Below are 142,405 nucleotides of genomic sequence, written 5' to 3'. Positions count from 1 at the left end.
TTGGGAGCCTGCCTGTATTCAGCTCTGCCACTTACCATCCCTGTGATCTTGAAAAATTTACCAAATTTCTCTGTGCCTCAGTTTCCTTGTCTGTAAATCATGGGCTCTAAGAGAGCCTGTCTGTAGAGGGTTATCGTAAGGATTAAATGACTCAAAATACATAGCGTTTGTAACAGTACTGGCACTTGGCATAAGTGTTAGCTGTTATCATCATTTAATCCTTTAAAGAGGTTTCCTCAAGGTCACACAACCAGTAAGTTGTGGAAGCAGAATTTGGCCTGATAGCAATTTTTCCTACTTGCATCATCCCATTGAAATTCTTAGAGAGCAAGATCAGGACCTAGGGCAGTACCCTGCACATAATATGTATCCAGAAATATCTGTCAAATAAACATTTAAATTGTCCTTCCATAGAGAGGCCAGGTTTTGTTTTGTTTTGTTGCTCTGTTCAATAAGAAAGCACCATTGACCCCATGTGGTTCCTCCGGTGAGGAGCCGGAATGTTTGATTCCATCACAAGAGCTCAGTTCCTCTGAGGTCCCTCCAGGCCATTATTTTTAAGAGTGAATTCCTGGGAACTCTTGTTCTGGAAGATGCCCAGAGTTTCATGATAAGAAAAAGTCTGGGAAGCTGCATTTTGCCTCTTCCTTCTAGAGAGTTGCAGATATTAGCCTATTAAAATCCCTGAGAAATCCTGCACAAATAACGTCCGTATGCTTCTTTGCAGTCTTCATTTTCTAGGCTTATCTGAACACAGACTCTCCCCCCACAGCCCCCCACCCCCACCCCACCCCACACAGACACTCAGTAAAGACTGCAGAGGACGTTTCTCCAGCTGTTGTCATTGACAGTTATCTTGGTATGAGTGGATATCCCATTCTTTCTTGAGAGTACATTAGATAAGGGTGAGGGGAAGTGAGCAGCTGACTGCTGGTTACCAGGCTGAGTTGGGTTAAGAAAGGGATTCTGGGCATTTTCCCAGAGCCCCACTCTCTACAGGACACCAAAACATCATTAGAGGTATAGAATATTGGGGGAAAAATGTGTTTCCTGGCACTTTCATTGGGGAAAGAGACATGAAAATAGGAAGAATACTATTAATGAGGGATTACTATATGCCAGGCACTCATAAACATTTGTAAGCATCTTCTCAATTAATCTTCAGAACAGCCCCATGAGCTAAGTACTCTAATATTCCCATTTAACAGATGAGTAGAGTAAGGAACAGAGAGGTTTAAGCAACTTGCCTAAGATCATACAGCTAGGGAGCGACAGGAATTCTTTGATAAATTGTTTATGACTGGGATGAGGAGGGAAGAGACCCACTTAAGGGTATTTTAAACTCAGGTGCTCACAAAACTCCACCCCAGGGAGAAAAGGCCTTTTAACTTCAGTGTTCTGATTTTGTGGGGTAGGGGATGCAAATTTGAGGCCAAGGTGAAAGTGCTCACTAATAGAGAGGAAGCTGCTCCTGCTATGGCTGTTTGCCTTCAGCTCCATCCCTCCAAAGGAGTATCAGTCTCATGTTTAGAGGCCATCAAGCTGAAGAAAGTACTAAGTAATTTAGCCTGCCCAGATATCCACCTGGCTCAGGCTGGCACTCATACCAGTGCCAGGTGACACAGTCACTAAGATGATACAGAAGTTCAAAACTTGTTAAATGAAGGAGTCCTTTGAAAAGTCAGAGTCCTATTAAACATCCCCAAGGCTGAGTGTCAGGGGCAGACACCTCATTCCCAGCTCAGCTGCTGACTGTGCCTGTGGACGGTTCTATTCTGCTTTGCACGCTACATGGTGTAGGGGGTGCAAGTTGGGGAGTGGGCCCCTGAGAACTCTGGCATAGAGAGATCTTGCTATCCCCACAGGTTTGGTAGCCCAGACCAGACAATAGGATTTCAGAGAAAAGTGAAATCAGAGACCTCGTGCAGACTGGAAAGGCTTTCTGAGGGAGGTGGCCTGGATCCAGGTTACAGCGTCTCAGCTACCTTAAATAAGGGAGCCCCATGATGAAGTTGTGGGCTTCCCCTGTGGCCCAGCTTGTAAAGGATCCGCCTGCAACGTGGGAGTCCTGTGTTCTATCCCTGGATTGGGAAGATCTCCTGGAGAAGGAAAAGGATACCCACTCCAGTATACTGGCCTGAAGAATTCCATGGACTGCATAGTCTATGGGGTCATAAAGAGTCAGACACGACTGAGCGACTTTCACTCACTCGCTCACTCACTCATGATGAAGTTGTATTTCCGTCTAATCTCAGTTGTCAGTTGTGATGCTGGCACAACAGGTACATTTGTGAGTCGTCCTCCTGGATTGGCATGTAGACTTCTCTATCTGCTTACACAATATCTACGCCCTCGCTATTGACAGAACCTCAGTTTGTCTAGGGTGGCAATGGGCTCCCTGTTAATAATCCCCTTCTCAGGTTTCAGTGCAGCTAAAGGGTGGCCATATGCTTCATTCTGGCCCAGGAGATGAAGACAGAAGTTCCTCGGGAGGGCCTACTTCCTTAACTGAAATGACTGAGTCTCCTAAGAAGTTTTTGTCCTTTACCCTTCACCTTCTTCCTGCTTGGAATGGAGATGCAGTTCCTGGAGGTGTAGCAGCTAACTTGCTGCCATGAGGACAAAGGTCACATGCTAAGGATGGCAGAGTGGAAAACCAGAATAGCTGGGTCCTTGATAATTTCCTTGAGTAGCCACAGTAGTTCCTAATCTCTTGGTGGGGGAGGAAAAAAAAGACAAAACAAAACTCCTATTTGGTGAAGCTACTCTATTGGATTTTTCTTCCATGCTGTCAAATACAAGCTGTTATCAGTCCATCCAGGTCTCATAAGAATAATCTTCTTACTGTCACCGTCTATGTTGCACTGTGCGTCAGGCACTGAATAACAATCTAGTATCCACTGTCTCATTTCATCCTCACCATCCTAGAAGTGGGGGCCTGTAATTACCATCATGCAACAGAAAGGGAAATGAGGGGTTGAGAGGGGTTAAGGAACTTGCTCACAATTGCCCAACTAGGAGAAGGGGAAAGTCAAAGATTTGGACCTGGGTTTCTAATTTTATTAGGTTGGTGTTAATGGCCGTGGTGGTTTGAAAACATATTCTTCCCCCAACTCTTTCTATCAAGAGTTAGGGGCTGTGTCCCCTCTCCTTGAGTCTGGACAGGTTGGTGGCTGCTTGATCAGCTGAATTTTTAAAATTATTTAATTATTTTTGGCTGTGCTGGGTCTTCGTTGCTGCATGCAGGCTTTCTCTAGTTGCAGTGAGTTGGGAGGGGGGGGTGGAGCGGTGGGAGAGGTGGGGTGGGGTGGCTGTTCTTCGTTGTGATGCTCAGGCTTCTAACTGAGGTGGTTTCTCTTGCTGTGGAGCGCAGGCTCTTAGCGAGAGGACTCAGTAGTTGCGTCACACAGTCTTAGTTGCCCTGTAACATGTAGGATCTTAGTTCCCGGACCAGGGATCAGATCAGTATCCCCTGCGTTGGCAGGTGGATTCTTAACAACTGGACCACCAGGGAAGTTCCCGACCAGTTGAATTTGACAGAAGTGACCCTCTGTGACTTCTGAAGCAGGATCTTAAAGGTGATGCATTTTCTGCCTTGTTCACTGGAGCCCTCCTTACTCAGAGCTCAGAGTTGCCATGTAACAGGTTCAAATTCCCTGAGACTGCTGTGCTGTGAGGAAGCCCAGGTCACATAATGGTGCTTCTAATTGGTTATACTATTTTTCCCATCCTCCCAGCCCAGGGGACAGATGTGTGAATGAAAATGCCTTCGTATGATTCCATCCCTAAGCTGTTGAAACATCTTCACTTTTTTTTTAAATTGGAGGATAATTGCTTCAAACATTGCGTTGGTTTCTGCAATATAACAAAGCAGATCAGTTATAACGATGTGTATATCCCCCTCCCTCTTGAGCCTCCCTCTTCCCTCACCCCTACTTTTGGGTCTTCCCAGTTGAAGCCTCAGATATCAGGGAGCAGCGGCAAGCATTCCCTGCTGTGTCGATTATTATGAATCCTGAACCATAGACTCTGTGAACATAAGAAAATGGGTATTTTAAGACACTAACTTGTAGGGTAATTTGTCCCATAGCAATGCTAATTGTCACTGCAGCTCACTGCAATGCCTCCCAAGTATTATCTTCACACCTGAAAGTACCAAACTCCTGAAAATTTAATTGATTTTTTTATTATTTGCTGTAATTATAGTCTGTAAAGTTACCACCAACACTGAATTAGCAAATATAGAACATCACTCCTAGGGAAAAATATAGAGGTAGTCTGCTGTGAGATCCTAGTCACATTTTCATCAACTGATCAATACATAGCCTTGTTTTAGGTGTGCTTTATATTAGATAAGGATGCCTTATCTATTATATATGATGCTTCCCCCTGATGGCTCAAGCGGTGAAGAATCTGCCTGCAATGCAGGAGACACAGGAGACTCAGGTTTGATCCCTGCATTGGGAAGATCCCCCTGGAGAAGAAAATGGCAACCCGCTCCAGTATTCTTGCTTGGAAAATCCCATGGACAGAGGAACCTGGAGGGCTATATAGCCCACGGGGTCACAAAGAATCAGACATGATTGAGCATGTATGCATGCACTATCTAATGTATACTGTTGATTCATTCACATTAAAATTATGGACAACAGCATTATAACTCACACCTGAACAAAGCTCATCTAACACATATTGTTTTCTCTATAAGACACCTCACAGCCCTCTTGAGCTTGGTAACATCAGACAGCACTTCAGCACTATGCTTAAGATCATTTTAAACAGAAAAATCACCAACAAAAAGCATGAAAATGTGCAAAGAGAGGCACTAAATAGACCACAAGCAAGACACTTGTTTACAGCATGAGAGTGGAGACGAGAAGGCAGAGTTAGTATGATCCACTTCAGCTGGAAAAGTGGGTGGGTGTTGGTGACTCAAAATTTTTTTCACTCTGCACACATCCGTGAATGACCATGAAACCACTAGAAAGTATTCATTTTGGTGTTACAAATAAATTTTAGGGAGTAGGCAAATTCACAAATATGGAATCTCCAAATAATAAGGATCAACTGTATTATTTAACAAGCTCAGGGTTTGTAGTCCTGATCGATAATTGTAGTAAGGCATTGAGCAAGTGAAAATGAATCCCCAGAGCCTTGATTTTGTCATGTGGTCAAATGTGGGTGATGATACCTACCCTGTCGGGTTTGTGGAGGGGAGGGGGTAGTCATAATAACAACTATCATTTACTGAAGGCTACATGCTAAACACTTTATATACCTGATCTCATTCATTCCTCACAACACTCCTATGAGACAGATCCTATTATGAAGCCCATTTTACAGATGAGGAAACTCTGACCTAGCAAGGTGAAGGGACTTAGTCCAAGATCTTGCAAACTAGAACAGGCAAAGCTTGGTCTCAAACCCATATCTGTTCATGTCCCATGCCCACCTCACTCCAGACTTCTCATGAGCTCGTGTTTACAAGATGCCGGGCATGTGGTATGCTCGTGGCAAGCGGATGCTTCGCGGATGATCCTAAATGGGGTCTGGGGTCTTTGAGGCCGTTCTGCAAAGGGAGGAGGGGAAACTGAGCCCCAGGGCAGGGCGGAGGCCAGAGTAAGAGCTGCTGAGGAAGGGAGGGAGCCAGTAGGGGGGGCAGGCAGGGCAGTAAGCTAGGAAGATCTTGAATCAGAGCCCGTGGTCCCCTCCCACAGAGGGTTAAAGCAGCCCAGGCTCCTTCCAGCAGAGCGGAAATCACATTTTGAGAGCTGAGCAGAGCTCCAGAGGGAAGCTTTTCTTCTCCATTTGTCTGTTGTGGCTGGCCCATAAAATCCGCCGGAACTCGTGCTGGACTGAGGAATTCCTGCTGAACGGGGATGCAGAGAAGGCAGCAGGGGGGAGCCCTTACCAGGTCAGCAATCACCCTCTCTTCAAGGTGTCACCTCTAGATCAGGTGATCCCCTTTGGAGGCCTCACAAGATTTCTTGGATGAGGGCGCATACTGGGAAGAAGTGATACCCCCTCCTTCAAGTGAACTTGTTTTGGGGGGCGGGGGGTGGGGGAGCAGGCGGGGAAGTGAAGAGTAAGAGCAGACAGAGAGGGGTCAGGGGTCAGGCTGTGGCAAGTCAGTGGGGGTGTGGTCCATGTCCTCCTCTTGGACGCTGGGTGTCACTGGGCAAATCTTTGCCCATTTCCTCATCTGACCCCCAGGGAGCCTGAGCTGCTCACCTCTACCAATGGCTTCCCAGTTAGAGCTGACAGTTTGAGGGTTTTTGTTTTTGTTTTTGTTTTCATCTAGAAGGCTCCTTGTTGCATTTTCTCCCTTGAAGACAGCACAGTTATTACCACACCTATTTTATGATAAACGGAGGCTCAGAGAGGCAAGGTGTTCTGCCCAATGTCACCGACTCGGAATGGCAACTGGGAACTCAAATCCAGACTCCGTCTCTCAAGCATTCATGCTCCTGCCTCTCAATGTGAGCATCCCTAATTCTCCCTGTCCTGGGATGCCCGTTCTCATTTCTCTTGGTTGATCCTCTCACATTTTAAGACTCAGCTCATACATTGCATTTTCCAGGAAGCCTGCCCTGATTTGCCAAGCTAGACTGGAGCTCCTCTCTGGCTGCCTCTACCCCTGAGAGGTAACTGTTTTGGTCACAGGGCTATGAGCCCTGGGTGAGCACAACCACTTCTGCTATGGCTCTCCCCTGTGCCTCCTGCATCAGCCAACAAAATAAACTTTCAATTTGCCATGCAGATGCTAAGTGTTCATGGTGGTTTTAACACATGGCACCATTGAAAGGTTGGGTCCATGTCCTTTATTCTTGAGTCTGGGTGGGTTTGTGACTGCCTTAGACAATAGATCATGGCAGAAGTGACTCTATGTGACTGTGGAGGCTGGGTCATGAAAGGTAAGGTAGCTTCAGCTATTTACTGGACCACCCTGAACTTTTGAGTAAGAAGCCCAAATGCTCTGAGACCGCCATACTGTGAGGAAGCCCAGGCCACGTGGGGAGGTCACATGCAGGTGTTCCTGCTGGCAGTCCTGGTCTTCAAGTCGTTCCATTCCAGGGACCTCCAGATGATTCCAGCCCTCAGTTGTTAATTCCTATTGATCTCTGAGTCTTCCCAGCTGAGGCTCAAGATACCACTTCTCAGAGACAAGCTATCCCCATCACACCAGCTCTGAATTCATACGTATCACAAAATAGTAGTTGCTTTAAGCGGTTTGGGGGGAGTTTGTTCTGTAGCAGTGGTAACTGGAATAGCGTTACCAATCTGGACAAAACACCTTCATTTCTTGCCAGGATTATTGCAACGGTCTCCTCACGAGCATCCTGGTTCCTTCCTTTCCACTCTGCCATATGCCCTCGACATAGCAGCCAGACTAGTCCTATAAAGCACAAATGAGACCCTTCCCTCCCCCTGTGCAAAACTCTTGGCTCCCAGCTCACTCAGAGCAAAAGCTGAATGCAAACAATGATCCACCGGCCCCAAGTGATCTGTTCCCTCTCCTACCCTCTTACCCTTCTGTCCTAACTCCTACCCTCTCCCCTCACTGACTCCCCTCCAGCCACACTGGCCTCTTGCCTCATACACAAGACACTTCATCCACCTCAGGACCCTTGCACACGCTGTGGACGGTGCTCCACCACTTGGAACACTTCCTCCAGGTGTTGCCTGGAGTTTAAGGTCTCTGTTCAGACATCACCTTCTTGGTGAGGCCTGACTTATTTAACACCATGACCCTCCCTCCCCACTCCCAAACCACTTGCCTTGCTCTCTTTTTTATTTTGCCATGATCCTTATAACTGCCAAACATGCCAAATCTATATATTCTTTAATTAAATTAATTGTTTTTTTTAACTCCAAAACATTTTGCATTGGGGTATAGCTGATTAACAATGTTAAGATGGTTTCAGGTGAAAAGCAAAGGGACTCAGCCATACATAAACATGTATCCATTCTCCCCCAACACCACCGACCACCCACCCCATGCCATCCAGGCTGGCCCATAACACTGAGCGACTTTCATGTGCTATCCAATAGGTTCCTGCTGGTTATCCTCTCTAACTAAACATAGCAGAAGTGCTATCTATTTTACTTAGTGTGTTTTATATTTACCATATTTTCTTCATCCTAAAATATCAACACTACAGAGCAGGGGTCACTGTTTACTCATGAATGTATCTATCCCCCTTGCATAAAATAGTAGCTGCCACTTAAGAGTGGTTTGCTGAGTGAATGAATGAGCTGCCAAAGCCCAGATAGGGGGTTGTCTGGCTGGGGAAGCATCCGGGGCTTAGCAAAGTGCAGGGGTGGAGAGGCCAGCCTGTCAGTGCGTGCGGTCAGGCAGGGGGATGTTCCATGGAAGTGAAAGCTTGCTGCCCCTCTGGGGAGTCCTGAGGATGGACAAGGCTTTGAAGATGCACACGTGGGCCATCTCCCGGGCCTCCCTCCTTCCTGGTCTGATGTGTCTCCGGTCCTGCCAGTAAACAGGATTTCTGGGCAACTGCCTGAGAACGCTGCCCCACACCCCAGAGGCCTTGACTTGCTCCTTCCTGCGCTATAAATCGGGTCCCTTCCAGCTGTCCCATCCGACATCCTGGATGCTGCTGGGGGAGGTGAGGCAGGCAGATTGGCTGGAAAGAGCTGTGCATGGCCTCGACCAGGGCACTGCCCCTCAATGTTCTTGTCAGCAAAATGGGAATGAGAGGAGGAGAATGGACGTCAGGGCATGACTGTGACGTCCAATGAGATGATGGCATGAAAGTCCCTGCTAAACGGAGGTGCTCCAAGGGCTCATGATGGGTGGCGGCGCAGGGGCCAAAGCCCAGCTCCACTGCAGAGATCAGCCTCTTCACCTGTAAAATGGGGTCAAGTGAGTCATTAACTTCCAGGGTTGCTGAGAGATTCAAAATGCAGAGGAAGTTCTTAGCACTCAGGAGACATGTAATAGTTGTTAGCTGTTATTGATGGTAATTATTCTAGTAATGACAGAGATTGGAATGTTATTGAAAGGCCATTTGGCAGTCCAGAAGCCTTGTTTCACACCCCGGAGAGGACCGTGGACTTGACAGGGCACAGCTTCAGTCATGGGGCTTTGTTTCCAGCCTGGGCACGGGGTGTGGGGAGTTCATATCCAAGTCTCACTACTCCCCAGCTATGGACGTATAGACATGTTATTTAATTGCTTTAGGCCTCAGTTTCCTCATCTGAGAAAGGAGAATAATTATAGTACATGCCTCTTACAGTGACCATGAGGATCGAGTGAGTTAAAATGTGCCCAGTACCTGGCCCCGTGCCTGGCACGCAGCAAGCAGACCATATGGAACAGTGCTGTTCTGTTCACTCCACCGATGGGTAAACTGAGGCTCGGCCAGGAGAGCACACTTGGTCCAGTTGTGATGTTTATCGGGGCTGAGTTGGGATCAGCTTCAGTAGAGCATTAGAAACCATAACCAGTGAACTCATTGTTTGTGAGCTGTCCCCTTTTATCTCAAGGATTCTTCTAGCTAAGTGGGAGTCTATGCCAATAATGTTAGAAGAATGGATAAGGGAAAAACTCAACACCGAGAAAAATCTCATCCATGCACTTCTTTCCAGAGAGCTGGGAAAACACTTAGGACTGGTATTAAAAGGTCTTGGGTTCCAGTTTGAGATGTGCCAAGCAAGGTAATGGGCAGTCCTTGAAGGTTCTGAGCAAGGGAAGATTTAACTTAAAGGCTATGTATCTGGGGGGCTTCCCAGGTGGCTCAGTGGTAAATAATCCTCCTGCCAATGCAGGAGACACAGGTTGCATCCCTGGGTTGGGAATATCCCCTGGAGAATGAAATAACAACCCACTCCAGTACTTTTGCCTGGGAGATCTCATGGACAAAGGAACCTGTCAGGCTACAGTCCATGGGGTCACAAAAGATTCAGACACTACTTAGCGACTAAACAATAACGTGTATCTGGGAATACATTTGGGTTGATTCCAGTTCCTGAGGTCTGTACATTGCTGGTGGTGAGTGAATTGGCACAAATCTCTGTGGAGGGTGGTTGAACTCCACAAATATCCCAGATATGTTTGTAGAGCTCTTCCTCAATGCCAGGTACTGAGCAGGGCTGATGATCTGCCACTGCCCCGTGCTTGTGATCTGGAGAGGAGACAGATAATAAACGAACATACAACTCCACATACTGCATGTTGGAGGAAGAACTGCTATGAAAAATCAAAGCAGGATAAAGAGAAGAACTTGAGTGGGAGGGGTGGTGTTTGATTTGAGGCACAGACTGAGTAGGGAGGAGCCATGGAGACCTGCTGGGAGAGAGCATTTTGGGTAGAGGGAACATTGAATGCAAAGGCCCTGGGATGGGAGCATGCCTGGGAGGTTCAAACTCCTGCCAGGAGCCTGGGTGCTAACATGCTGGGTGGGTTCAAAACCCGGTGGGGCAGAGAAGGAGAACGTGGAAGGCACCAGGTGATAGAGATCACTGGGTCAGGCATACAGGGTTTCAGAGTCATCGAGAGAATGTATTACTCTGAGTAATATGGGAGATCAGCAGAGGCTTCTGTGCAGGGAAGGAACAGGATCTGACTCAGGTTTTAAGGGAAGGCGTCTGGCTGCATGTGGAGAATGGACTGTGGGGGCCAGAATGGAAGCTGGGAGCCCAGGGTCATCAGGAGGGTGACTGGTACCCGAGTGGTGAGGGCAGAGGTGGTGAGCAGTGCCCTGGATTTGTTATGAAGAAATGGAGCTCAGGGTTGATTGAAGGATTGGCGATAACTGTCAAAATTGCAAATGCACATATCCTTTGACTAGCACGTCTGCTTCTGGGACTTTTTCCTACATTCACACTTGCATGTGGGGAAATGACCCATATGCAAGAATGTTAGCTGCATGTAAAGGAAGAACTGAGCAGGCTGGATTCAGCCAAGTGTGGGTGGGGATGTGGAGATAGTGCTGGGGAAGTGGGGGCTGGAGCTGCCATCTGGAAAACAATCTGTTGTGTTAAATATATATATATCAGAATGTGTAAAAGATGGCCACCACTTCTCTGACACCGTTCCCATAGAGAGGTGAGGTCTATGCACCTGCTCTCTGAATCTGGGCTGGCCCACGGCTGTCTTGACCAACGACTATGGCAGAAGGGACGCTGTGTCAGTTTCTAGGCCTAGCTCTTAAAAGACTAGCAGCTTCCAATCATTCTTGGAATGATTGCTTGGGGAGAACCCAGCTGCCAAGAAGGAAATCCAACCACTGTGAGACTGCCATGCTGCAAGGAAGTTCAGGTAGCTATGGAGAAGTGTCCTTTAGGGTGAGATGCCAAGGGTGGGGAAGCAGAGAAAGAGAAGGAGAGAGAGAGAGAGAGCACAGCCAGGCACATCAAGGCTGCAGACATGAGTGAAGATGCCATCTTAGAAGGGAATCTTCAGCCCCAGCTGTCTCAGCTGACACCACATGGTTCAGAGCTGAGCTCCCTAGCCAAGCCCTTTGTGAATTCTTGACCTGCAAAATCACAAACAAAGCAAAGTGTTGCTTTACGCCTCTCAGTTGAGGGCAATTTTTGCTGTGCAAAAGATAACCAGAGTATATATACCCGATGAACCAGTAATTACACACCTATTTGTCCAGACAAAATTCTCATGCCAGCCCATCCAAGGACATAGCAGTGCTGTTATGGTGGTGGACTTAGAGACCACCCAGTGCTCATCACTGGAAAAGTAAGAGAGAAGAATGAATGTGGTGGGTGCAAACCAAGGCGTCTTAGTCAGTAATTAGAAGTCACAGGTCAAATCATAAACTATATCAGTATTAAACAAGGAATCAATACTGGAGCACAAATAAACTGAAACTGCAGAAAACACAGTAACACAGAAAGCAACTGTACACATAGAAGTACATTGTGTTCATTATGTTCTACAAGGAGACTTACACCCCAAATAACACACATGGAACCCAACAGAATGGGTCTATGGAAGTCCCAAAAATGGGAAGGGGAGATAAGATAAAAAGGAATAGAGGGAGAGAAATAAAACAAAGGATGGGAATGCAGGGGTCAACACTGACAATCAGCCACGAACTAAGGAGTGTTTTTCTTTGTTGTTTGTTTAACTTAGGTCTCTGACTGTGTGGATCACAATAAACTGTGGAAAATTCTGAAAGAGATGGGAATACCAGACCACCTGACCTGCCTCTTGAGAAACCTATATGCAGGTCAGGAAGCAACAGTTAGAACTGGACAAGGAACAACAGACTGATTCCAAATAGGAAAAGGAGTACGTCAAGGCTGTATATTGTCACCCTGCTTATTTAACTTATATGCAGAGTACCTCATGAGAAATGCTGGGCTGGAAGAAGCACAAGCTGGAATCAGGGTTGCCGGGAGAAATATCAATAACCTCAGATATGCAGATGACACCACCCTTATGGCAGAAAGTGAAGAAGAACTAAAGAGCCTCTTGATGAAAGTGAAAAAGGAGAGTGAAAAAGTTGGCTTAAAGCTTAACATTCAGAAAACTAAGATCATGGCATCTGGTCCCATCACTTCATGGGAAATAGATGGTGAAACAGTGGAAACAGTGTCATACTTAATTTTTGTGGGCTCCAAAATCACTGCAGATGGTGATTGCAGCCATGAAATTAAAAGAAGCTTACTCCTTGGAAGGAAAGTTATGACTAAGCTAGATAGCATTAAAAAGCAGAGATATTACTTTGCCAACAAAGGTCCATCTAGTCAAGGATATGGTTTTTCCAGTGGTCATGTATGGATGTGAGAGTTGGACTGTGAAGAAGGCTGAGCGCCGAAGAATTGGTGCTTTTGAACTGTGGTGTTGCAGAAGGCTCTTGAGAGTCCTTGGACTGCAAGGAGATCCAACTAGTCCATCCTAAAGGAGATCAGTCCTGGGTGTTCATTGGAAGGACTGATGCTGAAGCTGAAACTCCAGTCCTTTGGCCACCTCATGCAAAGAGTTGACTCATTGGAAAAGACCCTGATGCTGGGAGGGATTGGGGGCAGGAGGAGAAGGGGAAGACAGAGGATGAGATGGCTGGATGGCATCTTGGACATGGGTTTGGGTGGACTCCGGGAGTTGGTAATGGATAGGGAGGCCTGGCGTGCTGTGATTCATGGGGTCGCAAAGAGTCAGACATGACTGAGCGACTGAACTGAACTGAACTGAACTACATTTGAAGCTTAAAATGCAGTAATAAAGGTAAACAAAATAAATAAACTTCTATAAATAGAAGTTGGTTGAATAAATTACAGCACCTTCACATGACAACAAAATCATGAAAAAGAATGGAGACGTTTGCTATGTACTAATTAGATTTGTAAGAATCGCCAAAGTACCCCGGCAAGGGGAAAAAGTGATTTAGAAGGGTGTGTATAATACACCTCCATTGGCGGAAATAAAAATGCATGTATTTGTGTTTATGTTTACAAACAAATGGGATCTCTGTGTAAGAATGTCACAGAAACTAATACCAGTGGATGCTTCTGGGGAAAAGAGCCAGGTGTCAGGGGAAAGGAGTGAATGGGAAACTTCAGAAGACCTGGTTCCCAGGAGGTGTGCTCAGAGAAAGAATCATCGCCCACACTGGAATCATCTTCTCCAGGCAGGCTTGCCTGGTGCAGGGGCTCAGAGGGAAAGCAGACCCCATCCTGACCTTCTCAGGGTTCTGACTGCTGCATCCATGACAGGACCTTGGCCAACAAGACCCTGCATGGTTGGGGGCACTGCTCACCGGTTGCCGGCCTTGCCTTCCTTACCACTCACCCATCATGGCTCCCCTTCTCTACTCCCCGTCTCCTGCCGTGTTTTTAAACACTCTAAGAAATACAAAGGCTAATATAATAAAGCTCCACGTTCTTATCACTCAGTTTAAGGAAGAAAATGTCAAACACAATTGAAGAGTATAGTGGTTTTCTGTTTTTTGGTTTTTTTGCATGTGGTGTGTGGAACCTATAATTCCCTGAGCAGGGGTCAAACCCATGTCCCCAGTAGTGAAAGCGCTGAGTCTTAACCACTGAACCACCAAGGGAAGCCCTAAGAGAGTGTAGTGGTTTTAAAATACTTCCACAAATTCTTTGAAACAACTTCTTTCAAAGGGGGCCTCTAATTTCCCTTCCCTTTGAGTATTGGGTGGGGCTTACTCACTCCCTTCTGATGAAGAGAATGGGGTGAAAGTAATATTTAAGGCTAGCTCCTAAAAAGGATACAACTTCAGCCCAGGTGTCTGTCAATGCTCACTTTTGGAGTCCAGTCCCCACGCTGTGATGGGATTCAGGTCACATGGAGAGGAACTGAGTCCCTCTCCTCTCCCTCCCCTGCATGCCAGTACTCCCCAGCAAACAACCAGTACCAGCTTGCCGGCCATGTGCATGAGCCACTTTGCCAGCAGCTTCTCCAGCCCCGGTCAGGTCTTCGGATGACTGCAGCCCTACTTGACATCCGAATGCCAACTCTTGAGGACCAAAATCACCAGCTAAATCACCCCCCAATTCCTGACCTGCAAAAGCTGTGAGAAATAATAAATGACTATTGTAGCTTTAAAACATCATGTTGTGGGGTTGTTTGTTATGCAGAATAGATAGTTAATACAGAAGGCCCCTGATATCCTTTCCCAATAAACCGAGTCCCTCTCCAACCAAAAGAAACTCCTCTATTGGTATTTATTATTTCCAGGAATGTTTTAACTTTTACTGTGTCGATATAAATCATTATACAATGTATAGGGCTGTATTTCATTCTCAAAAGTGTATAGAAGTGCCCATGATATAAAGCATACATTTGTATTTATGATATGTATCCTGTCTCACTTGCCTTCTTTTCTTCCATGGCACGTTTTGGGGCTTCCCAGGTGGTCCTGTGGTAAAGAATCTGCCTGCCAATGCAGGAGACACAGAAGACGCAAGTTTGATCCGTGGGTTGGGAAGATCTCCTGGAGTAGGAAGTGGCAACTCGTGCCAGTATTCTTGCTAGATTTTCCCCATGGACAGAGGAGCCTGGCAGGCTGGAGTCCGTGGGGTCGAGAAGAGTTGGACGTGACTAAGCAGCCCAGGCACACTTTCGGGATGCATCTGTGTTGAGGCAGGCAGCTGTGGGTCCTTGTGGCAGCTGTAGAGCGTCCCGTTGTATTAATAAACCACAGTGTATTATCCAGAAGTCCTGGTTGGTGGACATTCAGGTCATTTCCGGGTTTTGCTATTACAAACAACAGTCTCGGTAACAGCTAGTTACTCTCTACTCCTCTTCATAAGGGAACTTCTTGTTTGAAATCTCAGCTGTGATGTCACCTTGCTGATCACCCCTCCTAGCTGTCGGGTTCTTTAGGGCTCCCCAAAGCTGGTCTCTCTTGGTGCTCCCTCGACTTTTCCTTCCGGTATCTAGTGTCCTTGGTCAGCTTTCAGTCCTTTGGTCCTTTCCCTGAACTAGATAGTAGCTCCATGAGGAGGGTTTTCCTCCCAGTTTTCCTCCTTTCTGCCCACCCTCACCACACACCCCGCATAGGGCCTGAAACACGGTCGACCATCAACAAAAACGTGGTATATTAGAAATGGCTGAGAATTTCTTCCTCACTTTGGGCCTCAATTTCCCCATCTGCATGGTAAAAAATTAGATCAATTTTGGGGTGACTTTCATTCAGCTTTTGAGAGGGGCCTCTGTGGCTACTGCAAGGTAGAGAGAAGAGAGCTTCAGCTTTCAGCAGAGCCCCCATTCTTTCCCCATGTCCTGGCTTGGTCCATGGGAGATTTGGTTTGCAAGGGAAGGCAATGGCACCCCCCTCCAGTACTCTTGCCTGGAAAATCCCATGGACGGAGGAGCCTGGTAGGCTGCAGTCCATGGGGTTGCTGAGTTGGACATGACTGAGCAACTTCACTTTCACTTTTCACTTTCATGCACTGGAGAAGGAAATGGCAACCCACTCTAGTGTTCTTGCTTGGAGAATCCCAGGGATGGGGGAGCCTGGTGGGCTCCCATCTATGGGGTCGCGCAGGGTCGGACACGACTGAAGCGACTCAGCAGCAGCAGCAGCAGCAGCTACCATTTACTGAGCCCCTGCTATTTATCCGTGACAGGCATGTTCTAAGCCGGCACAGGTATTTTCTCATTTCAGCTACTCTTTAGCCCTCGGAAGTAGACGCTATTACTCTTCTCTTGCTACAGAGGTAAACTGAGGCACATAGAGGCTAAGTAACTTGTCATGGGACTAGCAAATGAGGGATTGAAATTTGGGCCAGAATAGACTAGCTCCAGAGCCGATTGTCTAACCACTAACCCACCCTGCCAGCTTTAGAGAAGGTTGGGGGCAGAGGAGGGAGGTAAACAGAAGGCTGACAGTCACTCTTCTGAAGGCCTCCGCCAGTGAGAGCATCCCAGTGTCCTCACTCATTTCCCCAGCCCCCTGTCTCAGCCTTGATGGCTTGAAAACATCCTGCCTTCCCCCATTTGGCTCCCTGGCCCAACTCCAAGCCTCAGCAGGGTCCTGCTGAGCAGGACCATAGCTCTCCTTCCGCATCTCCTTCCAGGTGTCTGGACACTAAACCCCAGAAGCTGGAGTCTGGAGTCACAGCCCAGCTCCAGCAACAGGACAGGAGGGTCTTTCCAAATCAGTTCTTGTTCAGTCGCTCAGTTGTGTCCAGCTCTGAGACCCCATGGACTACAGCACGCCAGGCTTCCCTGTCCTTCACCATCTCCCAGAGCTTGCTCAAACTCATGTCCATTGAGTCGGTGATGCCATCCAACCATCTCATCCTCTGTCGTCCCTTTCTCCTCCTGCCCTCAATCTTCCCCAGCATCAGGGTCTTTTCTAATGAGTCAGTATCTTGTACTTTCCCAGGAACATCAGAGGAGGGAAGTATGGTGAAATTAAAAGGGCATCTGACTTCCCTGGTAGCTCAGAAGGTAAAGCGTCTGCCTACAATAGGGGAGACTAGGGTTCGATCCCTGGGTCAGGAAGATCCTCTGGAGAAGGAAATGTCAACCCACTCCAGTACTCTTGCCTGGAAAATCCCATGGATAGAGGAGCATGGTAGGCTACAGTTCATAGTATTGCAAAGAGTCAGACATGACTGAGCGACTTCATTTTCTTTCTTTGTGTCTCTCTGGACACCTGGGCCCCAGGGAGAGTTGTGGAGTTGGGATGAGGCAGCTCATAGCTGTCTCAGCCTCAGGGGACTCTGGTTCAGAATTGGTGGGGGGTGGGGCGGTGGGGACTGGATCCGGATGGTACCTGCTCCCTGGCGGGCAGCATCCCCAGGGACTAGGAGGGAGGCTCCTGAACATGAGTCCTGAAGGGTCCTTGGCAATTTAGGATTCTGGTGTTCTTTTGCATGACTTCTGAGCTTGTCAGCCTAGCTGTCTTCCATCTCTGTCTCCCTTTTTCAATTTATTTCAAACTGTAAGTGGTTCCAGGCATTGACCCTTCTTTTATTCATTCAACAAATCTTTACCAAGGACCTACTGTGTGCCAGGCACTGTTCAGGCACTGCAGAAACAGCCATAAGTGAGCAAAACTGACAAATATTTTGACCCCTATGGAATGTGCTCTCTCTTTGTAACAGAGAAATAAGAAAAATAAGTAAGTCAGGAGAAAAATTGAGAAGAGAAGAAGGTACCAACTTTTGGGAAGGGGAGTGAAGGGGGAGAGGTAGTGGCAGAGGAGAAAGAGGAGGAAGAAGAAGGGGAAAGTATTTTATCTTTACTTTTTTAATTAAAATTTTTTTATTTTATTAAAACTTTTAAAAAATTTAATGCAATTTTAAGGGTTACACTCCATTTACAGTTATTACAAAATATTGTCTATGTCCCCCATGTTGTACAATACATCTTTGTAGTTTATCTTATACCCATTATTTTGTGTCTCCCACTCTTGCCTGCCTATATTGGTGCTCCCACCAGTCCCCCACCCTCCCCTCCCCTCCCCCACCCTCTCCTCCCCTCCCCCATCCTGGGAAGAAGTCTTTAGATGGCCTCCTGAGATATAATCATAATCACACCAGGCACCTAAGTCTTGTCCTGGCTTAGGTGGCCGGTGTCCCACAGATACTGAGCCTGAGCCTTAGAGGCTGTGAGCTGCGACTACTGAAGCCTGTGCACCCTAGAGCCTGTGCTCAGCAAGAAGAGAAGCCACCGCCATGGGAAGCCTGTGAGCCGCAGCTAGAGAGGAGCCCCGTCTCGCCACAACTAGAGAGGAGCCCCGTCTCCCCACAACTAGAGAAAAAGCCCGTTTGCAGCAACAAAGGCCCAGTGCAACCAGCCAACCACATAGACCCACTAAAGCCTCTCTGCTCGGTGAAATTTCTTCCTGCCTTCCACTCCTTTGGGCTCCCACAGCCCTTTGCAGTTCTCTTTTCTGGTTTGGTTGGCTTCCCTGCGGGTCTCCCTCAATGGCCAGTGAGCCTCTGAAGGGCAGAAGCTGGATGTGGCTCATCTCTTTTAGTCCTCATGCCAAACCCAGAGCCTGGTATGTGGCGGGCATTCCACAAGGGCAGGGATCATCCCATTTCACCTTTCTAGCTTCAGGGGCTGGTCGAGAGGAAGTGCTTGATACATGTTGTTGGACAGATAAATGAAAGAATGAATGCCTGACTGAAAGCGTGAGTAATGACATCAAGGCTACTTTTCCAATAGCAGCAAAATCTCAGTGCTGGGAAAACAATTCAAAGCCTAGAATTCTGACTTCTAGGCCCTTCATTCCTAGATCTTTAGAATGTTGTTGAAGAAGAGTCCCTGGCATCACTTCTTCCAATTGGGTGAACTTGGGCAAATTGCTTCACCCTGTGCCTGGGTGTCTTCATTTGCTCAAAAGAGGAAATAGTCACGTATTTCTCATGGGGTTCTTGTGAGGATGAAATCTGACTGTGCGCGCCAAGCACTAAGCCCAGCCCTTGGACACCCATGAGATGTTGGTCCTTCAAGTCTATACTTGACTTTATAGATTAGCATGGCCCCTGTGCAAGGATGACTTTTTATTTTGAAACAATTTCAGATTTACAGAAAGTTTGCAAAAATAGTACAAAGAATTCCTGTATGTCCTTCATTCAGATTCCTCAAGTGCTAACATTTTACTACCCTTGCTTTATCCTTCTGTCTCTACATTATTTTGTCTAAACTGCTGGGAGTGAATTACAGATACCATGCCCTTTTATCTCTAAATGGTTTTATGTACATTTTCTAAAAAACAGATGAAAAATTAGGAAATTAGCATTGTAGGTAAATATTACCTACATTTAGACCTATTGAAATGCTTCCAATTTTTCCACTCTTGACCTTTAAAACAAACAAACAAAAAACATTTTTTTTTTCTGACCCAACACCCAATCCAGGATATATGTTCCATTTAGTTTTTGTGTCTCTTTACTCTTTTTTTTTTTTTTTTAAATCTGGAACAGCTCCTTTTTCTTTGACTTTTATGACCTTGACATTTTTGAATCTGTGTAGGCTAATTGTCCCTTTATTTGGAATCTTTTTGATCTTTCCTTATGAATAGATTCATATCAGGTGCTTCAGGTGCTTCAAGAAGACCACAGAAGTGATGCTGTTTATATCACTTATGGGGGGCACACAATTTCACTTTGCCAGATTACTATTGATGTCCACTTTGATCACTTGGTTAAGGTGGGGTCTGCCAGTTTGCCCACAGTAAAGTTACTCTTTTTCTTTTCTTTGTCATTATCTGTGTGTGTGTACTAAGTCGCTTTGGTTGTGTCTGACTTTTTGCGACCTCATGGACTGTAGCTGCCAGACTCTGTCCATAGGATTCTCCAGGCAAGAATATTGGAGTGGGTTGCTATTTCCGTTTCTAGGGGACCTTCCCGATAGGGAAATGCATTAAAACAATGCAGGTATTCTGCTTCTCTTCGTATTTCCTATCCACATATATCTCTTTCATTAAATGTAGTTCCTATTCGACTACAGAATACATAACATGGACCAAGAATTCAACAGCACGAAGGAGTGTAAAGACCTGTCTCTCTCTCACCCCATCTCCAGACACTTCAGGTCTCCTCATGAGCCATCCCTACTCCTGCTGCTTTCTGTGTCCTTCCAGAAGTGTTCTAGCAGGTTATACACTAGGCCGACTAATACACACCAGTCCCTCTTTGAGAGCTATATGCACATGGGATGTAGCTGAATACACACATTGCTCTGCATCTTGCTTTATTTCACTTAACGTTTTGGAGATATACTTGCACATAAAGATCTCCTGCTGATTTTAGAACCTTATTTCCACCTGAGATGCAATCCCTTCCCTTTTACAAATAAGGAAACCGAGGCCCAGAGTGGGGAAGGAACAGGTCCCCAACGTTAGAAGGAGAAGGAGACTTGGAAAGCAGCCTGGATCCCAGGCACAAAAGAGTGGCTGGGTCTCCCCACAGGGGAACCAGGCCTTCCAGGGGCTGCCCCCGATGAGATGCCAGGGCCAGGCTTAGGTCCCTGTTCTCCTTCTTAGCTCTTGTTAGGGACTTCCCTGCAGCTCCCTGCTGGGCCGGGCCTTGGGAGCCCCATTGATCCTCTGACAGCCCAAGACGGATCGTTGGCGAGTGTGTATTCAGGTGCAGGCCAAGCACATGGAGGCCAGATGAGAACGGGGTTGGGGGGGTCAGGGGCCCACTTGGGTGGGGGAGAGGCCTGAGGAGGAGAGGAGAGAAGATCCCACAGACACCTGCCTCCTCTCTCCCTCCCCCATCATCCTGCCTTCCTTGGGGCTACTGCTTCCCCAGCCCCTTCTCGCCAGGCAGGGCCGTCCGGCAGGGACAGGGACAGGGACAGGGCTCACCCAAGTCCTCTCTTCTCCCTCTGGCCTGGGAGGCTTGGCTGTAGTGAAGTGGGATATGGAGTGAGCCCGGCTGGGTCCAATTGCAGCTCAGGCTCCTCTATGCAAGACAGTAGCACCTCCTGAGCTTCAGTTTCCTCCGGACAAGGAGGAGCGAACATGCCTTACATGGTCCAGTAGGCAGTGAAGCAGGCTGGTGACTGTCTCCACAACCTCCCATCAGCTTCTCAAAACTCCCACTGCTCGTCCCTCGCTAGTTATGGAAGCCCCCACCCATTTTCCCCAACTCACCCTCCTTCCCCAGAAGGAATGTAGAACTGAGCCAGGCCTGCTGACCCAAGAGGGCTCCTGGCACAAGTGCGCTGGGGTCGCTGTGTCTCTGCACTGCGAGGAGCCCAGTCGCAGCCGTGGGCAGGGCTCTGCCTCTGGGCTTGGGTGATGGGCGCTCACTCCCTGGTGAGGTGGCTCCTCAGCCCTGCCTGCTCTCTCTTCTTCACAGAAATCTGCCCCCCTGTGGCTACCAGATGACAGTGTGGACCCCAGAGTGGAGGGGTCTGTCTAGCTGCCCTGTGACCCCCTCCCCGTCCAGAAGCCCTGTAGATGGCACATACAGCCCAAGTGGGCACCTGAGTAGTGTGTGGTGTGCAAGGAGGTGGGGAGCTCAGGGAGGCCAGACTGGGGGTGGAAATGAGCTCAGAGAGAGGGATGGGGGAAGAGGAGTGGGGCTTAGTGAGAGAAGAAGGTCCTCAAGGGAGATGTGAGAGCAGAGACAGGAACAAGGATTCAGTGAAATACACCAGGACTTGGTGAGAGGGGCTCCTGATGACCGGGACTCAGAGAGAGGCAGGGGGCACAGAAGAGGCTGGTGGGACAGAAGGGGAGGGTGCTGTAGACTCTGAGAGGAGAATGGGCCTAGGGGGACAGGAGACAGGGGGCCAGGGGACATAGGGGAGCATCAGTCTGGGGAGGAGTGGGTGCCCACCATCCCCCCGAAGCTCAGGGAGGAGGAGGTTGGGTCCCTGGAGCGCAGCCCCAGAACAAAGCCCGTGGGAGCAGTCGCCCGAAGCTTCTTCCCAGCTGACAGACTCTGAGCTAATTGTCTTTAATGAGCAGCTGGGCCCCGTTTCCTGGGATTTGCATTTGCAGATATTCGGCACAGCAGCACCTCTGTGGATGGCAGCCAGACTGACCTTCCAGGGGGTGATGATTCCTGCAGCTGAGGTAAGATCTCAGGAAGGGCCTCCCCTGCCTCGTGCAGGGCTGGGAAAGGCGTTGATTTGCCCCCCCTCCCACCCGCTGCAGATTAGGGGATATTGGAGGGCAAAGTCCACTGGAGGCAGGGAGCTGGCATCAATTATCCATCTTGGCCAGGGCCATGGGTGTGGGTCCCGGGGAGGGCACCGGGGTTTTAGCCCTCGCAAATCTCAGGACATTAGGCTTGGAACCCCTTAGATCCTGAAGTAGCCACCGTCGCAGAAACAAGAGAAAGAGCCAGAGAGGGTAAGGTGCTGAGCAAGGTCACACAGTACAACAGAAACACTTGGGAGCCAATCTGTGCCAGACCCTGTTCGAAGCATGTTCCTGAATCTCACTAGCTGGTAAAGTGCTGGTAAAACCAGTGGTCTCTATTAATGACCCCATTTTACAGATGAGGAGACAGAGGCACTGGGCACTCACACAGCCCAGAGGCCCCACAGCTGGGATTTGAACCCAGTCATCCTGGCTGGTCTCTGCAGGGTAAGGTGGTGGGGCTCTCAGACCTGGGCTCCCCCGGTCAGGGGGGCTGACACTGCCTCTCTCCCCCTCATTCCCCTCTCGGCAGGGATGCCAGTATGTTTGTGTCCCCGGCAGGGTTGGGAGGTGAGACTTAAGTATAAATAAATAAACAGGGAGCAGATGGTGGGGGGGATGGGGGTGGGCGGAGGTAGGGCCAGGGCCTCCTACTCCTCCCTGGGAAAACATTACTGGGCCAGAGCAAATGGATTCCAGACTTAGGGCCTAGGGGCCCCCTCCCCAGCCCTGCTCTCTGGCCTGCCAGTCTGGGACCTGGCCGAGCCCTTGGGATAAATGGTGGGCTGGGGTCCGAGTTCTAGGCTCTGCCCATCCCTCATTTCCTCTCTTCTTCCTGTGTGACCTTGAGAGAGTTACCTGTCTGTGCCCCCGTTTCCTGATCTGTCAAATGAATGGAAGATGGTGGTCAAGTTTCTGCTCAAGGGCCACCTTCGCAGGGCAGCCTTCCTTGATTTGCCCTGGGAAGACATCGTTGGAGCGACAGCTTAGAGTATCAAGGAGAATGTGAGTGTTTGTGTCTTTCAACCCACAACGATCCATGCAACAGGTATCTGCTCACAGTCTAAGAAGTGTTGGCCACTATGCTGTCCTCAAGGCTGAGAGTGTCTCTCCTAGCCCCCACAGCTGACTCAGAATGGCCACCAACACTAGTTCTGTAAATGAATGAATGAGTGGGTGGATGAAAGGGGAGACAAGGAACAGCCATGTTTCCCGAATATGGAATCTATCAGTGGGGTGATTGTGGGAGTGGACTAAAGATGATGTGGGTGAACAACAAGGTATTAAACCACAAATATACCATGAAAAAGCCATTCTTTTTTCAGTATCTTCCAGATTTTCCAATAGGCCAAAGAGAAAGTCTCCAAGGATGCTGGTAATATATTTCTAACACCTGTGGATTATTTGTTTGCTCTCCCAGTCTCTTTTGCTCTCTCTTTCACTTGGACAAAGCTGGTCTTGGACCCAGAACTTCTACAGACAACTGTATCCAGCTAGAATTTGAGAATATTGTTTTGTTTCCGTTTTGCTCATTTTGGTCACTTTTTATTTGTGGTAAGGGATTCTGATTTTTCGTTTCTGTTTGGATATTGCTGGTGTGAGTACAAAATAGTCCTGGAGAACCTATGGAGAAGGGTTGGCATTTTCTGACAAAGTGATTGTCTGGGACTGGGTTGGGGAGAGCCTGATGTTACAAGGGAACTTGTGACAGTAATGAAATGTTCTGTTTTGACTGAGGTAGTGGTTACGTGGGTGTGTATATTTGTCAAAATACATTGCACTGTGCACCTTAAATAGAAGCATTTTATTCTGTGTAGATTTTACCTCAATAAGTTGATTTTAAAATTTGTATTTAAATTTCAGTCAGCTTCCCAAGGCTGACTGAAGACATTATGTATATAACATATATATTAAGATATTAAACACAGATGCCCTGTGGGTGTGGCCAGGTCATGAAGGTGGTCCATCACACAGCAGTTTGGGAAACATGGAAAGCAAGATACGTGAAAGTCAAAGTCACTAAGTCGTGTCTGACTCTTTGCGACCCCATGGACTATACAGTCCATGGAATTCTCCAGGCCAGAATACTGGAGTGGGTAGCCATTCCCTTCTCCAGGGGATCTTCCCAACCCAGGTCTCCCGCATTTCAGGTGGCTTCTTTACCAGCTGAGCCACAAGGGAAACCCAAGAATACTGGAGTGGGCAGGCTATTCCTTTTCCAGCGGATCTTTCCAACCCAGGAATTGAACCAGGGTCTCCTGCATTGCAGGTGGATTCTTTACCAACTGAGTGGAGAAAATGAATAAATGGATAGATAAAAGACAGAATAAATGAATGGGTAAATGAGCAAGTGAATGAATATCTACCCCATTGATAGTACTCCTACACAGCCCCAACATACCAGGGGCTATCCTATCTCAACTTGCATAGCCCCTGCGATGGGGAGCTCACTACCCATGACCTAGCCTTTTCTAATGTCCAAATGTTAGGACTATGTGAAAGACTTTTCCTCACATTAAATTGATCTTCCTGGTGACCCCTTGCCCTCTATGGCTCCAACAAACACATCTGCTTCCCTATCTGAGGACAATCCAAATGCCCCTCCCCCCGTCTGCTCTTCTCTGGGCTCTTCACCCCAGATGCTTAGTTGCTCTAAGCTGAACCACTAGGTTCAGCTTGAAGATCTTACATCATAGCAGGGCAGCAAGATAAAGAACAAGTACACAGGTAAATAAAACAATTACAAGCCATGAAGGAAAAAAACAGGGTGAGAATATTGGGGAATCTACGGGGAAGATGAAGGAGCAAGGGAAGCCTCTCTAAGGATTCGATATTTGAGCTGAGTCCTAGAGAATGTGAGGGAGCCAGAAGAACCAGAGGAAGAGCATTCCAAACAGAGTCCAGAGCAAGTGCAAAGGCCCTGAGGTCAGAAAGCAATTGGAAACTGTGAGGCAGCCAGCCTGGCTGGAGTGGGATGAGGTGGGGAAGGGCAGGTCATTCAAGGCATCTATGGCGAGGACCCTGGAATTGTTTTCTAAATTCGATCCTCAAATACTGTTAAGCAAATGTGTTACGATATGACTTTCATTTTAGTAGACACTCAATAAATATGTACTGACTTAAAATTAACCGAAGACTCTTCTAGTTCCAGTAGTTCAGCATGTTCATAGTGATAATAATATGCCTTCACAGGACAAGGAGTGGCCCTTCAGAATGGGCCGGACTAGGCTTGCCTCTTGGCTGTGCCTCAGCCCTGCTGTGTGACTGTGGGCAAGGGGCCTCGTCCCTCTGAGCCTCAGCTTCCTCATCTGCAAAGTGGGGATCATGAGTGTGTCCACTGCAAGTGGTTGTTGTGAGGATTAAATGCCTTTATACTTGGAAGCATTTAAATAACATAACAAGCTCTTTTGTCTGTTAAATAAAACAAAAAAGGTGAGGACACAGAGAGCAAGATGACTAATCTTTTTTCAATCTCTTAGAGTCCAGGAAAAAGTCCTGAATTGGTGGGGGTGGGAGGGAGGGAAGGAAAGAGGGGATGGGCGTGGAGAGGGAGGGGAGGAAGGGGGAGAGAGAGGTTGGACAAAGTAACTGTCATGTTTACACTGTTGACATTGATCGTCACATAGTTTTATGTCACCTGCTACTGATTTTCCATTTAGTCCAACTATCTCAAGTTTCTTAAAAAAAATTTTTGTTGTTGTTTAAGTAAAACAAAAGCAAATAGATTTAACAATTCAAAAACAGTGGTTCCTATAGGTGATACCGAGCCCTCCTGTCCCAAGTGGCCCAAATTGCGAAGGAGGCTCTTGATGGGATTTTAGGAAACAGGTTTCTAACTTCACCTCCTCTTTGCACTCTTGAGGAATTGGGAGATATAATGTGTGTCTCATGCTTGGCTGAGTCCTCCAGGGCACTGGGGACAGAATGGTTTCATCCCGGGGACTCTGTCTACATTCTGGCCTGCAGTGAAGTTTCTGAAAAGGGCTGGTGGACTCTTAAATCTGGGGGTCACTAGAATCTTCTCTCCTACCCTCATCCCTCAGATCCAGTTACATCCATTGGAAAATTCTGGGGCTCTATCTTCAAATTACATCAAGATTCTGGTCACTTCTCTCCACCCTTATCCAATCCACCGACCAGAACCTGGGGGCCCTGGTGACAGCAACAGGCTCCCCTTCACCCCCTTTCCAACCCTGCTTGACTCAGCAGCCAGAGACAGCAGGTCCCTCCTCTGCTCCAAGCCTCACATGGCTCCCAGTCAAAGTGCCAGGCTGACAGTGCCCACCTCTCCTACCTCATCAGCTGCCCGGCCCAGCCTTGTCCCATCCAGGCTGCCCTCACCACACCGGCCACCCTGCCGTTGCCTGGACTCTCCAAGGGGCTGTCACCTCAGGGCTTTGGCACGCGCTGTTCCTTCTGACAGCCATAGGGCTTCTTTCCTCTCTGTTCATGTTGATGCCCCCTCCTTGGAGAAGCCTAACACCTTAATGAAACTGATATTTCCCATCTCCTTCTTTCTTCTTCCCCTGCTTTTCCCTCGCAGCACTTAACACTATCAGATACTGCAGTTTACATTTTATACATTTATACATTTTATACATGTTCCACTTGCTCATCTCCCGCAAGTGGACTTCAAGAGGACGAGAGTTTCCATCTGTTTTGTATTCTGATATTCTCAGCACCTGGAGCAGTGTCTGGTGCCCCATAGGTCCCAGGGAGAATGAACATCCAGGCAGTGTGTGAAGGGTGGGGGCAGACACTCCCAGCCCCCTCCTGGCTCCTTGGTCCCCTCTCTGGACATGGTGTCCCCACCTCCCTGCCCTTACCTCCTCAGCCCTCAAGGACAGCACAAGACAAGGAAGCTTATCTCTCGGGGGAAAGGTTTCCAGCTGCAGGCAGACCCTCTTCCAACTCCTCCCTCCCCTATGAGCCCAACAGGAACCAGCAAGAGCATCGCCCTCTAGGGACAGTCCTCAAAAGACAGGGTTTGGGGGCAGACCCATGTGGGGTGCTCCTGAGCAAGCCATTCCCAGCCCTGTGTCCTCAACGAGAAGGAGGTAAGACCAATAAGAGTGAACAGCCCTTGGGGAGCTTATTTTGCAGACAAGGAAACTGAGGCACAGGAGTTGAATGTGTCTCTAGGAAAGCTGGGGCCAGGGTTCCTTTCTCTGTGAAAGAGGGTTGATAATCCTCCCTCCTAAACTTGTGATGAGGATGATTAAATGAGTTCATTGGCTCAGACAGTGAAGAATCCGCCTGCAATGTGGGAGACCTGGGTTCGATCCCCTGAAGAAGGAAATGACAACCCACTCCAGTATTCTTGCCTGGAGAATCCCAAGGACACAGGAGTCGGGAGGGTTTACAGTCCATGAGGTCGCACAGAATCAGACACGACTGAGCGACTTAGCACAGCACAAAGCCTTTGCACTTAGGGTCTGGCACAAAGTAGGTGCTCAAGAAATGCTGGCTACTATTGCTGTTGTTCTGAGAGGTGAAGGCGCTCAGGAAGGTTCCATGGCCAGCATGTGGCAAAGCCAAGATGCAAGCGACTCCCCCTCACAATCACAAAATAGTTACAATAATAGTAATGGCAACAATAACAATAATAGTAACGCAGTCACCTACACTTTCCACCCGCGGCCGCAGCGCTCAGCTTGTCAGCGGGCAGCACCTGCCTGGCGCCCGCAGCCGGGACCACTGGCGCTGGTGCCTCGCGCCCTCCCGCTCCTTTCCCGGGGACAGGTGGGCGGCCTCGCGACCTCCCGCTGGGGGCGCCCCCCGCCCATCCCGCCGCCCGGGGAGCCCCACCGGGCGGGCGGGGGAGGCGAGCGCGGCTCCGGGGGCTCTGCGAGGAGCTGCGAGCGCCTGGAAGACATTACACGGCTGTCGGCCGGGGGGCGTCGCGCGGAGTTCCGGAGGGGGTCCCGGCGGCGGCGCGCCGGGGGAGGGGACGGCCCCACCACAAAGCGCGCTTTGTTCTGCGCTCCCCCCGGGAGCTGGAACCAATGGATTGGCGGCAGCTGAGGTCATCTGTCAGGCAGCGCCGGGGGTCAGGCCCCGGGAAGGGGCCGCCGGGGAGGGCGGGGCGGATGGGCCGGCGGGGGTGGGGCGGGGGTCCCTGTGTGCGGTCACCTAACCCGGCTCCCCCCGCTTCGGGCCTCAGTTTACCCCTCTGTCCAACAGGGAAGATCATCTCCTCTCTGTCCAGCTCTTGGGACGGCAGGATCAAGTATGGAAGTGCTGACGGTGGAGCCTTTCTGTAATGAGCACTCCCTATGTGCCGGCTGTGCGGAAGAGCTAGAGGTGGGATTCGAACCCAAAGGCTGCCGGCAAACACTGGAGCAAATATGGTTTGGGTGGAAGGCAGGGAGGGACGCCTTGCGGCGTCCTTATCTGGCCCAAGGAAGTCAAGGCCTCTCCCTGGCTCCCAGCTTTGACCCTGGATGCCAGATTTGGCCTACCTCTTGCCAGGGCTGACAAGTGGAGCCACCCGGACCTAGTCTAGAGAGCCTTTGGATCTGGTTCTCAGGGGACCCCAGGGTCCAAGATAGAGCGGGGCTGGACCTCCCCCCGCCCCCCAGGCCTCTCACATAGCTGTTTTTTTTCTGACTGGAGACAGATCAGGGTCTGAACACTTTTATCTACCCTCACAAAACTAGATCCCATTTATTCATTTGTTCACACCCCTACCTGTGTGAGCCTCATTCATTCCTGGCCATGCAATGAAACAACTAGGATTCTAAACACTGGATCCAGGGCCTGGAGGATAAGACCTTTAAATCCAGGCATCCTCAGAAATCCTCAGATTTGTGTGTTTCTGGAGAAGGAGCTCATGGTTGTCTCTCAGATTCTCAACTGTGTTCACCATCTAAAGCAGGTTAAGAAACACTGGCTGGAGTGTAGGGACAGAAAGCTGACCCCCAACCCCTACCCCAAACTCAGGGAAAGGCACTTAGAACAGCCACTCTGCGGAGCAATTGGCCAACACCCATGCACAGGCCAGGCTGTGCCACTTCTATGTACAAAGCTGATTGAGTACAGAGCATGATGGCAGAAAGCGTTTACAGCAGCAAATAACAGTAACCCCTCAAAGTCATTAACAGAATGACTAATACATGGTTATATGAAGACCTTGGAACACCATGCAGCAATGAAAAGAATGAGCTACACCTATATGGACTTTACTCATTTAGCATTTTTATTGAACATTTATGTGTCGGGCAGTTTAAAAAAAATATTTATTTATTATTGGCTCTATCAGTTCTTGGTTGCGGCATCTCTAGTTGTGGCGAGGGGGCTTAGTTGCCCTGTGGCATAGGGATCATAGTTCCACGAGTAGGAACTGAACCTGAGTCCCCCACATTGGACTCCCAACCACTGGACCACCAGGGAAGCCCCTGTCAGGCAGTTCTTGGCACTGGGCCTACAGTCAAAAGACAGATCAAGTCCTGCCTCAAGAATTTACATTCTAGTGGATGAGACAGTCATAAACAGAGACAAAAGATAATTTCGGGAAGTGTGATAAATGCCATGAAGAAAATAAAACCGAATGTGTTGATAAAATGATGGGGGGGGGACAGCTTAAATAGTGATAAGAAAGGCCCCTCTGAGAATCAACCAGGGGGGTTTCCCTGGTGGCTCAGATGGTAAAGAATCTGCCTTTAATGTGGGAGACCCAGGTTTGATCCCTGGATTGGGAAGATCCCTCATAGAAGGGAATAGCTACCCACTCCAGTATTCTTGCCTGGAGAATTCCATGGACAGAGAAGCCTGTGTGTTACAGTCCATGAGGTTGCAAAGAGTCAGACACAGCTGAGTGACTCATGTTTTCACTTTGCTTTTTTCACTTTCAAGAAGCAAGTAGGATGAGGGAGACTCTGGGAGAATAGCAAAGGCACTCATGGGGTAGAGGACTAAGGCATATCACCAGTGAAGAAATATGACCTGCAAAATTAAGTAAAAAAGAAAAACACTGTATACTCACACACACACCTACTAAATTAGAAAAAGGTCTGGAAGGGTATATGCCAAATTCATGAAGGTGTTTACCCCACAAACAGAGAGGGCAGAAGGACAACCAGGACTAGGAGTCATGGTGGATATCAGCTTGCCTCTCATATTTTACTGTTACTATTAATTATTTAGCATTTTGCTATCTTAATGTTTAAAAGGTAAATATACATACATTTACCTTGTGAAAAGAAAACATTTAAAAAGTCTACTGTGGTGAAAGGGGTTCATCCCAGGGCAGTACAGGAAATAAGAGGTCCCTACATGCTTGCTGACTTCCCTGGTAGCTCAGACGGTAAAGCGTCTGCCTATAACGTGGGAGACTTGGGTTCGATCCTTGGGTCAGGAAAATCCTCTGGAGAAGGAAACGGCAACCCACTCCAGTACTCTTGCCTGGAAAATCCCATGGACAGAGGAGCATGGTAGGCTACAGTCCATGGGGTCACAAAGAGTAGGACACGACTGAGCGACTTCACTTTCTTTACACACTGCCTTTCAGTGGACCCAAGTTCCCTGGGGCAGTGGTTTGTTTGGGGAGGGGACACATTTTTGGATCAAGGGGAGCCCAGAAGAGGCATGGAGCTCAGCCTGGAGGATCTGGGAGCTTCTTGGAGGAAGTGAGTTTGAGATAAGTTGGCCCAGCACACCCAGTGTAGAGACCCTAGTCTCCTATGACAGGCCTGGAGAGGCCATGATGTGTGCAGGGCCAGAGAGCAAGATCCGACAAGGGTAAGTAAACCTGAAACTCCAAACTCCCAGCCAGGTCTCCTTCTCCCGCCTGAAGCCCTGGCTTCTCTGGGCAATCTATGGGCATCCCTCACAGTCAGACCCCTCCATCTTTCCCTCTTCCCACAGCAGTTATTCTGTAGGTGGGAGGCCCAGCCCCGCTCGGGCAGCCAGAAAGCAACGCCATCTGCTGGCTGAAGCGGGAAATGCAGCTTAGTATCCTCTGAGAGCAACCAGGTTTCACGCTTCAAAACCCAGCACCTCTTCCTTAAGAACCACCAGTCCCTCCCGCTCCAAGTCCGCTCCGCAGCTTCCTCTCAGTGTCCAGGAGTACTCCTAGCGCTGCCTGCTTGGGCCTTATCTGTAGGAGGGAAAAGCCTTCCAAGAAGGGGTAACCACTCTGCTATTCAGTGGGTGCAGGTGTCTCACATGAGAAGCAGCAAGTCATGACAGCAACTTATAAAGCCATGTCCTCAACTACCCTCCCCCGCCCCCAACCGCCACTATAAACCTCCGGGTAGACAGTCCATTAGACAACTTGGAAAAAGCCCCAGGAAAGGGCTTGCCCAATGTAATATGGAGTAGGTGCACAAGCTAGTTCCAAAACATGGATCTCCTGGGACCCAACTCTTTCTTCTCCATTGGAGGTGAAGGGCTGTCACCATACTTGAAAAAAACGCAACACAGTCTAGATCAGTGGTTCTGAGCTTGTGGTCCCTGATCAGCTGCATCAACATCACCTGGGAACTTGGAAAAGCAAATTCTTAGGCTCCACCCTAGACCTGAATCAGAAACTCTGGGGGTGCAGTCTGGTCATCTGTGATGTAGCAAACCCGTTTTGTGAAACAGAACCATTGGTTTAACTCAATTACTCCCTCTTTTTATTAAATAAACTTTTATTTGGAAGTGGTTTTGGATTAACAGAAAAGTTGTAAATACAGTACAGAGTTCCCATATACTCTGCACCCAGCCTACCCCAATATCAACATTTGTATAAATTAACTAAAATCCAGACCTTCTTCAGATTTCCAGTTCTTCCATTAATGTCCTTTTGTTGCTGTTGTTCCAAGTTCCAATACAGGATATCACACTGCATTTAAGACTACATCCCTTTTAAATTCCATTGGTCACCTCAGTCATCAATCCCTGGGACAGAGAATGGGTGGGAAAGCTGTTGTCTTCATTACTGAGCTGGAGAAAATGAAGTTTGAAAATGCCAAGTGATGGAGTTCCCTCAGCAGTGCAGTAAGAGTAAGGTCCACCTCACTCTGCACCCCTCCTCTGCCTCTTCCCTTCCCCACAGGACTACAGGATTTCAGAAGCTCCTTTGCAGTGTCCTACCTGGCCTACCCACCCGCCCTAACCTACCAGAGTACAGATGTTGAGGGCCCTCCCAGAGTGGGCCCAGCCCTAGGAGAGACCCACCCACCGCCCCTCACTTTTTCCCCTCTGCAGGGCCAGGTCAGTGTCTTAGTGACTTCAGCCTGGACAGAGCAAGGCCCCGTGCAAGAGAGCAAGAAACAAAGAAGCACTGTTATTTGCTATTCAAAGTCATTTGTGATAGAGAGAAAACATGCCACAAATCATTTGTAGTTTCTCCACGAGGTATAGTCTGTTTCCCCAGCCCTTGAATCTGAGCCAAACACCAAAAGGACTTAGCAGAAGTGATGTTACACCAGTTCTGGCCTAGAACTCAAAAAAGCCTTGCAACTTCTCTCTCGATCTTTCTCTCTCTTCCTGTCCTCTATGCACACCCCACATCTCTCTCTCTCTCTTCCTCTCTCAGCGCTGATGCCATCATGTGAATAAGCCTGAACTAACTGGTGGAGTGGCCACCTGGAGGAGAACCAAGTCACCCAGCCAACAGCCCACCTACTGCCGAAACAAGGGAGTCAGGCTATTTGAGATCATCCAGGCCATTTTGGGTGACAGTTGATTTGCATACAATCCCATGATTGACCTCAGGCAAGATCAGCAGAACTGCCCAGATGAGTCCAGCCCAAATTGCTAACCCACAGAATTGTAGGCAAATAATTTGTTTTTAGCTGCCAAGTTCAGGAATTGTTTTTTTCTCAGCAAAGGCTAACTGATACACAATTTCTCATTTCTCTCTTGGCAATGGGATTCCGATATTTTTTAGGAGGCTGTGTGACAGTTCTAGGAGATGGGAAATGATTGATCTACTCAACTGTGACAATTGTGTTCCTGCTGTCTTAGCTTTCTTTGCAGCTAGGGGTGGCTACTGTACCTGGTTTGGGCCAAGGAGATCTAAGTCTATTTTGATCTAAATACACAGGGGAAGAGAGCAGGAAACAGGCCTTTGGAAAAGTCCTGAATTTATGATAGAAGCTGATGGGTCCAGCTGGCTGGGCCCTTTCTCCTCCCCGACTCCCTTCTTCCTTGGACATAGCTGCAATTGCTGGAGGTACAGCAGCCATCTTGTGACTGAGAAGTGACAAGATGTGTGCCCTAACTTTGCTGAGTGGTTTAACCAGTATCATTAGTCAACTGTCTCCAGAATTCATGCTATGTGGAAAAGGAAACTTCTCTTTGTTTAAGTCACTGTAACCTAGGTTTTCCTTCACTTGCAGATGAATGAATTCACACGATACAATACAAGGACAGAAATGCAGAAGGATCTTTGTCCTTGGGAATCCGGAGCCAGTAGCATATGACTCTCCAAATCCGTCTCCTTTCTCATTTCAGCCTCTCAATAATCCCTCAAGAGCAAACACAGGACCTCATTTCCCCCAAGGTGGGAAGTGGGGCTCCCACACTGTTCAGTCATGAGTCCAAGGTCTTGCAGCTAGCCAAGAGGGTGCTTCAAGCCAGACCCACCTGCCACACACAAACAGAATGCACTCCTGCTACACCTCTGCATGTCCGAGCCCACTGGAGGCCAGGTGTCTTCCAGGTTCCTGGTAGTGGTGGCAGGTACCAAAGAGGCTGCTACTGCAAGTCTGGCGTGGAAGCGCCCAGGTACACCCTTAGGTCCGAGAGGGTGGACTGGACAAGCTTGGCGGGGATGGTCTCTCGCTGCAGCTGCTGGTAGGCTGCATACCGGTGGCAGCCCCCAAAGGAGTAGAAGTAGTCACCACCCTGGGCCCCTTTGATCCAGAGGACGTCGATCGGGGGAACACTGTCTGGATTCTCCTGGCAAGAAGAGGACACAGGGTGAATGAGCGTGGCACGGTGTTGGACAGTTTGCAAAGCAGACTTTGTTAACCTCAGCTGAACGCCTCCATGTGCTCACACTGGTTTGTGAGAGGCAACAGTTATGTGGTCAGTTTTGTGAGCTGGTTGACCTTGGTAGCATGAAAATCAGTCACGGTAAGAGTATTTACATCAAGGAAATTGCCAGATACTAAAAATCAGGGCTTCTTTCCACCCCCAGGTTGTTAACCATTTATCACACCACATGTTTATTACCTGGCACTGTTCTAGACTCTGGGAATAAGGTACAGACACAGCCCCTGCCATCATGGGGTACATGAATGCTAGACTGATAAATGCTATGAAGACAATAACACAGGTTGTCATGACAATGATGGAGGTGGCAATGAAGCAGAGACCTCAACACAGAGAACTCCCCTGGGGAAGACAGAGAGGTGGAATCTTTAGAGAAAGAGCCTGACTGCCAAGTTCAAATCTCAACTCTGCTACTTAATTGCTCTGTGACCTTGGGCAATTCATATTTGTGCCTCAGTTGCCCCAGATGGGGATGAAGATGACACAACCACCTCATAGAACTATTGGGTTTAATGAGTTAACAGATATACAGTGCTTTAAACAACACTTGGCACATGGAATAGGCTCAGTAATAAACAGTGTGTATTACCCATGGGACAGGCATTCCAGGCAGAAGGAATAGCAAATGCAAAATGCCTGAGGCCAGAACAAGCTCACTGTATTGCAGGCATGGCAGAGAGGCCAGTGTAACCAGAATAGACTCAGGGGTCTGTGGAACAGAAGAGGCCAGAAAGGTTTTATTGAGATATAATTGAGGTACAGCACTGTATAAGCTAAAGGTATAAATATAATGATTTGACTTAAAACATCATGAAATGATGACTATAATAAGTTCAGTGAACATCCATCATCTCATATATGTACACAATTAAAGAAATAAAAAACTTGTTTTCCTTGTGACTAAAGTGTTAGTCTCTCAGTTGTGTCCGACTCTTTGCAACCCCGTGTACTGTAGCCTGCCAGGCTCCTCTGTCCATGGAATTCTCCAGGCAAGAATCCTGGGTTACCATTCCCTTCTAGCAGGGGATCTTCCCAACCAAGGGATTGAACCCAGGCCTCCTGCATTGCAGGCAGATTCTTTACCATCTGAGCCACCAGGGAAGCCTCCTTGTGATGAAAGCTCTTACGACTTACTCTCTAACCAACTTTCACATATATGCACAACAGTGTTTATTATATTTATCATGTTGTACTTTACATCCCTGGTACTTATTTATCTTATAATAGAAGTGAGTGCCTTGTGTCCACCTGCATACAATTTTCCTTCTCCTTCCTCTCCCCCTCCTACCCCTACCTCTGATAATCACAAATCTGGCCTCTTTTTCTAAGAGTTTGTTTGTTTTGGAAGTATAATTGATGTACACCACTATGTTAGTTCCTGGTACACAGTGCAGTGATTGGTTATTTCTATACATTTCAAAAGGATCACCATGATTGAGTCTAGTTACCATCCATCAATATACAAAGATATTACATAGTTTTTTACTATCTTCCCCACACTGCACATTTCATACATGACTCATTTATTTTATAAATGTAAGTTTATACCTCTTAGGTCCTGGAGTGTTTTAAACAGGAGAGGGTGACATGACATGAGGGACATTCTAGAAAAGGTGTGATGAGAAAGCAGCCTTGGTGAGGTGGACAAAGACAAGAGCAGGGAGGACAGAGGCGAGTCCCCAGCAGGTATTCAGCAGAAGACGCTGTCCTGGGTGAGGGCGCTGAGACCACAGGGAGAGGTGGACAGGTTTGCGACATGTTCAGGGGGCAGATCCCAGGGGAGGGGTGAGTGTGAGAAGGGGAAGAAGAGAATCTAAGCTGACTTCCTGTTCAGGGCCTGCCAGATGCAGAGTGGGTGGACCTCTACATCAGGAAAGTCTGGGGCAGGGTGGGGTGGAGTAGGGGGAGATGGAATTAAATGAGTTGCTAGAAGGCCTCCCACACTGACCCTAAAGCGGTCTCTTATTAGGCTGCATTGATGGATTCATTATTCCATTTATCCCAGAAATTATTATTAAGCAGTAAGGCCCAGCAGTTATGAGCTGGGGCTCTCGCTCATTTAAATCCCAGCTTCTCCACAGAGTAGCCGGTGGGGGGAGGGAGGTGGTTGGGTAGGGAGGGAGGTGTAAGCAAGGGGCCTTTCCACTGGGCCTTGTTCCTCATTTGTAAGATGGGAACAGATACCCTATAGGCTGCTGATGAAGTTGGAAAGCTGATCTAAGTTAGGCGTGGAGCACAGCCTGCCTGGCAGAGCAGCAGCAAAAAGAGGCAGCCTTATGCTGGGTGTCAGGGCTCTGAGGATGGGTGGGCAGGATAACAGCCCCCAAAGACGTCCACATCCTGATCCCTGGAACCTGTGAATATGTTACTCCCAAGGGACAGGAACTTTCCAGATGGAATTAAGTTAAAGATCTTGAGATGGGGATATTATCCTGGGTTGTCCAGATGGGCCAAAAGTAATCACCAGAGACCTTAAACGTGGAACAGAGAGGAGCAAGAGGAGATCTAATGTTGCTGGCTTCCGAGGTGGAGGAAAGAGGTCATGAGCCAAAAATGTGGGTGGCCTCTAGAAGCTGGGAAAGACAAGGAAATGAATTCTCCCCCAGAGACTCCAGAAAAGAATGCAGCCCTGCTGATACCTTGATTTTAGCCCAGTGAGACCCATTCTGGACTTCTGAACTATAGAACTATAAAGTAATAAAATCTTGGCTTTAAATCACCAAGTTTCTGGAATTTGTTACAGTAGCCATAGAAAACTAATACATGCGATAAGCAAAGACAGGCCTGGTTTTTGCCTCCCAGAATGTATGGTGCTGGTGTGGAAGACAGGTGTCTGAGGCCATTACACCCCAGTTGTACAGGATCAGAGGTGTGCTGACAGGTATGGAGGTGGCTGGGAGCCCACAGGAGGCCCCTAACCTTACAAGGGCTGTCAAGGATGACACACTGACAGAAGACCGAGAAGGAGTTAGTAAAGAAGAGAGAAAGAGTGTTTCTGGCAGGGGGAAAGCTTGTGCAAAGGCCCAGGGGTAGGAGAGAGTATTCCTGGACAGATCTATCACAAACAGCCAGGCACCGTGCTCGTTCTATGACCAGACAAAATCCCAGCTCCTTGGAGTTCAAATGAGATGGGGAGGGGAGACAATAAAACACAAACACACAGATAACATAACTCAGGCGTTAACCTGAACATGCTTTCAAGGCGAACTACTCAGGTTAGTGGGAGACCTATAGAAGCCAGGGCTGCTGGGAGGCAGGCACCTGACCCAAGCGAGGGAGCAGTCCCTGTGGCTCTCTGGGAAGCAGTTCCAGACAGTGGAAGCAGCAGTGTAAACTCTAGGACCGAAAGACAACAGGCAGGCAGTAGAGACGTTTGGTGGGGCCTCGGAGTCTCCTGTGGCCACTTCTGAGGTCTGGGGGATGGGAACATGATGCCGTGCAGGCCTAACCTGGAACTCATGTCCCCTCTCTCCAGGATCATCCTGACCTTCCTGAGCTCTCTCTGAGATGTGGCTGACCCATTCTCTCCCAGTTCCAGTTCAAACAAGGTCTTCCCAGCAGACAGGACACCCCCAGTCCCACTGCCACCACCAGAAGTGACCACACAGGTTATGTGGAGGCCATGCAGCTGCACAATGACCAGGCTGTGCCACTTTCTAAAATGCCTGACCTTGGACAAGCTGCTTGGATCCTCTTGGGCCTCATTCCTTGTCTGTAAGAGGAACAATAGTAATATCTGCCTTACAGGGTTGGTATGAAGAAGCTGCTGCTACTTATTCGCTTAAGTCATGTAGGACTGTGTGTGACCCTATGGAGTGCAGCCTGCCAGGCTCCCCTGTCCATGGGATTCTTCAGGCAAGAATACTGGAATGGGTTGCCGTGCCCTCCTCCAGGGGGTTTTCCTGACCCAGGGATGGAATCCGGGTCTCCTGCATCGCAGGCAGAGTCTTTCTTTACTGGGAGCCACAAGGGAAGCCCATATCAAGTGCTATCTTTATAGGAGTCAGAGATAGCTATTTTAATGACCTCCTCCAGTCTCCTTGCTCCACGACAAAACAGAGGCCCAGAGAGGCCCAAACTCTTGCTCAAGGTCACAGAGCAAAGGCTGAGTTCCGACTGAAACTGAACTAGTCCCTTCTCGCGTCCAGCGCGACCTCCCTCCTCTGAAGCCTTCCCAGCGGCCGGCTTCCCCGGGGCCTCACCCGGATCGTGTCCACGAGGCTTTGCACCTTGGCCGGGTCCAGCACAGACGGCAGAGGCCGGATGAGCACGCTCAGCGGCACGTTGTGCACGGCGGTGATGCAGCCAGAGTGGATGCTGCCGCCCTGCGCGCCGCCGCTCGGCCCAGGTCCCTCGGGCGCTCCCCGGCCCGCCCCGGCTCTGCCCAGCGCTCCTCCCGCGCGGAGACCCATCATTCCGCCGTCGCCGCCGCCTGGGCAGTCGCGGGACGCGCCACGGCCACCTTCGGGCTTTAACCTCGGCCGGGCCGTACCATTCCGTGCGGGCGGAGGGGGGGTGCAGCCGGGCAGCGCGGAGCGTCTCTCTCCCCTGGCCCCAGGATGGTCCCGCCCACCATCGAGCGCCCCCGCGGGACCTCTGCTCCGCACGCCCCCGGCTGCCAGACGCGCGCGGGGCTTCGGCCCTCCGCTGGGGGGCGCCTCGCAGCCTGCCCTCCGCCGCGCGGCGTTCCAGGAGTGGAAGCGGCCGGGCAGGCTGACTCAGGGTGAGTCTGCAGGTCGTGGAGTGGGAGGGGCGCGGGTGACGCACATTCCGGGGTGACTCAGGCCCATGGCGGGGGCACAGGGTAGAGGGGGCCAGACGTGCCCAGCGACGGTGAGTCGGCAAAACTCGGCGCTTGGCCGCCCGGCCCTTGGAGGACTGGTGCTGATAGCCGGGGAGGTGATACTAATACCAAAGACAGTAATACTAGGAATCTGCTGAATGTGGTGTTGTGTCAGGCACTGTTCTAAACACTTTGCATGTACATTACCTTATTTAAACCTCAAACAACCCTACCAGCTAGGTATGATTGTTATTCCCATTTTACAGATGAGGAAACTGAGGCACAGCGAGGTTTAAATGATTTTCCTCCAAGGTCATGGGATTAGTAAGTGACTGAACCAGGGTTCCAAGGAACATTTTGTAAATATTTATTTGACTGCTTTGGGTGTTAGTTGCAGCATGTGGAATTTAGTTCCTCAACCAGGGATGGCCCAACTAGGCCCCTTGCATTGTGCCCATGAAGTCCTAGCCACTGGAGCACCAGGGAAGTCCCAGGGAGCCTTTTGGAATGGTGCTGACAGTGTGTGGGCACTGCCCTGAACTTCCACAATAACTGTCTGCTTTCATCCCCACAGCGCCTCGAGGAAGCTGACGTGGTTGTTGAAGCACTTGTCCAAGGTAGGGCCGCTGGAAATAGTCTGATTATCTGAGCTCAGAGTCTCAGGCCACTAAACACCTGGTTACAGATGAGGACACCAGAGCTGCAAGGGGTGGTGGTGATGTGAAGTGAAAGTTGCTCAGTCACGTCCGACTCTGCGACCCCATGGACTATAGAGTCTGTGGAATTCTCCAGGCCAGAATACTGGAGTGGGTAGCTGTTCTCTTCTCCAGGGGATCTTCCCAACCCAGGGATAGAACTCAGTTCTGCATTGCAGGTGGATTTTTTACCAACTGAGCTATCAGGGAAACCTGTGACTTAGGTCCAAACATGCCGACTGCTATCCCCACTCTCTTCTCTTTAAAGCGCTCTATCCCCTTGATCCCAGGTTCAGTAATCAGTGTCCTCTGGAGCCAGAGGGAGGCAGGCAGAGGCTCCTGGTTTTAATTGCTGGTGTTTATAGCATCTGTGGCAACATTAAGACTTTGGCACAGACTGGCCTGGGTTCAATCCCAAATGGCCACTCCCGGGCTGTGTGGTCTCAGGCAAGATGCAAGAGCATCAGTCTTCTCTTTTGTAAAATGATTGTGAGGGGATTGTGAAAACATTTGGAGATAACAGCTGTTAGAGGGCAATGTGCGTGCTAAGTCCCTACAGTCGTGGTCAACTCTTTGCGACCATGTGGACTGTAGCCCGCCAGGCCCTCTGTCCATGGGATTCTCCAGGCAAGAATAATGGAGTGGGTTGCTATCCCCTCCTCCAGGGGATCTTCCTGACCCAGGGTTCGAACCTGCATCTCCTGCATTACAGGGGGATTCTTTACCACTGAGCCCCCGGGGAAGCCCAAATCAGTGCTTACTGATATATCACTGATATAGTGATAATCAAGGAAGGTGATAGGTTTCATCACGGACACCCAGAGGGCTGAAGGAGAACCAGGAAAGGCTTCCTGGAGGAGGAGTTATTCATACTGGAAAGTGGCTTGGTTCTGGAGAGGGAAAACAGGGAAGAAGCAGGTGGTGGTTTAGGGTATAGGATCTGAAGTCACTTGAATGGGATGGATTTAAGTCCTGGCTCTGCCACCAACTAGCCAGTGTGATGTGTGTGTGTGTGTGTGTGTGTGTGTGTGTGTGTGTGTGTGTCTGTGGTGGGACACTCAACTTCTTTGTGTCTTGGTTTCCTCTCTCAATTGCCAGGGAGAGTAAATGAAAGTAACACATAGTGTTTAGAAAGGAATCTAGCACATGTGTGTGTTCAGTCACTCAGTCATGTCTGACTCTTTGCGACCCCCATGGACTGTAGCCCGTTGCCATTTCTTTCTCCAGGGTGTCTTCCCAGCCCAGGGATCAAACCCGAGTCTCTTGTGTCTCCTGCACTGGCAAGTGGATTCTTTACTGCTGAGCCACCTGGGCTTCCCTTCAGCCCCCAAATTACTGGTAATTAGAGAATTTCATCAAAAGGGAAGTTGTTCCTTTAGAACCACTTCCTCCTTTCAGAAAGTAAGAAGAAACGAGGGAACAGCTTCTGGGATGGAAAAATGGAGAGTTGTCCTGAATCTTTCATCATAGTTTGCCCAGTGAGAACCCCCCCACTCCTGGCAACAAATTCTGTATGTTGAGATACCTGTGATTCAACTCAAAATTGAATTTTAAGCCTTAAGAAGACTTGTATTTCCACATAATTAAGATTTCTGGAGGCAGGTATATCCATGATTGGTGAAGAGGTAATTGAACAATGTCAGATTCTTTTCCAGCTTTTTGTACCATCATCCTCCGTGTTCTTGTTTTTATCCTCATGCTTGCCTCTCATGGTCCCAAGATGTTTTGCTATAGCTTCAAGTATTGTATACAACAGCTTTCAAAGGTGGAAGTTAGGACATTGACATCCCTTTACCCCTCTTTTTAAGACTGAAGAAATCTTTAGTAACCATCCTCTGCTTCCCCACCCTTCTGGCCGGGAGTGTTTTCCTCGTGTCTCATCATACTTCCATGCCTAAACCGCCCCTGGCAAGGAGAGTGGAATTACCCTGATTGTGTGCATGCATGCTCAGTTGCTCAGTCGTGTCCAGCCCTTTGTAATCCCGTGGACTATAGCCCATCAGGCTCTTCTGTCCATGGGATTTCCCAGGCAAGAATACTGGAGTGGGTTGCCATTTCTTCCTCCAGGGGATGGCAGGAGGAGGGATCTTCCCGACCCAGGGATTGAACCTGAGTCTCCTGCATTGGATTCTTTACTCCTGGGCCACCTTGGAAGCCTTACACTGATTGGTTTAGCTTAATTGACGTTTACCTCTGGACTCAAGAAGGTTTACCCTCCCCTGACGTTCATGGCCTCTGATCCCTGAACAGAACTGGCAAGGCCTGGTACTTCAACCTTGTTTTCCTGTGTGATTTTGGAGAAGACTCCTTGAGATAGGAGGATTGATGGGGGAGGAGGACCCGGTCAGTCAGCAGTTCCATTATTTTGGCCCATCTATCCCTAAACTATCCATAGCATCACTGATGCAATGGACATGAACTTGGGCAAACTTTGGGAGATGGTGAGGGACAGGGAAGCCTGGCATGCTTCAGTCCTTGGGGTTGCAAAGAGTCAGACACAACTGAGTGACTGAACAGCACCACCACCCATAAACTAATGACATGAAGACTTGACCTTTGTGTTGGGATTAAGATGAGGTACCTTCCACTGAGGCTAATATAAGTGTGGGACTGGAAGCTGGAGAAATTCTGGGATCTAACAATATTCTTTTGTTTTAGTTTGGGTTCTCCCATAAGTAGACTCTGAAACTGGGACTTGTCTGCAGGTACTTTCTTGGGGAGCTGCTCTAGTTATTATATCACTGTAATACAAACCACTGCAAAATGCAGTGGCATAAAACGACCATTTTTATTATCCTCACAGATTCTGTGGGTCAGGAATTCAGGCATGGCACCGTGGACAGTGGTGGTCTCTTCTCTGCAATATCTGGGCCATCAGCTGAGAGGTGATTCAATGGCTGGGGGTGACTCGATGGCTGGGGCTAAAATCATCTTGAGGTGTCTTCACTTACACATGCACTGGACCATCCTGCTTGTCAGCTGGAACACCTCCACGGGGCCTTTCCATGTGGCCTGGGCTTCCTCATAGCATGGCAGCTGGCTTTCAAGAATGAGTGTCCCAAGAGAACTTGGCAGAAGCTTCATGACCTTTTCCAGTCTAGTCTTGGAAGTCACATGGCATCATTTCTGTGGTGTTCTATTTGTAGGATCTGTCATACCACCACCCTGCCCCCAGCCAGGCTCAAGGGAAGGTACAGAGATTCCATTTCTTGATGGAAAGTGAAGCAAGGTTCTAAAAGAGCTTGTTCCCACAAAAGAGATATTGTTGGGACCATCTTTGGAAGACAGTCTGCTGTAGGAAGTGATCCCAAGAAAGACTGGGGAAGGGACAAATGCCAATATAGAGGACACTGATGAGCAGGTTAACATGATGGTTACCTGGGGTCACTTCTGCTGGAGACCTTGTGAGGAAACATCATGCATCAGAATCATCCCACCCTCATGACCTAATCACCTCCCCAAAGTCCTACTACCAACTACCAGCACACTAGGGATTAGGCTTCAACATGTGGACTTTTGGGGGATATAAACATTCAGTCAGGAAGCAACAGTTAGAACTGTACATAGAACAACAGAATGGTTCCAAATTGGGAAAGGCTTACATCAATGCTGTATATTTTCACTCTGTTTATTTAACTTATATGGAGAGTACATCATGAAAAACGCTGGGCTGGATGAAGCACAAGCTGGTATCAAGATTGCCAGGAGAAATATCAATAACCTCAGATATGCAGATGACACCACCCTAATGGCAGGAAGTGAAGAGGAACTAAAGAGCCTCTTGACGAAAGAGAAAGAGGAGAGTGAAAAAAATGGGCTTGTAACTCAGGGTTCAAAAAACTAAGATCATGGCATCCAGTCCCATCACTTCATGGCAAATAGATGGGGAAACAATGGAAACAGTGAGAGATTTTATTTTGGGGGGGCTCCAAAATCTCTGCAGATGGTGACTGCAACCATGAAATTAAAAGACACTTGGAAGAAAAGCTATGACCAACCTAGACAGCATATTAAAAAGTAGAGACATACTTTACCAACAAAGGTCTATCTAGTCAAAGCTATGGTTTTTCCAGTAGTCACATATGGATGTGACAGTTGGACTATAAAGAAAGCTGAGTGCCAAATAATTGATGCTTTTGAACTGTGGTGTTGGAGAAGACTCTTGAGAGTCCCTTGGACAGTAAGGAGGTCAAACCTGGAGATCCTAAAGGAAATCAACCCTGAATATTCATTGGAAAGACTGATGCTGAAGCTCCAGTACTTTGGCCATCTGATGCAAAGAGCTGACTGCTTGGAAAACACCCTGATGCTGGGAAAGATTGAGGGCAAAAGGAGAAGAGGATGAGATGGTTGGATGGCATCACCAACTCAGTGGGCATGAGTTTGTGCAAACTCCAGGAGATAGTGAAGGACAAGAAAGCCTGGCGTGGTGTAGTCCATAGGGTCAAACATGACTGAGCGACTGAACAACCACCACCACGGAGGTACCATGAGCTGAGTTGCTTAAGTATGGGTGCTGGAACTGGTCACCCACTGGGATGACTCTGATTGGGTTGGAGGAGACCAATCAACCACACCCCTGGGGTCAGCCCCCTTTGAGCCCCCTGGATGGGGTAAGTGATGAATACATGTCTGAACAAATGTGAGCTTTGTTGAAAAGGAAAGGGTGGACCAAAGACCTGAATATCAGTGGCACGTCCCCTTGGCCTACCTTTGATCTCAGCTAAAATTGTGGTGGGAAGTATTGTGCAAACCCAGACTCACCTAGCATTGCTGGCTTCCTAGCCAAGGCTTCCATATTTTCCATCCCTGTGGGAGTCTCCTAGAGGTGTTCAGGTGTTCGCCAGTGCAACCAGAGCTGCTGAGTAAAAGCGTCTTATGTTGTCACAGGTGGAGAATTGTGAGAAACATTCCAGACCATTTGGACCTTTTTTGGATCCTTCTCAGAAAATAGCAGTACCAGGTCCATTAATAGCAACAACCCCACTAACACACTCTCTGTCTCATTCTTCTTGCCCTTGCACTCCTGCTTCCTGAAATCACCTCCCAAATAAACTACCTGCACTCATGACTTTGCCACTGGGAAGTCAAAACTAAGGCAAAGGGGGAATTTCATGTATCATCCTCAATAGTTCTGAGCCTTGCCTGTGTTAAAATTACACGTGTCTTGTTAGATGACCTTGGACCAGGCACCTGTCTGTGCCTTGGTTTCTTAACTTTCAAAATGGCCTTCATAATGGTGCCTAACTTGTACAGTTGTTGAGAGAATAAAGAGATGATATAAGTAAGGTCCTTAGGACAGTGCCCAACGCACTGTAAGTACTCAATAAATATGATACTATGTCAATATCATATTGTCAAATATCAAATCAAATATGTTTGATAACATTTAAAATTTATAATAGATCTCAAAGGTCTCTCTGTCTGCACTTCTAGACTAGTCCCAGCATATTAGCCCAGGCTCTTGTTTGCAGGCGTAGAAAGCCAGCGAGAATCAGCTTAATGAAAATGGAACATTTGGCTGCTCCCTTGACTGTAAGGTGAAACTAGGCCTCAGAATAAAGTGGGTTCGGAGGCTTTTTTCTGTCTCTCCCTTGGCAGAGGGATTACCTCCATGTGATAGGAACGTGGCTATCAACAGGGGTTATCTTTGGCTTTTAGTAGTAGAAAGCTGACAAGCGAGGCTTAAAATGCCCTAACATGTTTCCTCTCATGACAGAGAATCTGGAAGTGGGAAGTCCAGGACTGGGGTGGCCGCTTCACTGTCTCTAGGGGCACAGGCCCTTTCTGTCAACTCCATCATTTTAGAGTAGGGTCGCCTCCTAGTTCAAGGGTGTCCCTGAAGGGCCAGCCTGGAAGAAGGTGGAGAAATGGAAAGGCAAAGGATATGACCCCCTCCTTTTTCGGGCGTTGTCTCTGAAGTTCCACATCACACTTTCCCTTGTGTGTCATTGACCAGAACTTGGTCACGTGGCCACCGCTGGCAGCACGGGCAGCTGGGATATGTAGTCTTCATTCAATGTGGCAATGTGCTCAGCTAACAACGGAGTTCTCCACTAAGGAAGGAGAGGATGGATATTGATAAGTAGCTAGCAATCTGAGCCACAGCTCTCAAGTTACAGGTCTTATGATTTGGAGAGAGGAAATTTCCAAGTTCTAGTCAGATGCCCAAATTTGAACCAATCATCTATGGCCATGAGGGAAACAGACTTTTTTTTTTTTTTTTAAAGCATAAGCCACCATTATTGATGATGACTTAAATGTGTGTAGTTCATTAAAAAAAAAAATTACTGGTCATCTGCTATTGGCTAGGTATTGCGGTAGTCCCAGGAAATCTTAGGTCAGTCCCTGACCCAAAGGACTGTCAGTGCCTTTCTCATGAAGCTTATAATCTAATGGGGGAGACAGAGAATAAACAGATATCACAGTAATTAATGGAGAAGTGTACATTATCGGTTAGTGCTGTGAACCAAGATCATGTGGTCCTTGAGGAAGTGATCATCAAGCTAGGAGATAAAGACTTGAAAAAAAATAACTAGTCAACAGTCGTGGTGTTGGCATTGTAAATGAAGTATGTTACCGGTGGTCAGAAAAGCTTATGCAAAGGCCCTGTGGCAGCCGGGAAAGCAAAATTGCTAAACAGTGGTGGCTGTAACTCAAACAGCAAAGGGGCTTATGTCTGAAGATTCAGCTAGAGTGATAGAGTCAGACTGGGTAGGTCTTTGAAAACAGGGTCCTCTTCCCAGCCCCCACAGTGAGAAATCATTGAGGCATTCAAACATAGAAGAGGAATAGGAGTGACATAATCAGATTTGCATTTTTAAAAAGACCCCTGTGGTCACTATGGAGAGAGGAAGGGAGGTGGTGGAGGCAGAAAGGATCCGGGGTCACCAGTAAGAACATGAGAGATGATGGTAGCTATGGTCTAGGGTGGAAATTGAGAAGAAAAAGAGAAAAAATAAACAGAACCTGATGGATTAGATGGAAGGGTAAAGGAGACAGATGCAGGAGAGAACCACATCATGGCTTCAGACTTGGGCTGGTCTATGGTACTTTGGGGATATCCATGTGGAGGTGGTTTGCAGGGAGATGTGGATTTGCAGCTCAGAGAGGAGGTCAGAATTGAAAATGTAAATTTGCAAGTCATCTGCATGTGGGTGAAAATTGAAGCTGTGGGTGTGATTGCTTCATGAGAATACACAGTGAGAAGAGGAATCTAGGAGAGACCTTGAGGAGCACAGACCAGGACAGAGGGAACAGGAAGTGGGTTCCTTACTTAGGCACAGGAAGATGAGTCTGCAAAGTCACTAAGTGGAGCAGCCAGTCAGGGCAGAGGAGAGCCAGAGTTGCATCCCAGGGGCCTTCTTTTGAGAGGACTGTGAAAAGCAGACTGGACATATGCTAATTGACGTGCTCTGGGCTGCAGGTAATGGGGACATGGGCTTTCCCATCTCTGCTCTGCTATCCAGGCTGTGGGCTTCATGCTAGGGCTGGTTCCCTTTAAGGTCACAAGATGACACATTAGATGTTTATTAATATAAAATGCTGTCTAGAGTGGGTTCTGTTCCCTGGACCTTAAACAAATGTAACTGATGCAATAACCAATCAGGAGCAGTGTGGATGGCCAGGGAAGGTGTCAGATGCCTGGGCCCCTCAGACTCCCTTTGGAAACTTGGTGGGGGGTTTCCATACTGCTGTCATTGTTGGATGACAGGATGCAGTCAGCCTGTCCAGAGGTGTATGAAAGGAAAGGTGGACAGGCACCAGGCTAAGGGTATAAAATTGGAGTGCCCTTCTATAAAAAGAAGAAAATTGAAAGGTGGCTCAAAGGGAGATGGAGTTCCAGCCTATACTCCCAAACCCCCAGCCTGGCATTGTGCCCTCAGAGCACACCCCCACCCTGTGAGTCTGTGCTGGGGGGTTGGAGTTAAATGGCACGATGTTAGTGGTCCCCAGTGAAGTTGTTTAGTAAGGCAAGGAGAGATTTGCATTTTGAAAGCTCACCAAGCCAGCTGGCAAGGAGGATGGACTGGTGCCCCACGAGCTTACTGAACACTTTTGGTGACAGGTAGCTCACAGGCTCCAGGGGCAGCTGCTAGTTTTGGGACAATGTTGCTGAGCCAAAGTCAACCTTTTTGCATGCCTGCATTTGCCACTTGTATGACCAATAGGACTGGCCAGAACACACACACCCACCTCCCCCACTGCCGGCCCAGAGAGAAGGGTGAAGTGGGGAAGAATATAGGGATTGTAAACTGGCTGTCAAGGGACAAATCTGGCCCACGGTTGTATTTGTTTGAGAGGTGCAGTTAATTTGAATCGCAATTAAGGTGAGACCTGCTGTTTTCAGGTGCCACCATCCCCTAATGTCTTAGGGCAGCCTGCCTCATTCACTTATGTTATTAATCTGGGTCTTGAACCCTTTCAGTTTGCAATCCCAGTATATGAGGACCATTTAGGACTGAGGTTGCCCAGAATCTTGTGGATGTCAAGGGACTCCTTGAGCTGTGTGACTGCTGGTGACAGCTACAGGCTGGTCAGGCTGGTGGGGGGTGGGGAGGGATTGAGTGGGAAAAAAATCTGGCTGCCTCTTAGATGTCCCCCCACCCGCACTTGTCCCCATCACAAGGTCTAGAGGCACTGATGAGTGGCCAAAGTCCCTTTAATATCCCTGAATTGCCTTACAAGTAATACTGCTGAAGGTGAGTCTGGGGTGGGAGATGGGGGAGGAGAAGGGAGGGAGAGCGCCAAGCGCTCATACAAAATATGGCCAAAAGGCTTAGCATGCATGGAAAATTATTGCTGTCGGAAGTTCCTATTTACAGGATCAACACCCTCCATAATTGCTTCTGCATCCCCTCTCCCTCCCCTCATCCCTGCCGCATCCCTTCCCGGGTGGGCCTGGAGCTGAGAAGCCCTAGAGAAGTGCCCCTGCCTCGGGGGATGGGGGGTGGAAGTTCAGGCTCCACCCTCATTTGCGGCTTAGGGAAGAGGGGGGAGGGTCAGAGATTCTGGGACTCCTGCCCCCGAGCTGGGCGCCTAGAGATGGGGCAGAGGCGTGTGCTTAAAGCAGAGGGGGCAAGGGCCCGCGAGCATGGAGGTGTGTGCTTCGGTCCTCGCCCGGGCATGCAAAAGCGCGGCGGGGGAGGTAGTGGCGGCCAACGGGGGGGGCTGCTGGGAGCCCCGGCCCCTCTGCCCGGGAGAGTTGCATAGACGTGGCGGGAGGGAGCGCTCCTCCCGTGGAGCGGAGCGGAGCGGGCCGGAAGCCCCAGTGGGTCCGGGGCTCAGTCGGTCCCTGGAACTTGGGGTTCCTCAAGAAGAGGAATGAATAGGAAACATATCGGGGAGGCTCCTCTTTCCGGTCTCCCTGCAGTGGGAATAGAAGGCTCAGGAGGGCGGGGACCTGCCCCAAGACTGACCTCCTGATGTCCCCCTCCCCCCAGTTGAGGGTCAGCAGGCTATCCCTCCCGTTCTCACGCCCCCTTCCCCAGCAAGTTCAGGCTCTGATGAGGGTAGGGCTTCTCCCCACTCCCCGAAATGGGGTGTGTTGGGTGGGGGGACAGCCTTCTATGGCCTTTGCTGTCCCTCTCCTTGACTGGCTCCCTGACCTCCCAGTCCAGCTGGGGAAGCCAGACCATTACTGGGTGAGGGCAAGAGATTAATTAGAATAGTAAATAAATAAATAAATACAGAAATAAATACACTGGAGAGGCCCAGCCGGATGGGGAGAAGGGCATTTGTGAGGTGCCCCAGACCTCCCCCAACAGATAAAGAGGGTACCTGTAGTCCTGTGGGTAGGGAAAGTGCTCAGAGAATCTGCTGGAGAGGCTGGAAGCCCAAGGAGGGGCTATCCCAGGGTTAGAGAGGGGCTACAATTAGGGGGCCGAGCCCTGAACTGACCCTCATGTCTGCCCCAGGTCAGGTGAACTCAGAGGGTCGAGAGCTGCTAGTGGGATGAGGGGTCTGGAGAGAGTAGGGGGTGGTAATGAGTGAGAAGGTCCCCCAGAGGATGAGGAAGGTGGTGTGTGAATGGCTAGACTAAGGCCAAGGTAAGGGCAGGGGGATCTGGGACAGACTGGATTAGATTCCTAAGGCCTGCGTCCTGGTGTGGATGGGAAATCCATGGCAGGCATGAGAGTCAACTGAAGGTTTAAGCCTTAAGAGTGGGGGGCTCCAGTAGAGAACCGGCCTGAAACGCAGTTGGGAAGTGAGAGGAAAGGTCTGCAAGTTAGAAGGGGAGAGCTGCAGGGTCTGGACGGGAGAAAATTCCGGCTAGGGGGCCCGGCAAAGGTGCGGACCTGGTGCCTGAGTTGGGAGCCTTGAGGGCGCGGACAGCGGGTCAAGGTCCGAATCTTGGTAGCCGGTAAGGACGAGGCGGGTCGGGATGTACTTGGGGAAGACAGTGGCAGAAGCGAGTTTTGGGTTTGGGGGTCGGAGAGAGAAGTTCCGGTCTGGGAGTAGGGTCCCCACGAGGGCCGTGGGCAGGGGGACGCAGCTGGGGGACCCGGGGGCGCGGTGGGCAGCTCAGCTGGTGGGGCCGGCGGGCGGCGGCGGCGGGGGTGGCTCGGCCCCCTTGACGCAGGCGGCCTCGCAGTGCTTGTGGAGGTAGGACTTGAGCGCGAAGCTCTTGTCGCACTGGCGGCAGCGGTAGTGCTTGAAGGCCGAGTGCGTCTGCATGTGCGCGCGCAGGTTGGAGCGGTCGGCGAAGGCCTTGCCGCAGTGCGCGCAGCCGAAGGGCTTCTCGCCGGTGTGCGAGCGCATGTGGCCCTGCAGGAGCCAGGGCCGCGAGAAGGCCTTGCCGCACACGCCGCACTTGTGGCGCAGGTTGTGCGTGAGCACATGCATGGCCAGCGCGGGCATGGACACGTACGCCTTGCCGCACGTCGGGCACTTGCGCGCCAGCTGGCTGTCCAGGCTGCGGTGCGTCTGCTTGTGGCGGCTCAGGTTCGACGACGTGGCGTACGTCTTGCCGCACTCGGCGCACGCGTGCCGGTGCCCGCCGCCCGCCGGCGTCCCCGCGCGCCCCGCGCGCCCCCCGCCGCTCCCGGCGTCCCCCGCGCCGCCCGCGTCCCCGCCGCGCCGCCGCCGCGAGCGCCCGTCCGAGATGAAGAAGGCGTCCATGGAATAGCTGTCGGTCACGGCCGCCTCCCCGCGGAAGTAGCGCGCCGACAGGCTGGACTGAGGGCTCTCGGGGTCGCTGTACTCTTCCGGGGCCGCCGGCGGGTACGCGGGCTCGGCTGGCGCCAGCTCCAGGCCTGGCTTCTGGTCCGCATCGTAGCTGCTGGGGGGCAGGCAGTGCGGGGCGTAACCTGGAGGGGATGAGACAAGGGCGGGGAAGGTGAAGCGCCCAGGAGGCGACCCCGTGGCCTCTCTTTGGGAACTGAAGTTTGCTTGTATAGCAGCAGTCGCTATCCTGCTTCTGTGGTTCTGGGGTCAGGATGACCCTGTTCAGATCCTAACTCCGTGGGCCGCAATAAAAATCACCCACCTCCATCCTTGTGGAGCACTGTGGGGTTGAATTCTACTGACTTGGTGTTGACTATCTTCTTAAGTGCTCAAGGCCACGCAGGGAAGGTATTGTTGTATAGTCTGTACAGAGAGAGAAACTGAGGCATATAGTCTAAGCCCCCAAGTATTTGGTGAAGCCGGGATCCAAACCTTGGCAGCCTGATGCCAAAACCCAGGCTTTCTTTATTCCAGCAGCATTCTGTCATTCGAGTCCTTTGACATATCTGAATCTTAGCTTCCTCACTTGCAAAATGGAGCTTATGATCGGACACTCCTTCCCAGGGTCTTTGGGAAGGACTGAGTAAAGTAACGAAAAGAGCCATGCATTAATTGTTCCTGTGCACCAAGCTCCGCCTCCATGCTTTACTCTCGTTAACTCATTTAGTCATCACTGACCCTATGAAGTAGATCCTGTTTTAACTCCCATTTTACATATAAGGAAGTAAAGAAAGAGCACACAGTAATTGCTGTATAAATGTTAGCTCTTACAATTATGCTTTTTACTTGCTTGAAAAAGCGACTTCACTGAAGATTATTTAATTGTCTGCCCCCCGCCCCTCACCAGACGGTGAGCTTCTCGGGGTGAGATCTGTGTGCCCAGCACGTGTCTGGCTCAAAGGAGGTGTACAAAGAATAGACATTGCATGAACGAATCACAGTCCTGTTAAACCCACCTCCCAGGGTTGCTGGGGGATTTAAAAGAGGTCAAGTATGTGGCATGTAATAAATGCTCCAAGAAGGGCATGTCCTTGTAATTTGCTCCCAAGCCCGTTTTGCTCCCTGCTCCACTGGAAGCCTTCTGGAGTCCCCTTGTGAGATTCATCCCCCTTCTGAGCCCCTCCTTCCTCTCTAGAGTTGGATCAGAAATCCTGTCCATTTCAGGATCTAGTGACTGTTGGGTGGGTGGGCTGGCACCCTCCCAGGGCATTCTACAGGGGCTTTCCAAGTGCAGGGACCACCCTGATTTGACTCTGCCTCCCTGGGCCTTGCCTGGTCCCAGCACCCTCCCTGAGGGCCCTGGGACCTGGGCTCCCAGGAGAGTTTCTGGCAGATATTACACAAACTTATGAAACTGGCCCTGAAATACCAATTATTTCCCTTGTCCTTTGATTGCAAAAAACAGTGGGGGTTAGGCTTCTTTACCCGGAGTAGCAAAGCGGGAAATATGACCCTCCACCACCCCTAGCATCCTTGATTCAAATGAGCAGGTGGAAGAGGGCTTTGTAAGCAGGGGACTGGTTTCAGAGCATTCATCCCTTGAAACAACCTGCCTGCTTCAGCCTTTGTGCTTTTGCCTCTCTTCTGGCCTTTGGGATGGTCACAGGGTGAAGTCTGTGCAGAAGGCACCCCGGCCCAGAAAGTGTACCTTTATTTTTTAGCCCTGTCCCTTCAACTGCCCAGCAGGGACCTCTACACACAATGACTGGGGGTTGTGGAGGTGGAAGACTCAGTAGGGAGGGCACTGGTCAGATGCAGAGAGGGCAATGGTGGTGGCAGTTTTATAATGGGGCGGGTTTGCAGCCTCTCAGCACCCCATTCCCCCCTCCTGTCTGCCTTTCATCTGGAGGTTCCCCTTCCTCCCACTCTAGGAATCAGGCCTGGTACTAAAGCCCCCCAAACTTTCAAGGAGTGTTGTTTCAGACTGAGTCAAATACCTGTTAGGCATGCCTAGATACCCTCTTTCTTCTGTGTTTCTTCCCATTGTGATTATTGATGATAATGATAATACTAGCTGATATTTACTGAGCACTTATGAAGTACATGGCAACCCACTCCAGCAATCTTGCCTGGGAAATCCCATGGACAGAGGAGCCTGGTGGGCTACAGTCCATGCGGTCGCAAAGAGTCGGACACGACTGAGCAACTGAAGAAGATACTAAGTACCAAGCTCTGTGCTAAGTGCTTCACTCCCGTCACCTTGCTGAATCACCACAAAAATACTTGTGTTACAGATAAGGAAACAGATGCAGAGTGGTGGTGGTACTTGCTCAAGGTGGGACAAGAGTTGGAACCCACTGCGCTGCTCCTCTTCCACACGCTGGGAGGAGGGGGCATGGCTGGATTGTTCATCTACTGGCAGAGCTCCAGCTAGTGAGCACTTGGTAAGTATTTGTGAAATGGGTGGTGAATGGGTGATGAAGATTCGCCAGGCCAGCCTCAGTCCCTAGTGGAGCAGGGTCTGCCAGGACCATTCTGTCTACCAGATCTTGGGACAACTTGATTTCCTTGACACTGATTCTAACTGGGTGACCTACAGCAAGTTGTACGTCTTCCTGCATCTCTGCTCTGTTCTCTGGGTATGGGGATAGTATAGAATCCATTTGGAGGGGGTCACTGATCATGTGACCTTGGATATGCTATTATTAAGGAATGATGGCATATTGGTTAAGGGCACAGTTTTGGTACCAGACTACCAGGATTGAGTTCCAACTTTACTATTGCTGGCTGTGTGATCTTAGACAAAGTGTTTGACCCCTCTATGCCTCTGTTACCCCAGCTGTGAAATAGGGGAAAATAAAAGCACCTAACTCACACAGTTTGTAGTACAGAGTCCATGAATAAACAAACAATAAGTGAAAAGTGAACAAATAACCAACATTCCCAGAGCACTCTTGTGTCTGATACTGTTTAAAGGTTTTACACACGAATGCATCCCACCCTCATGGCTCTGAGGTTGGTACCATCTTACAGATGAGGAAACTGAGGCATAAAGTAGTTGTTAAGCACCATACCCAGGGTTGTGCAGCTAGTAACTTAGAGCCAGGATTCCAACCCAGTGCCTGGCGTGATACATGTTGGCTGTTACTCTGAACAATAACAATCTCCCCAGGTGGGTTTCTGTGCTGGAAACCTACAGTTTTCTTGGCATATGCACAGACACATCTTGCACCTCCAACCTGGGCCACTGTTTCCTCACCCAAGATGTGTAGGTTCTGGCTCACGCTCTGATGAGAAAACTGGTGATCCAGAAAATTGATAACAGCTCAATGGTCTGGGCAGTCCTTGCCCTAGCGGGACTTTCTGTGGTGCCCTCTGGTGGTGACTTTTAGTACTGCAGTACTCCCTCCTGTTGCTGGGGATCTCTATATAGAAATACTGGCACCTCAAAGGCTGAGCCTCTGCTTAGGGACAGATGCGGAATTGCCTTCTGGTCAGGAATTGTGGGGCCAGACATGGTGGCTAGCAGCTGCGGAGTTTGGCATGAGTTGTGGGGTGGGAGTTGAGGGTTGCATGAGAGTTTTCTGTGGTCGTCTTGGTGGAGGTGGTTCTAACTTCCTTTGTGATCGTGATCAGGTTGCCTAACCTCTCTGGACTCTGTCTTTACCTGTAGAAGGTTGACTGAGATGCTCGAAAGACCCTTGTTGCATCGTGGCTGAACGGACCCCTCAATGATGCCCGTTGTCCTGTCACCTACCCCCCAATCCCTATCAGCTCCATCTCATTCTCAGACTCACAGACCTTTCCCTAGCTATGTGACCTTGAAAGTGAAAGTGAAAGTTGCTCAGTCATGTCCAACTCTTTGTGACCCCATGGACTATACATTCCATGGAATTCTCCAGGCCAGAATACTGGAGTGGGTAGCTGTTCCCTTCTCCAGGGGATCTTCCCAACCCAGGGATCAAACCCAGGTCTCCCGCGTTGCAGGCAGATTCTTTACCAGCTGAGCCACCAGGAAAGCCCATCTGACCTTGGGCAAGTTATTAAACCTTTTTGTGCTGCATCTGGATAAAGAAACTTATAAAAGGACTGACCGAATTAATGGTGTACAATGCTTAGTTCAATGCCTGGCACACAGTAGACTCTCAAGCTGTTATTTAATTGTCATTATTATTGTTCCTATATTTTCTAGTGATACCCTCTAATCTGCTAAAGAGTGAAGGGGACACACGTGGGTCATCTCAGGCTGCTGTGTTACCTTGGGCAAACCACCTCACCTCTCTGGACCTCAACCCTGCAGAATCCTTTAGGACACTATAGAGGCAGTGCTTTTCTGACTCCTTGCATGGAACTCACACAGGTTTTAGATGCCTCCCTCTGTCCTACAGGTGACCATAGAAGGATGAGTTACCTGTCTCCCTGCCGACAGGGTGAGATAGGCCTCTCTTTTTTGGAAACAGATAGAGGCAGGGAGGGCCAGGGACCCAGGGAGACAAGACTGACTCTTTTACTCATATTCCATCTGTGTGACCATGGGTAAGTCACAAAGCCTCTCTGGGCTCCAGTGCCCCATTTGAGGGATAGAACAGAGCCCCTCCAGTCACATGGGGCTATAAGGAAGGCTCAGAAACACTTAGGAGAAGTGGAGATGTCATGTATATCACCTGAGAATGACTTTTGATTTTCCCTGCTCAAGAGTTTTGATATTTTAGACTGAAGGTCCAGAATACATTTTAAAAAATTTTGCAAGGGAATTTTATGAGAAATCAGGTGTGGGCATTTCACAAACATTGTCTCTCCCAACTGTCTGACCCCCTGAGATGAGGGTGGGGGGAATCTCTGAGAAGCACTGCTGCTTCCAGCTGCCGTTGTGCCCACCCCCTGTGCCAGGCACTGCACTAAGCCCGGAGGCCTGGAGAGGGCAGAGGAGTTGCTCAAGGTCACTGGAGGAGGAGTAAGGCTTGAAATCCTCCAGAATCTGTGTTTTTTCCCCCCGAACCCCTGAGCAGGCATGGAGACCTGTTGAGGGAGGGAAGATTTTCAGTTGGTGGGAGGCAGGGGCGGTGAGTTTCTTCACCACCTAGTTGGCCTGTGTCTGGTGTAATGACGGGGTATTGGGGGTGGGGCGAAGCTATTCTTCTAGAAAATGCACCAGCCCTTTGTAAACCTTTGTAAATAATTAATAAAAGTAATGACTAACCCTGCTTGAGCCCTTACTGTGTACCAGGCACCCTGCTCGGTATTTTACATTCGTTAGCTCGTGTCTAAGGGAACGTAGTGGCCACTCGCTCCAGTACCCTACCTCTATGGAAGCTGAGGCCCAGAGAGGGGCCTTTGCCAGGTCACAAAGCAAGTTCCCACCAGAGCTAGGCTGGCCTTCTGCCTCCCAGGCCGGTGCTGTTTTTCCCAGTCTCCCTCAGGTTCCCAGTGTCCCAGACTTCCTCCAGGGAATCTCCAGCCCAAATCTCACTTCCCTGTCTCTAGTTGGGTAGAAGAGGGGGCCTAGTGATGGGCCAGCTTCCCAGGTAGCCCACTTTCCCGAGGAGGGCTGGGCCCTGCTAGGTGGGGGGCTGGAGGGGCTGCTGCATGAATATATTTAGAGCTGCGTCTTGCTGTGCCAGGGCCTCGGGCCTTGAGAATCAGCTCCAGCCAGCTGAGCAGAAAGCCAGGTCTGTCAGCAGCAAAGCGGGATAAAAATAGTTTCTCCTGTCTGCTCACAGAGCTGGGCAAAGGGGCTGGTGCCTCCCCCTCCCCTTATTATAGCATCTTTGTTCGCAGTTCCCCAGGCACTGGACCAGAAATGACACCCACCTCCTCCAAGGGCCTGGCAGCTGGTATACCTGCCCACTGGGGAGGGGGCCCCTGGGTCCAGATGAGTGGGGGACAGAGTGGGGTCTGGCCCAACATGACCAGGGCTGTAGGGTGTGGGGCTCGTGCCCACTGACTCAAACCCAGGGAATGTTGAGAGCACTCCAGAGCCTCTCCCCACTCTCCCCGCCTCCTGAAATCCCCCAGATTCTGGTTTTTCCTGACTGTGACCCAATTCCTGTGGCCCACAGGGAGGTCCACAGCTCTGCAGGAATCAATAGGGAGGATTTTTCAAGGGGTTGTGGAAATAGGCCTGGTGGCTGACGGTCTGGAGTTGCCCAGCACTGTTGGGTGGAGCAGCCTCCCGCGCCCTCCCAGGCATCTCTGGGGCCCTTTCTGGGCCTCCTTCTGGAGACCTGGTGTCTTGTATAATGTACATTGTCTCTCTGGGCCCTCTGCTTCCTTCCCTACCCTCTCTGTGCTCCAGAAGAGGCAGAGGGCCCATGCCAACCTCCCTTCTTAGCCAAAGGCTGGCGGCAGCTACTCCATCCCAGGGGAGACCACAGCTGGAAGGAAGCCAAGAGTTCCGGGGCCTCATCTCTCCCAGCAGCATCTCACAGCCCCCCCACCCCGCCCCGAGAGCGCCCCTAGGCTGGGGGGGTCCCTGGGAACGTGTATGGAGCACCCACCGGGAGGGGTGATACATGCACCGCCTATGCCCTTGTCATCTCAGGCAAGCCACCTCTCCAACCTCAGCTTCGCTCTGGAGGCTGAAGCTGACCTTCGCCTGCACTCTGCGCTTGCTGCCCTGAGCCCACTCTGTGTGTGTATGCGTGTGTGTTTGGGATGTATAAATTGCTATGCTGCCGTAGGGACTTGATATACTCTCCTGACCTCTATCAGAAGCCAAAATCTGAGACTGTCTGAAGAGTGGACATTCAGCCTGGTTCCTTCATGTCCCCCTTGTGACCCCAGGCTTAAGGGGGACATGGACCCCAGATTCAGTATCCCATATTCAGTATCCCATCCCTTTTATTGCACATTCCTGCTGACAGATTTTTTAAAAAATAGAGTTTTGGGTCCCTGGAAGGCCAGAGCTGAAAGAGATCAAGTTCGACTGCTTTTTTTTGTAAGAGGGAAACTGAGGTTCGGGTAGGGGAAGATTAGTTCAGAGCTTCAGAGGAAACTGGCTCTAAGACTTGAACTGGCCAGCCTTGAGAATGGACCTGGACACGACCTTGGACTAGAAATTGGATCTGGATCCAGATCTGGATCCTGGAGCATGAATGTTGACTTGAACATGGATTGAAACTTGAACTTGGACATGGATTTGTTTTGAATTTTGAAGTGAGCCTGTAACCTGGGACATTGACCTTGGAACTAGACTTCAGACCTTGTCCTAGAATGAAGGTTGGACATGGATTTTGAACCTGAACCTCTGCCATGTCTCTAAGCTTGACCTTGGTCCTGGACCAAGACCAAGATGCCAGGGGCAGAGGTGGTTAAAGAACACTCAGGCGGGCCTGCTGTGTGTCCTTTGACACCTCCACGGCCCTCTCTGAGCTCCCTCTGCCAAGGGACTGGGGATGCCCTTTTGCATCCCTGCACCCCAAATAGGCTTTCTAAAGTGTGGGGTAGACGTGTGGCAATTGGGGACTTTGAGCAGATTCCCAGGCCCGGACTGGGGCGACTCCTCGGCGCCATCAGAAGGAGTGAGCGGAAGCGGGTGCTGGTATAATGTGGTCAACTAGAGAAGCCCATGGGCAGAAGTAGGAGCGCTTCCTCAGCTGCTGGGGAGGCTTAATGTAGCTGTGGAGGGCAGACAACTGCGTTATTGGATTGGCATTGATCCCTCATCTGCCTGAGTCGGATGTACTCTGAAGGAGTATGAGGGCAGGACGTGGTGGGGGTTAAGAGGATGGAGGACCTGGCATCCAGCTGGAGTTCAGAGTTAGGGTGTGTGGAGAGGTCGATACTCCGGGGCAGTGAAGATGTCTGTGGGTCCATGGAGACCACTGGTGTGCAGCTGGGTGGGCAGCTTCCTTCTCTCAGATGGAGGAGTCCCTAGCATTCCCCAGGATGGAGCCCAGGCCTGGGAAGGGGGAAGTTTGATGGAGTTGGAGGATGAGGTTCTGAGAAGGTTGGGAGGATGTGAATTGCCATCTCATCGAGGGACTGAATCTGTGCTCAGAATCACCCAGGGGAAAGGAGGGGAAGGGAGGGCTACACAGAGGCAGAAAGCAGTGGAGAAGCAAGAGGGGGAGAAAAGAGGCATTACGTTGGAGAGGATGATGAAATTAGATCTGCTCTCCCTTCTTTGGGGAGTGCTGCAGAGAAACCTAGAACTTGCCCCATTGTGGGGCTTCTTCCCTATTTAGGTGCATTCAGGGGGAGCCTGGAGCCCAGATGTACCTGCCACACCCTCTGCCAGGCCCACGGAGGCTGCTGTTGTGTGTGTGTGTGTGTGTGTGTGTGTGTGTGGAGGAGGAGGAGTCCTCCAGGAATTCTCCAGCACTCCCAAGCTTTCCCTGGGCTGGGGGTACTCTTTAATTTGGGGTCTTGCATCTTCATCAGTCAGGAGCCTGTGGTTCCCCTGACCTCCACATTCACAGGCTCCCTTCCTGCCCACCACCCCCATCCCAGATTCCCCTCCCATTGGTCTCCCTGACCCTGCAGCCGTTGTTGCTGCAGGAATGGCTTGTAAGAGGATCTTTCTAATAACTGGAACTATCTCCAGCCCCAGGCTCTCCCCCTTTCCCTCCCTCCTTTCTCCTTCCCCCCTCCTGCTCTCCCTCACTCTCCTCACCTCCCCCCCTCCTCTCTTTCTCCTTGTTTACCCAGCACACTTACACACGCTGGGAGAGAAAAACGTCGGCTCAGCAATTTTTCACACTTCCCTCAAACGCTCAGCAAGGTTATTTCCGGCAGAGCGGAGACAACGGACCACTAGATGCCGGCAGGCTCTCCGAGGACCCCCAGCACCCCTACCCACCCGTGGGATGCAGGAGCCTTCATTTCCCAGTCTGGCCACACCCCAGGGATGGAAGAGCCCCCCCCCCCCCCGTCCCATCACAAATAAGGCAGACTCTGTGTTTCCCAGCCATACTCAGGCTTGAAGGGTCACCCTTGGTCTCTGGCACTAACCATTTACTGCAGACGCTGTCAGGGCAGCTAGGGCAGAGTACCTGTCCTCTGCCCTGGGCTGCCTGCAGAGACTGAAGCCAAGAAAAGTGCTTGGCCTCAGAAACTCTGCCACCCTCAGCCAGACATCAGATGGTAAATGGAGCCCTACAGAAACCCTGACAATGGCCCCCTGCATTCTGTTAGACCCTCATCATCATCTCCAATGCCTCCCACCCCACACTTGACCTTCACAGAAACTGAGCTTGTCAAAGTTGGAAGGATGCTTAGATCATGCCATCCAAATTCTTTCACTGTTGAGGAGATGGAAGATCAGAGAAGGAAAGGCACTTGCCCAAGGTCACATAGCAAGTCAGAGACCTACAGCCCAGGCCTCCCAGAGTTCCAGGCCAGATATCAGACTGTCAGGACAACCTCACAATTCCCCAGAAGGAGCTGGTCTGGAGCCCTTTAGGGTAAGGGCCAAGGACAGGGTGGTTCTAGGGGGTTAAAGCTGGTAGAACATCCCTGCTGATGGCTTGGCCCTTACCTCGCTTCCCACTATTTGCTCAGAGGCTCTTTTCAAAGCTTTTTTGGACTGAATTCAAGGCAAGGCATTCCTGCCTCCCTCCCGAGGAACAGTCTGCAGTTTTGGCTGTGCATGAGAAATTCTCTGGGCTTCTCTGGGTTTCCTCAGCTGGCCTGGGACAGGACCAAGGGGCCCTCAGTGGGCAGGAACCCAGGGCTTTGTGTCCGTCCTCCAAGGGATCGACATCTTAGGCTTACAGGCATTTCCATTTCTACCGAGGTCCCCGGCCCTGGCATGGCCCCAGGTCCACCCTCTGTCCTGCCAGCACTCAGATAAGCCCAGCCATATCCCTGGGATTCAGTCCTCAACCCCAAGAGCCCCTGGGGTCAAGAAAGAGGACAGTAGAATAAGAAACGTGGGGCAAAGAAAAGGGGGTTGGTTCTCTTGGGGATCTGGGGGAGGTCAGGGGGTGAGGGGCTGGAGCTGTATCCCTGTTTGCTCCCTAATTTCTTTGACCTTGATGAGGTCACAGAGCATTTTACCCAGCGCCCTCTTGCTACCTGGCTTGGCAGAGTGATGGAATGTGGGCGAAGTGCTTGGAAATCCCTGAGGCAGAAGCTCCCACCCTCCTGTCTTTGCCATCTCAGTTACCTCCTCATCTTCAGCCCTTTCTTTTCTCCTTTTTCTCTCTCCTCTTTCCTTCCCACTTACACACACACATACGCACGCACACACATACAACACACATACGCATACCCCAAAGCTGATGCCACATGTGATGTCAGATTTACTGCCAAAGGGATGCCTGCTCTTCAGACACCTGTCCTGGTGGGGACCATCAGAGGAGAACCCTTTTGTGATCCCCTTGATGGGGGGTGGGGTCCACAGAACCAGGCTCTGATTTTTCCCCACTACCTCCAGAGATCACCCCTTTTTGGGCCTGAGTGACCTCTCTTGTCCCCCAAACCCTCGTCACTATAGGAACTTGCTCTGAAAAGAAATAGAGTGTGTTGGGGGTGGGGGACTGACAAGAAACAGCAGGGCTGGCTCTAGAGGGGAGTGAGAAACTGGAGGGGGGAAGGGGGTGCGGCCCAGGAGACCAAGAGCCACCTTGGGGGAACCCCTCCTAGAAATTCCCTCTTCCTCTCAGTCCCCAGGACAGGCCCAGCCTTTGGCAGGCATGTGGCTGAGGGTAACAAAAGAGTTGCTGAGAGAGGGGGCTGAGAAGACTTGTCTGGCATCACCAGGGGGAGCAGGCTTGAAGGGAAAGAGGGTGCCCCCAGCTACCCCTAGGGAGCCAACCCTCTCTCCCCAGGGACTGGTGGTCCAGGCCAGTTTACCTTCCCCATCAAGAGAGCACTCTCGAACAACCAGCCTCTTTCCCTCAACCAGGAGGAGGGACCCTTAGAATGCCTTGTGCATTAGCCCCCCAGCACTAACCCTTAATGGACACCACTCTCTCTCACCATCCCTCACTCCAGTACCAACCTAGGGCCACAACTTTCAAAGTCCAGGCTGACGCTCACTCAGCGGCGGGATGGGCCGACCCTGCGACTTTCCCATTGTACGAACCTGGCCCTTGCCCCGCCTGCCCGGCCCTCGGGAAGCCCGGGAGGCGCCCACAGCCAGGAAGATCTCCTCCCGGGGTTCCCTGCCGCGCGCACCCCTCCTCGTGGCCCGAGTTGGGGAGGGCCCGAACTCCCCTCCCCTTTTCTTCCCCCCCGCCGGGTCCCACTCACCGTTGTCCCCGGAAGGCCCCCGGGCTCCAGGCAGTACGTAGGCGGTCTCCAAGGGGTGATAGGTGGGGGCCGGCACCCCGCTGCACTGGAAGCCGTCGCCTTTGATCTTCTTTACCAGGAAGGAGCGGGGCATGGTGCGACTGGCGTGGGACTCGGCGGGGGCACTTGCGAGGGGCCCTGGTCGGGGGGAGGAGGCCAGCCGGGCGCGATTGGCTGTCTGCGCGGGGTTTCAGCACTGGACAGCTCCCAGCGGGCGGGCGGGCGGGCGGCAGCGCGGAGCCGGCACCGGTGGCGGCGGCCCCGGCTGTAGCTCTGGCTCCCGCTCGGGCTTGGCGGCGGCGGCGGCGGCGGAGGCTCTCAGACAGGCGATCGCTGGAGCTGTGCTCAGCACTCCGGCTGCCGGCTTTATATGGGACGCAGGCTGGAGGAGATCAGGTGGTCCCCAGCAATGGAACTGTTCAGCGCTCTAATCCATCAAATGTCCCCCAGGACAATCGCTCCGCACACGTTCCCCTGAACCGGCGGCGGTGGGGGCAGGCCAGGCGCAGGGAGCCCAGGCAGGCAGGAGGGGAGAAAGTGAGGGCGAGAAAAGCAGAGATAGAGAGAGACGGAGAAAGGGGGGCGGGGGGGAGGGGGAACAAGGAGGAGAGAGAGCGCGGAGATGAGATACACAGAGACAGACAGAAAGAGACATACAGAAAAAGAGAGATACATACACAGTGAAAGAGATAGAAATAGGAGCAGAGACCAAGATAAGGACAAAAAGACACGACAGAGAGAGAGAGAGAGCGAGAGAGAGAGAGAGAAAGGCAGAGACGGAGAGAAGTAACAACACACACCCACGGGAGAAAAAGAGACCTCCAGATACACAAAAAGAAAGCAACCCAGGGGATGCAAAGAAAGGGGAAGAGAAATGCAAGACAGGAGGAGAGAGGAGAGGAGGTAGAACAGTCTGAGCAGGCGGGGTTCAGGCACATGGGGACACAAGGAAGGGAATGCAGAGAAGAGTGTGAGCTCGCCAGCGGCAGACGCCCCCCTACCTCCAGCCTCCTCCCCGTCCCCTAGTTTTGAAGGGGCCCGTTTGGACACTCAGCTTTAACTAGGGGAAGTCATCCCCCCTCCCCAGCTTGGCCTCCCACTGAAGCTTCCTGTTGGGTTTGGGGTTCAACTTTCTTCTTCCAGAACTGATGAGGGGAGCAAGTCCCCCTTGCTGATGCCCAGTCTAGCTCAGCCAGTCCTGTTCTGGTGCCTAGCTCAGGCGGGCGCTGCAAGAGGAAGTGAAAATCGTCCAGTAATTAATTTCCCTGCTGCCGGGGGGTGGTGGTTTTGACACATCCGAGGCTGTGTCTTTCCCTGAAGCGGGGAGCAGACAATAGAGACACGTGGACTGGGAAGGGAGAGGGGGGAAGGGAGGGGGAGCGGGGCTCCCGCTGGAACTCTTTGCAGGTCAGCTCCTTTGTCTCCAGGAGGATCTCAGCAGAAACCCACCCCCCCCCCCCCAATCCAGCCAAAACCTAGGGGAGCTCCCATATCTGGGTAGGACCAAGGAGCAGGAGAATGCAACCCCCTGCCCAGAGAGGCTGCTTGGCAAAGTGCCATGGTGGTGGGTCGGCCTTAGCAAGTATGTGATGGCCAGAGCACAAGAGTCCCGGAATCAGACTCTAGGAATGTCAAGATCTCATTGGTTAACAGCATTCTGTTTATGGGATGCTAGACTGATGGAGTGGGGTTGTGCTTTTGGGACTGGGTCATCTAATATCAGTTGGGAGACTGAGACCCTTGAAGACTAAGAGAGGCTGCAGAGGTGCCCAGCGTCCCACAGGGAGTCAGCAGAAATTTCCGGAGACTCCTGTGGTCCTTTGGGACCTCATGCAAATTGTGAGGTGTTGCTTAGAAATCTTAGAATAAAATTTGGACCCCTAGTCTTGCCAAGGTCCTGAATGATATGGAGGGTCCTGCCCATCTTCTCAGAGATATTGTCCCACATTTTACCCTCTGGGACTTTTTTTAACCTCAGTCACAGAGAGTTGAGGTGACCACACCCCCGAACTCATGACTCACTCAGTATTCCCTACTCCAGCCACACAAGCTGACTTCTCGTCTTGCAGACTTACTGCTCTCTCCTTGGCCTCTGCTCTGGTTCTTCTGTTCAGAGGAACCCTGCATTGGCATAGCTGAGGCATCACTTCTTCTGGGAAGTGTCCCTGACTTCCTACAATGGCCAGCTTGCCCATTGGCCCCTGAGCTGTGTGACTCTGTCCTGTGTTTGGCTCAGCATACTCTTGCAACATGCAGTAGGATATCCCAGCTCCTCTACTTACTAACCATGAGATCTTAAGCAAGTTATTCAACTTCTCTGTGCCTCAGTTTCCCATCTTATAAAATGGGCTTGCATATAGTGGGTATGTAAGCCTGCTGATGAGCACTTACATATAGTGGGTGCTCATTCTGTGTGTGTTCTGTAAGTACAGTTGTGCCTGGAGCACCCAAGATTCATCTAACACGTGTTTGTGGGGTTCTACCTAATAGGTGGTAACCTCAACAGTCCTAGTCCCTGGTCTCCTTGGAGGTGACATTCAAGGGACATAAAATTGGGTGAGCAGTGGAGGGTGCTGGTTCCTAGACAGGGTGGCCAGCAAGGGTCTCCTGGAAGAGGTGACATCTAAGCAGAGACTTGAGTGATGAGATGGAGCCAGCCATGGGAGAAGCCAGAGAAAGAGAGCTCCAGGCAGAGGCTTCACAAGTTCAAAGACTCTGAGGCAAAAATGAGCTTGGGCCAGTTTAGGAACAGCAAGGAGTGGGAGGAGATGAGGTCAGGAAGTTGGCAGGGCCCAAACCCAGAAGGTGTTCAATAAATCATGAGTGAATGACAATGGGGTAAGTTGTAGTTGTTGTTCAGTTGCTAAGTCATGTCTGACTCTTTTTGACCCCATGGACTGCAGCATGCTAGGCTCCCCTATCCTTCACTATCTCCCAGAGTTTGCTCAAAGTCATGTCCATTGGTCGATGATGCTATACAGCCATCTCATCCTCTGTCGCCCCCCTATCCTTTTGCCATCAATCTTACCCAGCATCAGGGTCTTTTCCAATGAGTCTGCTCTTTGCATCAAATGCCCAAAACATTGGAGCTTCAGCTTTAGCATCAGTCCTTCCAAGGAATGTTCAGGGTTGATTTCCTTTAGGATTGACTGGGTTGATCTGTTTGAAGCCCAAGGGACTTTCAAGAGTCTTCTCCAGCACCACAATTCAAAAACAGCAATTCTTTGGCGCTCAGCTTTCCTTATGGTCCAACTCTTACATCCATGCATGACTACTGGAAAAAACCATAGCATTGACTATACAGACCCTTGTCGGCAAAGTGATGTCTCTGCTTTCTAATATGCTGTTTAGGTTTGTCATAGTTTCCCTTCCAAGGAGCAAGCATCTTTAATTTCATGGCTGCAGTCACCATCAACAGTGATTTTGGGACCCAAGAAAATAAAGATGGTCACTGTTTCTACTTTTTCTCTTTCTATTTGTCATGAAGTGATGGGACCAGATGCCATGATCTTAGTTTTTTGAATGTTGAGTTTTAAGCCAGTTTTTTCACTCTCCTGTTTCACCCTTATCAAAAGGCTCTGTAGTTCCTATTCACTCTCTGTCAACAGAGTGGTATTATTTGCTTATCTGAGGTTGTTGATATTTCTCCCGGCAATCTTGATTCCAGCTTGTGATTCATCCAGCCTGGCATTTCACATGATGTACTCTGCATATAAGTTAAATAAGCAGGGTGACAATATACAGCCTTGAGAAACTCCTTTCTCAATTTTGAACCAGTCCATTGTTCCATGTCTGATTCTAACTGTTGCTTCTTGACCTGCATACAGGTTTCTCAGGAGGCAGCTTAGGTTGTCTGGTATTCCCATCTCTTTAAAAATTTTCTACAGTTTATTGTGATCCACACAGTGGAAGTCTTTAGCATAGTCAATGAAACAGAAGTAGATGTTTTTCTAAAATTCCCTTGCTTTTTCTATGATCCAGAAATTGTTGGCAATTTGATTTCTGGTTCTTGGGTGAGATTCAGCCTTAGAAGGTGGATCTATTCAAAGGTAGATCTTTAAATTTGGAGAACAACGTTTCACTGCTCACATAGAAGTTGTTAATAGTTATTGGTAGTGTAGTCATATTTTCTTGAGTTTGTACTGGGTACTGAGATCTCTGTGTCTTAGTGGTGCTTAATACAGCAGAGTAAATAATGCAAGTGGGCACCCTTGAGCTCACTTCTACCTGCCTGGTGATCCTACTATTCCAGGCTTTTACATAAGAGATGGTAAAACTGAGCCCAGAGAGCTTCCCAGGACAGTGCGGGCCCACAGTGAATAGGCATAGAACTGGACTGAGACTGGACTCTCCCTCATCAGATCTTCTCCAGGGGCAGGGTGGAGAGGTAATCCCCCCTTGAAATGACAGAGAAAGGCCCACAGAAGTGATGTATCCAAGGTCCATAGTTCACTATTGTCGGGTTGAAGATCAGATCTGAAGGTCAGATCTCTTGACTTCTGGCTAGTAGGTGGTGTGGGTGGGCAGGCACCTTTAGCAGATGGAAGAAACCCTCAGCCCAGAAGTTGAAGTTCAAAAATACCCACAGGGTCAGGTGTCCTTAAGCAAGGATGAAATACACAACCTCTGGCATGGTTTCAGCACTAGGACATGGAGAGCCTTTGTCTCCCAAACTTCCCCCCAATACTGGCTCACTGGTTTCAAAAAAGATATGTTTAGGAATTCATTTCTCCAAGTCACATCAAATAAGGAAAGAATTTTAATCCCAGGCATGCTTGGAACAGCATCAGAGACTGGAATAAAACCCTCAAGTTGGAAAAAATGGGGAGGAGCTGTGAAGAAAACATTCCCTTGATGGAATATTCTGCAGCCATTAAAAATTATCATATGAAGGAAGACCTTGTCTTTCAATGAAAGATGAAAAATCTTGAAATCCCTTACAGCACGTTTGCAACTATGGGCCAAAATAAAGATAAACATGTACAGAAAAGTGAAAGAAGGATGGTGGAACTATGGGTGTTTCTCCACCTTCTTTTTTGTGTTTTCCAAAGACTATAAAATGTTTCAGTTCAGGAAACATTTATCTTGAGCACTTGCTAACTTCTCCCTTACTTCTGAAGAGAAGAAATGATAAAATTTCAAAAAACAAGTCAGTAAACTCATTCTTTTGACTTTCGAGAAGACAGCATTGCCTATGGCAAATTTCTCCAATGACAGCAATAATTATTACTATATCAACAGCGGCTTCACATGCCTGGCACTGTTCTAAACATCTACCCTCACAGAAACTGGCCTCGCCAGAGGCTTTCTATAGAGGGATTTGGAATCAGCCTGTTTTCAGCTCTAATCCATGCTCTGTCATTTCCCAGCTTTGCTTCTCTGTACCTCCATTTCCTCATCTGTAAAATGGAGATTTTAAAAGGGATTATCCCCAGTGCTGTGTCCATGCATGCTCAGTTGCTCAGTCATGTCCGGTTCTGTGATCCAATGGACTTTAGTGCACCAGGCTCCTCTGTCCATGAGATTTCCTAGGCAAGAATACTGGAATGGCTTGCCATTTCCTTCTCCCAGGGATCGAACCTGCATCTTCTGTGTCTCCTGCATTGGCAGGTGGATTCTTTACCGCTGAGCCACCTGGGAAGCCCATCTCTAGTGTTGCAGTGAGGATTAAATGATAATGTATCTGTAAAGGGTTTAGAGCAGTGCCTGGTGCACAATGATTTGACTTGGTAATTGTTGACTGTACTTTTGTTTATATATCGTTTCTCGTCTGAGCCTCACCATGTCCTCATGGGAGAAGGCTCTGTTATTGACCTGTTGACAGATGACGGTGAAATGACTGGCCCAAGGCCATATGGTTATTGTGGGGAAGAGCTGGGGTGGGTCTCACATCCCTGTGGTCTGCTGCCTGCCTCTCCAGGAGTCCCAGGCTTGGCATAACTGGTTTAGCTGGTGAAGGCTGCAGGCTCTGCCATTGCTGCCCTACCCATCTGCTCTGATATCCTTCAGATTTCAACCCTGTCTTGCCCATCACGAAGGAGGGCAGCTACTAGTGTCTGGGTGTGACTCGCAGTGCTGTGTAACCCCAGGTAGCTGGCAGAGCCGCCTGAACCTCACTCTGGACATCTGTAAAGAGGGGACCAGGCATTATATTCAGGCTTCACTCCATGGTATTAGAAAGGAGCACTGCTCTGGGAGTCGGGAGCCTGATTCTTCTCTCTCTCTTCCTCCTCTGGGCTCCAGCCTTCTGGTCTGTCAAATGGGCATGGGACAAGTTGGTCCCTGAGCTGCTGTCCAGCACCAATAATGGAATTCTGTATGAATTCCAAGGAGGAGAGTGGCTACAAATGCATCCACTTGATGTTGATGGGGCTTTTTCTCTGGTAAGCTTCCTTAGTCTGGCTGTTTCTCCAGTGTATTTCTCCAGGCCCTCCCTCTTCAGAGCCTAAGGAAAGAGGGTAGGAGAAGCCTGAAACTGACTCTTCACAGCTCTGTACACATGACTCGGAGACAATGGCCCAAGGCCTTGCGGGGGCGGGGCCTCTGGAATCTGATCACTGCTATATTCTCTCTCTGGTCAATTTGGTCCCCGGAAGCAGATTTGAAAACCAAGATGGAAGTGCAACTTATGGGGGTAACAGCTGCAAGAAAAAGAGGTGCGCCTTCAGACTAGGGTGCAAGTCTGACATCTGTGAAAGGAGAGGAGACTGGGTAAGAGGAGCAGCGATGCAGCTCGAAGGAAGTCTGGCCAGAGCCACAGGGAGCTCCGGGCCCAAGACTTCCTGCAGAGGAGTCTCATGCTGGGTGGAATACAGGCCCTGGTTCCCCACTGTGCCCAGTCATCAGCCGAGCCTCCCGGGAGGAGAGTGGCCTCAGCTCAGACACTGTGGCCGACTGAGAGGGCGCTGCAGTGGGAGGCTCTCAGGGACTGCAGTCCAGAGCGGCAGGCACCTCCCTTCAGCTGCTGCATGTTTTTCTTGATTCATTTAATAAACACAGCTCTGGGCTATGTGCCAGGTACTCATCTGCACACTTTACAAATATCACCTTAGTTAATCCTCACACTCACCTTCTGACTCGTCAGTATCGTGAGCCCCATTTTCAGGGGAGGAGACTGAGCCCAGAGAGGTTAAGTAACTTGCCCAAGGCGTTACAGCCAGTAGGTGGTGAGCCATGGGTCCAGTCCAGACAGCCCGCTCCAGAGCCTGTGGTCTCACCACTCTGCCTTGCTGCCTCCTCTCCTGGGAACCTTTCCATTCTCATTCCTCATTGGCTCCGGAGCTCAGAGCCTCAACAGACTTCAGGAAAGGGCCTGAATAGTGCAGCTGAGGGTGTGGCAGGGTCCCACATGCTCCTGGAGCTTCTGCCCTGTTCCTGCAAGGCCTCTCACCGTAAGGCCTTTGCAGATACTGTTTCTGCTGCCCAGAGCATGCTTTCCCTCCCTCTTTGCCTAGTTAACCCCTCCTCCACTGCTGCCCTGCTCGACTCTAAGATCTAGCTCAGGACAGAGATGATATGCAGTGGAAGGAGCGATAATACTAGCTGACATTTATTGAGCACTTATTATGTGCCAGGAGCCAAATCCAACCCTTTCTGTGGATTACCTCATTTAATCATCACAACAGTCTTTGAAGTGGGGGCCCACAGCTATCCCCATTTTACAGATGAAGAAACCAAGACTCAGAGAGGCAAAGTGACTTGCCCACGGAGACCCAGCTAGGTGCCAGGATTCAAACCCTGATCTTGAATATACAATCCCTCTTTCTAACAGGGCCAGAGGTGCCAAAGGGAGTCTCCCTCTTCCACACCCACCCAGGGCTGACTGCTCCTTAATGGGGGTGGGGGCCCATATCTGTTCCATTCACTGCCACATCCTATCACCTACATAGTGCTGGGCAAATAATAAGTGCTCAATAAATATGTATCTTAAATGAATGAATAAACTGACTAGAACAACCTTGTGATCCATCTCCCCCAACTCACCTTGATCCTTTTTGGCCTGAGCTTGGGTTAGTTCATCAACCCTCAAGGTTTTCCTCTCCTTTGGGGGATCATTGAATCCCTATCCTGACTACCACAGTCCTTGACCTTGCCCCATTAGAGTATCTTTCCTTCCAAGTTTGAGATGTTCCTGAACCATGGCAAGGTCACCCTTTAAGCAACTCCCTGAAACCTCTGAAAAGGGCTGGTTGCAAGAATCTGATCACTGGGCTGCCTGCCAGGTCAGGGGGCCTTGGGACAAGCCCTCAGCATGTGTAAGGGATGGAGAGGCTAAACAGCCGCTCACAAGAGCCTCACATTGAAGCAAGTGAGATAGTTCAGAGTTTGGGCCTGGGTTACCCTGAGCCAAGTGTTAATCCCAGCTGTGCCTCTTCAGACTGTGTAATTTTAGGCAAGCCACTTTGCCTCTATGTGCCTCTGCGTCAACTTTGTAAACTGAGGCTAAATAGAGCTCTATGAGGCCGGGTGCATAATCAACATTTGATAAATAGAAGCTCTACTTGAACAGCCTTCAGGATATCAGCATCATTCCCTGCCTATCCTTGTTTGGCAGTTGGGGAAACTGAGGCATGGAACAAGCAAGTGCCTTCTTTGGGACTTTCAGGCTGCTGCCTGCCAGATCAAGGCTGGCTCCTTCACCCCACAGTGGCCTCTCCTGCCTCCATCTCTTCCCCATCAGCCGAGCTGAGAACCATCCCTGGCAGATGCTAAGGCGGCTGCCGAAGCTGCAGAGTTGGCATTTCCGGGCTCCCAGGGCTCCTGGCACAGAGGAATCAAACCTTCTCTGCACCCTCTAGCTCTGCCTCCTGCTTCTGCTTCTGCTCATATACCAGCTGGGACCCATCAGCTTCTGGAGAAAGCCAGGAGGTGGCCCAGGTGCATGGAGGCAGGGGGCTGTCAGTATTGACCTGTGCCTGACCCCAGACTAGTGGACAGACTCCTAAGAAGTCAGAACACCCACAGGCTCCAAGTGCACACCTTCACAGCCTCCCCTCTCTCTCACTCTAGCTGTAGAGGGCTAGGGGAGCAGAGAGGTTAAAAGCATGGATGGCCTGGGTTCAGATCCCTCCTCTGCTGCTTACTGATGAGTTATCTGCCCTGGGCAACTTACCTATCCTCTTTGTACCTCCCCCTCTTCAGCTGTCAAAGGAGGATGCTAATGGTACCTCCCTCACAGAGCAGGTGGGAATCCAGTGAGATGTTTAGGATGCTCATTCACATACGGTTGGTACTCAGTAACACCAGCCATTTTGAATGTGGAGTCCACTCTGTCTGTTGACCTCTTAAACCTTTCAGCCCCAAGGAGTATCTCCTCTCGACTCCTGAGGCTCTAATGGTCAAGGCCCTGCAGTGAAATCCCACTGACCTGGCACGTGGTAGGGGCTCATTAAAAGGTCTTCTTGGCTGTGATACAGGAGCTTCCCTGGTGGCTCAGACGGTAAAGAATCTGCCTGCAATGCAGGAGACCTGGGTGCGATCCCTGGGTCAGCAAGATCCCCTGGAGAAGAAAATGGCAACTCACTCCAGTATTCTTGCCTGGACAATCCCATGGACAGAGGAGCCTGGTGGGCTACAGTCCATGGGGTCGCAAAGAGTTGGACACGGCTGAACAACTTCTCTTCTTCCTTGGCTGTGATACAGCCTGAACTCATGGAATTTTCATGACCGCTTTTGGAGGTAGTATGATGACACTCACATTATAAAGGACCACATAGCACAGAGAAGTTAAGAAATTGCCCAAGGGCTCACAGCTAGTAAGTCTGCAGATATTTACTGAGCATCTACTTTGTGCCAGGCACTGCGCTCAGAACTGATGATGCAGCAGTGGACAGAACAAAGACCTGCTCTCATGTCCATCCTACTGTGCTGACAGATAATAATAAACAGGTAGATATGCCAGCTTCCTGAAGCATCAGGAAGACAAGTGACATGAGGCAGAGATAGAATGGGGCTGTTTTGGATGGGGTGGGTAAGGAACCTCTCTGAAGAGATGATGTTTGCATAGAGTCCAGAAGGCAGCAGGTGCTTGGTTGGGACACAGGGAATCCACACTTGTGTTGGCTGCGGCAGGTGCAGTCCGCAATCCTAGAGATCCCAGGTTCGGGGGCACCTAGAACCTACCTGTCTGGGTTGGCTTCAAAGTGGATAGTGATTCCCTCTGCTTCAGCTGGCCCACCTCTGCAGAGGAGTTAAAAGAACAGGGCAAATGACTTAACTTCTCTGGGTCTTGCTTTTCTTACCTGTCAAATGTGCATTGATAAGCACATCACACACTGCGGAGAGAGGAGATGCTTAACAGAGACAATCCACGGAAAGTGCTGAGCACAGAGCCGGGCAAAGCAGAGGAACCTAACCCTCGGTGACTGGAGTGGACAGGTGACCTTCCTTTCAATTGCCCAGAGCCTTCCAACGACCTGATCTATGAGTCCCCTCCTCCTACTAGCAGGGTCGGTACTGGCCTCCCCCACGTCCTCTGACATGTGATGAGCCCTAGGCCCATGACATACTGGCTAGAGCATGGCAGCCTCTATATTGAGTGTCCAAAAGCACCAGGGACAAAGGTCAGGGACTCAGCCTCCAGCGTTGGCCTTGGGGCTCATTTAGCAGGGACATCTCCTTCAGGCCAGGCCTTTGACCTTTTTTTTTTCTCCTTATTTTGGGGAGTGGGGCACAGAAGCCTCTTATCCTGGTGTCTGACCCTCTTGGAGATTCTTCAAGCGTGTTTGCTACCATGGATCCTTGATGACTCAGCAGCCATTGTCTGGAAACTCCGGTGTGCGTGGTGCATGTGTGCATGCTGAGTTGCTTCAACTGTGTCTGACTCTTTGAGACCCTATGGCTTGTAGCCTGCCAGGCTCCTCTATCCATGGGATTTTCCAGGTAAGAATACTGGAGTGGATTGTTATGCCCTCCTTCAGGGGATCTTTCCAACCCAGGTATCTAACCCGGAGTCTCTTATATCTCCTGCATTGGCAGGTGGGTTACCACTAGTGCCACCTGGGGAAGCTAGAAACTCCAGTAGTAATATTTTTCCCAAATTGAGTGGAATACCACAAGTTCCATCCTTCTGGTCCAGAATGGCTCCTCAGGGATGTGAAGACACCCAGTTCTTTCCAAGTTCACTCCAAGGGCAGTGGCCTGGGGCTGCTTCTGTTGGTGTTCCCAACTCCCAGCACGAGATGACTCAGAGGAAAGTCTTAGTACCTGTTCACGGTGAGCAAATTAGTGGTACAGGATATGCTTTTCACATACCTGCCCATCCTGGCTACTTCCTTCAACCATGTTCCAGTTTTTTTGCTGTTTTTCTGAAAGTGTGGGGGTCCAGAACTGAACACAGAACTCCCCAAAATACATAAGCGGAGCTGAGCAGAAAGGGACTCTCACCTTCCTCATTCTAGATATTGAACTTCGAATAACTTGTCCAGATATTTCATAAGCTTTTGGTGACTGTTTGCCCTGCTGACATACATTCAGCTGTTCGGTTTTTATGCCTCCCTGTACTCTTGTTGTTGTTCAGTCACTCAGTCCTGTCCACTCTTTGCAACTCCATGGATTGCAGCACACCAGGTTCCCCTGTCCTTTACTATCTCCTGGAGTTTGCTCGAACTCATGTCCATTGAGTCAATGTTGCCGTCCAACCATTTCATCCTCTGTCGCCCCTTCTCCTCTTGCCCTCAGTCTTTCCCAGCATCAGGGTTCTTTTCCAATGAGTTGGCTCTTTGCATCAGATGGCCAAAGTATTGGAGCTTCAGCTTCAGCACCAGTCCTTCCAATGAATATTCAGGGTTGATTTCCTCTGGGATTGACTGGTTTGATCTCTTTGCTGTACAATGGACTCTCGAAAGTCTTCTCCAGCACCACAGTTTGAAAGCATCAGTTGTTCGGCGCTCAGCCTTCTTTATGGTCCAACTCTCACATCCCTACGTGACTGCTAATGCACTGTTGCTGTTTAATGCACTGTTGCTGTGCTGTCCTGCACTGTTGCTCGACCTCATTTTACTGCCTGTTTGCCCTTAATCTCATTCTGACAATGGCATTGCCTCCTCCCCACTCCAAGGAATGGCAAATTGACTTCAGCTTAAGAATCCATGTTGATTGGTTGGTAGCTATAGCCCAGAGCATAGTGCTGAGATAGATTCTGGAACTGAGTTTGGGCTCAGTGTGGGAGACTGCTCCAATTGATTAATGATGTCTGCCAAGATACAGGAATGGAAATGTTAGTTTTCTTGAGATACACTTGTCATTCCCCATCACAGATGCTCCTAACCTGGGGTCCATAGAAATAATACAGGAGGCCCCATTAACTGAGATAGAAAAAGGATTGCACCTTCAATTTCACTAGCTTCTTTCTGAAATTTATCATTCCTTCTGTAATGAATGCAGGCCACAGATCATCGTGGCATTAACAGGGCCTGTAACATTGTCACTAATAGAAATCACAGATATTTTCTTGTCGCATTACAGATGTTCCAGATAACTTGAAATAACATTTACACTCATCATGACTTGGAAATTGCAACAGTTTTTTGCTAAATCCTTGTGCTATAATGCATAATCAAGAAGCATATGTATTACTGTAATGTAGATTTATTTTGAATATTTTGATAACTTTAAATATATAGGTTTCCTTTGTAATGCTATATATTTTATGAATTTAAAGACATTATTCTGAGAGAGGTTCATAGGCTTCATCAGATATCAAAGGGTTTCATGAACTCTGGACCATCAGGTTTTAGGAGCTCCCTGCCTTTCCAAGGGAACCTTTCTGAGTTCCCTCCAGTATCCTGGGTCCATGAGGGGAGCAGGAAGGTGAGATGAAGTTCTTCAGGCCAGGAGAAGCTGACCACACAGCCAGCTTCTGGGTCAGCCACCCTGAGGTGCTGTGAGAGGTGATGGACCAGCAGAAGTGGTTGGAGGTGATATAGGAAGTGAGAGAGAAGAGGTTATGCAGGTGACTTCTGGGCCAAGGCTGGGCTATCTTATCTCAGGGGGGAGAAGCTGGTGTTTGCCAAGGTGATGCGAGGGAAGGAGCCTGAGCCTGACCTTCTAGAGGTGTAGTGAAGTTCTAGCCTTAGAGAAGTCCTAGATCATCCTCCCTTATGAGCTCAGAGGCCTTGGACTGCAGGAACCTATAGCCTGGGAGAGGAGAGGCCCTTGTCACAGGGGAAAGGGGGTTCAAATCCCTTCATGCAGCATAGACAGGTTACCAGTCATCACCTCATTCATTCACTCACTCATGTAAGTGACTGGTAATGTGCCAGGACCTAGGCTGGGCACTAGGCAAAGGGACATGTATGCCATTCCGCCCTCCCTTCATAAGACTCAAGCCAAGCCAGTGACAACGTAGAGGCTTGATGCTTTGATGGGTCCATGGGGTTCCCTCACGCAGTCCGGAGGGATTAGGGGAGGCTCTCTGGAAGAGGTGGTCTCTCAAGTGAGTAGACATGAACAAGGTCTGTGGATGCTCAGGAAAGGTTCTCAGGCAGCATGGGCAGCAGCATGTGCAGAGGAGCTGAGGAAGAAAGAGGCCACGGGGGCATTCTGTTTGGGGGTTGGAGGTGGTGAGAGATGGCTGGGAGGTCACGCAGGAAGCCTGGAAGCCATGCGGACAGCTCCCTGGCTGTGGTGAGGAAGGGGTGTGGGCTCCTGCTGCCCCATCTGTCAGTGGCAATGAGCTGTGACTTCAATGGCCTGGGGAAGTTCAAGGTCACCGTCTGGGGTGGCAGAGGTGGGGGAGCTAGGGGCCATCCTCTCACCAGGGCTGGCAAAGGCCAACTGGGAAGCTGGGGCCCATGCCTGCCCACACTGCAGCCTCCATGAAGGTCCTTCTGCTCCGAAGGCCTGCGTGGGCCCTGTTCCTTTATTTATGGGCTGCGTGAGCAATTTGCTCCTTGCTGGCCGGCTGGCTGGGTGTGTGATGTGGGGATTACTCACGCCCCAGTTGTGGTCCGGCCTCTGCAGGCTGCGGGGTAATGAGTGAGGTAATTAAGTGTAAAAGACAGGAGCAGGCAGGGGAGGGTTGAGGGGGGCGAGCAGTCACTGGTTCTTTTCAGGAGCAGGGGAGTGAGATAATGTAGGATAATAGCTCAGCCAGGCCCTGCCCAGGCAGCCCGGCCTGTGCTGAGAGGTGCCCCCCAAACAGCCAAGACAATTCAGCTTTTTCAGGGGAAATGGGGGGGCTTGGGCAGGGCCTGGCTCCCGGGGACAGCTGTATGGAAATGACAGCGCCTCTCCTTGGATCTGTCCTGTGTTGGCTGAGGGTACGGAGCCGGTGCCTTTGGCTGGGGTTGAGGCTAAGAAGTGGCTAGGACGAGGAAAGTAGATGAGTCAAGATGGGAGACTGAGCTGTGTGTGGGGAGAGAAGAGAGGTACTGAGAACAGTCGGTGAGGTTGTTGGTGGCTCCAGAGTCTGACTCACTGGGTCGGAACTGTGGCTTTGTCATTGATTAGCTGTGTGACATCAGCCTATTGTGTTCCCTCTCTGGGCCTCATCTGTAAAGTGGGGGCGTCCAAACGGTCCTTACCTCACAGGGGCATTTGGAGGATTAGCAAGATGATGCATAGCACCTAGCACACAGTGAATGATCCATGTGGGCTTGAGAGTCAAGTCCACAAGCAGAGGGCATTGGTCATTCCTTTAGTGGATACATATGTACAGAGTGTCTGACGTAGTCTCATGGTTCTGGATGCTGGGAAAACAGTAATGAATAGAACAGAGTCCCTGGACTTCCTTGGTGGTCCAGTGGTTAAGAATCCACTTGCCAGTGCAGGTGACGTGGGTTCAATCCCTAGTCTGGGAAGATGCCACATATTAAGTGGAGCAACTGAGCCTGCCAGCCACAGCTACTGAGCCCATGCTCCAGGGCCCATGTTCTGCAACAAGAGAAACCACCCCATTGAGAAGCCCATGCACCACATGAAGAGCCTGCATGCCCCAACTAGAGGATGCCCGCGGCTGCAATGAAGACCCAGCTCAGCCAGGGGAAAAAAAAAGAAGAGTCCCTTTCCTCTTGGAGCTGACGTTCTAAGAGGGGAGACCTTTCATCATTAAACACATAAACATGTAAGGTCACACCAATGATCCCACTTCTGAAAATGTATTCTGTGGATGTGTATGGACACATGTGAAATGAATACATTCAAGGTTATTCACTGCAGTCTTGTTTAGCCCAGTTTAATCTTGTTTCACCTCAGATGCAGTCTAAATTCCATCATTTAAATGAAGTTAAATGAGGTTAAATGAAGTATGGATGAGACAGAGGAAGACTATACAACTACAAAAAGGGTGAGGTCACTTTTTATGTACTGATACAGAAAGATCTCCAAGATATATTGACAAATAAAAGGGATGTCAGGAATACTTTGAGTAAAAGAGGGGGGAAATAAAAAATATTTTAATACCAGCTTGCATATGTAACAAACTAATAGTAATACTTGTTAACTGTGTACAGGACCAGGATTGGAATGAGATGGGTGGGAGGGAGATTTTTCACTATGTTCTTTTCTATAGTTTTAATTTTTGTACTAGTGCAGAAAAATTTTTTTTTAATTCAGCTTCCTCTTTCCTCCTTCCCTTTTCCAATATTTGTTGGAGGTGGTGGGCAGGATGTGGGACCAGTCATGGAAAAGCAGCTGAGTGAGGACGGGTCAGAGAAGGGAATCATAGATATGGAAATGGGAAAGGCTAGTGTGAACCCAGTGGTGCTGGGGGAATCAGTGTGAGCTAATGGCATTTGATAAGTGTAGACAGATAAGCATAGATATAAATGTGTGTGTCTGTGCCCCATACATGTGTTTCTCAGTCCTATCCACAAAGAGAACCTAGGAGCACTAATACCCGCATAGCAATGAGTACTCATAACACCAAATCTTGGTTGCTAAATGTAGCATTGTCCACTGAAAGGAACCAGGAATCCTTGGGAAAATGACTGACTTGAGAGCTGGGCCAAGGAAAGTACACAGTAAGCCTGGAACATCTACTTTGTCTGTAAAATAAGTAGAAGTGCTCAAGTAATGCTGGGGACATGTCAACAGAGCCTAGGAGCTACTGGGATGATATGAGCATCAGAAAAAATGATGACAGTGAATAAATGATTACAACACACCCGAATAAAAATCAAGTTCTATGGAGATTTCCCTGGTGATCCAGTGGCTAAGACTCTAAGCTCCTAAAGCAGGGGCTCTGGTTCAATCCTTGGTCAGGGAACTAGATCCTGCATGCCACAACTGGGGAATCCCACAGGCTGCAACTAAGACCTGGTGTGCGTGTGTTGTAAGTTGATCAGTTGTGTCCAACTCTTTGTGACCACAGGGACTGTAGCCTACTAGGTTGCTCTGTGCATGGGATTTCCCAGGCAAAAGTACTGGAGTGAGTTACCATTTCCTTCTCCTGGGGATCTTCCCAACCCAGGGACTAATTTAGTGGCTGAAAACAAGATCCATTTAGCTCACAACTCTATGAGTCCCAAGTCTGGCACAGTCAGTTCAGTTTAATTGCTCAGTCGTGTCCGACTCTTTGTGACCCCATGGACTGCAGCACGCCAGGCCTCCCTGTCCATCACCAACTCCCGGAGTTTACTCAGACTCATGTCCATTGAGTCAGTGATGGCATCCAACCATCTCATCACACAGTCAACTATGCCATATAACCTAACCTAATCACGGGAGTGAACTCCATCATAGTCACAGTCCAGGGGATTATGCTGGACAGGCACATCTAGGGGGTTGGAAATCTTGAGTGCCATCTTAGAATTCTTCCTGCCGTAGTGGGAGTTAAGGAACAAGGAAACCAGTGGGGCTGTACAAGAGTAATCAAGGGGAGGAGGGGTAGGAGACAGCTGAGTATCTCAGGTACCATAGAGACCACTGGGAGACTGAGGTCTAGAAAGTGACCTTGGGTAGTTTTGCTCCTGAGTAAGGGGCCATGGACTCACTTGAAATACAGAGCAACCCTGAGGTACGACCCAAAAGATGATTTAAATCAAAGGGATGCAGGCCTAAAGTAGCCCTGGAGGAATCAGTGCACTGTTGGGCAAGGGTGATGAAGGGTCTGCTCTATGCCTTTGACCTGGAAGGGGCAATGCAAGAAGCCACAGGGTCCTGAAACCTATAAAAGTTGGCTGGAAAAATATTTTCAAAACTTCCCAGGGACTTCCCTGTTGGTTCAGCGGTTAAGACTCCGTGCTTCCAAAGCAGGAGCCCGGGTTTGATACCTGGTCAGGGAACTAGACCCTGCATGCCGCAGCTGAGATCCCACATGCCACAATTAAGACCTGGCACAGCCAAATAAAAAACAATGAAAACTTTCTAAAATTCAAAGCAATGAAGTTCAATTATGTGTCTACGAAGCAGCATTATGTCAACTGGTGATCAACAACAGATTGGAATCACCTAATAGTTACACCTAATAGTTACATCAGTGTTATATTTAATATGATTGCATTTTATCTCCATTTTTTAATTACTGTGTTTATTTCCCCATAGGATCATAGCAGCATACAAAATAAAAAGGTACAGAAGGGGATGGAATGAAAGGAAATCTCTCCTACTTTTGATGGCTAGCCACTCCTCCTCCTCCCTGGACGCCAGTTTTCTGGGCTCAGAGGTATTTTCTGCACACAAGTGAATGCACATATACACACTTTACAAGGGTAGCTGCTCTGCCTGCTTTCTTCCCCTTGGCAGTGTATCTTAGAGATGCTTCTGATGACTTCGTATTAGAGCTGCCCGGTCTTTTGTACAGCAGTGGAGAGGTCTGTGAGCCAGCTCTGCCAGCAAACCTACCACTTCTCCCAACACCCTAAGCACTCTTGGCCTCTCTCTGGCCCCTGGGAGAGTCACTGAAGCTCCAGCTCATCTCACTACTTCCACTCAGTTAATGAGTCTGAGATCTGCTTGCCCATCCATGGCTGCCCAACAAGACTGAAGGCTGAATCACACCACCCAGAATTGTGCAAGAGTTAGGGCCCAACCCCAGGGCAAATGAAACAAAAGAAAGCCAGAAGGCAGAGTAGAAGGGAGATGAATTATCAGGTGCTTTAGGCATCTTTGGTTCAGATGGTAAACAATCTGCTTGCAGTGTGGGAGATAAGGGTTCCACCCCTGGGTCAGGAAGATCCCCTGGAGAAAGGAATGGCAACCTGCTCCAGTAGTATTGCCTGGAGAATCCCATGGACAGAGGAGCCTGGTGGGCTACAGTCCATGGGGTCACAAAAAGTGGGACATGACTGAGCGACTGACACTTTCACTTTGAGGGGCAGGAGGCAGAGGGCTCAGTCCTGCCAACCTGAACATCACTGCCCACCTTTCCTGTGCACAGGTGGAAGTTTCTCCAGAATGTATCCAGGAATGGGACTGCTGGGTTGTAGAGTAAGTGCAGAATAATGACAAGTTATTCTCCAAAGTTGTACAGATTGACCCCCCTAAAACCAGAGTCAAGGAGTTTTCCTTATTCCATGCAAGTGATCACATTTGGATTTGTCCAGCCTTTTAGGTTTTGCTGATCTAGTGGACATGAAATGAGCTTTTAACTTGGATTTCCTGAATTACTAAGAGGTTGAGCATCTTTTCATATGCTCACTGGCTATTCATGTATTCTATTTTCTGCGTTTGTTCTTTTTTTTCTTTTTGATTGTCTTTGTCTTGTTGATTTGTAGGAACTCTTTATATACTTTGAATACTAATCTTTGTCAGATTGTTACAAACATTTCCCAGTTTGTGGCTTATCTTTTCAGTTTTCTATGATGAACTTTGAACAGTCTTAATTCTAATGTAGATTAGTTTATTAATATTTGCTTTTATGGTTTAGATTTTTTGTCTTCTTGTTTGAAAAATTTTCTCCAACACAAATCCATCCTAATCTTTCTACAGTACATTTGTACATATATTAAAAATGAGACATATTGTATGTCCTATTTTATAGCTACTTTTCTACTTATGGGGCCTTCCCTGGTGTCTCAGACAGTAAAGAGTCTGCTTGCAATGCAGGAGATATGGGTTCTGTCCCTGGGTCAGGAAGATCTCCTGGAGAAGGAAATGGCAACCCACTCCAGTATTCTTGCCTGGATAATCCCATGGACGGAAGAGTTTGGAGGGCTATGGTCCATGGAGTTGCAAAGAGTCAGACATGACTGAACGATTAACACTTTCTACTTAAGAATATAACATGAACATTTTTCTATGTCTAAAATTCTACAGCATCATTGGTAAATGGTTGCATAGTTTTTTATTGCATGAAACATACTATTTACTGAATCCCTTATGCATGTTTTTATCTCCTATGTTGTTTTCAGTTCTTCATTATTATCAACAGATTTGTCAACAACATCCTGCAGCTATTTGGTCTACATTCATGGTGATTTCTCATAGATAAAGTCCTAGGAGAGAAATTGCCCCTCCAATTAAAGATTTCTGATCCATTGTAGCAAATTTGCCAGAGGTCTTACTTGATTCCCTTCCTAGAACAACATGACATTGTATTAAATTGCCCTTCCCAAGAGTCTAGAATCAGCAAAGTGGATGGATGGCACCAGGTAGGGGGTCCTGGAGACTGTGTTTTGAGCTGAAAGTAGTTAGGAGGTGGGTTTGGTTGCAGGAATGGAGATGGTCCCTCTACGGGAAGACTTTACCCCTCTCCTTCCCACTCCCCTCACAGGTAACACGCCTTTATTAGGTGGTGTTGGACAAAAAGAGCCAAGAAATACCTGTTGAGACTGGCCTGGGTGTTACTTCTCTGCTAACTAATTGTATTTCTTTCTTTCTTTCTTTTTTTACCACGTTGCATGCCTTGTGGGATCTTAACTCCCTGAACAGGGATCAAACCTGTACCCTCTGCAGTGGAAGCTTGGCCTCCTAATCACTGGACTGCCAAAGAAGTCTCTAACTAATTTTATTTTGAACGGTGTGAGTGGCTGCCCCAACTAGTCTATCTGTGTGTTGAGAACTGGTAATAGTGTCACTTACAGCTGCTGCCAACTGCAACTGGGTAAGCAAGTTTCTCTTGAAATATTTTTCCAGTGAACCGAAAAATAAAAAAAGTCCCCCAGAGAATGCTCAGCTTGAGAACTTGAAAACCTTAGAATAGGACCCTCATCTTGCGAGGAGTATCAAACTTTTAATAGATAAGTATTTATGTTAGCAAATATCAACATATATTTAAAATTATTAATTGATACTAAATTTTGTTTATGGTGGTGGTGTAAAGTTTTCCACTAGTGCGAACTGACTTTATTTATTAATTTTTTAATGAGACAATTTAAAGAAAAATATTGAGTAAATTATATGAAATACAAACAGAAAGAAAGTAAGAGTTGGTGGGGGGAGGTGGTATAGTTGTGTCGAAACTTTGAGAAACTCTGCCCTGATGGAAACCCCCTCCTTTGAAGAAGTCTAAGACATGGCTGGGTTGAGTCAGGGAACAGCAAAGCCTTAGGACTCTAGGGAGGCCTCTGGGCAGTTCCAGAAGATGGAGACATCCTATTCAGAGGAGGGGCAAGTCATTCTTTATGTTACTGAAAACATATGTAGGGACTAACAAGTATCTTTCCCTGTTCATTTTCACTTAATACTTGTAGCAGCTTTGTGCAGTTTCAGGCTATGGGAAAGGTTACCCCATTCCTTTACGGAGAGGAATGAGGCCTGGAGGGAAGAAGCAATTTGCTTGTGCTGCTCATGGGGTGAGCAGGCTTCCCTGGTGGCTCAGATGGTAAGAATCTGCCTGCAATGTGAGAGACCCAGGTTCGATACCTGGGTTGGGAAGTTAGGGAAGATCCCCTGGAGAAGGGAATGGCAACCAACTCCAGTATTCTTGCCTGGAGAATCCCATGAACAGAGGAGCCTGGAAGACTACAGTCCAAGGTGTCGCAAAGAGTCGTCCATGACTGAGTCACTAACACACACACATGCACACGAACACACACACACACACATGCTCATGGGGTGAATACATGGGAGAGGAGGACTTGGCTCTAGTGGTGGCTTTGGAATTTGTGAAGTATATCAGGACTTGGACCTCTGGGGCCAGTACACCCACAACCCTTTGATGACAGCAGTAACAGTGATAACCATTAACATTTATTGAGTGCCTGCTGTGTGCTGGCTCTCTGCTAAGCAGCCTTGGCTGTCTCCATGAACACTTTATACTCACCCTCTGGTGTCGGATCCATCACTTCCCAGAACGTGTCGAGGGAGAAGTTATCAATTCATGGTGCCTGCTCTTGTAGAAACTTGAATTCCAGTAAGGCAAAAGTAAGGCAGAAAACAACCACAGAAAGACATACGTGAATGAGGTAATTTCACATAATGATAACTGCTATGAAGAAAACCAACAGGGCAAAAAGATATGGTATCTGGAGGTAAGGAAAGGACTGTGCCACATGAGGTCATCAGGAGAGGCTTCTCTGAGGAGGTGACATTGAAGCTGGCACCATGAATGAACTGGATTTGTTCCCAACCCTACTCATGACCTCAGACCTGTGCCACTTCAGCCTCAGGTGGCTCACGGGTGCTTCTGCCAGAGTCACCTGGCTCCCTTGTTAAGTGTCCTAGAGTTGTGGCTTATGGGCAGCAGTGTCTGGGACCTAGGGATGGAAGGATGATAAGACACTCAAGCCGGAAGAGCTCGTGCCCACGGGGCTGCCCTGTCCAGTTCTAGGGCCTCTGTGTTCGAGGAGTTGTATGATACCCAGAGGTCTCTCCAGGTGATCCCTCTGACCAGAAAGGTGACCAAGTCCCAAAGAGGAGATGGGCTATGCTTACAGTTGTACAAGTGCTGGGCTCAAGGGTACCCAGCTAAGAGGGTAAGCTAAGAGGCCACCTAGCACCAGGAAGAGGGAGTGGCTGTCTAGTTCACACAGTGGGATGCTGTGGGCTAGTGGTGACCCTGAGCTTGGTGGGTTAAGAGGGTAGAGATTGGCCCACGTTGCTTGCCCTTCTCTCTGCTTTGAGGCTTTGCCCCTGCCAGCCCAGGAGGCTAGAATAGGAGGCCCAGGAGGTAGAACATCATCACTATTTGAGGATTGCAGTCCTCCTTCATTATGGTGAGGGAGGCTTCGCAAGCTCATCACAGGCTTTCTGGGGCAGGGAAGGGGAAGGCTGGGACTCCCTGGGGTCTTCGTGGAGCTGACAGGCTGAGGAGTGGGCAGGGCCTGGGGCGGCAGTGGCCCAGAAGGGGCTTATCTCCTCTGGGCCAGTGTCAGCTCAGGTCCCCAGCCTGTGGTACAGGCTGGAGCTGCCAGCCTGAGACTAGGGACCACAGCGAATTTGCATTTATATTGGAGACTTCTGTTTCCAGGGCCTGGGGGGAGGAGGGTAGCCACGCTGGTCAACTGAGCAAGAGGCAGAGAGGAGGGGCCCCCAGCCTTGTCCTGCCAGGGGCACGGAAGTGGCTGGTGGGCTGGGCCTGCCTGGCTGAGGAACAGTGGCACAGAAGGTTCTCTGGGCACAAGGCCGGCCCTGACAGCCTGCCGGTCCACCCTCCCAGGCGCTTGCCAATGTCAGCTGGGAGTTGGCTCTGCCCCATGGGCCTGGGAGAAAGGTCATAGGCCTGTGCCAGCAAGGGACTGGTGGAGACAGAGGTACTCCTGGGCACAACTGCGTTGTCCTGTCCTACCCTCTTCTCAACCTGTGAAGTGGTTTCAGACAAGAAAACCAGGGCTCAGAGGCACTGAGCAATTAGTCCAAGGCAATCCAGCTCATAATCTAGTGCCCCTGAAGCTGCCTCCTAGTAACACTCAGGGTACTCATGTGCTCTGGGAGATGCCCTCTGACTCTGGGGTAGAGAGGACTTGGCAATTACAACAGTATCTGATTTGGGGAGAGTGGAAGGAGCTCGTCACAGACTCGTGACACCTTTAGGATTGGCTTTGTGATGGTTCGGCACACATGCTTCATTTTATGAAGAAGTCCATGGTTATGACCAGGTTCAGACCAGATTGACCCTTGCCTTTGAGGAATGTAGCTTCTCCCTATGAGATTTCATAAGGGGGAAGGAATGACAGAAAGGCAAGAAGGAGGGAGAGAGGAAGAGAGGGAAGCATGGAAATAAGGCATGGAAGAAAGGATAGAAGGAAGCATGGAAGGAGGGCTGGTTGGAAATAAGGAGGGAAGGAAGGGAAAGAGAGCAGTTGAGAAGACGAGCCAAGGCCTGCAGCACCCCCACCGGCAGTGGGAGAGAGCCACCCACCCCCGGCAGTATGCTGCCTCCCTTATGCACCTGGAACTGTGGTGAGTCCCCTCCTGGCTGGGGGATGGAGTGGTGCTCCCTCCCCATCCTCCTGCTCCTCCCACTACACCGAGTCCTCCCGGCTTCCAGTGGCAGGCTGAGTCCTGCTCCAGGCGGGGGACCAGTGACCGCCTGGTGGGTGCTCCAGGGAACAGAGGTCAGAGCCCCCTTGTGATCTTGGGGCTCAGTTCTGGTGACCCAGGCTTTTTCTTCATCCCTTAGTGCTTTGCTGCCTCTGGACGCGGGTTCTGTCTTGCTCTTTGGGCTCTCTTCACTGCCCCCCTCCCCCATCCCTCCAGACGGAGGTCTTGGCCCCCTTCCCCCAGCCTGTGACTGTGGGCTTGCAGCTGACAAACCTCCTGGTCCTGGCTCTCCATCCAGTAGCACGAGCCCTCCCTGTCTGTCACCAAACAGTCAGGATGGCCTGTTCCACCTGGCAGGCTGGCTAGTGCCCAGCTTCGTCTTGGGAAACGAGGACCAGCTCTGACAACCTGCTGCCCAGCTCTGACAACCTGCTGCTTAGGTTCAAATCCTGACTGTGTCTCTTCCTAGCTGTGTGGTCTTGGGCAAGACCCTTTGCTTGTCTGGTATGAAGGTATCAATTGTTCAGTTGTGTCCGTCTCTTTGGGATGCCATGGATTGTAGCCCGCCAGGCTCCTCTGTCCATGGCATTCTCCAAGCAAGAATACTGGAGTGGGTTGCCATTCCCTTCTCCAGGGGATCTTCCTGACTCAGGGATTGAACCTTCCTCTCTCATGCTCCTGCATTGGCAGGCAGATTCTTTGCCACTAGCACCACCTGGGAAGTCCTCACTTCTCTGAGCCCAGGCTATTTATCAGTAAATGGGTGAAAAGCTAAGACCTGCCTCTTAGATCGCTATGTGGATTATATAAGATCATGCCTGGAAAGTGCTGGCTCTGTGCCTGCCATCTAGTAAGCACTCAATACCTATTAGCTCTTATTATCCAAACTCTGTCTTTCAGCCTAGTGGGGATGTTAGGTTCCAGGGACCTGTTTCTGTGGCTCCTCCATTAACTTTTTTATGCCTAGTGTCTCACGGCTATTGCAGCATATAGAGGATTGAACCCTGCCACTATTTTACTACTGCCGCTTCTTCCAGCTAACATTTAATGTGTCCTTATGATGAGCTACACATTGTTCAAGCATTTAAAAAAATAATGGCTCCAAATTCCTTGACTCTCTTCCTGTCAAGGGGTGGGGTCTATGACCCCTCCTGTGATAGTTTCTAGAAATAAAATATGGCAGAAGTGACACTGTGTGACTTCTGAGGATAGGTTAGATGTGGCCATAATCACCTGTGCTTGGGTCTCAGGGGACACTCGCTCTTGGAACCCAGCTGCCATGCTGTGAGGAAGCTCACGACCCAAGGAGAGGCCACATACAGCTGTTTCAGCTAATAGCCTCAGCCGAGCTAGGCTTGGCTGCCAGACATGTAAGGGCAGACTCCTTTTGATGATTCTGGTGCCTGGTCTTCAGTTCTTTCCAGCTGAGGCCCCAGATACTGTAGAATGGGAGGAAGCCATCTCTCATGTGCTCTGTCTGGATTCTTGACCCATAAGAATCTGTGAGCTTAAGAAGCTGGTTAACAACACTGTATTTGGGTGGGTTGTTACTCAACAGTCAATAATTGGAACCCTTGCACTGACTCAGGAAGTAGTTGTTATAATCATCTCCATTTCACAGAGGAGGAAATTAAACCCAAGATGCTTCAATGAGTTCCTCAAAGTCACAGAGCACCTAAGAGAGGGGATTTGTCCTCATGGGTCTCATTCAAAGCCGTGCACCATCCTCAAGGACACGGTGGGCCAGAGAGGGGATTAGGTGTCAATTTGAAGGCCTTGGGGGGCCGCAGGAGGGCGCTGCAGTGGAATCTGTGAGTTTGGGGAAGGGCTCTAAGAAGGGTGCCCTGTGGAGAGGCGGAGAGGCTGAGAAGGGGCTTGAAGTGGCCACTGGGATGGACAGTGCCATCCTGCCATTGTCTGCTATCTGCTCTCTGCCCTGCCTCTCAGAGCCGTGAAGCTCTGAGAAGGACTCTGAGAAGTCCTTCTCGGTGAAGGACTCAGGAGTCCTGATCTTAGTTCCTCATGAGCTCTGCACCTCTCAGAGCTTGGCCCAGCCAGGGATGCCCACCAGTTGGGCTGACCTGGGCTGTGCCTTTGGACAGGCAGAGCCTGGCTGCAAAGGCCAGGGGCTTCAGGGCCAATATGAACAGAAAAAAGACCCAGGTGAGTTCTCGGCCCTGTGCACCTCAAGATGGGCCACAGTGCTCCAAGATCACCTGTGCCAACTGCATCTGTTTTGGAGTTGGCTGTGAGTGGAAGAGAACTCCAAAGAAGAGTGCCTTAAAGGAGATAAACACTGATTTCTCTTTCTCATAAACAGTCCAGAGGCCGGCAGTCCTAAGATAGCAAGATGGCTCTTTGGTCCACAGGGACCCAGATTCCTTCTATCTTACTGTTCCACACTCCTCAACACCTCAAGGCCCAAAATAGCTGCTCATTCTCCAGTCATCATATTTACATTCTGGCTAGAGGGAAGGGGGAAGAGGCAAAGAATGCTCTGCCTCTCTTTAAGGACCTCTCTCAGAAATTGCACATGGTATTCTACTTTCCTCCTCTTGGCCAGGATGGAGACACATGATCATACCTAACTGTAAGAGGCTAGGAAGTGTGGTCTCCATTCTAGTGTCCATGTGTTCAGCAATGTCTGTGGGGTCCTAATACTAAGGGAAAGGGAGACCAACGGCTTAGAAACCACCAGTAATCCCAGCCATACCTGAAAACTAGCAGCCAGAGTGCGTGTTTTAAAACTCATATCATTTTATTTCCCTGCTTTAAAGCATCCTGTAGCTCCCCCTGCTCCCACTGTAAAGGCTAACTCCTTATCCAGTTCTCAGGACTGCCTGATCTTATCCTGTCCTTATACCTCTGCTGCCTCATCCTCCCCAGCCCACCCCCAACGCTGAATTCAAACCATACCCACACCCACTCTCACTCTGAGTCTCCTCTGTGCTCTGATGATTTGGGAAATCCATAGTCAAGATCAGCCACAGAGACAGTTAAAGACCATAAGGGCTGTGGTTGTAAAGTCCCTACCATGTGCCAGGTACATACATAACATTTTGCCATCTCATTCCAACCTCAATGCCCTGTGAAGTTGGTACTCTTGGGACTTCCTTCTATAGATAAGAAATGCACGTGCTGGGTAGAGGCGTGTCATGATCTCCTTGCTGCACTGCCTTGCTGATGAGAAATGACAACTGTGGGCACGGCGCACAATGCTCCCTTCTGTCATCTTGTGGCAGTCCTCACAGCTACGGTGTCCCTTTTGCAAATGAGGAAGCGGAGGCTCAGAGAGGAACAGTGACTCCCCCAAGGCCACGCAGCCAGGTAATAGCCATGTCCTAATTGGAACCCAGGTTTCTCTGCCCCTTGCCTCCTGGAGCTCATCCTGGCCGACTTCAGGGCCTATTCCCTGGAGCTCCACCAGCTGCCCCGTTTGCCTCCCCAGGGAGGAGTGAGGACAGACTGCACTCTCCCTTCTGTGGTCCTGGTGAAGGTGGCAGGGATTCCAGTGTCCAGGCTTCAGATGAGGAGATGGAGATGGAGGTCCCCAGAAGGAAGGAACTTGCCCAGGATCCTACCCACCATCAAGGGCATTACTGTGCAGGGATCTTTCACACTCAGCTCATTCATGCACAAATATTTATTGAACACCTGCTGTGTGCCAGGCACAGTGCTAGCCTCTGAGAATCACAGAGATAACAAAAACAGGCATAAATGCCTGTATCTGCCCCTGCCGCCCCGTCCCACCATGGAGCTAAAATTCTAGGGCAGAGTTGGGGAGGGGGAGTGGTGGAAACTAACCAAATAAATCTTCAGCAGTTACTGTCTTCCCTCTTTATTTCTTTCCTTCGACAAGTATTTATTGAGAACTATATTTCTATAAGACAGACATGGTCCTGACTCTCCTGGAGTGAGGGTCTAGTGGTGGAGACAGGCACTAAATGAGGAGACACATAAATAAACAAGATAAATTCAGATTGTAATAATGGCAGAGAAGACATCAAGGTTAAGTGCTGGGGAGTGAGGGGGAGGGGAGGCAGAGCTTCGGAGGGTGTGGTCAGGGAAGGTTTGAGGGCTGGAGCTGAGATCTGAAGGGCATGAAGCAGCCAAGCAGGGTGTTTCAGTTGGAGGAAACAGCAAGTGCAAAGGGGCCAGGTAGGACTGAGCTTGGAGGTGTGGGGAAGAGCAGAGAGAAGGCCAGGTGGCTGGAGCAGGGTGACAGGTGGCAGGTCAGACAGGGACGCAAGAAGGGCCAGGGTGCCATGGAGGGATACTGAATCGAGAGAGGGATGACTAGACCCACAGGGGGCACTGCTCGGGCAGGCCAGTCATCCCTACATCTGGGGGTTTCCCAGCCAGACCCCTGAGGGGGAGCGCTGAGCACCTGCTGGCCTGGCACTGTCTGCCTCTGCAGAGATAAAGCCCCACAGCCCCCTGCAGTGGAGCCCCCCTGGGCAGTTGCTCCACCTGCACAGCCGGCGAGGGCATTGTGTGCTGGCTCTGACAGGCACACCTGGTGCTCTCACTAGCTTGCTGTCTGTCCTGATTTAGGGGCTCATCCTGGCTGGTTTCAGGGCCTGTTCCCCAACGTCCACCAGCTGGGATGAGGCTGGTTGAGGAGGAGGAAGCAGGCTCTGGTAGTAACCCGCGTAGCAAGCATGTCTCAACCTGGCAAGCCCATTGGACCCAGAGAGAAGTAGTCCTGAGTACCTATGAAACTCCAGACTTCTCTTTTCTGTTCACCTTTCCCCAGATTGCAAAGAGCCTGGGGCTCATGCAGGAAGCAAGGTTCAAGTGCCAGTTTAGCTGTGATGTTTAGAAATTTTCAATCTCCCTCTCTGGGCCTCAGTATCCTCATCTGTACAATGGAAGGGTTGACTTGATTAAATTCAATGTAGACTCTAGAGATAGACTGTCTGAATCTTCATTTTACCATGTAGTGGCTATTTGAACCTAGGTAAATTATTTTTAGTGCCTCAGTTTACTCATCTATAAAATGGGAGTATAATAATAGCATCTGTTTCAAGGGTTGTCTGAAGACTGAGTTATGTGTGCTTAGAAGACTGTGCCTGGTGCTTAGAACACTGCTTGTCCCATGGTAAGTGCTATATTTAACTCCGATTGGTATTATTATTCAAATCTTTAGAGAACATTGAACTGGAAAGACTTAGAAAGACTCTAAGATAACCGAGTCTGTTTGTTTGCAAACTTTTTGGTCTTTGTTTTTAACAAGAGGCTCTGCATTGCTCAAGAGAAATTTTACTCAGAGGCCCAGCTGTTCAAGGGGATAGAGGGAGGGGGTGCCTGCCCCACCTGCTTCCCCGTCTCTGTGTCTGCAGCCCTCAAGGGGGATGCTGGAGCATAATTTGAGAACTCCTGCTCAGTCCATCTTCTTCAGCTCACAGTCAGGGAAACTGAGACTCAAGAGAAGGACAGGGACCAGCCCAGGTCCCACAGGGATTGAGTGGCTCAGCCTAGCCTAGAACCCAGATCCCCTGGTTTTCTCAAAGCAAGACAAGGGGCAGGAGCTGGGAGAAAAGCAAGGACCAGAAGCCACTTAGGGGACTGGGTGCATTGTGGCGTCAAGTTATTAGCATGTAAATCACATGCAAATAGATGCAAAACAGCATGTTTTATGCTAATTTGCAGAGTCGAGAGCTACGACATTTTTGGTAATAGGGCAGCAGCCCTGGTCCCTGGGCATTGCCGAACACGCGTCCCTTTTTTCTTTCCTTCTTTCATTATTATGATCAGGCCCATAAATCTTGGCTTGGCTGTAATCCCGCCCCTTCTCGCCTGCAAGCCTGGCTCTTGTCACCCTCAAGGGCTTCCTCTTCAGTCTCCTGGTCCTGCCTGGGCTCAGAGACGGGCCTGGGCAACGGATCAGAGAACCAGGATTCAAGAGCCACTAGTCAGCTCCAGGGCGTGGAAGCTGCTTCTTCAGGAGGGGGGTCTGGGTGGAAATCTGATGGGGCTTGGGTCATGGCTGCTACTCCTCTGTGCCAGTTGTCCTGGGCATCTGGAGCATGTCCACCATGCCTTCCCAAAGCCAGCCCTAAGCCCAAGTTCGGCACCTCTGCTGAGCTCCCATGGCCACTGTGGTATTCCTGCTATTGTCTGGGGTTGGCCAGCCTTGCAGGGTGACCCACTCCAGGAGCGCAGGGCCTGCTCCTTTTCTTGTACACCCAGTACCTTGGACACAGGTTTTGGATGTATCTGGTGTTGGGGAACTGAAGCAGTACACAGAGATCTAGATGTGCACCTGGGTGAGCTTGCAGTTTCTGAAACCATGCTGCTTGAATTCAAATCCTAACACCTCTGCTTTCTGAGCTAGCACTCATACTAACAGGAACGATGCACCTACCATGATCCAGGTGCTTTGCTTGGCGCTTACTGTTTAGGCTCTCACTGATAATAATATAGTAAGTCCCCCACAGACAAACTTTAGGTTAGGAACTTTCAGAGATGTGAATGTGCCACTGTATGCCAGTTGCTGTACTATACCACTGTACTTTTCAAGATACTGTACTGTAAGATTTAAAATGTTTTATTTTTTGTTTTTTTAATGTATTATTTGTGTGAAAAGTATTATAAACCTAGTACAGTACAGTATTATATAGCTAGGTGTGTTAGTTGGGTATCTAGGGTGACTTTGTTGTACTTACGAACAAACTGGACTTAACCAAACACACTCTTGGAAAGGAACTTGTTTGTACGTGGGGGACTTACTATATCTTATAGGGTGGGTATTTTATTATGGCTCCCATTGTATGAGAAGAGGTCAAATGACTTCCCCAAGGTCACAATGCCAGGGGAGCTGACTAAAGGGGCATTTATATTTATTGAGGATGAGTGCCTCACAAGGCAGTGGTTCTAAACCACTCAGCAAAGCTGCTGTCACAGGAAATCAGAGCTTCTACCTTACCATCTGCCAGCCTTTTGACAGTGTTAAACTTTACCTGTGCCCATAGAAAATATGGATGGTTAAGAAATCTCCTCAACTTTTTGTTTTTTGCAGTCCCTCTACCGATTTTGTTCTGATAAATGGCTTACTGCAAGCCACCACCTTCTCCATAATACTTAGGTAAGACTCTATCCATCTTTCTCATGACTCCCCTAAGATTGGAGATGACTCCCCTTGTTTGTCTGTGACCTTTTCCCTTTTGCCTGAGCCTGCTAAGGCCAAACAAAGACCTTCCCATTCTTTGTCTCCTGGTTGATTAGCTGAGGTTAGAACTGTTTGTGCCATCTGAAACTAGACAGAGATAAACATTTCCTGTTCAGCTGGTTGAGACGACTTCCCCTGATTGTAAAACATCCCCCAACCTGTAACCTGTCTACTCCACCCTATAAAAGTCAGGCAAACCGGCCCAGCCCAGACACCGTGGTCTTGGGCTCGCGGGTGCTTCCCCATTGCAAGAGCTTGAAAAAAAATCACCTCTCCCATTGTCTGATGTATTTTGTCTTTGACACTCTTCCACTGTGCCGTTTTTCAGCTAAGGCTCCCGAGCCTTTTTAGAGCCCCGCGTGTGACCTTGGATCACTTCCTAAGCATCTCCAGGCTCCGGGCTCCTCTGCTGCAAAACGTGATGATCACCGGCCTACCTCCCCAGGTTGAGACAGGAGATCACGCCCGGAAACGCTTGGCGCAGAGCCGGGCCGGAGTGAACGCTCCAGAAATGTCAACCTTTGTGTTTGCAGGAAAGGCGAGCGGCGCTTGGGACACTCGGCCGGCGGAAGTGGAGGAGTGGAACGCGCATCTGGAGACCTCTACCCCTGCTCCGGCGCTGGGGGGCTGTCCTGGGTCCCCTCCCCCGGCGCCCCCCGGGATCGCAGTCTGGGTCGGGGGTCGGGGTGGGGGGCATACTCCCCACTCCCGCCCTCCCCGCCGCCCGCCTTTGATTACGGCTAGCAGCGAATCGCCGAGCAAATTAACTTTTTGCACACTTCATTATGCGCCGCCCCGCGTCCCCCCGGGGCCGCGGCCCCGCCCCCGCCCCGCGCCGACAACTTGATTGGGCAATTAATCTTCGCGGCCCCCCTAGCCCCCCGCAGCCCGGCCCGGGCCTTTGTGCGCCTGCACGCGGGCCGCCGGCGCCCGCCCGGACGCCGGGTCTGCTAGCGCTGATAAGGCGCGCGCGCCGCCCGGCCCCCGCCTTTGTCCGCGCGCGGGGAGGCGCGGCCGTCGCTGCCGTCTAGCACCCCGTCAGCGCGCCCCCGCCCCCTCGGCTCGGTCCATCTGTTTGAGCTGCGCAATCCTCCAGCGGCCTGGCGGGGGAGGGGTCTCGCTCTCGGGCCGGGAGCCAGCGCCCCCTCCACCCGGTCGCTCCATGTGTAGGAGTGACGCCCCCCAGGCCCCGAGAAACACACACACGCGCGGGCGCGCACACACACACACACACACACAGCGCCCAATTAAGCAGCGCGGTAGTAATTAAGAAGTGGGGTGGGGGGGGCGCGAGGCACAGCAGCAGTCTAAGGAATGGAGGGGTTTCCCAGCTGTGTCCAAAGAAAGAAGGGGTGCTGCCACCCATTCTGTACCCAGGTGTGTGACCTCTGGTTACACGCTTGGGGCTCTGCGGTTGGGGTAGGAGGAGAGAAGGAGAGGCCCTGGGAATTTCTCTGATAAGTCATGCTTCTTTGTGCATTTTTTTCTGGTGTTTTGCCAGCAGTTGACCCAGCCTCAGAAAGGCAGCCTGTGATTAGTGAGTGTTGAGAACCCGGGCCCTAAATGGAGGCTAAATGCAGGATGATTGTAGAGACCAATAGCAAGGTGGTTTAGAAAGGGCTCCCAACTCACTGTGGGAGGCTGTTTCAGGTTACAGCTCTGTGCCCAGGGGTGGTGGAGGCCACGGGCTGTCAGCGCTGGGCATCCAGCATGTGCTTACCGGTGTTGGTTCTTGGGATTTTCTCTGGCCTTTCCTGGACGACACAGGACAGGGACTGAAAGCTGACGGGTGAATGATGATGCTGAAAACAGGCTCTTGAGTTTCCTCCTGCTCCAGGGCCAGTAGGCATGGGTGCAAAGCTTGTGGTCTGTGCAGAGCTTAGGGCTGGGGTGTGTGTGTGTGTGTGTGTCCCTGGGAAGTGTCTGCACCAGCTTGTGAAGGGTTCGAGTTTTGTTTGAGTAAAGGATTCTTAGCCTTCACTAGTGCTCATAATAAGGGTGTGACCCAGTGTGCACAGAATCCCTGAGGAGAGGGCTGGCAAAGCAGCTTCATCCGGGTAATCCACCAGCAATGCTGACTGAACACTCACTGTTTGCAGAGTGCACAAGGGCGCCCCTAGATGCTAGGACAGCATGAGCAAAGCAGAGCTGTTGTCCTCACAGGCTCACAATCTAGTCTGAGAGATGGATGAGAAGTAAGATAAACACAGAAGTCATGAGATAATAGAGCTGGAGATTAAAATAAAGCAGGACAACTGAGTTGGTGTGTGGGCCCCACTTGCTGGACACCCCCTCCCCACCACCACCCAGATGCCGATGCCCGGGTAATGAAGTCTGCACTCTGGAATGTAGGGACCTAGTCTGCCCTGATTCTCTGCAACCCATCTCTCTACTCCCTGGGACCTAGACCCCCCAGCCAGTTCTGTGGCCATCCCAGGGGCAGGGTCCCTGGGATGATGGGCAGGCTCAGTCTGCTGTGGGCTCTCCCCCTTATTCCTGTGCAGGTGGTGGTGGTGGTTCCTTCGGATAATGACAGCCTCCAGTCTTGCATGACGGAAAGGCCTCACGGGTTTATAGTCCAGAAGGGGCTCTGTGAGCAGAAGCTGAATTAAAATGGAGAAATACAGCCTCCCCTTCCTCCCCTCCTTTCCTTTCCCCCGCCCAACTTCCCTCATTCCCACAGCCCCTGAGGCCATGGGTGAATAGTTTCTTAGTCCATTTGCCTTGCTAAACTGAGTTAGTGAGCTGGGTATATACCTTCCTATGCGAAGAGTCAGACACGACTGAGCGACTGAACTGATGGGTACTAAAGTTAGGAGGCACCCAGAACCAGCAAGTGGAATAAAGAGAATACTGTTTGACTCTGAATGCACCACCCCTCCTCTCCCCAGTACAGACTAGATCTCTTGTCAACTCTAATCCTTGATTCTGATGTTCTGGCTCTAAACATTCTAAGACTTCAGAGTTGTAGACTCTGACATTCTAGAATATTAACATCCTATGCATCTTACATGACCATCCTGGATGTCTATGATTTCTGTCCTTGTGTTCTAGAATTCTGGGACCCCAATATTGATTTTTGTTGGGGTCTACTCATTGAAGTAACAAAAGAGAAAGACTCCATGCAGAGGCACATGATTTGTCATAATGATAGCAACTAACAGTCTTTCAATCATGCTTTTATTCAACAGTTCTTTTTGTTGTTGTTGTTTAAAAACTCTTTTAAGTGCCAGACACTCTTCTTGGATTATACAAATAAATTTAAATATTAAAAAATAGACAAATACACAATTTGTTAGAAGATGACATGTGCAGGAGAGAGGGGTTGGGAATGAGGGAGCACAATTCAAATTGATGGTCAAGGTAGGACGTAATAAGAAAGTAATATTTGATTTTCTATTTATTCTTTCATTTATTGAAAGTTGAAATCTCATTGTATAATTATGGATTTGTTTCTCCTTGGAGGTCTACCAGCTTTTGCTGTACATATTTTAGATCTCTGCCATTAGGAGTATAAACATTTAAAATTGTTTTATGCTCTTAACTAATCAATCCATTACTTGTTATGAAATGACCTTTTCTATCCCTGGTAAGATTCTTTGCTCTGAAATGAAATTTGTCTGATATTAACCTAACCACTCTAGTGTTCTTTTAATTAGTGTTAGTATGGTATATCTTTTTCCATCCTTGTACTTTTAACTTGTGTCTTTATATCTGAAGTGGATGTATGGTTTTGTTTTTGTTTTGGTACATGGCATGTATTTGGGTCTTTATAAAAATTCAGTCTGACAATCTCTGCTTTTTAATTGGGAGTGTTTAGACTACTTACATTTAATGTGATTATTGATATGATTCAATTTAAGCCTATTATCTCATATTTGCTTTCTCTGTCCCATTTGCTCTTTATTTTTTTTCTTTTCTGCCTCATTTCTTTCTTTTTTTTTTATTTTGACAATTTTTAAGTCTTTATTAAATTTGTTACAACATTGCTTCTGTTTTATGTTTTGATTTTTTGGCTCTGAGGCATGTGGGATCTTAGTTCCCTGACCAGGGAACAAACCCACACCCTCTGCATTAGAAGGTGAAGTTGTAACCAATGAACTGTCAGGATAGTCCCTCTTTCTGCCTCATTTCTGATTAACTGAGCACTTTTCATTATTTCATTTTCCCTCCTTTGTTGGCTTCTTATCTATAATTCCTCATTCTGTTATTTCAGTTGTTGCATTAGAATTTATGGTATATGTCTTTAACTTGTCACAGTCTACTGTCAAGTGATATTATACCACTTCATATGTAGTGTAAGAACCTTGTAATAGTATACTTCCATTTCTCTCTTCCTGACTTTAATGCTATTATTGTCATGCATTTTACTTGTGTAGATGTTACACACTCCACCAAATATTATTATTTTTGTTTAAACAGCAAATTACCTTTTAAGGACAACTAAATGATAATATAGAATCTTAAATATTTACTCATGTAGTTAACATTTTTTCCTTTGCTCTTATTTCCTTTGCATAGATCCAGATTTCTGTCTGGTATCATTTTTCTTCTGCCTGAAAAGACATGTGCAGGAGAGAGGTGCATTTATCATTTTTTGTAGTGCAGATCTGTTGGTAAAGAATTCTTTCAGCTTTTGTTTGTCTGAAGACATCTTATTTCACTTTCATGTTTGAAAGATATATTAACAGGGAACAGAAATCTATGTTGACCCGTTTATTTTTCTTTCAGTAAGTTAAGATGTGGCTCTACTGTTTTCTCCCTTCCATGTGTCCAGTAATAAATTTGCCATTATCCTTATCTTTGTTCCTCTGTACTTAACATACCTTTTTTCTTTGACAGTTTTAAAAATATTTTCCTCTTTGTCACCAGTTTTGATCATGATAGGTAATTTTCTGGGTTTTTTTGTGCTTGAGGTTTGTTAAACTTCTTGCACCTGTGAGTTCATGGTTTACATCAGATTTGGAATATATTCAACCATTTTTTTTTTCAAATTTTCCTTTCCTTTGGAGAACTCAGTTTCATATATATTAGACTATTTGAAGTTGTTCCACATTTCTCGATACTTTTCCTGTTAAAGAATTTTTTTCCCCTCTACATGTTCCATTTTGGATAATTTTTCTTGCTGTGTCTGCAGATTCATTAATCTTTTCTTCTGCCATGTTTAGTCAGCCATTAATTCTAGCATATTTTTCATTTCTGGTATTGTAATTTTCATTTCTAAAAGTTTGATTTGGATCTTTTTATGTCTTCCATGTGTCTCTTTCACTTGGGAACATATAGAATACAGTTTTTAAAATTGTTTTAATGTTCTTATCCACCACTTCCTTGTCAGTTCTGTGTCAGTTTCAACTAATTCATTATTGTCCTCACTATGAGCCATGTTTTCTTGCCTCTTTGCATGCCTGTAATCTTCATTTGGATGCCAGACATTGTGAGTTTTACCTTTGGTGGATGCTATAGATTTTTATATTTCTATAAAAGATGCTTGCTCCTTGGAAGAAAAGCTATGATCAACCTAGACAGCATATTTAAAAGCAGAGACATTACTTTGTCAACAAAGGTCCATCTAGTCAAAGCTATGATTTTCCCAGTAGTCATGTATGGATGTGAGAGTTGGACTATAAAGAAAGCTGAGCACTAAAGAATTGATGCTTTTGAACTGTGGTGTTGAGGAAGACTCTTGAGAGTCCCTCAGACTGCAAGGAGATCCAAACAGTCCATCCTAAAGGAAATCAGTTCTGAATATTCATTGGAAGGACTGATGTTGAAGCTGAAACTCCAATACTTTGGCCACCTGATGGGAAGAACTGACTCTGAAGGCAGGAGGAGAAGGGGGTGACAAAGGATGAGATGGTTGGGTGGCATTACTGACTTGATGGACGTGAGTTTGAGTAAGCTCCGGGAGTTGGTGATAGACAGGGAAGCCTGGCATGCTGCAGTCCATGGGGTTGCAAAGATTTGGACACACCTGAGCAACTGAACTGAGCTGATAAATCTTGAGTTTTGCTCTGAAATTCAATTAGGTTACTTGGAAATACTTTGATCCTTTCAAGTCTTGCTATTATGATTTGTTGACTGTGTTCAGAGCAGTGCTCTGTTAAAGGCTAATTCTGTACCGATACTGAGAGATGACCTTCCTGATTACTCTAACCATTACCCCATTAATTATGATTTTTCTCTATTTGGCACTATATTTGGTCCTGTGTGACTGCTAGGCCCTGCTCTGTAATCTTTAACCATGTTTTTCCCAACCCAGAGTAGTTTTGTTACACAAAAACACCAACCAGTACTCAGTGTAATATTCTAGGGTAGGGGAACTTCCTGAAGATTTCTAAAATTCTCATTTTGTGCAGCTGTCTCCTGTCTGATGTGAAAGTGAAAGTGTTAGTTGCTCGGTAGTAGCCTGCCAGGCTCCCCTATTCATAAAATTCTCCAGGCAAGAATACTGGAGTGAGTAGCCATTTCCTTTTCCAGGGTATCTTCCCGACCCCAGGATTGAACCTGGGTCTCCTGCATTGCAGGTGGATTCTTTACCACTTGAGCCACCAGGGAAAGCCCTGCTTTCCTTGGTCTTCATGGACTCTCAGCTTCATTTCCTTAACTCAGAGTGTCAGCTGGGCATCACCTCCTTCCTGTACTAGGATCTAGAAACTCCTCCCAGGCAGTCAGTTCAGTTCAGTTCAGTTGCTCAGTCATGTCCGACTCTTTGCGACCCCATCAACTGCAGCACACCAGGCCTCCCTGTCCATTACCAACTCCCGGAGTCCACCCAAACCCATGTCCACTGAGTCGGTGATGCCATCCGACCATCTCATCCTCTGTCGTCCCCTTCTCCTCCTGCCCTCAATCTTTCCCAGCATCAGGGTCTTTTCCAATGAGTCAGCTCTTTGCATCAGGTGGCCAAAGTATTGGAGTTTCAGCTTCAACATCAGTCCTACCAATGAACACCCAGGACTGATCTCCTTTAGGATGGACTGGTTGGATCTCCTGCAGTCCAAGGGACTCTCAAGAGTCTTCTCCAACACCACAGTTAAAAAGCATCAATTCTTCGGCACTCAGCTTTCTTCATAGTCCAACTCTCACATCCATACCTGACCACTAGAAAAACCATAACCTTGATTAGACGGACCTTTGTTGACAAAGTAATGTCTCTGCTTCTTAATATGCTGTCTAGGTTGGTTATAACTTTCCTTCCAAGGAGTTAAGTGTCTTTTAATTTCATGGCTGCAGTCACCATCTGCAGTGATTTTGGAGCCCAGAAAAATAAAGTCAGCCACTGTTTCCACTGTTTCCCCAACTATTTGCCATGAAGTGATGGGACCAGATGCCATGATCTTAGTTTTCTGAATGTTAAGCTTTAAGCCAACTTTTTCACTCTCCTTTTTCACTTTCATCAAGAGGCTTTTTAGTTCTTCTTCACTTTCTGCCATAAGGGTGGTGTCATCTGCATATCTGAGGTTATTGATATTTCTTCTGGCAGTCTTGATTCCAGCTTGTACGTCTTCCAGCCCAGCATTTCTCATGATGTACTCTGCATATAAGTTAAATAAGCAGGGTGACAATATACAGCCTTGTAAACCTGAGTAATCACAGGGCGCATATTGCTTGCTTCTCCTCACTCAGGAATCACTGTTCCTCATTGCCTGATACCGACTGCCTGGAAAACTGTCATTTCATGTCTTTTGTCTTGTTTTTTGTTTGTTTGTTTGTTTTGTTTTTGTTCTTTCAAGTGGGAGAGTAAATTCAGTTCCTGTTAGTCCATCTTGGGTGGGAGCAGACATCAGAATGGAACCTTCACAGACTTGAAGGGGGTGATAGAGTTAACCATGGGGATATGGGTGTGGGGGGAGGAAGATGATTCCATCCAGATAATGGGGCCAGCCAAGTACAATGGTCCTGTGCATGTGTTCCTGAGAGTGTTTGAGAAACAGAAAGGAGCCAGTGTGCCTGGAACAGGGGATGCTGAGGGAAGGGGTGTGACTTGGGAGAGGAGATGAGGTGGCAGATTGTGTAGGACCCTGCAGGCCATGGTAAGAACTGTGGCTTTTATAACAAGGGAAATGGGAACTATGGGAGGGTTTGGGCAGACAAAAGAAGATCTTTTGACATACACTTTACAGGATCTCTGAATTGACTAAATTAACCAAATTAACCAAGAGAGGCAAGAGTGAATGCTTGAGACAGCCAGGGACTGGTGCCCTGAACCTGAAGAGAGGGATGGTGACTCAGACACATAAAAGGATACACTGTTGAGGGGGTATTAACTAGGAAGACTTTGAGGGAGGCTTCTGGGGTGCAGTTAGTGTTCTGTGTCTTGATGGAGGTTACATCATGTGTTGACTGTGTGACAACTCGTTGAACCAAGTGTACATCTCTGGTTGTGTTCTCATCCACATGAATGTAATATCTCAAAAAACAGAAGAGATGAAGGTGGTTTGGACAAGGCTGTTATCAGTGGAGGTGGAGAGATGTGGGGGCAGATTCTGGATCTCTTTTATAGGTAAATCCAACAAGACTTGAGGATAGATGTAATGTTAGGCATGAGGGAAAGAAGAGGGCCCAGGATAATGCCATGAGTGGGTTTGAGAATCTATTTTTTCATTAAGAGTATAGTTTGTGTGGTGGATTCTGGAGGTACTGATGGTTACCTTTGCTTCTGTGAGGTTAGACACTCCCTGAGAGTGAAAATGATAATGTAGAAACCAAACCAAGTTGACAGGAGAGACAAGGTCCACACAGTAACGTATCAGCTCCTGGATCCAGCCATGCCTGAAGTCAGCACTCTTGTCTTCTCAGTTACATAAATCAATAGTTCCTTTCTTTTCCTTCCTTTGACTTGCAACTTAAGAATCCAGACTGATACAACATTTTCACGTGCTTTCCTCTGTCTGTACCATCCCAGAGAGCCTGTATTGAAACTATAGTCTTTCCTTACCATTTTCAACACCTGCCCTTCACTTTCTTTCCTCTGGACTTTTGTTCCTATGGTTCCATCTTCCTAGAATGACCTTCTTTCCCTTGCTTCCTGCCTTCATATCAAAACTTTCCTCCTGTTCAAATCCATCCTGACTCCACCAGCTGAAAGTTGGAGCTGACAGGGCCCTTAGACACCAACCATCTATCGCCACTCCCATTTTGTGGATGGGAATACTGAGGTCACTCAGAGATATGGGCAGATTTGGGGTCAGGACTTCAGTATCCTGACTCTCTCAGAAGCATTTCATGATCCTCCTTGTTCAGTCATTTCTGTCCCCACCCTTGCTCAGGGCTGAACCAAACTCTTCACAATGGTTTTCCTTAGTCTGGGATGCCTTACGTCTTCCTGTCCTTCTTGAAAAGTTCCCATTTGAACTTGAAGACTTCATTCAAGGATCAGACTTCTGGAAGGCTCCTTTTATTACCAGGCTGTGTCAGTGTCCTGCTAGGTACTCCCACAGCTGTCTTTGGTACCTCCATGAACCTGTTCATCCCTCGGTATTATGAGTGTCTATATCCTGTCTGCCTCACCTTTGGGGCAGGCTGTTCTGGTGAAGTTTCCCAACCAGTGTACGTTAATCAACAAACATGGAGTGAGAAAGTGCACTGCTGGGGAGGAGGACCAGCACTAGGCTTGGAGGCAGGAGGACCAGCTGCTGTCCGTCTCCCTCCCCCACCCCAGCTCTGTGGCCTCAGGCAAGTCATGTCCTCTATTTGAGCCTTGGGTTTTTCATCTTCGAAAGGAGCGGGACATCATAGTGGTCTAAACCTCAGGCAGCCTGAATTTGAATCCTAGATGTGTGACCTTGGGCAGATGACTTAAATTCTCTGGCCTCAGTTTCCTCTCTTGTAAAATCAGGATAATAAATGCACCCACCTTGTATAGAGTATTTGTAAACCATAAATGAGTGAATATTTATAAAGTTTTCAGAATTATATTGGCACAGTGTATAAAAACCCCAAATGATAACCATTAAGCAAAAGAAGAGTCCCTTGGACAGCAAAGAGATCCAACCAGTCCATCCTAAAGGAAAATCGGTCCTGAATATTCATTGGAAGGACTGATGCTGAAGCTGAAACTCCAATATTTTGGCTACCTGATGTGATGAACTGACTCATTTGAAAAGACCCTGATCCTGGGAAAGATTGAAGGCAGGAGGAGAAGGGGACGACAGAGGATGAGATGGTTGGATGGCATCACTGACTCAATGGATGTGAGTTTGAGTAAACTCTGGGAGTTGGTAATGGACAGGGAGGCCTGGTGTGCTGCAGTTGATGGGGCTGCAAAGAGTTGGACACGACTGAGTTACTGAACTGAAGCAAAAGAAACCCTTGTCTTACTGAGAGAGGATGAGAGCTTGGCAGCCATCAGGTGCTGTATGAGTGGACTAGGGTTAGTCTCAGTAGGTAAGCTGCCTGGGAGAGACTGGCCCTGACACTAACTCGTTAGGTGTCCTTGAACAAATCATATCACCTCTCTGGGCCTCAAACTCCCCATTTATAAAATGAAGGGGGTTGGGGAATTCCCTGGGGGGGTTAAGACTCCACACTCTCACTGCTGAGGCCTTAGGTTCATTCCCTGGTTGGGGAACTAAGATCCCACAAGCTGCCAGAATAAATAAATAAATAAAATGAAATAAATACAATAAAATAAAACGGAGGGGTTGATCTAGGGCAGTTAGAGTTAAGGTATTAGTCTCTCCGAGTCTCGTGACTGAATGTGTGGAGTGGGGCTGACAGCTGCATGCCTGTCGTGGGCTCCTGTGGAGGATTATGTAGGATAGAGTCTGTGGGGCGCATGCCAGCCGTGCTGGCGATGCAGTGAGTGCTCCGTAAGTCTGCCTATCCTTTGTTCAGTCTCTAAGTCGTGTCCAACTCTTTTGCAAATCCATAGACTGTAATGTAGCCTGCCAGGCTCCTCTGTCCATGGAATTTCCCAGGCAAGAATTTGCCACTTCCTTCTCCAAGGGATCTTCCCGACCCAGGAATCGAACCTGAGTCTCTTGCATTGCAGGTGGATTCTTTACCGCTCAGCCACCTGAGAAGCCTGTGCCTGTCCTTACTGCCACTGTTGTTCTGGCTCTGACAGCCCAGGGTTCTCTGAGGTGGGGCTAGATAGAGGACGAGCTGGGTACCCATAAAGTATCACCCTACTTCCAGTTTAGAAAGATGGGAGCCGCTGTGTGACCTCTGGCCAGTGTCTGCCTGTCTCTGAGCCTCATGTGCTGGGCTGTGGCATGAGCAAGAAGGACGAGGAGCACGCCCACTGGAGAAAGAAGAATGTGGCCCCTCCATGCCACAGGGATGGGCTGTGTCTGCTTTTGTGTGGCCTCTGATCTCCCAGGGCCAGCAATGTCCCTGCCACATGTGTGACCATCTCAGAATTGTCATCTGCCACCTGCTGGGGCCTGGGAGTGGGAGGCTGAGATGGGAAGAAAGCAAGGTCCAAATTCTGGCTGTTCCTGTTTCTTGTTCTGTGACCTCGGGCAAACCTCTGTGCCTCTCTGTCCCATTTCCTCACGTGTCATGTGGAGATGCTTTGAGTGCTTAGATAGGACACTCCAGACCCAAGGGTTGGGGGCAGTGAAGAGGTGGCAAATGTTGGCCTGGGCTGGGAAGTATGAACTATTCCCCTGGAGCTTTCCCCAGGGTAAGTGAGAAGCAGTTGGGAGCTTAGAGTCCTCTCTCTGTGTCCTGTAGGTAGAGCACAGACTGGCTGGCAGAGGCCCGGGGCTCATCTTGGGATGGAGACAGATTGGCAGACAAAGGGGCGGCAGGCGGGTGGGGCGGGGGTGCCCCTGGGGAGGGAGGGAAGAAGGAGGGGCGAGGAGCAGGAGGGAAGGAGGCAGGGCTGTGTGCAGCCTGACAAACCCTGGGCCTATGATGTCTCCAGCTGGAGGCTAGACTGGTCCCTTCCTCAAATGGGGTGAAGAGGGGTGCTTGTTGGTTCAGCCCTCTGGATTCTGGGAATAAATGAGGGAGGGACTTGGTGGGTGGCAATTGCTGAGACTGTGATAAAACATTCCCTCCTTCCCGCAGATCGACCCCCGCCTCCCCCCGCCCCCCCGCCCCCCACCCCCCCCCCCCCCCCCCCCCCCCCCCCCGCGCCCCCTCCCACCCCCTGGCCGCACTGCTACTGTGATGTCTAAACAATAGCTCTCCTCTCTTCCGGCAGTTCTCAAGGCTGCGTGAGATTGCTGGGACCCACCCCCAGGTCTGGGGGAGGGCCTGAGAATGTGCGTGTCTTACCAGTTCCTGGGTGATGGTGGTGCTGCTGGTTCTGGTGACACATGTTGAGAACCCCTGTTCCACTGAGTGCCCTGTCAGTTCAGGTCCTTTAGGTGCAGACACTGGATGGAGCCAGAAGAGTAAGAGGATTATTGGGGCTTGATGGCTATGCAAGACCAGGGGCGTGGGGAGCAGAAATGGACAGAGAGAACTTGAGACTGCCACATGGCAGTCTGGCACCACCAACCCAACTGGGAGCTCTGGAGAAGAGTCCGCCCATCAGGGAAGCCCCACGCTGAACAGAAGCTTCTCCTGCTGGCTTAGACATTGGCTGGGATTGCCCAGGAAGGCCGTGACCTTGGCTCAAGAGCTGAGGTGGGAGCTGAGCTTACTGCCACTGGAGGCTGTCGGCTCACTGCTCTCCTGGTACCCAAAAGGCAAGTTTTCCCTCAAAGGGAGAACGAGCACCCTGCCAAGTCTGCTGTGGTGTCTACCACATGCCAGGCTCTGGGTAGAACATTTACCTGGATGAATGCAGTTGCAGAACCAGAGCAATCTGACAACTCAAATCTAGTTGTCCCTATTTTAAAGAAAGTGAAAGTGAAAGTCACTCAGTTGTGTCTGACTTTTTGTGATCCCATGGACTATACAATCCATGGAATTTTCCAAGTCAGAATACTGGAGTGGGTGGCCTTTTCCTTCTCCAGGGGATCTTCCCAACCCAGGGATCAAACCCAGGTCTCCCGCATTGCAGGCAGATTCTTTACCAGCTGAGCCAAAAGAGAAGCCCAAGAATACTGGAGTAGGTAGCCTATCCCTTCTCCAGCAGATCTTCCCAACCCAGGAATCGAACCGGAGTCTCCTGCATTGCAGGCAGATTCTTTACCAACTGAGCTATGTCCCTATTTAGCAGATGGGAAAAGTGAGGCTCTGAGGGATGAAGTCATCTACCCAGAGGTGGAGCCAGGATTTGAATGCCTCTCATGTTATAGCACTCACTCCTCTCCACCTGGGAGGTGAAGAACATCTGTGCATTTACAGCTGGGGACTCTGAGGTGTGGAGAGGTCAACAACTTGCCTGACTATGCAAATAAAGTAATTGGAAGCTCTGGGGTTTGAGCCCTGCTCTGACCCATCTCTTGTAATTGCAAAGGCTACCCTTGGATACTGATAGGAGGATGTAAGAGCAGAATCTTGGGGCTGGGAGGGGTTTGACCAGTCGGGACACTGAGGCCCAGGGAGGTCATCAGCCACGTCTCAGTTCCTCTCTGTGCCTGCTGTGTGGAGTGTTACCAATGCCCATGCATTTGGCATACAGCATTGGGCACCTGTGGGTCAGCCTTCCAACCCAGGGCACTTGGGGTGGGAGAGGTAGATGTGGTACAAGGGTGTCTCTGCAACCCTGGAGGAGGCACTGGAGCTGGGCAAGGTGGCTGAGTCAGGTAGGGTTGCATTTAGGCGGGCTTCCTGGAGAAGGCAGCTTAAGAGAAGAAGTGAGGAGGGCATGCAAGGCAGAGCGAAGACTAGAAACAAAGACTTGGAGGTGGGAGAATTCCTGTTGCTTTTAGGAAATTGATTAAAACCCAGCAAGTCTGGAATGCTGAGGCAGTGGGTGGAGGGAGGAGGAAGGTATGGCCAGAAGTAAGGCAGAGTGGAATGTTGGCCAGGGGAGTGTGGTCAAGCAGGACTCTGTTCAAGGTAGGACTACTCTCTGCAGGAGACTTCTGATCATCAGGATTCTGAGTTCTCCATATTTTCCTCTCAGCTGACTCCTGACTCATCTCACCTTTCCTCAGACTCCTCTGTGGCCTCCAGCCACTAAGGTGGCCCCCAAGAATCCCCTTCTCCTGAAATTCACCTAAACTTTGAATTGTAATAATGTGGACCTGTGTAACCAGTCGGATTTTCTGGAAATGGTGAAATGTGACTTCCAAGGCTAGGTCTTGAGATGTAGTGCCTTGGTCTCTGGATTTGGTCACCTTGGGGAGGCCAGCTGCCATGTATGAAATCACTCTAGAAGCCTGTGGAAAGGCCCACCTCCAGCTGGCACCATCTTGCCAGTCCTGTGAATGAACCACTTTGCAAGCAGATCTTCCCGCCCCAGTCAAGCCTGCAGATAAGTGCAGCCCCAGAACCACCAGCCAAGCTGGTCCCAAATTCCTGACCCAGAGAATTCCTGAAACCCATTAACTTATGGTTGTTATAGCTATAAGTCACTGAGTTGGGGGGTGATTTGTTTTGCAGCATCAAACAGGGAGGGCTCTTCCCCACCCCTTCTTGGCTCCTCCAGTTTGTTGCTCTGGTCGCCTTCTGTAAATTGTTCACTCATTCATTCACGAACATTTATCAGTCACCTCCTATGAACCAGGCATTGGAGACACAGGTCACAATAGACCAGGCCCCTATCCTCAGAGTTCCAAGATTCAGGCTTCCTATTTTACTGTGATTTTCTAAATTCATCTGTATTAAGTCACCGATTGTTTGAGCTGAATGTCTCTGAGTGACTCCTAACCTTTTGGGAGATTTTACCCCTTTTGAGAGTCTGATGAAAACTAAAGGCCAGAAAAGGTCACCTATACACAGAATTAAATTGGGGTACACTTTCAAAGGGATCTCAAGTCATCCAAAGCAGAATCTTGGCCCCCAGACTCCAGATTCCCCATCTGGCCTCTGTGGACATCAGCTCAGTGAGGAGTAAGCAGGGAGGCCTCAGCTTTGATCTGACGTTTATGTAATGACAGCCTGTGCTGATGGCAGGGGGCCTTCAGCTTGGTTCAGGTCGAATGTGAGTGGCCTGGGCTCTCCTCTCTGTGCCCTTGGTGGACTGTCCTGCAGAGAGGCTGGGGGGTCTGGGGTGCTGAGTAGGTCACTTGAGAGAAGAGGGTGAGCGTGCCCAGTGGATTGTGTACAAGCGGCTCCTCCAGCTGAGCTCCGCCTGCTGTTGAAGCTGGTACTTGGCCCAGGCCTCCACCTCGTGGGCTCCGGAGGCTGCGGAGTGTGGAGGCTGGGGAGTGTGGAGGCCGGGGAGTGTGGAGGCCAGGGAGTGTCGAGGCTGAGGGTGCAGCAGCTTCTGGTTGTCCATGGGCTCCAGCTCTGCAGTGGAGCTTTGCCAGTCCTGGGCCCTGGGGGATTTAACCTCACCTTCTGACTTGGGCTTCTTCAACTTTGAACTGGGGACAAGGCCCCTGAAGGGGGGCCATGGGGTAGAAACAAGTCTTCCGGACAGGCACACTGGGGACTCCTTGCCTGGCAGACCCTCCGGTTCTTTGGCCCTCGACCTCCTCTCTCTGGCTCTGGGCAGCCGCTGACCTCATCACCTCTCTCAGGGAAGCCACCATTTCCGGCTTCAACTCTCCACCTTCTCAGGAGCCCGGTGTGTGACTCAGGAAGCAGCTCCGTAAGTGGGATGGCGGGGGGGTGGGGGGGTGGGGGGGTGTGCAGGAGGAGGGGGAGGGCTGGCACAGGCAGAGGGCAGCTTCCCTCTCCCAGGCCCCCAGGGAGGGGCCCCTTCCCTCCGGAATGTTTGCTTCTCCCCCTCCACTCTTTCCAGCTCTCTCTTCTTTCTCCTCTCTCCTTCCATCTTTGCTATTCTTTCCTTCATTTCCTCTTTTTCTCCTTCCTCCCTTCTCTCTGCCTTCTGTCCTTCTCTCTGCTTTCCTAGTCATTCTTCTTCCCTTGTCCTTTACCCTCCTCTTCACCTTCATAAAGATTAACAGCGTGGACCCTGGCTGTCTTGGGTTCAGATTCCAGCTCTGCCCCGTACTGGCTGTGTGACCTCAGGCGAGTTACTTAATCTCTCTGTGCACTGGTTTTCTGAACTGTAAAATGAAGTGCTCACTAGCGGACACTTCTTTTGAGGCTGTTATGAGGAGTAACAGACCAGTGACTGAGGTTGTTACGAGGCGTAATTGAGGAGTCACTGCTCAGCGGGCATCTGCTCCTCCATTAATATTCTCCCCTCCCCTCCTTTCCTCCTTCCTGCGCGGGGGCTCCCTCCCTGCCTGCCTGCAGGCCCGATGCTCCAGCTCTCGCCCCTTCTCTGCTGGGATCTTGGGCCTGCCTCCTGCGCAGGCCCTGCCCTGCCCCATCCTTCCTGGACCGGAGCGGAGAAGCAGGAGCGCAGGCGTGGGGCCAGGCTGCCCCTGGAGCAGTTGCAGAGCCAGGTGGTTGGAGCTCTTCCCCAGCCCCGCCCATGACGTGCGGAGCCGCCTTTGTGCTGTGGGGTGACAGCCTCTCTCAGCACCTTACTTGGCAGAACTGTGCATCTGGCCTGGGTACAGCTGAAACACTCAGCCTGGGAGGCGGCCGCCTTGGAAGGCTGGGTGCTCCAGAGCCCCCTTCTCCTCCACTTGCTGGCTGGCTGGCCTCACAGGGACCCCCCAGTGCCCGGCCTGGTACCCCCCACACAGCAGGAGTTCAATCAGTGGGTGGGCACCGAGGGTGATATCAGCCTTGTTTTGGGCTAAACGCTGCTCTAAGTGCAGATTTCTTTCATCATCACATCAGTCCTCTGCCTCTCTAAATCCCCGTTGTAGAGATGAGCAGACCAAGCCATGATGGCTCAGATGGTAAAGAATCTGCCTGCAATGTAGGAGACATGGGTTCGATCCCTGGGTCGGGGAGATCCCCCAGAGAAGGGAATGGCAGCCCGCTCCAGTATTCTTGCTGGATTTTTTCCCATGGACAGAGGAGCCTGGAGGGCTACAGTCCATGGGGTCACAAAGAGTCAGACACAACTGCGTGACTGAGCCACAGAAAAGTGTGGGAAACCGCCCCAGGTTGAATGAATGGATGAAATGATAGCTTTAGGAGGGGAGGCATTTTACTGAGAAGGAAACCAAGACATCGGTTGACCTACAGTCACCGAGGTGGTGAGTGGGAAACATCAGGACTTGACCCCAGGAATCCAGCACTGCTTCTCACTTGCCTGTAATCATGCTAGGACAGTGTGGTTGGGTCCCTGCCCACTCTGGGCCTTGGCTAGGAGGAGCAGCTGTGAGCAGAGCCGCAGCAGAGTGAACCACTGACCAGAGGCCCACCACCAGCCAGTGACCCAGTCCTTGCCACACTTCTTTGAGAGTGTTTGTCTTTATGTTTCAGGTGAGGTGCCTAAGGCTCAGAGAAGGCAAGCAACATGCTCAAGGTCATACAGCCAGTGGACGTGACTCCCAAGTCCTGCTTCCGATCTTCCAGGAGGGAGGCCTGGGAGATAGACAGGCCTGGGGTGAGAGGACACAGAAAGAAGGCCATGCCCAACACCACACCATTATTCAGTTTCTGCTGTCAAGGTTACAGCCCAGTGCCCCTCTGCCCACCATTTGCAGAAAGGCCCGGTGGTGGGCCTCTCCCCTTTGTCCTGGAAGCCAGACCTGGCAAGGGTCATTGTGCTCCTCTTTCTTCCTTCCATTTTCTTTCCCTCCTTCCCCCTTTCCTTCCTTCCTTTTCTAACCTTTTTATTAAGGTTTAAAATACACAAACTAGTGCTTCCCTGGTAGTCGAGTGGTTGAGAATCTGCCTGCCAGTGCAGGGGACGTGGGTTCAATCCTTGGTCCAGGAAGATCCCACATGCCACAGGGCAACTAAGCCCATGTACCACAAATACTGAATCAACAAGCCTAGAGCCTATGCTCCACAAGAGAAGCCACCGCAATGAGAAGCCTGTGCACCACAACTAGAGAGTAGCTCCTGCTCAATGCAACTAGAGAAAGCCCGTGAGCAGCAACAGAGACTTAGTACAGCCATAAATAAATAATCTTAAAAAAATACACACCAAAGTAGCTAGAGCACACACATCTGAAGTGTGCAATTTAGTGAATTTTTATGTAAGTATACACCCGTGTGACTACTATCCATATTTACAGAACATTTTCCCCACCCAGCAGGCTGCCTCCTGCCCAACCCCCAGGTGACCACTATTCTGATTTTTTATCACCATGAATGTTGTGTATTCTCAAAATTTGTGTAAGTATTCTCACTGTGCCTATTTGACAGATAGGAAAATATAGACCAAAAACCTGCTGGCAGCTCAGAGCCAACCACTATGTGCACAGTTTAAAGTGAAGAGACATGGGCCGTAGGTACTGTCCAGTCCTCACCGGCATGCTCATGCTTAATTTATCAGAGGAAATGCCACTCTTAGCTGTCCACTGATAGGGTGATCTGACACTTGATACTGCTCGTCCAGAGGGTCTCACAGGAATCCTGGGGTTTTAGCAATCCAGAAAATGTAGGGAGGGTCAGGTCCCTTCAGGATCACCAGGGAGATACTTGACTCTGTACTGGGTTGAATGACATCCCCTTCTCCCAAATTCGTGTCCACATACAACCCCAGAGTGTGACCTTATTTAGAAATAAGGTATTTGCAGATGTAATCAAGTTAAGATGTGGTAATAGTGGAGTAGGGCAGCCCTTAAGCCAATGCCTAGTGTCCTGATGAGAAGAGGGAAATTTGGACACAGACACAGGTATAGAGAGATGGCCATGTGATGATGGAGGCAGACATTGGAGTGATGCTTCTATAGGCCAAGGAATGCCACAGATTGTGCACAAACCCAGAAGTCAGGAGAGGCCTGGAGCAGATACGTCCCCAGAGCCCCAGAGGGAAGATGGCCCTGCTCACACCTTGATTTTAAGTGTCTAGCCTCCAGAACTATGAGACAATACTATTATTATTTCTGTTGTTTTAATCTATTCAGTTCATTTTGCTGCTTTGTTACAGAAGTCTCAGAAAACAATACAGTCTCCAAGCCTGCAGTCTTGGGAGCTGCTACTTTTGACCCCAAATCTGGATGGGGTTCATTTTAGGAAAGAAAACCCTATACAAGCAAAGAGGCTGCCAAGGATCCCCTAAGAAGAGCCTGGAACTCAAAACACAAGCAATCATCTTGTTGGGGTGGAAGAAAGAAAAATACACCTCCTCTTAGGTGCTAGTTCTAAAAATAAGAGCCAAGAGACTTCCCTGGTGGCCCAGTGGCTAAGACTCCAAGCTCCCAATGCAGCATGCCCAAGTTCAATCCCTGGTTGGGTAACTAGATCCCATATACCACAACTAAGACCTGGTAGAGCCAAGTAAATAAATATTTTTAAAATAAATAAAAACAAGAGTCAAAAGGCATCTCAACAGGTGACCTGAGGTGTGACATAAGCACTTTACAGCTTTCACACAACAATGAAACCAAGTTTGCAGCTGCCACTTCTGAGACTGACTTCTTACCAGGCGGGGTCTGCTTTCATTTTGGCAACAGCTTTTGTTATTCCCATTTTACAGATGTGGAAATGGAGGCTCTGAGACATTACATGACTGAGGCAGCAGGTGTGACGGCCCAGGCTTTGGGACCTTGTGACTGTTGGTAGGTAACTTCCCCTCCCTGAGCTTCTCGCGGCTGAACTACAAATACCAAAATGCACTTCTGATGGAGCTGTCTTTTCAAGCATTATCCCACTGTATGAAGCAGCCATCACCAACCTCGCCTCACAATCGATGAGCCCGAGTCTTGAGGGAAGGGATGTACACAGGACATGTACAAACTGGAAAATGTAAAAGCTGTTCTCCTCTTGTAAGGATGTCATGCAATTTGAGTTGAGTAAAAGATAAGAATGTAGGTGAGCCTGGCATAGAGATAGTGCTTAATAAAGTCTTGCTTGAGATGTCACAGCTGGTGAGTGGCCAAAGGGGAAGTCACACCCAGATCTGTCACCCTAGAGTTGGCCCTCTAAGCTCCTTCTTCCAAGTGAAGCCCAGAGGAGGTGCCTGGCACAAAGTGAACCTTCAAGAAAAGTTAACTGGTTCAAAGTATTATTTTCAGAAAGCTGAAAACATGAAGTTCATGCAAATACAGAGTAAGTACACATCAAAGGTTTATTTAACTCCTCAGTGGGGGAAACAGAAGGATGGTAAATCTGCTTCAATAAAGGACAAGATGGCATTAGGTGAAAGTCTTACAGGGCAACAAAATCACAAGCTTTGTTTTTATTATAGGACAGAAATAATTTGCAACTGTGTATTTTTTTATAAGATAACTTGTAACTTCACTGAGCAAGGACTTGGATCAATAATCAACAGCAAAGTCAAACAAAGGTGTATCACCTAGAGAAACAGGTGCCCTGATGGGCTGATCAGACAGTGCTTATGATGACATTGAAAAGACACACAGGCTTCCTTTTGTCTTGTGTCTTATGTTTTGGATATATTTGCATTGCAGCAGCAGCTGCTGCTGTTATTATTGTTATTTCTCCTATTCTCTCTGCTGAAAGGCAGCTTATAGACCTGATAGGTTCCCAGAAGCCCAGAAACACACAGACCTCACCCCGCCTCCATATTCACGCAGGGATGCCGGGACAGAACTTTCCCCTAAAGGTGAGCTCATTGGGAAGGGCACACAGGCCAGGCAGCAGATCACACCCAGGCTGAAGGGGGCTGGGAGGCATCAGAGGGGCCTGCGGTGGTGGTGGTCTGTAAACAACACATCTCCGAAGGGATCTCACTGCATTCCTTGTCAAGTAAAATAAAGCGACCCGGAGATAATAGGTAGAGCATGATTCCATTTAGGGTGGTACATGTGTGTGTATATGCAGATACATTTATGAATGTGCACGCAGAGAAGGCTCTCTGGAGAAATATCCCCAAGCTGATAGTCGTGGGGGAGGTGAGGAGGAGGGGGAACAGTCTTGGGAAACAGAGCACTTTCTAAATTGCTTACCTCCAGTTTCTTTTCCTTGTTACTTGTATCCTCATTAAAATATATTCCTATATGTACTTACATATGTTGGAAGGTTTCTGGAAGGTTTTGTTGGGGAGCTAAGGATGGGGGGCGGGTGGGCTTTCCCACTGGTTCCCTCCTGTACTCTTGGACGTCTCATCACTGGGATTATTTCTGACCATGAATGCACCTCCACCCGAGCAGTGTCTGAGGATGAACCCCAGGCTTGCAGTCGGGGATCGGGGCGTCTGCTCCCAGGTCCCGCGGGGTGCGGCGGAGGAAGAGGTGCGGGCTTCGTAGACAGCCCTCACCGGCTCGGGGCTGGGTCGGGTCCGCAGCTGACGGTGCGGGCGGGGCTGGGGAGCAGAAGCAGATGGACGGGGCGCCGGACGGCTCGGGGTCCCCCGGTCCCGTCCAGGTGGCTCGGGCCTACTCTGGGCCAGCTGCGGGGACTGGGGAGGGGTGGGCAACCGTGATGGGGAGGGGACCCCCGTTTTCCATGACAATGCCGAGGCGGCGCGTACAAAGGCGCCGCAATCAGCGTTTTATTGGTTCGAGTTAATTATCTGAGGCGGGGAGGGGGCGGGCGGGGCTAGGGCGATTCCCTCGTGTGTGTGTGTGTGTGTGTGTGTGTGTGTGTGTGTGTGCGATTCCCTCGTGTGTGTGAGTGTGTGTGTGTGTGTGTGTGTGTGTGTGTGTGTGAAGAGGAGGGGCAGTGGGAAAGCGGCTCTTCCCAGTCTGAAGAGGCAAAGCGCCACCGCCCCCTGGTGGGTACTTCATTCATTCGTTCGTTCATTCATTCATTCATTCTCCCAGTCAGAGAGTTGCTTTGCGAAGCATTGCTTAAGTCAAGTGTTAAGTGCTCAGATCAAGGCCTGAGAAGTGGGTCACATTTTTCAAATGCTGCTTCCTGGGCTGGGCCCCTCTTGGTTCCCCTGTCACCAGCCATGAGGCTCTCTCATGCTGCAGGCTGACTTCTGTAGGATCATAAGGCAGCCTGGCAAACGCTAGCGGAAGGGTGGCAACAGTGCGTGGGCTCAGAGCAAGACCTTCTGTGGAGGAGGGAGCCTGAGAGGGCTGCCTGGAGGAGGCCTGGCCTGAGATAAGGCCGGAGAGACAAGTGGGGATTAGCCAGTTGAGGAGGTGGAGGGCCTGGCCGGAGGAGGCCTTTGCCAGTAGAAGGGTCGGCAGGAACAAAGCATTGCTGAAACAGCAAGTAAGGTGTACCCAGGAAGCCTCACTGGGGCAGGACCTGGAGCTCACTGTGCTGGGGGGTGGCCAAGCGGCGAGGGTCAGATGAAAGCATGGGCTTGGGTGGAGTGGGATGGGAGCACCTGTCTTTTCATTTCTAGTTTATCCTTCTTTCCTTTAGATTTGGAGAGAATTTGGCTGTTCTCTCCATCCCCCACCATCTAATTGCTCCCCGTGGGCTCAGGCCTTCTCATTCTTCCCCTTTACCGGTGTCCTGATGTCTCCTGGTTTTCCTCAGCCCTTCAGTCTACCTGTGCTCCATCCCCCAAAATGACCTTTCTAAAAACAAAGCTATGTGGCACTGCTTTTTAAACTTACAAAGGCACAGGATCTATAACTCAGTGGCTGCATGTGACAGAAACCCCATATTGATAGTGGTTCAAAGCAGAGGCATTTCTCGTGTAAATAAAGTCTGGTGTCTAGCAGTCTAGGGCTGGCATGGTACTCCAAAGTTTGGAAAACTAGACTCCTTCTATCTTTTTAGTAAATTGGCCTTATATGGCTTCTATTTCATGGCCCAGAATGGTTGCTCACACACAAGCCATCACATCTACATCCTAGAGGGAGAGACCTCCCATCATTAGAAAGAGGTCAAGTCCCTTTAAAGACCCTTTCTGGAAATCACATGCGATCCTTCTGCTTATATTTAATAGGCCAACTTGATTGCATGGCCACAGTAAGCTACAAGACAGGCTGAGAAACACAGTGTGTGTTCCGGGCATCCTGTGTCCAGATGAAAACAGTAGGTTCTGTCTCAAAGGAAGAAGTGAAGCCTGGATAGTGGAGGCTTGTTAGTCTTATTAGAACCATTAGTCTGTCACTTTGAGGAGTGTGTCCTACAGTGCACTCACCCACGTGACATGTGACATATCTACAAAGGTTATTCACAGCAGCATTGTCTGTAACAGCAAAGGACTGGAAACAGCCTTATAGAGGACTGGTTAAACACATTTGGTAACATCCAGGCACTGGAGCACTACGCATTCATAAACACAAACGAGGACATTCACGGTGCACTGACATGAAACAGCATTTCAGATATTCCACTTTGGAAAACAGTTTGGCAGTTTCTTATAAAGTTAAACATACACCTACCCTATGACCCAGCAACTTCACCCTTAGGTTTTAGCCTCAAAGAAATATATGTTCCCACAAGGACTGGTTCACAAACATCCGTAACAGTTTCATTTGTAATAGACAATAAGTGAGGGCAGCTTAGTTTCGGTCAACCAGAGGATGGATAAGCAAACTGGCCACTCCACATTATGGGATGCTACACTGTGGCACCAGTGAGTAAGCTAGTGCCTGCATGCAACAACCTGGAAAAATCTCTGAACACAGCTGAGCAAAGCCAAGTGGGACACAAGAAAATAACTTGCCGCAATGATGTTATTGATATGAAATTCTAGAACAATTGAAATAAATCAATTGGTGGTGATAGAAATTAGATCAGTGACTTCCTCCAGGCCATGGGAAGGGAATGACTGGGAAGGGATGTGAAAGAACTTCTTGGGGTGCTGGAAATGTTCTGTTTCATGATTGCATATTGTTTACACAGATACATTTCACTGTATTAAATGATGCCTTTTCACCTTTAAAAGGCAAGGTGCAGAACAGTGTAAATTATGTGTCCTTTATGATTAAAAAGGAAAGAAATTTGCCTGTATCTGCATAGACTGTCTCTGGGAGAGGCTGGTAACAGTGGCTGCCTACAGGTTGGGAACCGGGTGGGGAAGAAGGAGACTTCTTTGCCATATCCTGTTACACATGTTGACTCTTAATATCTTTGCCATATCCTATTACACCTGTTGACTCTTAATTCAGCTCTTACGTAGCTGAATATATTAAATAAAAATTAAAAATGAAGAGATCAGTTACATGCAAATTTGACATCAACATGTGCTCAGTCACGTCTGACTCTTTGTGACCCCGCTGACTGTAGCCTGCCAGGCTACTCTGTCCATGGGATTCTCCAGGCAAGAATACTGGGGTGGGTTGCCATTCCCTTCTCTAGGGGATCTTCCCAACCCAGGGATTGAACCCAGGTCTCCTGCAGCTCCTGCATTGCAGGCATATTCTTTACCGCTGAGCTACCGGGGAAGCCCTGACATCAACACACCCTGGCGTTAAATCCTTTAGTGTTCCCCAGCACCATTAGGGCAAAGTTCAGACTCAGCTGTTCCTGCCTTCTCTGCCTCATCCAGGCAGCAGCCCTCCAGGTACTTGTCACCCACCTGCCGACTGCTCAACTCCAGTGCTCCCTGGGTCCTGGGTGCCCGTGCTCCCTGGGTCCTGGGTGCCCGTGCTCCCTCGGTCCTGGGTGCCCATGCTCCCTCGGTCCTGGGTGCCCGTGCTCCCTCAGCCCTGTGCTCTTACCCCAGCCTCACTCTCCTGCAAGGGTTGGCTGCTTGGTGAAGTTCTCACCAGCCCCAGTCTGAGTGGATTGCTCTTGCCTCCATGGTCCTCCCTTCTTCCTCATCTGTTCAGACCGCCATGTATACTGGTGCTCACTGCGAGCTGGACCGCAGGGTTCCCGGAGATGGATAGGAACCTGCTTCCATGTCTGTTCCCCTCTAGACAGCAGGCTTCTCCTGCCAGAGACTGCATTAGAGCCGCTGGCCTGGGGCAGAGGCCTTGATAAATTGATGTTTTGAAACAAACTGATGGGCATAGAGGCTCCGTCCCATGACAAGGCCAATGCAGCCCTGCTCTCTCAGGACGTGTAGAGAAGACATGTTTCTGGGCATTGTGTGATCTGAAATCCTGACCCCTGGCACTTGTGAAGATAACCTCCTTTGGAAATAGGGTCTTGGCAGATGTAATCAGTATGAGGTCATACTGGATTACGGTGAACCCTAATCCAGTGACTCTTGTCAAAAGAAGAAGGAAATCTGGACCCAGGCATAGAAGGGAGAAGGCCGTATGAAGATGGAGGTTGAGACAGAGTGATGTGTTTACAAGCCAAGGGACACCAGGGATTGCGGGCAACCCCCACAGCTGGAAAAGCAAAAAAGCATCCGTTTCCTTCCCTGGAGCCTTTAGAAAGAGCATGGCCTTGCTGACACCAAGATATTGGATTTCAAGCATTCAGAACTGAGAGAATAAATTTCTGTTGCCTTAAGCTATCTAGTTTGTGGTAATTTCTTACTTCAGCCCCAGGAAACTAATATTCACGCTAAACCAATCAACACCTGAGACAATCCTAGGTAGTGACAGTGCTTTGGAAAAATAAAGCAGCTCGTAAACAGGGCATGTACAGAGGGCTGAGTGGGAACAGCAGCCCCATATCAGCCAGGATGCTCAAGGAAGGCCTCTTGGAGGAGGTGACATTTCTAGATGAGGAATCCACCATGTGATGATCAGGTGTGAGGGGCAGGGGACAGGCTTGGGGCTTTTGTAGGCTCCTGGCTGCAGCCCTGACCATGGAGGACCCCTTGCCAAGGTCTTTGGGGAAGTCCCCAGAAATGACCCAGGAAGAGACTGTCTTCTCTTTGCCTCTGTAGGTCTTAGAATCTGCTGCGTGGTTGGTGCGGGTTGCCCCGGGTTGGGCCGGCTGGCAGTCGATGGAGGAGGCCAGCCTCACAGCTGACACTCCGCGTGGTAATTGTGATTAACTATCGGGTCCTCCTTCCTGCTCGGGCCTTAGGCTTCGGGTGTGACAGCTGTGGAGTGAAGCAATGAGGCCAGGAAGGGGTTAATGGGCTGCCCCTCCATCTGAGCCCTCAGACAATGAGAGGAGGTGGGGGGGGCCTCGGGAGGGGTGGTGTGGTATCAGCTGGGGTGAGTGAATGGAGGGGACAGAGGCCTTGTCCCCAGAGAAAGGGTGTGAGTGCTCTGTGGGGAGAGGGGTCAGAACCCTCCCCCTGCTATTATTTCCATCCAGCCCCAGCATCTTCCCCCGCCTCCACCCAGCTCACGCATCTCAGACAACTGCCCTCTTGGCTCCAGAGTGGGCAGCATCTTCAGCCTTGTGAAATTCTGAAGGAAGGAGTCTGAAAGCCAAAGAACTGGAGAATCGTGAAATGTCATTGCTGGCGGGAAACTCATCCATTCCCATCATTTTCGAACTTTTTTTTGCTTAATTATTAGCAGTGGAACACAGAACCCCTCCCCCCCCCAACCCTACCTCATTTTTCTCCCCAAATAATAAATAGTGCATTGATTACCTTGAGAACAGTCTCAGCGCCAAGACTGCCTCCTTCATTCCCAGTTCCCCCGGAGGTATGACACATGTGTAACTTAGGCAACTGTCACCACGATTGATATATAGAACATTTCCATCACCCCCACATTCCCTTATGCCCCTTTGTAGTTCCTTTCTTTTCCCTCAATCCCTGGTACAGTAGGTTGAATAAGGGTGCCCCCCAAAAGTGCTGAGTTCTAACCCTGAATTTCATATATGTTACCTTACTTGGAAAAAAAATCTATGTGGATGTGATAAAATTAGGGATCTCGAATTGAACCTTACCTTACATTATTCAGGCAGACCCTGAATGCCATCACATCCCTTCTAAGAGAGAGGCAAACATGCAGAGAAGCTGATGTGACCACAGAGGCAGAGACTGGAGTGATGTGGCCTCACGCCAAGGAGAGAGCCACAGAAGCTGGAAGAAGCAAGGAACAGCTTGTCCTTGGGAAACTTCTGAGGGAGTGCAGCCTTGCCAACACTCATTTCAGACTTCTGGCCCTGGAATTATAAGAGAACCAGTCTCTGTGGTTTTAAGCCACCCAGTTTGTGGTACTTTGTTACAGTAGTCCTAGGAAATGAATACACCCAACAACCATGACCTGTTTTCTGTAGAGTTTTGCCTTTGCAAGAATGTTGGATGAATGGAATCCTACGTATGTAGCCCTTTGACTCTGGTTTCTTTCACTCAACGTCATGCATTGAGATTCATCCATGTGGTTCCATTTGTCAGAAGTCTGTACCTTTTTATTGCCAAGTAGTATTTCATTGTATGGCTACACCACCACTTATTTCTCATTCACCAGTTGAAAGGCATTTGGGCCTATTCCAATTACTGGTGATTATAATAAATAAGGCTGCTATGAACATGTGCATGCAGGCCTTTGTGTAGACATGAGCCCATTCCTCTAGGGTAGATATCTCGGAGTGTGATTAGTGGATCATATTACAACTATATTTATAGTTCTATAAGAAACTGATAAACTGTTTTCCAATGTGACTGTACCATTTTGCATTCCCACCAGCACTTAGTATTGTCAGTTTTGCCTTTTTTAAATTGGACTTTCAATAAGTATGTAGTGATCGCAGGGTCACGAGGTTGTTGTGGGCATTAAATGCTGGGAATAATGCCTATAGCGTGAGCACGTGGTCTCTGCCTCAGAAGCGCTAGCTCCTCCTTTTGTTATTACTATGGGGAGGCCAGGACATAACCGAGGCTGGAGAACTCTAGTGCCTGGTGAGCTAGGCCAGGGCTTTGGGGAGCAGGTAAGCACATATCCTTCTGGAAGGTCAGGGTCCCCAGGAAACAGACCTTGAGATGGAGATTTGCAAGCAGGTGGTTTCCCGGGGAATGCTCTTTAGATATTGAGGGAGTGAGAGTGGTATGGTTAGGCAGGGGCAACAGAGGAGGCCTTGGGCAGTTCCAGCAGGAGCTCTGGGGTGGGAATAGCCCTTCAGAGACGTCACGATCTACAACAGGCAGGTCAGGCCTCTGCGCTCTGCACTGGCCAGTCTTTGGAGTGACTGCTCCCGCAGAGACGAGCCGTCAGCAGCCAGCACTGTAGGCATGGGGTGGGGGTGGGGGCTGGCACTTCAATCAGGTGATGTCGGCTAGTGGACAAGGCAGGCCCAGTGCTCACAGCTTTCAATTTTTCCCAAGTAGCAATCTACATTTTGATGTTGTCTCCCAATTTTTAAAAATGCTGGAAACTCTTTCAAGACTTTTAGAACACATTGTGAGGAGCTGACATGCCAGGCACAAAGGCTGAAACGGGCCTGGGACTGCCCGTTGCTGTCCCCTGAAATAAAAGCTACTCTGTCACCAGCTGACCGCTCATTAGTGCCTGGTTCCCCATGGAGTGAGCTCCACAGGGCAGGTAACTTTGAGCTTTGCTCCCCACAGCATCCATAGGGTGAGGCTTGGCAGAAACTGAAGCTGGGTGAAAACAGGTAGAGCCAAAATGGGTGATTTGCTGCTGCTTGCAGGGTATGTATTTGCCAAGAAAGGGGAAGACAACAAAAAAACCAAACAACCCGATGAAAAAAATGGCCAAAACATTTGAGTAGACATTTTTCCAAAGAAAATATACAAATGGTCAGTAAGCCAACAAAAAGGTGTTCAATGCTACTACATCATTGCATGCATGCTCAGTCGCTTCAGTTGTGCCTAACTCTTTGCAATCCTATGAACTGTAGCCCAGCAGCCTCCTCTGTCCATGGGATTCTCCAGGCCAGAATACTGGAGGGGGTTGCCATGCCCTCTCCAGGGGATCTTCCTGACCCAGGGATCAAACCTGCATCTCTTAAGTCTCCTGCACTGGCAGACAGGTTCTTTACCACTAGCATCACCTGGGAAGCCCAGTCCTCATTAAGGGAATGCAAATCAAAATCACAATTAGTGAGACAGCATGTCACACCCATTAGGATTGTTATTGTTTAAAAAAAACCACACACATAGAAAATAGTAAGTGTTGGTGAGGATATGGAGAAAATACAATCCTTGTTCACTGCTGGTTGGAATACAAAATGGTGCAGTTGTTGTGGAAAAGAGCATAGCAGTTCCTCAAAAATATTAAACATAAAATTGCCATGAAAGTGAAAGTGTTAGTCGCTCAATTGTCCAACTCTTCACAATCCCACAGACTGTAGCCCACCAGGCTCCTCTGTCCGTGGGATTTTCCAGGGAAGAATACTGGATGGGTAGCCATTTCCTTCTCGAGGGTATCTTCCTGATTACCATATGATCCAGCAATTACACTTCCGGGTATATAGCTAAAGGACTGGAAGCAGAGACTCAAGCAGGTATTTGTACACTAGTGTTCATAGCAGCGTTATTCGAAACAGCCAAAAGGTGGCAGCATTTCCAGTGTCCATTGGCAGATAAATGGATAAACAAAATGTGGTATATATAATGGAGTATTATTCAGCCTTAAAAAGGAAGTAATTTCTGACATATGCTGGAATATAGGTGAACACTGATGATGCTCTGCTGAGAGAAATGTGTTACATAAAAGGACAAACATAATTTCATTTATGTGAGCTACCTAATCAAAATCAAAGAGATGAAAAGTAGAATCGTGGTTGCTAGGAACTCCGGGGAAGGGGAAATGGGGCATTGTAGTTGATCAGGTACAGAATTTCAGTTTGGGGAGGTGATAAAGTTCTGCAGATAACTGGTGGTGTTGGTCGCACACCAATGGAAATGTGTTTAGTGCCACTGAACTGTATACTTAAAATGGTAACTTCTCTGCTATATATATTTTACCAAAATTTAAAAAAATAAGACAAAAAAAAGAAAGGAGAACAATTCTCTTCTAACGTGGGAGCCACCTCCAAGATGGCCCCAGGGACCCCGTGCCTGCTGCTGTTCATGCCTGATGGTTGCCTTGTGCAGCCAACAGGTCGAGCAGGAAGGAGAGGGTGACTCCTGGGTTTGGCCATCAAAGGCATGGCGTCTTTCATTCTGTTCACTTGGTCACTGGCTGGGGGCCGGCAGCCATCTTGTCAGGAGGACATGCAAGCGGCCCGTGGAGAGGAACCAGGCTCTTCGGTTACAACCTGCATCAGGTGAGTCATCTGCCTTGGGTATGAATTCTCCAGCCCCACGAAGCCTTCAGATGACTGCGGCCTCATGAAAAATTCTGAGCCAGGGCCACCCAGCGAAGCCGCTCCTGAATTCCTGACCCACAGAAACGGTTGGAGATAATAAATGTTTATTGTCATCCTAAGCCACTGAGTTTTGAGTTCGTTTGTTGTGCAGCACTCGATAACGAACACCTTTTCACCAAATGTATGTCATGTATTTTATCATAACAATTTCTCTCACACCCACACGTCAAATTCATCAAATTCTGTGGGCTCATCCTTCAAAATATATCCAGAATCCAAATCCTTCCTTCCGCTTCCACAACCAGCACCTGGGCCATTGCCACGGCCTCCGCACTGGTCTCCCTGCTTCACTCTTTCCTCGACTGCTTCGGCGGACAGAGAGATCCTGCCTTCGTGCCTAAGTGGGGCTGTGACAGGAGGGGTGACCTCATGGTGTCTGGGGGCTGCAGGAAGACTTCAAGGAGGAGTCTCCCTTGGGGAAACGGCAGCATTTAGCAGGGGCCTTCCCAGGGGATGTCTTCTCTCCTCCTCACAGGAGACTGGCTCCTGACATGGCCAGACAGCGGGTGGTGTCAGGGCCAGGTGAGGGGTGTGTTGTGGTTCTGTTCCCTGCATAGCACCGAGGGACCTTGCACTCGGTAGTTTGGAGCCGCCCTGGCTGAGAATGTGAGCACGAGAGGGGGTGTGTCCGTGCATCCCATACGCCTGTTCTCAGAAGGCCAAGGAGTGCAGTGGTTTAGAGCAGAGACACTGGAGTTAAAAATCTCAGCTCTTATGCTCTGGCTGTGTGGCCTTGGGCAAGTTGCCCAACCTCTCAGTGCCTTCATCTTCTCCTCTGTAACCTGAAACTAATATGCTAATACCTACTGCATAGGGCTGTTATGATTTATTGAGTTAATGTGTACAGAAGGCCTTGGAACAATGTTAGCTGTTCCAACAAAACATTTTCTGCTCTGCTAGGGTTGGCTGTTACTATTATTATGGGCATAGCTCAAATCCCTGCTCTGCTATGGACTTGCTCTCTGACCTAGCACAGCTCATTTTGCCTCTCTGGGCTCACTTTCCTCACCTGTAAAATGGGATCGCATTGGCACTATCCATAGGGCAGGTGTGAGGATTCAGTTCAGTTCAGTTCAGTTGCTCAGTCGTGTCCAGCTCTTTGCAACCCCATGAACCGCAGCACGCCAGGCCTCCCTGTCCATCACCAACACCCGGAGTTTTTCCAAACTCACGTCCACTGAGTCGGTGATGCCATCTAACCATCTCCTGTGGTCCCCTTCTCCTCCTACCTTCAATCTTTCCCAACATCAGGGTCTTTTCAAATGAGTCAGCTCTTCGCATCAGGCGGCCAAAATATTGGAGTCTCAGCTTCAACATCAGTCCTTCCAATCCTCCAATCCTTGTGAAGATTCCAGGAGATCTCATAGGGGAAGGCCTCCTTCTCATGTAAGGCTGGTTGTTGGTTAGGCACTTACGCGAGGTGCTGGGTGTGTCTGCCCGTGTGGGCGTGGCAGGCACTCGTGCGGGCACCTTCCCTGTGGCTGAGCCCCCCCCCCCACCCCACGCCCTCGGGTCAGCAGGACCCCAGCTGATCAGCCCTCCAGACCGACCCTTTTCTTACCTTCTCCTGCTTCTTGGGTTGCAGCGCCACCTGCTGGCTCAAAGCTACATTGCAGCCAGAGTTCCCTGTCTACATGGCGGGAAGGGAACAAACTCTGGAGCTCTTACTGTGTCCACGTATACAGATGTCGACGTAGGTGTCAACCTCTATAGTGTAACCTTCATGCAGCAACCTCAGGGAGGTCACATACAGCCAGCTGTGAAGCTGGGTGGGATTCGAATCCCTATCCCCTTTCTCCTCACTCCAGACACCTTCTAGAGTGTGTTCAAGTTCTACATGTGGACTGGCCCTCCCCTCCACTCCGGAAGGAGCCTTTGGGAGAAGGTCATGGCTGTCCCCCAGAGCTAGGATCGAAGAAAGGGCACTGGACTGGGGGTCCTCAAAGTGGAGTCTCTCTCTGGCTTCCCCAACTATCAGCTCAACAACCTTTGGAAAGTCCCTGGCATTTATTCTAGCCCTTATCATTTTGAAATGATAGTTACTGCGGGGGAGAGCATTTAATGTGGGTGAGGAGAAAATTAAAAGTAAACACATTTTTTAAAAAACACTGAGAAATCCTTTCAATCTCTCATAAAATAAGGCATTGGCAGTTTTCTGAATAGAGTCCTTTGCAGTAATAAATACACTGAACATAAAGAGTGGCGGAGTGTGGTAGCCACTGCATTGGTTTGCACACTATAATTTTAGATTCGCTCTCGCTCAGATGTGTGGGATTCTGTCCACGCCCCCAGCATCTTGCTCACAGCTGGGCTCATGTCCAGGCAGAACCGCCCACACTATGTACAGTGTAGACATCCTCCCTTCCCTCTCTCTCTTTCTGGACACACAGTTGCCTTTCTGAAGTTACATAATAAAAACAACTAACATTTATTGAGCAGACACTGTTCTGAGACCTTTATCTGCATTAATTCACGTCATCCTGCTAAGAACACTGTGAAGTAGCATTATGACAGATGAGTGAACTGAGGAGCTGAAAGGTTAAGTGACTAACTCAAGATCACGGAGCTAGTAGATGGTAGAGCCTGGACTTGAGGCCAGGAAGTCTAGGCCCAGAGCCCACACACTTGACGGTCATGCTACCCATTTGAAGGGAGAGCCACAGGTTGAGAGTAATACAGCAAGAAAATAGAAGGAGGCTGAAACCATGATGACTGTGGAGCAAACACTCTGCTTGGAACCCAGATTTAATGTGATAGAGAAATACACTTCTCTGTTTCTTAAGCTTCTATAATGTGGGGGACATGTTCTTACACAATGGAATTCTTATATTTGTATATGTGTGTGTGTTAGTCACTCAGTTGTGTCTGACTCTTTGCAGCCCCATGGACTGCAGCAAGCCAGGCTTCCCTGTCCAACACCAACTCCCGGAGCTCACTCAAACTCATGTCCATCGAGTTGGTGATGCCGTCCAACCATCTCATCCTCTGTCATCCCCTTCTCCTCCTGCCTTCAGTCTTTCCCAGCATCAGGGTCTTTTCCAATGAGTCAGTTCCTCGCATCAGGTGGCCAAAGTATTGGAACTTGAGCTTCAGCATCAGGTCTTCCAATGAATATTCAGGACTGATTTCCTTTAGGATTGACTGGTTTGATCTCCTTGGTGAACAAGGGACTCTCAAGAGTCTTCTCCAGCACCACAGTTCAAAAGCATCAATTCTTCAGTGCTTAGCTTTCTTTATAGTCCAACTCTCACATCCATACATGACTACTGGAAAAACCATATATATATACATACACACACACACACACACACACACACTCACACACACTCACAGTCAGTCAAAGAGGACTCAAAAAGATAGACATCAAAATGTTAGCCTAATTAATTCTGGAGGAAGTGATTTCTGATGATTTCTTTTTTCTTCTTGACAATTTGCTATACTCTGAATTTTTTTCCTTGAGCATGTGTAAGAAAAGTCTAAAGAAAGGAAACATCCTATAAATAGATCCTATTGTTTAAATCACCTTCATTTGTTCATAGGAGCCTTCCTAGGTCACACACTCATATGAACTTAGATTTTACAGAAGATTTGACTTTACTTTCTGTGGGCTATGGCACTTTTCTTCAGATGTTCTTTTTACTGAACAAAATGCCTTGGGGATGGTTCCATGTCCCTACATAGAAGCTGGCCTTGTTTATTGTAACCAGGGCAAAGCACTGCCTGATTGGGAGGGCTGGTTTACAGAACAGCTCTGTTGGTGGACCTCTGCAGTTTCCAATTTTAAGCTACTGAAAACAACATGGTGATGAAAGTCTTGAGACCTGCCCCTCTGCATTTATATGGGGCTTTGAAGTCTAACTAACTTCTAATCTGGGACCCCTGCTTATTTGCTGGGTAACCTCAAGCAACTTACTGTGCATCTCTGAGTCTCTATCTCCTCACCTGTAAAACAGGGGAAATATTGAAGCTTGCCCCATAATATTATTGTGAGAATTAATAACACCTAAAATTTATCACATGCTTACTACATGCCAGGCACTTTTGTAAGTGCTTCTCAAGTGTTCACTAACTTAATGCTCACTATAGGGTGGCATGAGGTAATACTTAGATAGATGCCCTGAAGTTTTCTAGAAGCTTTCAGCTTTCAAACAACCACAGTGAAATCCTCTGGCTAAATCTTCATGTGGAACCATTCCACAGACTTCTTAGAACTGGTGGTAAAAGGAGCTATTTGTGGGATTTCAATCTTTTAAAATACATTGAGATTCATTTTGTAGCCTGACATATTGTCTATCCTAGAGAATTTCCCATGTGCATTTGAGAAAAATGTATTCTTCTGTTTTGGGGTGGAATATTCTACAAATGTCTTTTAGATCTAGTGGTTTATAGTGTTGTTCAAGCCTTCTATTTCCTTGTTGATCTTATGCCTAGTTGTTCTATCCATTATTGAAAGCAGGGTATTAAAGGGCCCACTTATTATTGAATTGTCTAGTTCTCCTTTTAATTCTGTCCATTTTTGCTTCGTATATTTTGGGGCTCTGTTGTTATATATTCATATATTTTGGGTGCATATATATTTATAGTTTTTATATCATCCTGATGGATTGACCCTCTGATATTGCTGTTTGCATTTTATATATATATATATATATATTTTTTTTTAATCCTTTAACTCTCAACCTATCTGTATCTTTGAATCTAGAATGTGTCTCCTGTTAGAGCGTGGTATTTTTGTCCAATCAGAACTAAGGTTACATCTGCTGTTTTCCTTTATGTTTTCTGTATGTCTCACATCTTCCTCCAGGTTTTACCTCTATAAACATCATGAAGTGAATCAGGAAAGATCATGCCATGGCAAAACCAGAATTGTAACACATGATACACAGCTCTGGCGGGTTCCAGTGCCTCAGCTACTCATTCTTAAAGGGACAGCACTAGTCTGCACATTCTGCCTACAAAAGCACTAATTCCTTGTCTCTTCATTTCACTTCCAGAGGAGTTTGTGTGTGTGTGTGCATGTGTCCTGTGGAGTGATGGAGTTGGGGCCAAGGGGTGGACTGGAGTTTTCTGTTTCTATTTCAAACCAGATGACAATGACAATGAGCTGAGAAGGCGCTGTATCTCTCTGTGGCCCAGTTTCCTTGTCTGAAGCCAAGGTTTTCCTGTCTGGTTCTCATGCTTTGAGACTCATGTCTCTGACGCAGAAAGATCGTGTAATACAGAGCCTAGGCATTCTGGGTCCAAGGATGGGTTCCCCTACTCACCGGCTGTGTGACTTCACATAAGATACTCAACCTTTCTGTGCCTCAGTTTCTTCATTTGCAAAATAGAACTGACAATAACAGGAAGTATTTCATAGTGCTTCTGTGAGAATTAAATCAGTAAAGGCTCAGGAAGAGCCCCGGGCATGGGGAGACCTGTGGCAGGTGACCACAGGAATGGCCCCCTGCCCTGGCATCTGGCCCCCCAGGAAGGGCAGCAGTGGGAAGCTCTTAACACATCACTGTGGTGGACATTGGTGGGGGGCTGGACACTTCCTTTTTGGGGATTTCCGTGACTCCACAGGTCTCTCCTCAGAGCAGTCCTGATTTTATGTTTCCAAGTTCTTGGGACCACCTTCCTCCAGGATAAATCCGAAGTATGATACCTCAGTATTCAAGCCAACAGCTCATTAGAAAGAACCCTGGATTCAGAGCCAGGGACTTTGCAGCCTGTTTTCTGGGGAACTCTGGCTCATTCATTCCGCCATCTGGACTTCTGCTTCCACATCTGCCGTGTGATGTCGGATTCTGGGGGCTGTTTTATAAAGGCTGTCATAACACACATACATGCACCGTATAAACTTAAAGAATCTGTGAGGATGCAAGAGGGCATACCGCTGGACCTGTTTTCTGTTGCTGCTGCAGCAGGTTACCTCAAGAAGCAGCTTAAAATGATGCCAACTTACTGTCTCACAATCTTAAGTTAGAACTTGGGCACAGGTCTCACAGAGCCAAATCACGGTGTCCACAGGGCCGTGTCCTTACACAGAAGAAGAATCCGTTTCCGTGCTCATTCAGGTTGTCAGCAGAATCAAGTTCCTTGTGGTCAGAGCTTCCTGCTTCCTCGATAGCTGTCAACAGGGCTGTACTTGGCTCCTCGGTGCCTCTCTTCTTGGTCTTTGCATATAGGTTTTTCCTGAATCTCAGCACCAAGACACTTGGCATCTGTCTGACTTCTGCCAGGTCTTTTTTCCTTTCTCTTCCTTCCTTCTTTCCCTGCTTCCTCCTCCTTCTTTTTCTCCCTCTTTCCTTTATCTTTCTTTTATTTCCCTTTCTCTTCCCTTCCCTCCTTCCTTCCTTTCCCCCCACCCCTTGCTCCCTTTCTCTCTCCAGCTGTAACGAGATACAGTAAACATATAAGCCTGTGTAAGTGTAAGGTGTATGACTGTGATGACTTGATACACGTATATATTGTAAAATGGTTACCTCAATAAGATTAGTTAACACATTCGTCACTTCCAATAGTTACTATTTTGTGTGTGGTGATTATACGTAAGATCTAGTCTTTTATTGACATTCAAGCATATAATACAGTTTTTTGGTTTTTTTTTTGCCTTGCTGCATAGCATGTGGGATCTTAATTCCCCAACCAGGGATCGAACTGTGTCCCCTGCATTGGAAGTATGGAGTCTTAACCACTGGACAACCAGGGAAGTCTTCAGGTATACAGTATCGTTGTTGACTATGCGTTGTTTCTTCAGGACTTGTTCATCTTGTAACTGGAACTTCGTACCCTTTAAGTAACATTTATTCCATCCTCCAGCCCCTGGCAACCACTAATCTATTAGGTTGGTGCATGTAGTTGAGGTTTCAGGCTGTTAATTTTAAATCATTTTAACTAGGCTCAAACACATCTTTATTAATCAAAATAGGAACCATTACATTTCGTGCTTATTCCTGTAACACAAAAATATGTGCTTCAGGATTTGATGAACTCTTGGAAAGCATTTTCTGCCTCCTGCTGATGGTGGAAGCATGTTCCCTGAAAAAAGTTGTTGAGATGCTTGAAGAAGTGGTAGTTGGTTAACAAGAGGTCAGGTGAATATGGTGGATGAAGCTAAACTTCATAGCTCAATTCATTACACTTTTGAAGCATTGGTTGTGTGACATGTGGTCGAGCATTGTGGTGGAGAAAAATTGGGCACTTTCTGTCGACCAATGCCAGCTGCAGGCATTACAGTTTTCCATGCCTCTCATCGATTTGCTCAGATGTAATGGTTTCACTGGGACTCAAAGCTGTAGTGGATCAGACCAGCAGCAGACCGCCAAACAGTGACCACGATTGTTTTTTGGTGTGAGTTTGGCTTTGGGAAGTGCTTTGGAGATTCTTATTGGTCTAATTACTGAGTTGGTCATTGCCAGTTATCATATAAAATCCACTTTTTGTCACATGTCACAATCTGATAGAGAAACAGTCCTTTGTTGTTGTATAGAATAAGAAAAGATGACACTTCAAAATGATGATTTTTTTGAATTGTGGTTAGGTCATGAGGCACCCACTTGTCGAGCTTTTTCACCTTTCCAATTTGCTTCAAAGGCCGAAAAACCATAGAACAGTCCACATTGGCTTCTTCGGCAACTTCTCATGTAGCTGTAAGAGGATCAGCTTTGATGATGCTCTCAACTGGTCATTGTCAACTTCCAACCGCCAGCCACCATGCTGCTCATCTTCAAGGGTCTCGTCTCCTTTGCAAAACTTCTTGAACCACCATTGTGCTGTATGTTCATTAGTAGTTCCTGGGCCAAATGTGCAAGTTGTGAGTTTTCTCTGCTGCTCTGGGGCCCATTTTGAACTCAAATAAGAAAATCCCTCGAATTTGCTTTTTGTTTAATGTCATTCCCTTAGCCTGAAATAAGTATAAAATAAATAGCAAGTAATAAACCATTAGCAAAAAAAATGCATTATATAACCACATTGAAGAATGTATTCCAATATCAAATGACAAAGTTCAAAAATGCAAAACTGCAATTACTTTTCACCAACCTCATTCTCTGTTTCTACATAGTTCAAGTTTAAGATTTCACTTATAAGTGAGAATATACAGTACTGTCTTTGTTTGATTTATTTCACATAATATAATGCCCCTCAAAGTCCATCCATATTGTCATAGATAGCAGGATTTCTTTATTTTTTTTAAAGCTGATTATTATTCCATTGTGTATAGTAATGCATTTCTTTATCCAGTCATCTGTTGATGGACACTCAGGCTGTTTCCATGTCTTGGCTGTTGCAACAATGCTGCAATAAACATGAAGGCACAGATATCTCCTTGAGATTTATTTTATTTCCTTCAGTTATATACCTAGAAGTGGGATTGCAGGATCATCTAGTAGTTCTGTTTTTATTTTTTCGAAGAACCTCCATACTGTTTTCTGTTGTGGCTGCATGAGTTTACAGACCTACCAGCAGTGCAGGCGGGCTGCCTCTTCTTCACATTCCCACACACCCACACTTAACTCCTGTCTTTTTGATAGCAGTCGTATGATATATGGCCTTGTGGTTTTAATTTGCATTTCCCTGATGATTGGGCTTCCTATGTGGTACAGTTGGTAAAGAATTCACCTGGCAATGCACGAGACACAAGAGATGTGGGTTTAGATCCCTGGGTCGGAAAGATCTCCTGGAGTAGGAAATGGCAACCCACTCTGGTATTCTTGCCTGGAGAATCTCATGGACAGAGGAGCCTGGCAAGCTACAGTCCATGGAGTTTCAAAGAGCTGGACATGACTGAGCATACACATACAGTGATTAGTGATGTTGAGCACATTTTCATGTACCTGTTTGTCATCTGTGTGTCTTTTTCGGAAAAACATAGTTTCAGTTCCTGTGTCCATTCTTAATAGAATTGTTTGGGTTTTTTGCTATTGAAGGGTATGATGCTGTGTATTTCTTAGTTCTTTCACTCTCTTCTTTTTTAATGTTTATTTTTATTTATTTATTTGGTTGCGCCAGGTCTTAGTTGTGGCTTGTAGGATCTTGGACCTTCGTTGTGACATGTGGGATTTTTTTTCTTTTCTTCTTCTTCTTCTTTTTTTTTTAGTTATGACATGTGAACTCAGTTACAGGCTGTGAGATCTAGTTCCCTGACCAGGGATGGAACTGGGGCCCCCTGAATTGGGAGCGCAGAGTCCCAGCCACTGAACCACCCTTCGAGTCCTCACTGAGTCTCTTCTGATTCTCTGTTTATGTGATTAGATTAGACTTATGTGATTAGACTTATGTGATTAGATTGGGTCCATTCAAGTAATCCAAAGTAACCACCCTATTTAAGATCTATAACCTTAATTCTATCAGGGGGCGTCCTCAGGGATACCCACCCGCTGCCAACCCTAGGCAGAGTCCGGAGTCCTGATCTCATTCTTCTGGGAAATGGCCTTGGTTGGCCCATAAAGACATCATGTGACTTGGGTCAGACTTGTAGAGCCGGCCTGAGGTTAAGGGGCATTCGGGGTCTATAGCAGATATTCTCACCAAGTGGAAGCTTTTTAATGAAAATGATGGAATGCTCACTGCTTGCAGGTGCGAAGCTAATTAATCCTCACCAGAACCCTGAAAGGGTGGGTTTTTATTGCCCCCATTGTACAGAGGAAGAGACCAAGGAGAGCTGACTTGTGCAAGGTAACTTAAAGGCTGTCAGGGTCACAGGACTCCCAAGGAGGTGGGTGGAAGCGAAACCACAGGGAGGGCTGTCAGATGGAGGTGACTTTTCCAGATACCAAGTCCCTGCCCTCCCACCTCGTCCTTGACAGAATGTACTAGTATGGCTAGCACCGCAGGCTACCCGCTCTTGTGCATCTGCTTCCTGTGTGTGTAATTAATCTTGGAGCGTCTTCCCACGTCAGTACAGAGACATGGTCTTGGTGCTCATCATCCACTCCAGTATCTTTTGTGGGTGGAATGACTAGAAATAATCCAAACGCCCTTGGAAGGGCAAATACAAATAAAAACATTTCTTCCTGGCGCCAAAAAGGGAAAGAGACATCCCTGCTCCTTTTTATTAGAGCATTTACTTTAGAAAACTTGTAAATTTTTTCTTTGCTCCTTTTCCCATGTATATGAGTCTTTTAAAAAAGCTGAATAAGCCTCTTGTCAGTTTTTCTATCTAGGAATGTTTTTCTCAAGGATGCAGGAACCCTCTGTTTGCAATGTTAAGTATCAGGAAGCCAGGCCCCCCTCACCCACACGCTGTTCCAGGCGAGGAGCTTAATTTCAAGGTTTGGCTCCAAGTTGCAATGCCACTTCTTTCCTGTGTATAATGACAATTAGCTAACAGCCAGCCACCCCAAATGCCAGCTGAGTTCAGGGTGACCAACCGTACTATCTAGTTCTCTTTCTTGAGGACAAGTTGTCATTTAAGAACCTGGATGTAATGTTAACAGGTTGTGTCTGCTGGGCTTTATAAAAGGGTGGAGTTTCTTTCCACCTCTGCGGTCTCTTTAGCAGACTGTCTGTGATGTGTACCACAATCACATTGAACATATATTCAATAATCAAACTGTTTTCTATGTTTTCTGCTTTTGTGGGAGGTTTTTGGGTTTGGTGGGAGATTTTTAAAATTTTGTCTCCAACACCTTCAAATGCCTCTCTACAGAGGGCTGGTTGAACAAATCTGGCAGCTCAACACAGTGGAATACTATGCAGTCATGATAAAGAATGAGAAGACTACATTTTCACTGTTGCGTGAAAGTGCAAAGTACACAGTGATTTACTATTCTTTATGTAAAAAGACTATATTTGAATTTGTTTACATTTGCATAATCTCTGGAAGAATAAACAAGGAACAAATAAAAGTGCTCGTGTACATGTTAAGAGGAGCTGGACAGAGCAGGAAATGGAGAGAGATGGAATTTCTTTTTTGCTAAATATCATTTTTTATTTTATGATTTTTGAAATATGTGACTTTATATTATCTATTCAAAATAAAAAGGAGGAGTGGTGGCAAGCAAACAAAACAAACCTGTGAAGAAAAGAAGTCCCAGGATCAGACCTTCTCTAAGCCCTTGATTCTGTTTATTTCTGAGCCCAGCCTTCACTTTAGAACCAACTGAAAGCTGATTATATTGAAACATTTTTTTGGCATTCATGTTGGACTTTCTCTAGAAGGATGCCCTTAGTGTAAAAACAAGGAATATCTTTTTTTTTTTTTAAAAAAGATAAAACCAAAAAACTATCAGGTCACTAACACACTCCTCCCCACTCTCCTCCTCCCTCCAGTTCAGAGGACTGCCTTCCAGTTCAGAGTCAGCCAGTGAATGGGGTGGGGGAACTTATATTCAGAGTCTTGCTGTGGCCCCTCCATCCCAATGCTCTCCTTCTGCCTCTTAGGAGGTAATTTACTCTCCAAGGAGTGAGCCTTCCTGGATCAGCAGGGGTAACAAGAAGGGGTACATGGGGTACAATGTTCCTCCATACTGGGAAGTCAAGGTGAGAGAGAGTCCACCATTAGCCATCTGTCTTCTAGAAGCTTCTCTGTGAGAACAGGGGTGGAAAGGATATGGAGAAGGGGACATCTCTCAACCCCTCTATCCACTTCTAGGCTTTGTTGATTGTCACTCCTGTTATTACTCTTGGTCATCAGATCAGGACATACTGGGTGCTTCTCCCTTTTATCCCTGTGCCAAACCTGTGACATAGGTGCTAATAATTCCCATTTTGTGGAAGAGGAAACAGAGGCACATAGCAATCAAGTGACTTCCCCAAGGTCACGTGGCTTATAACAGGCGGCTCACCCTCCCAGCTCTTCCCCTTCTAACACCATCCAGCTGGGTGCTGCAGAACTGTTGACATAAAAAATATTCACAATCTAAAAGTTAAAGAGTTATGCTTTATTCAGCGGGAGTTTTTAGGACTTCATGCCTGGGAGGCAGCATCTCAAGTAACCCTGAGAGAACTGCTCCGAGAAGGTCAGGGGAGGAGCTAGGATATAGGAGTTTTGTCACAAAGGGCAGGTAGTGGAAGCATCAATAGATTACTGTTAATGAAAGAAAACCAGAAATTGCAAGTTAAGCAATTCAGCGCTTTTCTATGTATTTAGCAAGAGTCTGGGCTCACTGAAATCATCCCTCTGATATTCACCTCAGCTATCTGGGGTCAGTATCCTGTGTTTTCATATCCTGAGTTTCCTCGGGGCTCACTGACTCATGTCGGACCCCTGCAATAGCTGGTGGCTGCGATATCCTTTGTTTAATGATACGGCAGAAAATAGTTCATTTCTCACAGTCATCTCTCAAGAGCTGAAACGAGGTCTGAGAAGCTAGGACTGCAGGCACAGTGACAGAGTTGGGGTGGGCTGTGCTTTGCATTTCCACGTCCCCTGGGAGGACACCACTCCCCACCTTTCCAGAGAGGACTCAGGTTCTGCCTCCCTGCTCTCTACCCCTGGCTCTGTGACCTTGGGCTCACACCTTGCCTCGAGGTGTCCCAGTTTTCAGGAGTTAGTAATGAGGGCGGGGCCTTATGATGGATCACGTCCCTTCAGCTGGTTTAGGCGGAGCACTGCAGGCTGCAGAAGTCAGCGGATGAGAAGAGCCTCAACACGTTGACCAGCGGGAACATGACAACGGCTCCCAGGAGCGAGCCCAGCTGCACCGCCGCCCCGCACCACAAGAGGGCGCTGCGGCTGTGGTCGCGTAGGATCACACCCAGCATCACCTTGACGTAGCTCAGACAGCCAATGAACAGCACCCAAGAAACCACCTGCAGAGACAGGTTGGGAGAGATGCTGAGTGAAGGTGACTTTGGGGTGAGCCCCAGGGGCAAAGGGTGCTTCTAGGGTGACCTAACATAGCTAAGAGAATCCCATGGAAAAGCCTCTAAGTGCAAGGAGAGCTAATGGGGCCCCATGAGTTGACCTCCCCAAGGATAAAGGAGAACCCAATGGCTTTCTGTCCCCCATGATCAAGTCGGGACTTCCCTGGTAGCTCAGCTGGTAAAGAATCCGCCTGCAATTTTCTGCAATCTCTTGCAGAGAACCCAGTTCGATTCCTGGGTAGGGAAGGTCCCTTCGAGAAGGGATAGGCTACCCACTGTGGTATTCTCTGACCCTGATGGGTCAGAAGGTAAAATAATCTGCCTGCCATGCGGGAGACCTGAGTTCGATCTCTGGGTTGGGAAGATCCCTTGGAGGAGGGTATGGCGACCCAAAGTTGCCTGGAGAATCCCCACGGACAGAGGAGCCTGGTGGGCTACAGTCCATGGAATCACAAAGAGTCAGATACAACTGAGCGACTAAGTACAGCTCAGCATGATCAAGTCAGGGGTAACTGTGAGAAGGCTACTGCTGACATACACATAGTGGAGAGTATGGTGTTCACGGGAGAGGCTGAACTGTAATCTCGGACCAGCCAACTAAACTTCTCAAGCCTTTGTTCCCCAATGAAAGCATCCCTCCTCCGCCCCACCTCCACCTTGGGCTTCCTGAGCGAGTAACCACAAAGCACTTGGTCAATAGAAGGAGCTATACTCTGGATCTCCTAGGCCTTGGCTAGGTAGGGGTGGGAGGGGGATAGTGCCACAGTCGACACTCACGATGAGGACTTCTCCGCCCCAGTGGCCCTGCATGAGGGGGCAGGGGCTCATCACAGCCATGGCCATGTTGTAGGCTCCGAAGCTGGTCCCGAGCACTGCGAGGACTCCCAGGAATGGCAGAGACCTAGGACAGAGTTGGGGTGGGGCATGATTGGAGGAGGTGAAAAGCCTGAACCTCTGCCCCTACTCCCCCACCTGGCCTCTGAGCTCCAGGGGGCCACATGGAGTGGTCAGCTTCTCCAGGTTTAGAGGTTAGACCCATGTGGAAACTTCCAGGCTACCCAGTTCAAGTGCATCAGTGAGGTTCCTGAGGTCAAGACTGGCACAAGTCATCCTGAGTATTAACAGCAGAGCCCAGCATCCCAGCGGGAGAAACAGAACAGATTCTAGGGCTACACAAGCCTGGTTCAAATACCAGTTCCTCCTGCAAGACTGGGCCCTAAGCCTCAGTTTCTTCACCCGTGAAATGAGTCTTGTGGGGCTGGGAGAACGCACGGGAGCAGAGTGTGTATGGCCTGGCCCTGGTTGTGGGCCCACCTGGTACCATCTGTTGCTATTTCCTCCTGCAACACCTCCCACCCACTCCAGGATGCTGGGCAGATGAGTGGGAGGCTTGGATCATGGCACCGTGACTGTAGGGTGTGCTGTGCAACCTCGGGTGACCCTCCCTCCCTCCAGCCTCAGCTTCCGGGTCCACAGGGTGAGATTCACATGATCTGAGGGCCCTGGTAGCCGGCTCAGAGGCTCTGGTGGCCTTCCAAGTAGGCCCTCTGTCTGACCACTGAGGACACCATCCTTCATTTGAGGCCTTTTCCCTGGGATCTCCCCATCCACACTGACAGGTTAGAGTGGAGGGCTGCCTACCTCTAAGGACACTTTCTGTCTCAGGATTCTTGGATTCTGGGACTCTCAGGTTCTGTATTTCTAACATTCTGGGCATCTCAGAGTCCATAGATCTGCAGCCTCTGGTCTGTTCCCTCAGAAATCTCCAGCTTTGCTCCACAGTGTTCAAACCCAAGGGAGAAAACTCAGCTTTCTGGCAAACTGACATCTGTCCAGCTCTCCCATCCTCATGATCCCTCCTTCCCTGGCAGGGGGTGAGGGTAGGGTGGGCAGAACTAGGGGAGGTGGGGATGGGCAGGGCTCAGAGGCAGTGAAGACAGGCAGGCCAGAGGAGCAGGTAGGGAGGCAGGGGGGACCTAAAGTTTCATGACTCCAAGGTGGGTGTTTCTCCTGTGGGGGTCAGAAGCCCCTTCATCAGAACTACTTAGGTTGCTTATTAAAATTTGAAACCCCAGGTCTCCATCTAGGCTGACTCAATTTGCATTTTATCAATTTGCCCAGCCATTCTTCTAGAATTGCAGTGGTAAGAGGGCCGCAGGCAGGAGGGCAGGACTCAAATCCTGGGAACTGGATCAGAGCAAGGCCTTCTCTGAGCCTCAGGGTTTCTATTTGTAAATAGGAGCCTCGCTTCCTGTCTGCTTATTCCTCCTCATGGGCCAGTGGTGGTGAATGTAGACCTGACATGCGCCAGGCCCTCAGTGCTCTAAAAGCTTTACAAAATTAAAAAAAAAAAAAAAAAGCTTTACAAAATTAGCCCCCAGAAACCCAGAAGAGCTATTATTCTCCCCATTTTCCAGATTAGATTCCTGAGGCACAGAGAGGAGTCCAGTATCACAGAGCTAGCAAGTGGCAGAGCCAGGATTTGAACCCAGGCAGGTGAGCCCCAGACACCACATTCTTAACTATCCCACCTCCAGCCTGATAGGTAGGTGCGGTGCATTCTGGGTTCTGACATGAAGCGCTCCCCCAACCCGAGCTCTCCAGGGCCAGGTGAGGGCAGACCTGTTAGGCAGAAAAACGGAGAGGAAGCAGGCGAGAGGGTTGGCCATGGAGCTGAGGGTGGCCGACAGGTGGTAGGCCACAGGCCCGTAGGACAGGCAGGAGTAGGTCTGCACCGAGGGCAGCACGCCATTGGTGAGTGCGTTCACAAAGGCCACCAGGACGTAGATGAAAGTCAGGTGGGCCGGGCGCTGGGGGGCCGTCTTCTCCTCCAGAGCGTCCTGGGCCTTGCCGCTGTCCTCTGGGGGACCCAGGTCCTTCCCTTCCTGCGGCCGGATGGAGTAGAGGGTGACCTGAGAGGTGAGGAGGTCTTCTATGGAGGCTTCCCAGCGCTTGGGTTGACGCTGGAGGAAAAAGAAGGCGGCAAAGCAGCAGGCCATCATGCAGGAGAGCACGAGGAAGAAGACCAAGGGCGGGAAGTTGGCGGGCAGGTAACGGCTTTCCAGGCGGATCGCCGAGGGTGCTGTCCCAGTAAGCTCAGACACCAAAGTGCTGCCAGCTCCCTGGGAAAGACAAAACAAGGGCCAGTCAGATCCCTGGGTGAGTTTTTTTTTTTTAAACAGACTGAAGATTTGTGGCAACCCTGTGTCGAGCGAGACTATTGGTACTTTTTCCAACAGCATTTGCTCACTTCCTGCCTCTGGGTCACGTTTTGGTAATTCTTGAATTATTTCAAACCCTCCACTAGCAAAAAGTCTATGACTCACTGAAGGCTCAGATGATAGTTGATTTTTTTTTTTTGGCTCCCCCACACAGCTTGTGGGATCTTCATTGCCTAACCAGGGCCCATTGAACCCAGACCCCCTAAAGTGGAAGCTGAGTTCTAAGCTCTGGATCACCAGGAAATTCCTAGATGGTTAACACTTTTTAGTAATAAAATATTTTAAAATTATGGTATGTACATTGTTTTTTTAGACACAGTGCTATTATATACTTAGTAGACGACATATAGCATAAACATAACTTTTATAGGCACACAGAAAATTTGTGTGACTTTTTTACTGAGATATTTGCTTTATCGTGGTGGTCTGGAGCCAAATCTGCAATTCTCTCCGAGGTCTGTGTGTATACAATAAATACTAGGCATTATCATTATTATGTAAGTGATGGATAATATACACACAGCTCCTATGGTGAGGATAATACATGCTCACACGGACTCACTCACTGGGCAGCAGCACTGGGTCAGTATCAGCTTGTGTGTGTCTTCTGACAGCGTCGTGCAGTCCCCATTTTACAGAGCACGGAGGTGTCAGGACAGAAGCTACTGCTCTGCCCACTCAATGCCCTCCAGGGCTGGCAACTGAAAATATGCATATTCAGAGATGGGGCTGGCTTAAGACAGAACAGCTCCATCCAGAGGTGCCCTGTGGCAACTGTTTTCAAGAGATATCATGCATCTAGATTTATGCGAAATTTCAAAACATTTGAATGTTATTAACTAATTCAAACTCTCAAAAAAAGATTTTTTTTTTGCCTGCTATGGCAGCCCAGGCCACTGGTTTGCAACCACTGCTGCACTGCTGTGGTTTGGATAATATCAGATGTATATATTGTCCCATATCCAGTGAGAAAGTTTGATGCTGTAAACACATGGAGTAATGTCTAAACGTTTATCAACGTCTAAAGTCTGTGGTTCTCAGCCTTGGTTGTACATTAGTGGCACCTAGGGAATTTTCAATAAATACAAGTTCACAATCCCTTATCTGCAACTCTAAAATCCGAAAGGCTCTGAAAGAATGTTTTCGTGAGTCAGTTGACAGCAACATTTGAACTGGATATGAAGCTGTTTATAGCCCTCATCTGCCTATGGGGCATGAATGCCCTGGGCTGTGGGCTGTGGGGATTGCCATGTCACAGGCCCTGTCTTAGATGTGGGGTAAGTGTGTTCTACAATCTGAAACTCCAGATTTCAAAATACACCCGACCACAAGGACTTCAGAGGAGCCCCACCCTAGACGTGTGTGTGTCTCAGCAGCGCCCCCAGGTGATCGAAAATGGTGTCGGGTCAAGGACATGGGCCTACGCAACATCTCGGAAACACCAGCCCTGGGTTAAGACCTTGCTTGTGACCTAGGACAGAGCTGCAAAGACCCTGGGTGATGCCAGGTACCTGTGGGCTGTCCACGTTCCTGGTGGCCTCAGAGCTCAGGGTGGTGGCCGATATCTCCGTGACGTTGACGCAGGTGGTGAGACCCGAGCCCTGGGCAAGAGCCACAAGTGCAGGCAGGAGGCCACTGAGTCCCTCGCCCACAAAGAAGGTGGTGAGGTAGTAGGTGGGCAGCCTGCTCATGAAGGGGAGGAAGGTGACAGAGGAGGTGCAGTCCACCAGGGCCAGGAAGAAGGTGAGGACTAGGAAGGCAATGCTGTGGCGGCTGCCCAGCACCCAGGAAGTGACGTTCCAGAGGAAGGCGAAGAGGGTGCAGGCGATGGTGCCCACCCCCAGCACGGTGAAGACAACGGCCACCTCGGAGAGGCAGCCAGGGCGGAAGTGATGGAGCAGGGTGACCAGCAGGGGGCCGATGTTGGCCAGCTGGATGATCACTGTGAGGTAGGAGGGCAGATACCAGCCTTCCGGTAGCTCCGTCACCAGCAGGGGCAGCTCCACCCAAAGCCCGTTGATGGCCACCCAGGAGCCCATCCCGAACGTGCAGACCAGCAGGTGTATCAGGAAGGCCATGGTGACGTCTGCCCTGGGCCGGAGGCAGCTCCCTCCTCAGATCAGCCTGCAATGTGTTTGATAGAGAAGAATATCAGGTGAGCAATGTCAGGTGCATCATATAGCAAAAGACTGTGCTTCTGGGCCCTGGGTTTTCTCTTATTATTCCCCTCTCCATGAACACGTTGGATTTTTACTAGCAGAAAACATGGACAAATCCCTTTATAACTAACCTTTCAGCAGGGAAAGCTTTCCTAATCATGACTCCTAAATCCAGAGTCCACAAAAGAAAAATTTGATACTGAAGGAGGAAACAGACAGAACAGGCTCCATCTTGAAAGCAGGACTCCATCTTGGGCCAGACTGTGGACTTTGAGCTATGTGCCCAGTATCTATGGAAATGACAGACCAACTGGAAAACCAGACCACCCCCCAGATGGAAGAGCCCCAGGGCTCGTATCTAGACTCTCCGTCACCTAAAAGAATACCCTAATTGTCTGTGTAACCAAATAGAATCATACATTCTATTATGCTTATTGGGGTATGACCACAGTTCTATTGATAGTTGTCCACTGTTAACTACCTAGGCCTAAGGCATATGAACCATGGGTTAACTTTGATTGTGTCTTTCTTTTCCTTTGTTCAGACTAGTTTAAGGAAATTTGGGGAGGTGGGTTTGGGCATGTACACTTAGGGTATATAAGGTTTTCAGAAAAATTGGTCAGGGTCCTTGGCTAAGAGGAGACTCTGCCTTGGGCCCACCGGTGTAATAAACTGCACTCCACTATCTGCGTTGTCCTTCTGAGTGAGTTTGTTTCCCGGAACATGTGGCTACAACAATAACATTCTACCGCATAAATATTAGAACACACAAAAGCAAGCAAGTAAAACAGCCTCTGCAAAAAATGACAAAAAAATACCAACAAGAAGATCAAAAGACAGATGATATCCTGGGGGGAAAATATTGCAATGTAAAGCACAGACAAAAAGTTCCTCTTCCTAATATGTCAAGAGTTTTTACAGATTAAGAACAAAAAGGCCCAATAGAGAAGTTGACATAGGATATGAACAGGTCAGAGGAAAAAATACAAGCAAGTCTTAGACTGTCCCCTTCATTTACCATGGGAAACATCAATCAACGATGACTCCATTTCTCACGGTGAGATTCTTCCAAAGCCATGAGATATACACAAAGTTACTATTTCTTGCAGCAAACAAACTATTTCTAACAGCAAAACATAAGAGACAACCTTTGTGCTATCCACAGAAGAGGGGCTAGTGGAAGAGATGATGGCCTGTTGGAATAGCACACACCTGTTACAAAGAGAGGGAGGTGGGAGGGCTCACTGGCTGATGGATAGCAACAGGCCTCAAGGCTGAGTTGATAAGTGAACACCACCAAGGTAGGTGGACAGTGTGTGGTCTTTCGGACTTAAGGGAAGAGGAGGAAGAATATATTCTCTTTGCTTGTATTTGCGCAAAGCAGACTTTGAAGGACACATAGAAACTGCCGGGATGTTTGCAGCATCTCAGTGTAGATCTTTTTATGTAATTTTGATTTGTGAACCATGGAAACACAGCACATTATCTGTTACAAAAATATGGTTATCTGATATAAGATTCCAGTCTGGAGTTTTTCTTCTCAAATTATAGAGCTCCATCTCTGGACAGGCCCTTGGAGACCACCTGACTGTAGCCCTCTAGAGCCATGCTGTGATCTGTTTAAATGAAGTGAAGTGCAAAACAGTTATGTCTGACTCTTTGCAACCCCATGGACTATACAGTTCATTGGATTCTCCAGGCCAGGATACTGGAGTGGGTAGCTGTTCCCTTCTCTAGCGGATCTTCCCAAACCAGGAATCAAACCCAGGTCTCCCGCATTGCAGGCAGATTCTTCACCAACTGAGCCGCTAGGAAAGCCCA

At 49.0% G+C, this 142,405-nt stretch overlaps 3 protein-coding genes and 1 long non-coding RNA gene across 6 annotated transcripts in view; 1 reads left to right on the top strand and 3 right to left on the bottom strand.

Moving 5' to 3' along the window:
• Nucleotides 1-31,675: 31,675 nt before the first annotated feature.
• On the bottom strand, nt 31,676-38,461 carry SRXN1 (sulfiredoxin 1). Its single transcript, XM_020900873.2, has 2 exons — nt 38,249-38,461; nt 31,676-33,950 (listed from the first exon to the last, which is right to left on the bottom strand). Exons 1-2 carry the CDS (start codon nt 38,459-38,461, stop codon nt 33,747-33,749), a joined length of 417 nt encoding a protein of 138 aa, XP_020756532.1. The 3' UTR covers nt 31,676-33,746.
• A 236-nt stretch (nt 38,462-38,697) lies between these two features.
• On the top strand, nt 38,698-96,388 carry LOC110141830 (uncharacterized). 2 transcript variants are annotated; one of them, XR_011489589.1, is made up of 6 exons: nt 77,125-77,211; nt 79,410-79,530; nt 81,738-81,909; nt 90,260-90,330; nt 92,251-92,316; nt 92,934-96,388. It is a non-coding gene; the product is annotated as an uncharacterized lncRNA (long non-coding RNA). The 2 variants fall into 2 exon arrangements; XR_002315150.2 differs by lacking the exons at nt 77,125-77,211; nt 79,410-79,530 and adding an exon at nt 38,698-38,769.
• On the bottom strand, nt 48,235-62,884 carry SCRT2 (scratch family transcriptional repressor 2). The gene is made up of 2 exons (XM_020900851.2): nt 61,887-62,884; nt 48,235-50,833 (listed from the first exon to the last, which is right to left on the bottom strand). Exons 1-2 carry the CDS (start codon nt 62,017-62,019, stop codon nt 50,049-50,051), a joined length of 918 nt encoding a protein of 305 aa, XP_020756510.2. The 5' UTR covers nt 62,020-62,884; the 3' UTR covers nt 48,235-50,048.
• A 37,870-nt stretch (nt 96,389-134,258) lies between the features above and the next one.
• SLC52A3 (solute carrier family 52 member 3) overlaps nt 134,259-142,405 on the bottom strand; it is a 16,168-nt gene continuing 8,021 nt past the window's right edge. For both annotated transcript variants that reach the window (XM_020900875.2, XM_020900874.2), the window contains exons 3-6: nt 139,937-140,549; nt 137,827-138,326; nt 135,982-136,105; nt 134,259-135,150 (exon numbers count right to left, since the gene is read on the bottom strand). In XM_020900875.2, coding sequence (XP_020756534.2) covers nt 134,938-135,150; nt 135,982-136,105; nt 137,827-138,326; nt 139,937-140,503 — 1,404 coding nt within the window. In that variant the 5' untranslated portion in view covers nt 140,504-140,549 and the 3' untranslated portion in view covers nt 134,259-134,937. The remainder of the gene's footprint in view (nt 135,151-135,981; nt 136,106-137,826; nt 138,327-139,936; nt 140,550-142,405) is intronic.

This window comes from Odocoileus virginianus, chromosome 9 (assembly GCF_023699985.2).
Source record: "Odocoileus virginianus isolate 20LAN1187 ecotype Illinois chromosome 9, Ovbor_1.2, whole genome shotgun sequence".
Lineage (NCBI taxonomy): Eukaryota > Metazoa > Chordata > Mammalia > Artiodactyla > Cervidae > Odocoileus > Odocoileus virginianus.
The sequence above is the reverse complement of the archived record's forward strand: the minus strand, read 5'-3'. Positions and strand labels throughout refer to the sequence as shown.

Excerpts from the sequence above, each read along its gene's own strand:
- SRXN1 (XM_020900873.2), bottom strand. The coding sequence starts at position 38,461 with ATGATGGGTCTCCGCGCGGGAGGAGCGCTGGGCAGAGCCGGGGCGGGC. Across the intron at positions 33,951-38,248 it reads GCCTCGTGGACACGATCCGG|GAGAATCCAGACAGTGTTCC; the intron begins GTGAGGCCCCGG and ends TCTTCTTGCCAG.
- SCRT2 (XM_020900851.2), bottom strand. The coding sequence starts at position 62,019 with ATGCCCCGCTCCTTCCTGGTAAAGAAGATCAAAGGCGACGGCTTCCAG. Across the intron at positions 50,834-61,886 it reads GGGGCCTTCCGGGGACAACG|GTTACGCCCCGCACTGCCTG; the intron begins GTGAGTGGGACC and ends CATCCCCTCCAG.